This window comes from Pan paniscus, chromosome 10, assembly GCF_029289425.2.
Source record: "Pan paniscus chromosome 10, NHGRI_mPanPan1-v2.0_pri, whole genome shotgun sequence".
Classification (NCBI taxonomy): Eukaryota; Metazoa; Chordata; class Mammalia; order Primates; family Hominidae; genus Pan; species Pan paniscus.
In genome coordinates, this window is record NC_073259.2 from 79,622,068 (window position 1) to 79,766,246 (window position 144,179).

Consider the following 144,179-nt stretch of genomic DNA (forward strand, 5'->3'; position numbering starts at 1 on the left):
CCCTCATTTTCTATGGTCATTTACTCTGCTTATTACATTAGATATATTTATACAACATCCAAAACAAAGTAGGCATTTACATACAATACATACAGTACATACAGATGGAATTTTTTACCTTGTGAAAAGAAAAGTAAATAATAAATACATAAATAAATAAATAAATCTTGGAAATCTTGGTACCCCAAAATCACTAAGCTAAAGGGAACAGTCAAGCTGGGAACTGCTTAGAGCAAACCTCCCTCCCATTCTACTCAAAGTCATCCCTCTGCTCACTGAAATGCATATCTGATTGCCTCCTCTGGAAAGGATAATCAGAAACTTGAAAGAATGCAACCATTTGTCTCTCACTTACCTGTGACCTGGAAGTCCCCTCCCTGCTTGAGTTGTCCCACCTTTCTGGACGGAACCAATGTACATCTTACATATGTTGATTGATGTCTCATATATCCCTAAAATGCATAAAACCAAACTGTGCCCTGACTACCTTGGGCACGTGTCATCAGGACCTCCTGAGGCTATGCCATGGGCACGTGTCCTCAACCTTGGCAAAATAAACTTTCTAAATTAACTGAGACCTGTCTCAGATTTTTGGGGTTCACAACCTAAAACTCTATTTTTAAAAACTTCCTTTCTGTCTTCAAGTAAGAAATTTGGACAAAGAGAGCGGTAGAAATAACTGCAAGGGTTCTGGGATCAGACACCCCTAGGCTTGAGTGCCAGCACCACCATTTACCACCTGGGTAACCTTAGGCATATTACTTAATTCCTCTAAGTGGTCATTTCTTTGTTTATAAAATGAGAATAATAATAATAATAATGGCTTATTTCCTCACAGCTTATTTACTCCTTACTGAGGAATTATTAATATCAAAGTGTTTAGTATACCATACATGCTCAATAAAGGTGTAGCCATTATCTAGAGTTTGGATTGGCACAATAAATAGAACCTCTTTTCTATGCCTTTGCCCCAAACCTATTAAAAATGGGACAAACAGAAAAGCAACAGAGGTAAAACATCACCTTCATTACCAGTAAAGCTGATCGAAGATGGCAGGGTTTTTATCCACCGGCAAGTAAGCTTCCTAATAATTAATGTGAGAATTCCGCAGATTTGTCCACTGAGACACAGAGAACATCAGACACCACAGACCTCCCCACACGGAAGTGTGCTTCTATAAAATAACAGCACGGGAGAACAAAGCCAAATGTAACCATGTTGGGGACAGTAACGAAGGAAGAAAAAATAGAGTTCTAAATTCTAATAAGATATGTCACTTATCCTCCCTATGGAAAAATCAGTAAGAGGCTGGCATGCTGCCAGGGGTGTTACTCTAATAGAGCTCCCTCCTATGGAAGGAAACATCAGGGAGTGAGTGTGATTTCTCCCCTAGACTTCATTACGTTTTGTTCTTTCAGTGTAATCTATGAGGCTCACCCTGTGGGACTGTGATAAGCCAGAAGTGTGGCTGTCCTCTCAGAGGAGGATCTCAAGTGCAGACAGGACAGTTTTATTCCACCTTCACAAAGCTGTTTCCCAGCTTCTGGAGTTATCTTCCTGGGACCAGGAGGAGCGGGAGATTTGGTCTCTAGAAGGCTCTGTGATGTCATGTTACCAAAAGACCCTGTTTTTTTCTTAGCTTTCGAATATCTTAGACTTGCTTAAGATCAGGGTAGTCTATATGAAAACATACACTCATCTGTGGACACAGCCTCTATAAACCTCAATAATCTATCAAGACAAAAATACCACATAGCTGAAGATTCAAACCTCGTACTGGATTTGAAAGGTTCTGACAAATAGCATCCTTTCCCTTGGCCTGAGTTCTAAACAGTGAGAAACAAGAAAAAATAATAAGGCAGATATGTATCAATCTGCCACATTTCTTAATCATAAACTTAATATTTAGAATGTGCCTTAAATATCTCAGCAATGAGCTCTCCAGAGCTAGTCATATTCTTTTCCCAGTCACAGGCAGCATTGGATGGCCACAGCCTCCCCACAGGGAGGCAAGACGCCCTATAATCCTGGAGCTGCAGAACTCACGATCCAAGTGGACAGCCTCATTCCAAATTTTAAAAAAAGAGGAAGGGGCTTACCCAAGCAGGCCAGATTCCTTTCCCAAATGCTCCAATAAAATCTATTATTCCTGCTCCCCTAGGAGAAGACGGTGAATGAATATACCAAAAGGCAGGGATAGTGACATTAATGGAGCTCCCTCTACAGAGAAGGAAGTATCAAGAATGAGGCATATAAACTGGGCGTGGTGTCTCATGCTGTAATCCCAGCATTTTGGGAGGCTGAGGCAGGAGGATTGCTTAAGCCCAGGAGATCAAGACCAGCCTGGGCAACATGAGACCCACATCTCTACCAAAAATCAGTAAAAATTAGCTGGGCATGGTGGTACACGCCTATAGTTCTAGCTACTCAGGAGGCTGAGGTAGGAGGATAGCTTGAGCCCAGGAAGTTGAGGGTGCAGTAAGCCACGATCACGCCATTGCACTCCAGCCTGATGACAGAGCAAGACTGTCTCAAAAACAAACAAACAAACAAACAAATGAAGAATACCTTTTTACTGCTAATAACTATTATTTTATTATTAAGTATATTTTAAGTGGATGCTTGTCTGGAAAAGCCAGCCTGTCATAATAGTTATTATAAGGACTTGATCCATGTCAGGTGGTATGTTGGGTGCTTTATGCAAAATATGTCACTTAATTAGGATACAAGCCTATGAGATGTGTCTTGTTATCACTGCCATTTTGTAGATTAAGCAATAGCACAAAGATTTGTTAACTTGCCTAAGATCATTCACGTAGTAAATAGGGGAGACAGGTCTCAGAGACATTTCTTTTAACAGCTACACTAGTGATTTTCAAACTTGTTAGAAATGCACACTTGTTAGAAATGACAGGCATCACTCCAGTCTTACTGCATCAGAAATTCTGGGAGTGGAGTCCAGCAATCTGTGTTTTCATATGGCCTCCAGGTGATTCTGATGCAGGCTAAAGTTTAAGAACCATTTTACTGACTACAGGAGTAGACATTAAGAGAGAATTGAGCTATCATTCCTAGGGCAAGGGAGAATAGGAAATTAAAAGTGGTTATCCTGAGTCCAGGGTAAAGGGTTGTAGTGGTAAAGGGTTGTAGTGAAATTTTATTTCATATTTTTAAAAAATGAGTAAAAATGTTGGCTAAAGCATTGACTAGGAGAAATATTTATAGAATTGGGTAAATATCTTTTTGTATTTTTTTTTACATTTGTCTATACAAAATTTATGTAGCACACATTTAGAAAAATGTAACTATTCAGTAAACATTCATTGAGTGGGTACCTTCAGGGGTAATATAATACAGTGACTGAGCATTCAGATGCTGAATCCAATTAGCCTGGTGCCATGGTCTGAATATCCTCCAAAGTTTTTGTTTTGGAAATTTAATCCCCAGTGCAAATGTTGAGAGTTGAGTTTTTTTTTCTTTTATGAGATGATGGATTTATTTATTATCTGGATTGCAGTGATGGTAATGTATACCAACTCGCCTAATTGTATATGTTAATTATGTGCAGTTTTCTGTATACCAATTATAACTCAATAAATCTGGCAAAGAGATAATTATTTAAAGCAAAAATATTAAGAATGTATTTTGAGGTTTGGAACAGATGTAAAAGTAAAATATTTGAGAATAATAGTGCAAATGATAACAGAGAAAAAATGCAAATATGCTGCTATAGGGTTCTTTTTTTGTTTTTTTGTTTGTTTTTAATTTTATTATTATTATACTTTAGGTTTTAGGGTACATGTGCACAACATGCAGGTTTGTTACATATGTATACTTGTGCCATGCTTGTGTGCTGCACCCATTAACTCATCGTTTAGCATTAGGTATATCTCCTAATGCTATCCCTCCTCCCTCCCCCCATGGGGTTCTTATAATATAGGTGTTGTAGTGTATTATTTAAAGATAGACTGTGATAAGGCTTTTTTGTTAATTAGCCTGATTTGGTCATTCTACATTGTCAACATATAGCAAAACATTACATTGTGCTTTATAAATATATACATTTAAAAAAATGTCAACTTTCTTTTTGGATTTAGGGGGGACATGTGCAGGTTTGTTACCTGTGTTATACTGTGTGATGCTGAGGTTTGGGGAACAATTGATCCCATCACCCAGGTACTGAGGAGAATACCCAATAGTTAGTTTTTTAACCCTTGTCCCCCTCCTGAGAGGTGGGATTTTTAAGCGGTGATTAAATCATGAGGGCTCTTCCCTCATGAAGAGATAAATGCTGTTTATTTGGCCCCCTTCTGGGCTCTCTCTCACACTCTTGTGCTTTCTTGCCCTTCTGCCTTCTGCCATGGGATGACAGAGAAAGAAAGTCCTTACTAGATGTGGCCCCTCAATCTTGAACTTCCCAGCCTCCAGAACCATAAGCCCAATAAACTTGCATTGTTTATAAATTACCCAGCCTGTGGTGTTCTGTTATAGCAACATAAAATGAACCAATACACCTGGGTTCCAATCCCAACTCCAACTTTCAAAAGTTGTGTGATCCTGGCAAGTTTCTTTAGTTCCCTTTCTTCAGAGTGCTCATCAGTAAAATGGAGTTGATAAAATCATATTATACTGTATCTGTCAGCAAAGTTCACTTTCCAATTGCTATTGGCTGCATGTTTGTGTCCCTCCAAAATTCATGTGTTATATCCTTATCCCTGAGGTCATGGAATTAGGAGGTGGGGCCTTTAGGGACATGATTAGGTCATGAGGGCATAACCCTCATCAATGGGATTAGTGCTCTTTTAAAAGAGACCCCAGATAGACAGCCCTTCCATCATATAAGAACACAGATAGAAGGTACCATCTATGAAGAGTGGGCCCTTAGCAGACACCAAATCTGCCAGCTTGGACTTCCCAACCTCCAGAACTGTGAGAAATAAATGTTGTTCATAAGCCACCTAGTTTATGGTATTTTTGGTATAGCATCTTGAATGAACTAAGACACAAATTAACTATAAAAATAAAAAAAAGTAATATAGGTCATGGAGCTATATTAATTATAGGAAAGGTTTTATTTTCATTGGAGGAATATGCTGTTCCTGTATACCTGATACTTATCTAACTTCTCAAATTTTACATCTCCATTTCATAGTAAGAAAATGATCTTGCTTGATGTTCTGGTTAAAACTTGCTAACAACTGAGAGGTTTATTGGAAGCAACAACGAGGAGGTGACCCACAAAAAAGAAAAAGAAAAACTTGTACTTTTTACCCAAGACTTTTGTCCTAAGAAGAGCAGAATTGGCCCTCTGGGGTACAGAGGGCCTTTGATCTAAAGTGGACCAAATGTCATTTCTTCAGATTAACATAATTTTATTTGCCAACATAACTTTATTTCCCAATGGCAAAATAAGAATTCCTGATATGTTGTTTTGTTACAATTAGATAAAGATTGTTTAGCTGATTTTACACTCTGCAATCTCTGGAATATTCAGAGATTTTTCTCTGAATACCTTTGTAATAGAAGGAAAATTTAAATATGTATGACTGGAGCTATCTATCCCAGCCAAATTTCAGTGGAGATTGACGACTCTTCTATACAATTTATTTTTCTAATTTTAAGAGTTTATGGACCATACGATGTACAGTGTGTTGGGCTGGTTATGTGCTTGGTTAAGTATGGAGAATTGCAGAGAGTAAAGCTGCACACAGCTGATTAAGAAGCATCAGGATAAAGAGAAATGGATGCAAGCCTATTGATAAAAGGAGTTATCCCAGCATTTGGTTATACACATCATTCATTGCTTCTTTGGCTCTAGACCAAAAAAAAATGAGTTTTGACATGGGAAAGTCAGTATGCCTAGTAGATATGGCCTGTTTCAAAGAGTTAGTTTGACCACTCTCCAGCAAAACATCTTTCCCCAATTTTGATACAATTATGAATTAAAGAACTGATAAGACTACTCTTCATTAATTTTTTTGAAATGTAAAGGCAGTCGCAACTGAATAGGTATTCTTTGCTTTCATACTCCCCTATTTCCCCCATCCAAGCAAGATTAAAATCCATTTCTGATTGGATCAGTAGCCCTAGAAGTAATGTGAATATGGGTGTGAGATCTGCAAGTCACTCATTGTTTCACTCCCTCCTCTCCATAGAGACTGAAGAGGCTCCCAGCTGTATAAGCTGCACCTGGAGCTATTGAAGAGTCTGGTTGCACAAAGCAAAGTGCTTTTCCCATCACTGTAGTAGCCAGGCTCCAAGACAACCTCCCAGTGATCTTCACTCTCTGGTATTCACACCATTGTATAATCCCCTCCCATATTGTATTAGGTAGGTTTGGTCTGTGTGACTAATAGCATATGGCAGAAGTGACAGTATGTTGATATGGTTAGGTTTTGTGTCCCCACCCAAATCTCATATTGAATCATAATCCCCATAATTCCATGTCAAGGAGAAGATCAGGTAGAGGTAATTGAATCATGGGGGCCATTTCCTCCATGCTGTTCTCGTGAGAGTGAGTTTTCACAAGATCTGATGTTTTTATAAGGGGCTCTTCCTCCTTTGCTCAGCACTTCTCCTTCCTGTCGCCTTGTGAAGAAGGTGCCTTGCTTCCCCTTCTCCATCTGCCATGATTGTAAGTTTCCTGAGGCTTCCCCAACCATGCTGAACTGTGAGTCAATTAAACCTCTTTCCTTTATACATCACCCTGTCTCAGACAGGTCTTTATAGCAGTGTGAAAATGGATTAATACATATGTCATTTCCAGGATTAGGTTATCAGACCAAAACTTCTGTTTTTTTCTCTCTCTCTCTTAGCCCACTAAGTCTGAGGGAAGCTAGTTGTCCTGCCATGAAACCACTCAAGCAGCCTAGGGAGACATTTATACGGTGACATCTATATGGTGACAAACTGAGGCCTGAAAACAACTGTATGAGCAAGCTTGGAAATAGATCCTTCAGCCCCAGTGGAGCCTCAGATGACTGACTGAAGCCCCAGCCTATAGCTTGATTCAACTTCATAAGTGACCCTTAGCCAAATCACGCAGCTAAGCACAGACACTGTGATATGTGTTTGTTACTTTAGGTTGGTAAGTTTTGGGATAGTTATGCAGCAATAGATAACTAATACAATCTTCCTGTGAGTAAGCAAGGAGTTATAGTTCACTTAAATTTCAAGAGCACTTCAATATTTAAAACTTGGGAAGCCAGAAGTATTCCTTAGCATCAGTTTTGGAGTAAAGAGCATTGGTAAGGATGAAATTTAGTGGTTAGTTTTGTGTTTCTGAAACCTGGCAGGCACACACCGCATAATGCAACAGTAAGCCTAAAGAAAACTATGTAACTTGTTGCTACTGTATCACAGACATTAAGACAGATGTCCCAGTGATTTGGGACCACATTTCTTTATTCTTTTGTATTTTAAACAATGGAAATCCATGCATTTCTCTCTGGCCTGGAGCAGTGCTTCTCAAATTTTAATGTGCATGAGATCACCTTGGGATCTTATTAAAATGCAGATTCTGATTCAGTGGGTCTGGGTAGGGCCTGAGACTCTGCATTTCTAACAAGCTTCCAGATGACCCTGATGCTGTAGATCCAGAACCACACTGAGCGGCAAAGGCTTAGATCACTATAATCTTTTTAGCACATTCCCTACACCAGGGAAGCTCCAACTGAAAAAGCCGTATTTTCTTTTCATCTCTCTGCAAGTGCCATCCCATCCATCAATACTAGTTTCCAAACCTTTATTGTAACTTTCTTTTGCCAAATAAAGGTTCAAACTCAATTATTCCACTTTTTGTCTCTACTTGTTCTTCTTCCTCTAGTGAAGTTTTATCAAGCAATGAGACCCCACCACTAATAAGTCGTTTTTTTCCTTTTTTTTATTTTTTGACAGAGTCTTGCTCTGTCACTCAGGCTGGACTGCAGTGTCACAATCTCGGCTCACTTCAATTTCCGCCTCCTGGGTTCAAGCAATTCTCCCACTTCACCCTCCTGAGTAGGTGGGACTACAGGCGCAAGCTGCCATGCCCGGCTAATTTTTGTATTTTTAGTAGAGACAAGTTATGCAGCAATAGATAACTAATACGATCTTCCTGTGAGTAAGCAAGGAGTTACAGTTCACCATGTTGGTCAGGCTGGTCTCGAACTCTTGATCTCAAGTGATCTGCCCACTTCAGCCTCCCAAAGTGCTGAGATTTACAGGCATGAGTCACTGCACCTGTCCATCCTTTTCTTATTATTATGAAACACTACCCTAACCCACATTTCCAAGCTTTCTATCCTCAAATAGCTTCTACTATCTCACATCTCTTATGGCTAAGCCCTTTACTAGTATGCTCTTATTTTATCCTGACAACTTCAAGTGAAATAAGCACTAGTAGTAATCCCATCTTAAAAATGAAGAAATGTTGACTTAAGAGTTAAGTGAACTTTCTGCTGATTATACAGCCAAGTTTTCTATCCAAGGAAAATCCAAAAAGAATTTAAGCACTATGGCTATATTCATTTACCTCCTGCAACTTCTCAGTCCTACCCCCTACCTATCTAAATATGCAATTCTCTCGCTTTCATACCTCTCAACTTAGATCACAATTCATACAATTGTAAGAACTCATACCATCTTTTGTCCTCATTGTCCAATGACTTAATCAGTGATGTTACATTCTGCAGGCATACACCCACAAATGTGTAAATTTAGTGTTTTCAGAGGACAAGAACCTATACTGAGTCTCAGAAGCTCAATTTTTAGTTTTTAAATTTTTCTTAGAGACAAAGTCTCATGTTACCCAGGCTAGAGTTCAGTGGCTATTTACAGATGTGATCATGGCACACTGCCTCCTTGAACTGGGCTCAAGTGATCCTCCCACCTTAGCCTCCCGAGTAGCTGGGACTACAGGTGTGAGATGCTGTGCAGAGCCAGGTCAGTTTTTCAAATGGGCAGAAGAGGTAGTCAGTGAGAATGAAAAAGTTTGAATGCCTGAAGAATTCATGTTATCTGATTTCAGACACAACGAATCCTGCTATTACCAAGAATATGTCTTTCCTCACCTCTTGGCTCTGCTTTCCTCTTGGGCCTCACTTCCAGTGGGCTCTTAACAGTGCTGTGTCAAGGCAACTACCCCACTGTTCCAGGCTTACATTCCCCTAACTTAGTGTAGCTTAGTAACAAAAAGAAAGCGCCTCTTTCTCAATAATTCCCTCAGAGTTCTCAGGATTGCTTCTCAGTGGACCAATTTTACTCTAGGGGATTTTTAGGTTGCAAATTAAGGGCATGCACTCGGAAGTCAACTTCCTGGGTTTGTCATTTACTATCTTTGTGACCTGGCTAAGTTAATTTCTCATGACTCAGTTTACATTTGTAAAATGGAGATTACAGCAATATCTCATAGGGTTGTTGTGAAAATGTAAATAAATATTCCTTGAGCACTTACAATGGTGTGACAGACTAACATCTCAACAAAGTGTTAGTTGTTATTAAATGACCATTTATTAAGTTTCCAGACCAGCTAGGTCTGGGAAATGTGCTTTCAGCTTCCCTATTCCAAACTCAAGATTATAGAGTAGAATTAGAGAACTAGAAGAGATTTTAGAGGTTCACTATTTAAAACTTTTTTAGACCTCCAAACAAGCTAGGTTGAAGCCACTAACTTCACTTTATAGTCTGTTTACTCCACTTGATGGTAGTGTGGCAGATATTTAGTTGTTCCTCAGATACGTATTCCCTTTCATACTTGAATTTATGCAGTCCACATAGCTACTCGAAATAAAGACTACATTTCCCAGCCTCCCTGCAGTGGCCATGTGTCTATGTTCTGAACAATCGGACAAAAGCAAATGTGGCATGTTCAGCTTCTGAGTCCTCCTAAGAAGAGAGGCGGGTCATGCTTCCCTTCATTTTTCCTTCCTGCTAAACAGAATGTGAACAAAAAAGCTTGGGTGTGGAGCAGCCATCTAGAATCATCAGGACCACCAGCCCACGTGGTGCTGTTGTGCAATTTAGAAAAACACCAACCCTCCCCATAGAACTTGGGTTCTTAATGGTCCCTTTGTGTGAATTTTAAAAAGGCCACCCTTCCTCCATGCCGACTCAACGAGTGCCTTCAGGTGCTTGATGAGTTGATCATGGGATTAATTTCATCCCCTGCTATTTCAGTCTTTTGGCCATGTATCCTTGTACAGGACATGACTTAACACAACCATAGGTAGCACCCCTTTTGGGAAAGGAGGTCACACAGGACAAACAGATAGGTGTCTAGGTCTCTGTTACAGCGGAGTATCATACAGTCAGCCCTGGTCCACCCTACTTAAACTTTTAAGCCACTGCTATTTTCATCTGTCAATCCTAATATAGAAAGGGTCATTCACACTGAATTGTAAGCCTTGGATTTTACAACTGGCTATTTTGACTCACATCCTTTCCTCCCCACCCCCAAATTAGATATTACTTTTATTTAGAACAGCATTAATCACCAAGTGAACACTACCAATGACCCCTTGTTCTGCATTCTGTGGTTTTTCACCACTGGGCCACAGCTTCAGCCAAATTTGGTCTAATTATGGTAAAATTGTGGTTTAAAAAATCCAGCAATTCTTTTCTCTTAAAAGTATGTTCCTGGAGGATTATCTTATATGCAAACTCTATGCAAGTCCTCTTGCCTGGTTAGGTCATTTTATGACTGCTGCCTACAAAATAAGTAAACTTAATTGGTCAATATTCTCATGTCCTTTTATAGGCAACTCCAAAAAAGTGTGGAAAGTGGCTTGGATTATCAAGATACTCTCTACACTTAAATTCTGAGTACTGAACTAAGGGGTAGTTTTTAATCCTCTATTTCACCACAAAGGGAATCCAGCCAACATGCTGAGAATCCTCAGAACTGAAAACAGAAGCAGACTAAATTTTGATTCCTTTTGACTTTAAAACCTAAAGACCATGTTTTTAAAGAGATGAGGTCTCTCCATATTGCCCAGGATGGTCTCAAACTCTTAAACTTGAGATCCTCCTAACTTGGCCTCCCAAAGTCCTAGGATTATAGGCATGAGCCACCAAGCCTGTCTCAAGACCATCTCTTAACTGATATTTTTATGTGTTATTTTGGTAATGCCAGGAATGAGCCACTGAATTTAGACAGCAACTTTTTTTTTTTTTAATAGAAACATGGTCTCGCTATGTTGCCCAGGCTGCTCTCAAGCAATCCTCCTGTCTTGGCCTCCCAAAGTGCAGGTATTACAGGCCTGAGCCACGGTACCTGGCCTAGACTACAATTTTCTGTTGTCTCTCTTACAAACAGCAACTAATTCATGCTTGAGCATTCGTAGAGTTATATGCTCTTCATCAAGTGACAGCAATGAAATTCTGTCCAGGGCTGGGCATGGTGCCTCACATCTGTAATCCCAATACTTTGGGAGGCCTATGCAGGTAGACTGCTTGAGGTCAGGAGTTCAAGACCAGCCTAGCCAATATAGTGAAACCCTGTCTCTACAAAAAAAAAAAAAAAAAAAAGCCAAGCACGATACCGTGTGCCTGTGATCCCAGCTACTCATGAGGCTGAGGGGGGAGGATCACTTGAGCCCAGGAGGTCGGGGCTGCAGTGAGCAATGACTGCACCATTGCACTCCAACCTGGGTAAGAGACCCTGTCTCAAAACAAAAAACAAAAACAAACAAAAAAAAGAAATTAGGTCCAGAGGAAGCAAACTATTATTTTGTAGCATCTCTGCTTTCAAAATTTTGGAACACGATTCCAAACTCAAAATACTTTTTTTTTTTTTTAAGGGCAATTCCTATTATTTGATCTCAACACCCCTGAGGTAAGTACACATATTTCCCCATTTTGATGCAGAAAAAGAGACGGGGGCAGTGAAATGGCCTGTCACAATTACATAGCTAGTTTATGGTAGAGCTGAATCTAATACCCAGATCTTTTAAATACACGCTTTTTCATCACTCACATTGGTTCACACTTCTCAATTTCCTGAAACTATTTCTTTGTAGCTCCATTTCAACCAGTATGAAATGCCAAATCTATCTCCTGGCAATCTCATAAATTTCACTGTATGATGTGCCAAGTTAAGTGTTTGTTTTGGCCTTGGCAGCAGATGCCCTGATTATGTCCACTAATGCAAACAGCTCACCAGTCTATCACTCTTCCTAATTGATTCAGCTCCTTTACACCGTTGGCTATCATTCTCTTTCATATGGCTTACTTTCGCTAAGTAAGAACTTTTGCAAGATTTAAGCTGCTTGATCAACCAAACATTATAAACCTACCTTTGATTTCAGCAGACTTGATAATCAGTCTTGAGGCTTTCAGATTCCCAAAAGGCAAATGTATATACTTTTTAAGAAAGGCTATGCAAATAGTTTTCATGTTTTATTTAAAATTTTACTTAATTCATAGAAGATGGCCCTTGAAAAGTCATATTTGTTTATAAATTGGATAGTCTTCAAAATTTATTAGTCTTGCATAAAATAGTCATGTTATTCTATGGTAATTGAAATACAATTAACTCACATATTCTTAACATTCTATTCACTGTTTCGTATTGTTTTGTTCTTAAACTGGAGGGAAAATTCAGATCCATCACAGCACCCACCACTTAAGAGTCATATTGGCTTCAGATATTCTGGCACCTCTGTGTTCTTGATCAAACTAGGAAGCACACATTCCTCTAAGCTTAAAACTTTTTTTTTATTGTTGTTACTCAACAGAGTCATTTTATTCCTGGTTTTAATTAGCTTTACATTGGTTGCAAACATCTCTGGTATTGGGTCAAATAGAAAAATCACTTTAAAGCAGTGAAGACACTTTGGGCCATCTTTTTTTGAGACAGAGTCTCGCTCTGTCGCCCAGGCTGGAGTGCAGTGGCACTATCTCAGCTCACTGCAAGGTCCCCCTCCCGGGTTCACGCCATTCTCCTGCCTCAGCCTCCTGAGCAGCTGGGACTAGAGGCGCCCACCACCACGCCCAGCTAATTTTTTGTATTTTTAGTAGAGATGGGGTTTCACCGTGTTAGCCAGGATGGTCTCCATCTCCTGACCTCATGATCCACCCGCCTCGGCCTCCCAAAGTGCTGGGATTACAGGTGTGAGCCACAGCCCCTGGCCCACTGTGGGCCATCTTTGGGTAGTTCTGTGTAAACAGAAAAATAACCATGACTCTTAAAATATAATGGATCAACACCATAGGAAAGGTTAAAAAAAATTAATGGAAAACCATGTAGACTGGAATTGAAATAGTGCTCTGCAAGTTGTAGATAATAAATGTTGAAAGTAACATTTTATTCATGCATTACCCAAGAAGTTAGAGAGAGAGAGGGAAAAAAGGAAAAGCTAGTAGCAGCAGCTGCAATTACAATCAGACTTTGGATATCAAGGCGTTTAAACTGGGTCTTCTAATAGGATTACTCCTAGTCAGTCATGCTCATGTGGATTTTGAAGCACAGGGTGCCCCCAAAGGCACTCTCCTCTGAACAGTTAGGCTGCTATGGAGTTTTACACATCTGTTACCATGTTTAATGAATTTTCAGTTGTGAATGAATTTGGAAAGTTAAAGCTTTTCAGAACGTTTTTTAAAAATGCACAGGTTTCCAAATGTACAGATAGAAGTGACACAATTTTTGAAAATATTATTGAGCTCAACTTTTCCTCCATTTTATCCCTTAGCCCAATGATTCACTTCCATTCAGGGAGCCTTTCCCAACTTCTAACTCAAGTTAGGATAGATACCCTTTGAAGATGCTTCCTTGGCATACGTTCCTCTTCTGTTAGAATGTAAAAGGGGATCCCTTTACTCTTCTCTGTATTGAGATTGCCTAGCACAGAGCTCAAATGGATTCTGAAATGAAAAAATGCCTGATTCTCTTCATGAGGCCTCTGAAAAACATGTTGTGGGGTCCCTCTTGTGAAGGTCACCAAATGAGAAGTGGAGACAAACTCCATATCCATTTTACCATTTGTGGAAGACAGAGGCAAGTTTCCATTATCTACCTCAAAGATATCAGAAAAAATTGAAAAATCTTTTCACATTTATCATAATCTAAATCAAGTAGTACTGAAAAAGTAGTGAGGAAGGTTATGTGAATGATGGTGGAAGATGGGAATGAGGACAGGATGGAACAGCACGTAGAAAGATGGAACACCTGTAGAAAGAGAGCATTCTGGTGGCATATGGAATAAACCCCTCTATCCCCCAAAAAGATGAAAGAAAGAAAAAGCTCTTTTTCAGCTTGACTCTAACACCTGCATTAAGAAGCATCACAGCTTGGAAAGATACAGTCCTAATTTTGAACAAAAAAGAAACAATATCAGAAATGTTAATCAGAACTTGCCTTTTCTTGACCAGCTCTTGTTCAAAATGTTCTGTATAATAATTACTGTTAATATGCACTGAAGGGCAATGATACACCTGCAGGCATAATCCTCAAACCTGAAAGGTCATTAAAATTGTATTTCCCCATTCTTCCCTCACATTAATGTTAACATAGACATGAAAGCAGACTTGAGGAAATTACGACTTATCTGTGAACACATGACAGCTTTAACCAAGAATATTGGCCCTGCTTTGTATTCTAGCCACATGTTCCTACTTTTTCAACAACCTTGAAAAATAAATATTTGAACTACAATCTTCAATAAAGTCCCTCTACATTTGTTGTCAGTCTTAATCACTTTTTTCTTGTCTGCTTAGTGCCTTTAGCTCTTAGATGTTGCACCTGGAGATTCTTGCTTACTTTATGATGTAGGTTTATACACCCTTTAATTGAAAGCAAACCGCCTTAGATAATAGAGTGAAAAACAATGTTACAAGGTCCACTTTCCGTTAAAAGGTAAATAGAAATATTAGGCTGTTCTCTAAAATGAACAAAAACACATAAAAATACATCATAATCTACTACTCCATTTCCTTTATCAGAGATAAAATCCCACAGCCTAAAAAGGCCTCTTTTGTGTGCATGTTTTGTCCCCCAGCAGGGGTGGCGGATACAAGGGACTGCAGTTCTCAATGACTAGTCTTTTCTCTGTCCAAAAGAAAGACTTTAGTCACACAGTATGTGAAATCTTTTTATATTCATGTTTCTACAATAACCATAAAAACTTTAACCCAAATTTGTTTAATACTTTAATTATCATGTACTGAAAGTACTTCATTAAAAAAAAAAAGTAAAACTGATAATGGAAGGATGACAGGAACATACACCTCACCCTTAAGCAGTGTGTGTGATTTTTTTTTACGTGAAGGTTAAAGTTGAGTTTATAAACTGACAGGAAAAGATATCAGAATTTATCTTTAAGGCAATATCATTTGTATAAGGTACCTTTAAATAGCAATATGACAATGGATCAAAGAGGAAACAGGGCCTATTCCTACATGACTGTGCGGAACATGTGAATGGCCATCCCTAGAGTTGTTAGTGTACAGCCTCCATGGACGGACCCTGTGACTGCATGCACTGAGTGGAGTTCTACATACACCAATGCAAAGAACTCATTAAAAAAAAGACAGAGACAAAATAGTTACTGCTGATGGAAATATTAATGCAACAAAAGTTCAGGCTTAGCACTGTCTCCTAAAAACTTCTGAGACATTTCAGTTAACATAAAAACTGTTACACTATGTATGGAGGCACACACTGGAAATATTTTACTAAGTACCCAACAACTGTTTTCAAAAAATCAGAGGAGGAAAAGCTTTCAAAGTTATATAAAGTTAAATGCATACAGTGAGTAGATATCTATTCCTCTGGGATTACTATCTTCCACCCACATTTTTTTTGGTTTTAGGGAAAAACCAGTAAGCCTCCAGCTTTCTTTTTGATTAAATGAAAGACACTAGACAAATGGATTCCATTCTTGGCCCCATCAAACAGCACTTACTAGCCAAATCGCCCTGTCTGGTAGGCACAGAATAGGGACTCAAAATATGGTTCTATTTCTAGTGAGCATTATACAAATGTAAACATGTACAAGTTTCCTAGTATTTCATGGGGTTGCTGCTCTGCCTCTAACAGTTCAAGCACATGTAGTTCTAAGATCAGATTTGTGCCAGTGTGCGTTGTGTCATTAACATTTTTCCTGCCAAGGTTAAAACAACCAAATATAAACTGAAAACAAAATAAAAAGCAAGGTCTCCTTTGCATTCAATCACACTGATATTCAACATAAGATGGCATGTCACTAGGCAAATCATTCAAACTACAGTTGGGAGGCACTTTCTAAACACTGAGAATTTGAGAACAAGGAATTTAATGGTAGTGCAAACCTCTCTGTTCACTGTCCTCACAACAGTATCCATCTTCTCATGAATTAAAAAGTCATTAAATTTTTTTTTTAATGGGAAAGCAGTTTCAAGATAAAAAAGTATTGCTAAAAGTTATGGTGAATATCCGTATCTCCGACTTCAACCCTTTCCCACCAGTGTGAAAAGTGAATAAAGACAGCAAGAGTTTTTAGAAAGTTAACTTATATTAAAAAAGTATATAAACAATTTTAATACTACAAAGTAGTATTTCAATACAAAGCAGTTCAAATATTAACTGTTCTTTAAACTGTTAAACTTTATTATAAATTAAAATTTCTTTACAAAAAAATTGCACATAATATTTGACCACTCTTAGGTTCTGATGCACTGGCATTTGCAATAGTTTCTTTAATCTTCAAGTTAAACAGTCTCGGCAAGGAGTCCAGAACGTAGAAAGGGTAATAAACAACCCTGATAGAGCATTCAAGTGCAACTAGCAGACTTGTGGCCATGGCAGTTACACTTTCCTTAAGATGGACTGCTATAGTTTTAAATCCTGAAATGAAGAATCTCAAAAAAATTTAAAAAGGAAAAACTAAAAGGGACTGCCTGCTTTTTTACTGTAAACACAGCCCTGGATATTAAATCCCAAACAGGAATCTCTCAGGCATCAGAGAGTGTCAAGTGAATCAGGAATAACACAAAATAAAGGAATGGGGGAGAAAATAAAAAAAAACAAAGCAAAATTAAAATAAATGTCAGTCACTTTGAGGAACTATACTTACGTATATGATGTTATGAGAATCTGGCAGGGCCTAGAAGCAGGCCAAACAGGAAGTTCATTTATCCAACCGAAGAGGATCATGTTCATTGCTTCCGGTTTTGAGGACAGGATATTGTAGGGAACTTGATATGATCAATAACGCTTGTCTGCCTTACACAGACCTTAGCCAGGGATCAGCCTAATCTTGAAGAATCATTCAAATAATTTTGGCAATTATTATAAGGACTTAGAACTGACTGCACCCAGTGTTCAGTGATTCTTGCTTTCTGTTTTGTTACTGTTTAAATTTAAGAGCTCATTTAGGCTGACTCCAATCTCTTGGCACTTGGAAACTAGTTTTCTCAGGTTATCAGTTTTACCTCCTTCTGATGCTTCAAACAAGAGTTGCTGTAAAAGACAGGGAAGCATAGAAGTAAGACTTAGCTAGAGTTTGAGCATTACCACATCAATGGATATGGCACATGCAGAAAATTTACAGGAAAACATCGAGATAAAATAAAAGATAAAAAGCATTACATCTTTCCACAGTGATGCACAAAGAGGTAACTTCTGTAAGGCTCTCTGATATAAACGGTGGACCTGTAAGATAGATATACACACAATTCCATTAGAAAATATAATGAAAAACACCTTCATAATTCCATCTGTTTAAAGAATGGTAATTCACAATAACATCTGAGACAAAATGGTTATGCTGAGTTTTGGAGTTTCCGAATATTTGGTGCTCTTAAAATGTTAACTACTTTTGTTTCCCCACTTGGTTCTTAGTGTGCATGAAATGTTAACTTCTGTGCTTTAATTCTTTTAAATTGAGAAGTCAACAAAAGAGACAGAAAAACTTTTTAAAAGTGACCCATCTGAGATTCAACCATGGCTTACCTCTCTTTGTCCCTTTAGAACAATCTCAGCAGCAATGGCTCTAAGAGAAAAAAAAAAAAAAAAGAAATATAGAAAAAGGAAAAGAAAAATTTATATATCTTTGAACAAAATGAAACACCACCACTGGCAGAATACTGACTGTGGGAATCTCAGTACAAAACTTCCTGAAAGTTAACAGGCTAAACTTCCAAGGAGGAAAACCTATAGTGAAAAGAAAAATTCAACAATTTTTATCAACTTTACAAGAAAAAAGCAGACCAGTGTTTTGAACATAAATAACGTTCACAGGAGAAAAAAACAACAACAACAAAAAAAAAAAAACAGCTCATAATTACTAGTCAAAAATACCTAGCACTAACATCTTTAAAAGAAAGAAGAAATCAGACTACAACAGGGTAGACACACCACCATTTCAAGAGGTGGTCTTAAAATGTCTGTAGCAGATTTGTTTGATAACAGTACTGTTACCTAAATGTTGTCCTTCAAAGAAAATTAAAAGTCTACGCTTTTTGCTTTTAGAGGCTATTCTTAATGAGTACTCACTCTCATTAAACCTCAGTAAATGCTAAAAACAAATCTAAATTAAGAATAGCAATCTGTCCAGGAAAAAAAAAAAAATATATATATATATATATATAGATGTCATTTCAGATTTACCTGTCTGGAGCAAACCTTATCAATAAAAGCAATAGCTATAAAAACATGTACATGATTGTTGCATTACATTTTCCAGGTGGCCAGGCATGTTGGGATATTATATGTAAACATCTTGGCTTGAAGTTTCAGAATCTGAACATTGCTTTCTTCCCATTCGTGTTGAAGTAACCTGTAAAGTACATTCAGGAAAATGAACAAAGCATTGCAAGTGTAACGAACCCCAAATGTGCTCTATAAGCACAATGACGAAGTATAAATTTTGATTAGTTAAATTCCATCAAGACTACCCAGCAAATATTTTAGAATGCCTCTTACAAAAATTACCCTGGGACAGGAATGTGCAAACTACGAAGAGGTCAAGTCAAGATCTATGCTCATCTTACCAAACTACACTAAGGTCCATGTATTTCTATAGGACATGGAAGCATTCCCGCCAAATAACAGTCCCTGTTTCCCACCCCAATTTTTTTTTAAAGTAATGGCTTGATAGTAATGCAATTTCCTGGTATTTTTCTTTCTTAGAGTATGATCAATCTTGAATGTTTCTTGAACTAAAATGCATGTATAGTAACTATAAAAGTTCTTTATTCTCCTGGAAAAAAAGAACAGGGATGACCAGAGGAAATAAGTATCAAAACACAGATGTAGGGATTTACCAACAAAATAAACAAGTAAACTACCTATATTCTAAAATGCCTATCACAATAGAAAATCATGTCAAAATATGACATTTTCTATTTCACGTTTTATCAAAGGTGTTTCATAATTAACATTTCTGTAATGAGCTTCTACAGATTGGCAGGCTTGCTAAGAAAACTGTAAAATACTACCATTATGTTTGTCTCAACCTTAGTTTTTAAACTTTTATACGATTTTCCCCACATACATGCTAAATGAAATGTAAATCCTTTAAAACATAAGGGAACATTTCATAAATATTTTAGGCATCTTATGATCCATAAAACATTAAGATACAACTGATGCAGTGGGAATGACTGCAAACGTGGAAGCCAGTGCATTAGCATGCAGGGTACCTTTTTGAATTAAAAAGCATAATTCTTGCGGATGAAAGTGGATTTGCTGTATCAGAGCAGAGAAACTACAAAGAAAGGCTGAGAAATCTCGTTCTGATTGAATATATGAAATCCCTAATCAGTGCTTCAAAAATGTGGTGTGAGGGCTCAAGGTCAGGAATCTACATTTTAAATGAGCATCCCAGGAGATTCTAATGTTTGCCAATATTTGAGAGCAACTGACCTAGGTGAAAATATGAAAACATCTTAAATAATATTCCCTTGCCATGGAAAACAAGCTTACTGCTTATAATGCACATGCTAAGGACAGATGGTGTGTGTTTAGGGAACACAGATGAACTTTACTTGAATGGAATTATTTGCCCCTTTGTAACCTGAAGTTTTCTGAAGCGACCAGAATTTTTACACTGACTTTTGAATGAATAGCTAAATATTGGCTTAACAACTCTGAAATTAAGCAGTATATATTCATGAGGACATAGTGGAACAACAGACTATTTTTATCAAGTTTTCAAGAATAATCTTATATAAAGAGCCTATTCCATTAGGCAGAGGACCAAAAGAATGTTAAGTTTTTCTTACCTCAATGCAAGTCCAGAATTAGCTGGCATAATTGAACAAAACCGTTCCAAGGTTTTGGAATGCTGGGTCTTTGGAACACAGCTCAAATAAAAGAAAATAACCTGTAAAGGTTGAGGGGGGCGAAAAATGAATGCAACCAAAATGTGAAATCCAATTACCTATGTGTTTTAACACGAAAACCAAAATGGTCTTTAAGATATGAATGTATAAATTATAATAATGTATGATGTGAGTTACAGTTCCTACCATTAATTTTATTAGTGACTTTCCAAATATGAATTAGGAAATATGGTCTAGTGATGAGAGCCATGGGCAGAACACTGACAAGAAGCCAGGAGTCTGGGTTTTCATTCCTGAGTCTACCTTTACTTGCTGTATAGCTCGGCAAGTCATAGGGCTAATAATACCTGCCACATCTTGCTCATGGAATGCCCGTGTGTAAATGACTTAATGTCCATAAAGTGGTTTGAGATCCTGGGATAAAGAATGGCATAGAAGTACAAAGCATAATAATTGGTTATCCTGATTAGCAACAAAACCACCCCACCAAAAATAAATAAATAAAACATATATATGTTTTAGTCTACAATGAGCTTTAGCAAGGAGCTTTTTAGCCTATAACGCACTGAATAAAAGTGGTGTCTGAAAAAAAATTTTTTAAAAAGATAATCACAAAACTATATCATTAATTAGATTCTACTTTTAGAATTATAAGCAGCACCTAATTTTAAACTTTCTTATGCCTTGTGTATAGCTATATTTGCTCGACAAAATATTAACAAAGAGAGCAGCTACAATGTATAAGTCCATTCTTATTTATTTTGAAGTTACTAAATTTTTCATTCAGTAGAATTTTCAACTACTCAAGCAAAACATTACAGGTATTACAATAGAATCTTTCATTTGACGTGTTTTTTCATTAATATGTATTACACCTTAATATCCCTTCAATTTTGCTTCAAATGTTAAATTTTCATAACCATAACATAATAATTAATGCACATTTTAATTGTGCCTTAAAGGGCTCTATTGCTAGACTCTGAATAGATAAATAAGAAACATAGTCAAGAATAATAGTGAATGTTAAGAAAGTAGTCCTAGGAAAAGCTCTCTTGATATAAAACAGGAGTTTTGCTATCATTTTTAAAGTCTCTTTGTTTTACACAAATATCTAAAGAAAAAAGTTTTGAGTTCTTACCCGATTATGAAATTCATAGTTGGACCAGTAATCAGCACTGCTAAAAGGAATGGGGTATCGGGCAGGGACTGTAACCAAACATCTATTCACTAAATCAGTAAAAAATTTGAATTCTTGAACTTTGTTTCTGGATCCAGCAGCTCTATTATTCGCAAAGACAAGATAACTGCCAAAAGAAAAATATTATAATTTAGAATAACTAAGACAATAGTTCTCTCACCAAGAAAGCTGGTCACCCCTTTCCCGATCATACCCCTTTATCCCCAAATCCCATTCTTATCAAGAAAACCTAAACTTACTCCATCCATATCTTCTGTACTATATCACATCTCATAGCCACCCCTAATGCTGCCTCATATGCCTCCACTGTTTCTTTAATACTTGATTGAAGAGGATGACAAAGGCTGTTTAAAAAATGAAGGAAAACATATGTCTATCATTCATTTCCATCAGGTGAAGGAATGACAAAGTATTTTAAACATTACAGATGTTATTACAATAGAATCCTTCTTTTGACCTTTCTTCTCTAGTATATACTAAACCTTAGCATCTCTTCAATTGTGCTTCAATGACTTTAACATCAAGTTAATTATAACAAACAGTGTAATTCAGTAATAAATAGCAAATGCAGGCCTAGTATGCAATATCTCTCCACAGTGGATGTCTCACCAGTAAATCAGCCACAAATAAGGAACTTGGTGGTTAAACATATCATCATCAAAATTCCCTTTACATAAACGAGATGGAATGTCAATTGGTCCTGGAATATTTAAGAGATACCTGAAAAAAAAAAAATCCAAATATTGTTTTAAATTACACCTACCCACACATGAATTACACACATATTTTTTAAAATCGTTAGTTTCACTTAAATTTCATTGAAATATTTTTTTAGAAAGCAATGAGACTTTCTTTTCATAGGTATACCATACCTCTTTGGTCACATCTCTAGGATTACACATTACTCAAAATGCTTTTTTTTGTTTGTTTGTTTGTTTTTGAGACAGAGTCTCGCTCTGTCACCCAGGCTGGAGTGCAGTGGCATGATCTCAGCTCATTGCAACCTCCACCTCCCAGGTTCAAGTGATTCTCATGTCTCAGCTTTCTGAGTAGCTGGGACTTACAGGCATGCATCACCACACCCAGCTAATTTTTGTATTTGTAATAGAGATGGTGTTTCACCATGTTGGCCAGGTTGGTCTTGAACTCCTGGACTCAAGTAATTCTCCTGCCTCAACCTCCCAAAGTGCTGGGATTACAGGCAAGAGCTGCTGCGCCTGGCCACAGTTTTATTATTTTATACCTATATGAAAAACTCTCCTCCTAAAATGAATTTTTTATTCTATCCCCAAGATTAAACAAAACACCATAATCCTCTAATTAAACCTAGTTTAAAAAGAACAAATGAGTCTACCAAGTATCTGAAATTTTCCAATGAAATCTGTACTTTCTTGTTAAAAAAAAGATTTACAAGGCCTGGGGCTGTGGCTCACACCTGTAATCCCAGCACTTTGGGAGGCTGAGGCTGGTGGTTCACTTAAGGTCAGGAGTTCAAGATCAGCCTGGCTAACAACTTGGGTGAAACCCCAAGATCTCTACAAAAAAATACAAAAATTAGGTGTGGTGATGCACACCTGCAGTCCCAGCTACTCCCGGGCTGAGGTGGAAGAATAGCTTGAACTCAGGAGGCAGAGGTTACAGTGAGCTGAGATCACACCATTGTGCTCCAGCCCATGTTATAAAGTGAGACCCTTTCTTAAAAAAAAAGATTTACTAAACCTTATATCTGAAAGTAATCTCTCTCACATACAGCCATACACACATACAACCCATTTAAGTTTAATTTTAGACATGATATCAAAGTGTATTCTATAACACATTAGCCTGTAAGGTACCTGTCAAAAGATCTATGATCAAATAAGGTTGGGAAATACTACAAATTATAGCCCCTTCTTGAAAAGCCACAATACTTACTAGGATTATAAGTCAATCCCAGTGTCTCTAAGAAGTCAATCAGTATAGAATTCTACTTGACTAAGTCCATCTTCCTTCCAATGTACTTTAATTTGTGAGTATGATACTTACCACCATCTTTAAGAACAATGTTTTTAAAGGAAATACATTGATCGCAAAAATGACAATCTAGTATAACTATTTATCTTAAATTTTTAAATAATTGCAAGGGAACAAGTCTTAATGAATTAGACGGGCTGTATGGGGGGCAAACACAAGAAAGAGAAGAAACAGAACATCTAGAAGTTAGGTTATCATCCTGACTTTGCCAAGACAAGCTACATCACCATCAGTTAATCCCTTAACTTCCTCACTGAAAACTGAGATGGTCAGAAGAGATGACTTCAAATCTAATCTACTTAAGACTATAATCCCTAGTTTAACTTTACTAAAGTAAATGAAATCCCCAAATTAATTTTTCTGGCTATCTACTTAATCTTCAAATTGACTTGAAACACATGAAAATTACCCTATCTAGTTCTTTCTGCCTGCCATCTTTATACTAAATGTCACATAGAGAGTTGACAGAATTCAACTCCAGGTAAAAATTGTAGTGCTAAGCATTTTGCTTAACAATTTCTACTCATGAAATTTTAAAAGTATTTTGAACCAATTAAGAGCAGATTTCTCCTATTAATAAACGTTGACAACTTATGAATTTAAAAAACGTATATCAATATACAATAAGTATGGCAATGCCAAAAATTGTCTCATCTATCGTCATTCTCCTAATATCTGATGAAAAAGACTCTCTAACAGAAATGCACAATCTTTGTGTAACCAAGAGTTTCACTATTGTCTAAATAAGCTATAAACAGGATACCTTTTTCTCTTAATTCTCAGTGAATTATGACTATTTGCACAAAGGAATTTAATAAAGATGACTTAGTAATGAGAATATATTTGGAGACAACTCATTTTCAAATTTTTACTGATGCTTATTTATTCTGCCTAATTAAGCTGGCATCAAGAAGATCTGAAGATCTTTCATTAGTTACCAAGGCAGAAATTGGTAGCATTTTCTTTTAAACTAAACCAATTATCTCTGTGCCCAAGACCAGAACCAGCAAGTCTCTAAAGAGTTTGGTTCAGCCTTGAATTAGTCCTTTGCCTGAGCTTGAGATGTTAAAGCAAACTAATTTAAACGAGGAAGAAACTGAGTATGGAGAAGCTGAAAAATCTCTAAATCCCTTATGGAAGTTTAATTATTTTCTATTAATTTGCATTTAAAATTATTTCATTTGTAATTATTTGTAAATATTAATCTGGATGTAACAGAGCAGAAAGAAGGGCCCTTTGGGAAGGGCACTAAAATCGCTATGGCAATAAACTGGCTACCATAAGAGGACATATATAAAGACTCAAGTCTGGGAGGGAATAGTGTCCCCAAATCTTAAATAAAACTGCCATGTTCACAAGTTCTAGGGTGGACCGGGCGCAGTGGCTCACACCTGTAATCCTAGCACTTTGGGAGGCCAAGGCAGGCGGATTGCCTGAGCTCAGGAGTTCGAGACCATCCTGGGTAACACGGTGAAACCTGTCACTACTAAAATATAAAAAAATTAGCCGGGCGTGGGGGTGTGCGCCTGTAATCCCAGCTACTCAGGAGGCTGAGGCAGAAGAATTGCTTGAACCTGGGAGACGGAGGTTGCAATGAGGTGAGATCGCACCACTGCACCCCAGCCTGGGAGACAGAGCAAGATTCCGTTCTCTTAAAATAAAATTAAAAAAACAAAACAAAACAAAAAACAAGTTCTAGGTTGGATAGATCACTTACTTAACAAAATTTGGGCTTTAAGATTCTATTTTTGCTCATCTGTATTTTCTACAAGAAATTTTTTGGGGAGATATTCAGCTTAGGTCTTTCTTCTCTTGTTCTTCCTAATACAAAATAATAGAGTATGTTGTGATAAAATATTTTCCTTTTGATGCTGTTTTACTTATGATCGGCAAACCATGCCTATTTTTGTAAACAGTTATACTGGAACACAGTCATAACCATTCACTTGCATTTCATCTATGGCTGGTTTCTCAATAAAGCAACATAGTAGAGTAGTGGTAATAGACTACATGGCCTGCTAACCTAAAATATTTACTTTCTGGCTCTTAAGAAAAAAGTTTGCTAACCCCATAAAGAGATGAGGAGGACAAAGGAAAGATAATTTTAAGAGCCTCCTCCCAAAAAATCATTATTCAAAATCTGCCATGACCTCTTATTGTTGGAATAGGAACTCTCAGGAAAGACAGCAAGCACAGCTCTATATGAGCTATTAAGAAATTAATGGTTGAGAAAAGAATCCTCTGAAACGTCTTACTCCATAACATTTCAGAGGCTAGAGCAGTTCTCTTCAGAATTAAAAAAAGAAAAAGGCGTATTATTTATATTCACTTTGATGACCTATCAAATAAATGAAAATACATTTTGTAAAAAATCACTGAGATTGCCTTGGGATAATTAAGTGCTATAATATTAAGTACTAAAATTAACAACAATAACGATAAAGTAAAAGAATGAGTTACTATGGTGTTAATATATGCCTTACTTTGTACAGTGTGTTTAATCCACAGAATGTTAAAGAATTTTCCATCTTGCCTCCATTTTTATTGTTCTATTTATTCTGTTTCGAGTATTCTGTTAAGTGGGTATTCAAGTACTAAAAAGTCAGTCTAAAATGTCATCATATAAGAAAAAAACTGTAATCTTTCTACTGAACTGTGCTCTCTCTCATTCCTCTACAAACTAAGAATTCTACAACTTACCGAAACAGATCCAAGTTATTATACTTCTCAAACCCCGGTTTAAAGAAGGATGCAATAAATTTCCGCAAAAATGGAAGAAGATTATCGCCTCGATTCTATTTTAAAAAGAGGGAGGGGGATATATATCAGGCTTACAATGTTTAATTAAAATGTCACAAGGGAGAAAAAAAGCCTTAAAAAAGTACTCATTAGATTAAGTTTCTTGGGTGGGTAAGGGGCGGAGGGGATAAGTTTGAGACACACTCAGAAAACTTTTATTATATTTTACTCTCTGAATTACGTTCAACTAATAATTAAACAGCTTAACTTCTAGTATTACCACAGGCTCATATTTCATCCACCAATTATGTATTAGCCATCTAGCACCGTGGTAGGCGTTGGGCTGCAAATATGAGTAAACATGTTCCTTGCCTTCAAGAAGTTTAGTATAGTATATATTAAAGCAGCTAGGAATAAAATTACAAAGCACTGTAGTAAGTGCTATGGCAAAGAGAGAAGGAACACCTAACACTGCTTGCAAAGGGTAAAAGGACCAGGAAACACTTCCTGGTGAGGCCAATAGCAAAATTTGAAACATAAAAGCATCATATTTAAGAATTATGCATCATTTTTACCTGTAAGATGAAGAATTTGCACATATGATAAAAAACCTCTGCATTCTGAGGATTTTTTTCAAATGCAGTAAGCCACACTGCTCTGGCTTTGTCATGCTGATTTGTTTGCAAATATAATGTAACAAGGGCTTCCAGCAACTGGCAGTTAATAGGACATGATTCCAATAAAGATTTACAAAGCTCCATTGCAGCCTCATACCTTAACAAAAAAGAAAAAAAAAGGCTAAAGACATGAAAAGATCACTTTTTAATATAAGGTTAGCTGCTTGGCAATTAAGTTGTACCTCTCCAGGAGTTGGTGCAGAGCAATCATGTTTGTGTAAAGTGGAAGGCAGGCCTCTATTCTTTCCTCAACAGCAAGGCTCTCATCTGTGCAAGCTTTCACTGCATCTACCCAAAAACATCATAACAACATGAATCACGTCAATCATAAAAATGAAATATTTGACTGTGTTACTTCAACTCTGAGAGACCAATGGGAAAAGATGACCCCTCCCTTTGATTACCCATCCATCATCTTATTCACCTTTACTGAGCTGGCTTTTACTCAAAAGGAAGTAATTCAAGTAATCTCCAAAATCCTAAAATTCAATTCCTTACCCTCAACTTTCCTGGTAAGAATAAAGCCATCCCATATGAGCTTTTGCATCTATCAGTGTTTTCATTTAAACAAGTATCTCTGCAATTATCCTAAATTCTTTAAAATCCATCTCAACAAAAAAAAAATTACAGAATAAATTATCTTTTCATCTTTCCCTGACCACTGCAAAGGAGGTCTTGCTCTGCTGCCCCACAGCCATTTGAATGTCTCTCCAAACTAGATCCTTTCCTTACTCCATCAAAACACACTTTTCCCCTTGTAAAGAGTTCTTTCTTGATCTTTTTTGCCACTTATTAAACGGTACAATGTTTTACTTTGCCCAGCTGTGACCATTTCCTCCTTACCCAATGGTACCACAGCTTCCCAGATCTGTGGAGTTTAAAAGTGAATGCAATCACTTTGAAACTGTCCTCTTGAAGTTCATTCATAAGGACTCATATCTAACCAAACATAAAAGCTCACCTCTACCTTCATTTTATTTAACATTTGACAGTGTTCTTTCCCTTCTTTTTAATTTCTTCTTGCCTCTGCTTCCAATAGATTGTTTAAATTTCCTTAGTCCCATTTTAATGACTCTACTCTCCCTTTCACTCCTTACTGTTATGCTCTTAAATCTCATTTCCTCAGAAAAAATATCTCATAGCCTCAACTACTGCATAATTTACTTGAAAAGCACATTATAAAAACTGTAAAGCACCCTGTAACACAGTAACTTCTATGTGAATAACACTCAAATCCACTTATGTATTGATAATTGTCCAATTAAGGTCCACTTCCTTTTTTTTTTTTTTTTGAAATGGAGTCTTGCTCTGTTGCCCAGGCTGGAGTGCAGTGGCACGACCTCGGCTCACTGCAACCTCTGCCTCCTGGGTTCAGGCAATTATCCTGCCTCAGCCTCCCGAGTAGTTGGGATTACAGGCACACACCACCATGCCCGACTAGTTTTTGTATTTTTAGTAGAGACGGGGTTTCACCACGTTGGCCAGGCTGGTCTCAAACTCCTGACCTCAAGTGATCCACATGCCTCAGCAGATTATCAAGTGCTGGGATTACAGATGTGAGGCACCGCGCACGGCCAAGGTCCACTTCCTTATTTCCTACCGCCAACAATCATTTCCACTTGAATGACCAATTACAATCACAAATACTACTCCTACCATCAAAATCAGTCTTCCCAACTTACCAGTTTTCTATTAATGACACTTTCCTTTTCCCAGTCTCAAAACCCTGAAATCTTTGTTTACTCCTCCTCCTCTTCCCTGACATTTAATCTTCAACCCCCCTGCCTCACCCCCACGTATTTCCATGTGATAACTTAAAATATCTCTAATATCCTCCTTACCAGAATACTTTTCTTGTACTTCAGTTACTGCCATCAGCTTCTGGTTGGTTTTCCTACCATTGGTATAATTTCTCTTCAAGCACATTCTCTTTCTTAAAGAACCTCTACTGCCATCAAGTCTACCACATTTTCAAGATTCTTGACAATCAAGTATCATTCTACTTATCAAGCTTAATCACTACTATTGTCCAGCACAGAATTCTCAGTCTGATAAGACCTATCCCTTTTCCCAATCTCACTTCAAATCCATTGCATAAATTCCCTTCTACCTGTTGCTTTTTGTTTATTTAACTCCCCTAACAGTAATGTCCTTTCTTTTCTCTCCTTCCTTCACAGGGTATTTAATAAGCACTTAATAATTTGCCAGACATCCTTACAGGCCCTTAGGAGTAAAATGATAAATAAGACAAGGGTCCACCCCATCTCTGACGAGACCCACTTTGTCATACTGATAGCCATGCTTCGACATCTAGCTCCAGGTCCCCATTCTTCTATGAAGACTTCCTTGATCATGCCAATCTATAATAATCTCTTCCCTTTGGGTTCATGGCCTGTATCAAATAATTCTATAAATCACAGATCCTAGTCTCTTTTATTTTTCTTTTTTTTAGAGACTGAGTCTCACTCTGTTATCCAGGCTGAAGTACAATGGCATGATCTCAGCTCACTGCAACCTTCGCCTCCTGGGCTCAAGCGATTCTCATGCCTCAGCCTCCCGAGTAGCTGGGAATACAGGCGTGAATCACCACGCCCGGCTAAATTTTGTATTTTTAGTAGAGATGGGGATTCATCATGTTGGCCAGACTGGTCTCGAACTCCTGACCTCAGGCGATCCGCGCACCTTGGCCTCCTTGGCTGGGATTACAGGCGTGAGCCACTGTGCCCGGCCCTAGTCTCTTTTACGTAGCATACAATTTAGACTATATACTAACACACAGTTATATGGCCTTGTATGTTTAATAATTATGACAAATGTATAGATTTTATCTTCTGACTAGGCTATATACTTCCTTCAGGAAGAGGCTTTATAACTTGTAATGTGTTCCACAATAGTCTTATCATTTAATATAGAGAAGCAACCAAACTCACTAACTGATGGAGAACATATTAATTGGTTGAAAAGATAGAAATCTTTAAACTTCCACCTTAATGGACTGCTAAAAAAAAAAAAAAGTACCTAGTTCTCTGATTTAATCAATTCATCAAACTTACATAATTTATTTTCTCTACACATTTAACAGATATCCTTTGCCACAATCAGAAAGACAAACAATGTAATATCATGCAGTTATTGGTTTTCAAAGATGCCAGTGTCCATCTTCTCTGATTCAATACTTAATTTGCCTAATAAATTGTGAAACTAAAACTTGCAATAGAGATACAAATTTATTCCACTTAATTACAGAGAATCACAATAATGGGTAGTTAATGTTCTAAACACTGATGTTATAACAGTTGATATTACAATTTATAAACTTTATACTTACCTTCAAAAACTGCTAACAACATGTCAGGATTAGTCTTTACATCTTGAACAGCTTGCCATGGCATTACAAATGATTCAGTGTTAACAATTCTTGAAGGATTATCATTAGATGGATCATAAAATTTTGAAGGGAGAATGTTGAATTCAATAAGATGTATGTAGGCCAACCATGCCAAACATCGATCACTGGTTTTAAGGTATTCAGCTACTATTCCATCATTAGCAGATTTCAATGCATTCTAGGCAAAATTTAAAATTTTTTGATAAAAAAATTAGAGATGTCAGTACCAGATTAACATAATTTTTACTATGCTAAAGTTTATGAAATAATAAAAAGGTCACATTTATTTGTACATTTTAAGTGTCCTGATACTTAAAATCTAATAAGACAAAGACAAAACAGTAAAAAGAAAAAAAATCTTTTAAACCACACCCATATAGATTATTTTCATCAGACTGATTTTTTTCCTTTATGGCTTGAATCTTGAAGTTTATCTGCGGATACTTAACATAAAATATTTTCATTGAAAACTTATAAAAACTCTAAAGATATTACACCCATCAGGCAAATGAGGAAATAAAGTCATAAACTTACCCAATGTCACATGACTTACTAGTAAGTGGAAAAACAAGGATTCAAATCCAAATCTTGTGCTTTCAACCATTAAATAATGCTATGGATAACGGTGTAGACCTTTTAAACTTTTTCTGCAAAATGCAATTAAATGCTGTACCAAGTGCTTACCTGTAAAATTGCCAGTGCACTTTGGCATCTTCCAGTAAATATGTGCAGCTGAACTCTAAACAAAAGAGCCTCTAAAAGCTGAAAGGACAAAATATTGGATGTTTCCTGCGTGGCTGCTCCCATCAGAAACTCCAACATTCTCTCACATACGTAATCCTTTTCTTCAAAGGTACTTTCTAGGTGTAGAAACTGCCCAAAGGGCCTTTATATTATTAATGTTGCCTTTCAGGAATAAACCAAAACTATAGACTTTTCACATTTCATTAAGAAACCATCTCATAGTAAATCTTCAACTTCTGCAAAAAGGATTATTGTAAAAATGTATAACTCCATCTTCTAGTACTACAACCTAGACTCCCTCTTCTATCACATATCGAAAAGTGGAATCAGATGAAAACTAAAACAATACAGATATACTCTTAGAGATATCACTGAAGCAATTTCATTTCTCTTTTCCCTGACTTAAAAGGTAAATCGCAGCAAGATCATGATGAATATCCAAAAGTACACATTTATTATCACATACAATTTGTGTTGCTTAGGTGTGTGACTGTATAAAAGTTTTGAGAATAGATTTGTATTAGAAATGTGCTGGACGCGGTGGCTCATGCCTGTAATCCCAGCACTTAGGGAGGCCAAGGTGGGTGAATCACGTGAGTTTGAGACCAGCCTGGCCAATATGGTGAAACCCCATCTGTACTAAAAATACAAAATTTAGCCAGGCACGGTGGTGCATGCCTGTAGTCCCAGCTACTTGGGAGGCTGAGGCAGGAGGACCACTTCAACCCAGGAGACGGAGGTTGCAGTGAGCCAACATCACACCATTGCACTCCAGCCTGGGTGACAGAGCGAGACTCCGTCTCAAAAAAGATTTAAAAAGAAAGAAAGGAAATGCATGACAAAACACATTAAAGACCAAGCAATTTCAAAGAAAAATATTACATCTTTTGAATATTCCACACCCTATAAAATCTTGTAGTGATAACAGCATTCACTTAGGTACAATGCTCTAGGTTAAAAAAAAAAAAAAAAAATCAAGCATGCTTTACTATCCAAATCTGTTCACTACCTGAGTTCAAAGAGTAAGAAATAGAGTAGCAAGTTTATTAAGCGGTATCATGTTATCCAAATCTATTTGGTTCACAACTTCAGTTGGTAAGTAAATGACAGATTTGACAGCAATAGATTTATTTAAAAATTTATCTGAAACTAATGGCTCCCAAGTTCAGGTGATAAAAGTTCAGGTGAATATTTATTTTATTTCTCAAGTGGATCAATTATAATTTTAAGTCTGGGTAAAAAACATCCCATTCTTGGCTGGGCATGGTGGCTCACATCTATAGTCCCAGCACTTCAGGAGGCCCAGGCAGGAGGATTGCATGAGCCCAAGAGTTCAAGACCAGCCTGGGCAACAGAGCAAAAACCCATCTCTACAAAAAATCTAAAAACTATCCAGGCATGGTAGCACGCATGTGTGGCCCCAGCTATTCAGGAGGCTGAGTCCACGAGGACTTGGGTCCAGGAGGTAGAGGCTGCAGTGAGTCACGACTGCACTACTGCACTCCAGCCTGGGTGACATAGAGAGACCCTGCCTCAAAAACTGACAGCCAAAAAAACCATCTCATTCTCTTGGAGAAAGAGGAAGAGGCCATTTTTTCTCAATCAAATGTTTTTAGCTTGGCAATTTTAGATATTAGTGTGAATTACAGACTGGGATTATTTCTATAAGCAATGGAAACAAATAATAAAAAGACAAAAATGTTTCCTGGCAGTCATTATAATTTTATAGAGGCAATTTAAGATAAATTTAAAAGAAACAATTTTTTCAGGTGTTTTGCAAAAGCTACACTTAACTTTGCCCAAACTAAAACTGTGTAAAAATAGGTAAGTGTGAAATTTTTAATAATTTTACATTTTTTCTTTACCAATAAAGTTAACAACAACAACAACAAAAATCACCTCTTCACTAAATATTTTCTTCTTGCTTAGTCTAAATTCTGATCCAGAAGTGGCTTTGTGGTTACTAGAAACTGAAAGTAAGGTTATTATGTCTACATTCAGATAAAGCATATGCTCTATTAAGCTACTTATCAATTTTTAAGATGATCCAAATAATTATACACACACACACACACACACACACACGTACGTTATCTTTTCTACTCACAGTCCAAAAGCTTTGATAATCTGGAGCATATTCAACAGCTGTTTCACACATTTCCTGCACCTCGTCCTTGGTTCCTCTTTTTGAGAACAATCTGAGGTAATGGCACCAAATTTCTGGATTGTCTTTGTTATTTTCCAATGCTCGCGCCAGAACATTTAAAGCAGAATCCAAGGATTCTGAGCACTCCCTGTATATATAAAAGAAAAGGTGGAAGTGCTTTTTAGAACCTGCTTGAAAATTTAAATAGGGCTAATCCAATGAGTCAATTTTAAAATTCCATTTTCTACTAGAATTTACCAAGAAGTCAGGATCACTTATGAAAAGGGGTACTAGATTTAAGATTTTAAATCACATGCCTAAAAGTTTCTGATTTTCCACAGACCCAACAATTTTTTTAAGTGAATGTTCAGTAAGCATTTACCACAGATAAAAGTACAGTGTTATAAAACCACTAAGATTATCAACTTCAAATGTGCTTTATGTCCATATTCAGCAATACCTTTTATGATTTACACCATTTGGGAATGCGAAAAGTTAAACAACTCTCTCTCAAGGTCAGCTACTGCAAGTACAAAATATCAAAGCTTTCAGTATAATAGTTCTTTTCAACGGTCAAGGGCTTGCTATCTCTTGGAGAAGATAATTCTTTCTCATGATCCTATTCATAAAATAATGTATGGTTCTTTTGGCCTTCACTCAGTAAATGAGTCAGAAAAGAAAACACTGTAACTTACCCCATTAACATGGAAATGACACACAGGAAAGTTAAATAAGCAACACATCCAGGCATGTGTGGGTTTATTAGCACTCTGCAGCACTGCCTTATTTAAAAGCTTTAAGATAGTCAAATATTTCAAAGAAATGTGTAAAAAAAAAAAAACCCTTGAATTATTGTAACTATAAAGTTATAATTATGAAAAGATTATTCTTGGCTTATTTCTACTACCAAGAAGTTAGAAGATGCCATTTGCAATACAAACTATTGGTTGTATAAGTTATTACCATTTACCTTATTTAAATACATATAATTTAATATGACACAGAGACAGAAAATTCACCATAATTTGGAGGTTCTCAGATAAGCTTTAAATATCCATTACAAATTAACAAAATTTAACCTGTTCCACCATTATTTTATCATAATTTTATTAACAAACTATGACTACTATGATTTTTTAAAAAAACAATCAACCATTCCACTAGTCAGAATTTACTGTTTTAACTAATCCTACTTTGAAATAAGAGCCTACTGGAGTAAAAAACTTTAGTATAATTTATTACCCATACACTGAGCCATGCACACAAACTCAAGATCTAATCTTAAACTTGTCTAATAGCTTTTAAACAATAAAATCCTTTTGTCTTTGTCAAAAAACAAAGACTCCATTGATACTAGGAAAGAAACCTGACTGATTACCATAGGTAAAAAAACCTCAAACATAAAAATATAAATGTGCAACTGTTTACACAAAGATTTGAAGTTGACCTACCCCTCATTTTGATTCAAGTACTTGTACGCAAGCTTGAGCCAAAGTTGTACATGAGAAGGATTTTCAAGCACGCTTGCTTCTAAATTAGCGATGTCATCAGTCTCATTTGTAAAGTATCTGACATCATCTGGAGTGACAACTGTATCCAGAGCTGGAACATTTATTTGGTTCTCTGGCTGGAAAGCTATTTAAAAAAAAAGTATTATTAGCTTCACATTTTCTTTAGTCCACAGATGCAAGAAAAAGAGAACAATTTGTCTCGTCTTTAAAGTAACTTAAAAACCTAAAGATTCTAATGACATGTACTAGCTCACAGCTTTAAGGTAGAGCTATGACATAATTTATCACCCAAACCAGGACCCTTCTGAGTGGAAAGAGGTGCTACTAAAAATTACACCAGAACAAAAGGAGTAATTAGGACTCTGCTATTTTAAGGCTAAGTGACATTACCTTTTCAGTCCACTTAACAGTAACTATGATTCAACTGCTTTTTCATTATTATCAAATGAATTCACATTTGTTAAACTGCAAATTATAATTAAGAAATTAAAAGTCATAATTTATAAAGATTATTCTACTATATCTAAACTAGAAAAACAGTGTTACGTTAGTGTAAATAAGTACATAATAGCATACATCTCTTGGATACTTGCTAATTCACAAATAATGCAAACTTGAAATTAGAAAGTAAAATGTGCCTAACATACAGGCACTCATTCATACATTATTTTGTTCATTTGTTCATTCTCATCTTTTGAGCCTTCTGCATGTCAGAAAACATATTCAAAGATGAAGTAAAATAGAACGCCTGCCCTTAAGGAGGACACAGGCTAGGCAGTGGTTCTCAAACGGGAGCTACCTTCCCCACCAACTAATGTATGTTTGGAAATATCTGAAGCAGTCATAATTATTAACTAAGCAGTGCTCCTTGCATTTACTGGAGAGGAGCCATGAACACAAATATCCCGCAATTTCAGAGGCAATCCTGCACAGTGAATTAACTGTATTGTCTAAAAACCCAATGGCATCGTTTTTAAAAAAAATTTTTTTTTAACCAGGCAGGCTGATACACCAAAGGATTAGCAAAGTGTTAAATAAAGATGGAACACCACAATTTAATAATTCTGGATCTCAAATTACATAACTTCTTACCATACTTAATTGGTCCTGTAGACTGTTCCTCATCACTACTGAAGCTATTATCTGAAATAGGTTTTCTCCAAAACTTTGGCTTCCACTTTCTTTTATCTTTGTAGGTTGTAAATGGAGGAGCTAAAGTAGATAGAAGAAGATTGTTAATTGATATAACTAGTTTTGTTTTTGTTTTAACATTTTGAAGGATACTCAAATAATATTTGAAAAGAACTACATTCACTCCATCTTAGAAATGATATGTATTTTTTTTTTTTTTTTTTGAGATGGAAGTCTCACTCTGTCACCCAGGCTGGAGTGCAGTGAGTGCAGTGGCGCGATCTCAGCTCACTGCAATCTCTGCCTCTCGGGTTCAAGTGATTCTCCTGCCTCAGCCTCCCGAGTAGCTGAGGCTGCAGGCACACGCCACCACCACCCGGCTAATTTTTCTATTTTTAGTAGAGACGGGGTTTCACCATGTTGGCCAGGCTGGTCTCGAACTCCTAACCTCAAGTGATCAGCCCACCTCAGCCTCCCAAAGTGCTGGGATTACAGGCGTGAGCCACCGCACCCAGCCTGAAATGATATGTATTATATTAAGAACATAATACCAACAAAATTTCTGTCATACAGAAACTAAAAAGTCCTTTTCAGAAAGAGATACAGTACACACACACACACACACACACACACACACTTATATATGTACTTACTATGACCTTTACTTTCATTGATATTGCTAACAAGGAGAACAGCCATCTGGTCCATTGACATTCGATCTTTGTTTACTCCAAAAAGTTTCTCAACATATTTTTCTGAAATAAGAGCAATGCAATCTTCATGATAAATATCAATTACAGAGACTAGGATAATTAAAATGTATGACGTGAACTAGTTTAAGAATTAAAGGCGATTATATGGTACTAGTCAATAACACCTATGGCATTTGAAAGGGCAAAGCCTGTATTATCTTAACTACTATGGCAAATCCTACCACATCATATACCCCATTTGGGATTAAAAAAAAAAAAGTAGTTCCTAAAATGAACTAAGTAATTAAGTTAAAGTCCCAAATTGGGAGCAATAAAATAGATTCAGTGACATTACAATCACTCTGGGCTGTGATAACACCAAATTTAGTAATTATTATTTTCTTTACTTCCAAAAGATTTGTAGCTTGAGGTTTATTACTTGGCACCAAATCTGAGAAAAAGCTTAATAATATTTGCTCACAAGTGTATGAAGTCTTATTTCATTATAGAATTGGAAACAACAGCCATTATAATTTCCAGCCTTCCTCTATTTTTTGAAAACAGTAAGTAAAAACAGGGTCCTATGTTAAAATCAATAGCAAAGTTTCTATACAAATAGCTTAATATTTTCTTTTAAATAAATGGAACTAAATATTTAAATGAGCTCTGTCCAAAGAACTTTCTGAAATGTTGGAAATGTCTTAAATCTGTGCTGTCCTACTGGCATGCACTTGCCACATGTGGCCATTGGGTACTTGAAATGTGGCTAGTATAACAGAGGAAGTAAATTTTTACCGTAATTATACTGGATACAGCAAATCTAGATAAAGTATTATGGGTAAATATACTGAATTATAGTAAGTATTTTACAATGTCAACAACTAATATAGAATTTTTAAGTTGCCTAAATTCAATTTTCATTTGGGAGAGAATAGGAAGTCTTTAAAAACCTGCTGAAGCAGTAATTTCTTCATTAGTACTTGTCTCTGCACAACCAATCAAAGACAGATTATATGACAGAATGTCCTGGAATAACTGTTTTCGGCTAAGTGTATAGTCTTGTATATGCTGCCTAAGATAAAAAAAAACACAGAAAAGATAATCATGTACATATCAAAGTTAAGCAAACAAGACCATTTTCCAAATTACAAAATGTTCACAAAAACTACTCACCATTGACAATCATCATCATTACATGTTCCTGTTAAATCAAAACGGCAGAAACACTGATCCGGTTCAATCATATTACTGTATGATACTGAGCTCAGGGGAAGTTTTTCCTTGGTTCGATAATATGGACTAAATCTAAGATGAAGAGAGTGAACAGGTATATTATGCCCAACAAACATTCCTCAGAAAACTAAGAAAACTTTAGTTTTTCTTTCTCAAGTTAAAATTTCCATGCTTACTATTTATGAGCTATTTATCTAATTAAATTAATGCCAAAATTAATTCGAGAAAAGACCCAGAATATCAAGTGATAGAAACAAGCTGCTTTTATACCAAGAACATAAAATAGTTTAAACAGAAAAAAAACCTTGTATTCTAAAAGTAGTTTCTCACCACATAATAAAATACTATATAATACCGGTATTTCTTACACACATTACCAGCCAAGACAAGAAAATCTGGAAAAAGTCTATATTACCTGGAAGGTGCTTTACAATTTTAAGATAAAAACATGCAACCCTTTAACATTCTCACAACTTTTAAAAGTCTAAAAACTTTGGGGGACCCACAAAGTTAATCATATGAAAATGTCTAAATAAATTTTATGAAGGCTGGCCAATGCACTTCTTAGACTGAATAACAGTAAAATTAAAAATCAAAAATTAAAAAAAACCTCTAAGATTCCAATTATTTTTCCTAAAATTCCTAACAAACAGAAATCCAAAATTCTCCACACTTCTACCAATAGCCAGAAACTGGAATTTGATACGAACTGATAAATCCAAGAGTGTGGTTTGAGCCCAATGGCAGGACACTTAATTTTTATGTTCCTTAAAAGGGTAAGTCTGGTTATCAATAGCAATGATTCAATTGCTTTTTCATTATCATCAAATATTCAAGATAAAATATTAAAAACCAAACAGAAATCCTGAAATTCAAGCTTATTGAATCTTTCTTTTATACCTGTAGGACTTAAAAACTAGAAGAGGACTATGGTAGGGTCTAAAAGGACATGGCTTCACTTCCATTGTTTTACTTTGTGCTGTGACAAAATCCACATCTACAGAAATCTCCTGCAAAAGAAAATAATAATTCTGTAAGGCAAATAAGGCTGGGGTGAATTCCAGATTTTAAAGAAAATATGAAATGTTCAGTTACCTGACCATGCAAAACCTTCTCTGTAATGCCTGTGGTGGTTTTTAAAATCAGCTGTTTTAGGCTGTCAGCTTTTGAATACAATTTTTGCAATTCACCAATTTTTAACCCTAGAAAAAGTTCTGGTTTTTCTACAGTATTTTTATTAAGTTTGTTTATGCATTCTTTGTTAGCAGTATCAGTGTGCTTAAGGTTAGGTTTAGTAAAATAATTGGATTCTAAAAAAGATCTTCTTCGCTCTCTGCTTGAACCAGACAAAATTTCATCATCAACATCATTTTCTTCAGTGTCCAGGGTTAATTTATCTTGTGTCAGATCATGAAGTGAGGGTTGAGGTAAAGAAAATTCAGGTTCCTCTTCCACAACTGGAGAGATATTTTGTTGTTCCTTTGCTTTAAGGGCACGGGCTTCTTTTAATTTTTGAATTTTCAGGGCATATTCATATTCCAGCTTTTGTAACCGTCTTTTCTCCATAGCAATTAGTTCTGCTGAATGCTTTCTTGGACTTGATACTGGAGAACTGTCCAGTCTCATCATTTTGTTTGGCTAAGGGAGAAAAATGATACACATATTTTACATCACTGTGATTTTATAAACAATTTTTGGTAAGATAATTGTGCTATCCCCACCATACAATGCCAACATTATAAAACTAAATCAATATGGAGAATAAAACAGAGTTTAACATAAGTAGCCAAAAGTTTTGCTAGTTAATCTATGACTTATGAAAAAAACAAAGTCAAGACAAAATAATAAAGTAGACATCCAAAAATGTGGATGTCATTTAAAAACAAAGCTTTAATCTTAATCTCTTGGAATTTACAGCAAAGAGTTACTTTATGTATACATCTTACCCTTAAAACTATCATAAAAACTTTCTGCTTTCCAAAAGTAAAATATTTCTATAAAACCCTCACCCCAAAGCGATCTTGTTCCAGTTTACGTTTTCCTATTTCTTTACTGGCCACTGCCTTTGCCCGAGCAAGCTCTTCTCCATATTTTAGAGTCAAAGCTTTCTTAATTGTAACACGCTGTTGAACTCTGTGAATCTGAAAAATATAGAATAATCCTGAAAATGTAAATGAAAACCTTAAAACAGGAAATTTCTTCTTCTCAAACACCGCGGCTTTTGAGCATTCAACTAAAAATAAAAATATTCCAATATTATTTCTCAACAAGAAACTATAGGTTATGCATATTTTGCTGGCTTTAGTATACAGTGGTTTGTCTTACAGAAAATTTGGCCTATAAAAATGTGTAGTAAACAGGAGACTATAGTATTTTAAAATAATTACTTGTTCCTGAAGCTTCTTCAAAAACATTCTGTTAACATTAAGAATTTTTTCAGTTGCTTGAAGCTGTTCTGTAAGTTTTGTAATCTTTGCTTCAGCATTTCTAACAGATTCTTTCTTCTTAGCTTCTTGTTGCACTAAATTCTTTAAAACAGATTCATCTTTCATCAAGAGAATCCTAAACGAGAAATAACAAAATTCTTGTTAATGTTTCCCTACAAGAGCAGACTGTCAGAATAAAAAAATTTTCAAAGTAATAACACAATTTTTAAAAATGCATCTACGAGACACAGATAAAAATGTAAAGGGATGAATATTTTTATATTCATCACACTGGTATTTAAATTAACATTGCTACACTGATAATAGTAACTATGAGACTGATCTTTTAAAAAAAAATTTAAGCCTGAGGTAACGCGAATTACTGTTGAAAACTTGTAGTAAATATTCAACATTGGGCCAGGCACAGTGGGAATGCATTTCCCTAGTTCAAGCGATTCTCCCGCCTCAGCCTCCCAAGTAGCTGGGATTACAGGCATGCACCACCATACCCAGCTAATTTTTTTGTATTTTTAGTAGAGACAGGGTTTCACCATGTTGGCCAGGCTGGTCTCAAACTCCTGATCTCAAGTGATCCACCCACCTCGGCCTCTCAAATTGCTATGATTATAGGCGTGAGCCACCGCGCCTGGCCGGTATTTTTATTTAAACATTAATTTCATTACTTTATGTAAATGTAGTATCATTCAACAAAATGATAGACTTCTACATTCTACAAAGTTTAAGTGAGAAAATGTATAAACTTATAGTACGCTTATTAATAACATACACCACAAAAATGTATTTCTCTACCACAGGAACAATTAGATATGTGAAGATAACAAGGCTCACCTATGTTTTTTCAGTTTTGATTCTGCATCTGTAACCTGCTTAGTAACCATTGCTATCCTGCCAATACCATCAATTTCCACATCAGAGTTTGCTGGGGATGATGAACTTGTCTTCAGCTGATCTGATTTAATCAAACGCTGTTTCTCACGGCTAAAATTATCAAAAAGGATATATGCATTACACCCAAGAATAAACTTAAACTATTTTTAAAATGTATTCTATTTCATGCAGTAACAATATTAATCACACCGACTAATAATAAAGATGATGACCAATATGCAAGACCCAAGTCAGCATTCAAAGTTGATAGTGGAGTCCTTCTCTTTGAGTGTTTTCATCTTTTTTCTAAGCTGGTTATGTCCTAGCACATCACTCTATTCAAGTGTATGTATGACCATCCAGCACCATCTTCTGTGTGAGTTATAAAACATTAACTCTGTATCTTGGATAAAACTATCATCACTCATTTCCCAGTGCCAAGAAACTCCATAAGAGAAGTTTTGAAAACATCACATACTGTTAATGTTAATTACATAAAATTACACTTACTTGGCAATCTCTTCCTTTAACAATCTATATTCAATCTTCTTTTCTTCAGGCAAAGCCTCCGGTGTTCGCAAAGGATCATTTTCTTTTTCAGATTTTGGAGGTACTTTCGGTTTTGAAGCTTGCTAAAAAAAAAAAACATTTGAAGTCAACTAGATCATCAGCTTTCCAAAATTCCATACTAAGATTTATATTTTACATTGCAACCCAGTGTATACTGAATTTATTTAGAAATACCTGAATGTCATCATTTTCTATTCTTTTTTCTAAAACAATGTTGGTTGATAACTACTAAATTGTATACACCACCAAGTAGTGAAGATCTACAGTCTGAAAATCATTGAATTAAATCACAGCTAAACAACTACTGAAATAGGGAAAAAAACAATAAAAGTTGTACTTAGAGAATACATTTTAATAAAAACTGTTTTCTGGTAACACAACACAACTCTAAAACAACAGTCTCCTTACTACACAGAACAATTATCTAACCAATTTTACTATTTTGAAAAAGGAAATACTTAATAGGAAACACAAATAATGGAAACTTTTAATAGTAAAATCAATCTACATTGATACATGCTTCATTATATAAAGTCCTAATAGCACAAATACTTAAAATATTTCCACAAATCAATGTTATTAAAAATCTATAACTTTATGGTTTAATTTTCAGGAAAAAATAAACTTTACTGATCATCAAAAGGTCATCTTTCTTTCCACCTTTAATTATTGCACTTACCTCAGCAGTTCGTCTTGCTTCTTTAATCATGGACTCTAATCCACCAAAAACACTATTTGTTGACTTGGAAGCCTCTCCATCAGATTCACTATCATCTGAATCATTTAGTGTTACAACCACTGATTTATGCTTTGGAAGCTGCAAAGACAATATATTTATTACTCATGATAACAAAAGGATGTCATTTAACCTTGTTCAATTTCAATCCACAAAAATAATGGGCTCCAAGTAGACAGTCTATGGCTCCTTCTAGGGTTGTATTACATAATCCACTGAGTCGACCAATACTGGTTATATGACTGAGACATAAAATGTTGTATATTCTTTAAGACTTTCTATTCTATAATTAGTCTCATTAAAATTTTATTTTCACTAACTTTCTATTATAAAGAACCACAATGCAATTTAAATTAACTCTTTTAAAACCAAAGAAAAATTTTGTTAATTTTACATAATAATTATCAAAATTCTGTACTTTGTGGTTACATATAGAGGGTAAATTGCCAAAACTGGCTTACCTAACAGGAAAGATTTCAACTTGTCTTTGTTCTATTTATTTTACTTTGAAGCCATTAGAAAACAAGGTAGAAACAAACTATCATTTCAACCTCCTTAATAAACATCATAAATAATTTCTTCCATCATAGTGTAGTCATTGGTTGGAAAACATACACAAAGTATACAAAGAGATGGGAGAAATAAAAAACATACAATTTGTTAAAATTTTGACTCCAAAAAGATAGAAAATCTGAATGAGCCCATTGCTATAGAAAAAAAGCTGAAGAAATGTCAGAGGAAAGTACACCACTCTGATGAAAACAATACCTCCCCCAACACACTATCACCAAACTCTACCAGTTTTCAAGTGAAGGTGTTGCTCTCATTTTATCATTAATAAATTAAAAAATAAATTTTAAAAATTTGTATTCATATGTGAATATATGTGTGTATATAAATAAACCAAGGGGTAGAAAACAGGACAGCTAAACTTCTTAGAAATTTATCATAACTGTTTGAATAAAAGTAGCATTAAATTTTTGTTTTTACCGAGATCACAGTTCGTGGAAGACGGGGTCCTCTGTGAAACTTTGGATTCTGTATCCTAGGCTGAGACACTGTGTTAATACTGACTATTGATAGATTGCTTCTTGGCACAGGATGTGAATTGTTCAGAACTGGAGGTGAAGGTGGGTCACTATTACTGGATGTTTCCTACATAAGGAAGAGAAAGACATTAAACATTCCTAAATAAAAATAAATTTCTGCCACCTTTAAAAATCTTGAGCATGTTAGAATTATCCCCACTTTGCTGAAAAGCCCAATGATGCCCAAGTAACCAGAAAAAAGTAGGACTACCATAAAGCTAAGCTCAAGAGCACCACCTAGAGGTTTAGGTACCTAAATTACCTCTGGCTTAAAAGCTCTTTTATTTGCTAGAGATTTAAGTAGTTCTTCTCGAAGCAGCATTTCTTCCTCCTCTTCCTCATCTGCAAAAGGTGGTTTTGGAGGCTGTTCTGGATCTTCAGGTGGGAGAGGTGGTAATGGTGGTAGAGGAGGTAGAGGTTCAAGAGAAACACACAAGCCTTCCACATAAGGCTGGCTCAAAGGTGGCAGAGACTATTTTTTTAAAAAAGAAAGAATTACAATGCAAATTTTATCAACTCAAATGCTTCTCTCTGCAGCAATATTAAACTAGAAAAAAATAAACTTTATATTATTATTTTAGCTGTAAATATAGTAAGCTAAGTATATGTTAACCTCAAAACAAACCAGAAATCAATAGCCAACCACGAAAGTGTTATTTTTACAATTTTAAAAAAAATCAACAATATTTGAAACATTTATTAACTTCAAGGAAAATTACAGAAACTTCTCTGTTCCCATTCTCATATCCATTTAGCGTTCTAGAAGATATAGATATCAAACTATACAGGGTCCTTCCTTCTAGATGACTACCTGAAAGCAAGTAGAGGTACTGAAACCCAAGACATAATATTTCAGTAAAAAATAAAAATTAGAAACCAAGGGATTCTGTGAATAATAGTCCAGAGTACTTTAATCATTAATTAAGTATCAAGAAGAATCACCACTACTCTCTTAAAATGGCTTCTTAAAGAATATCTATAAAGGAAACTAATTTTACACAAATCCCTAAATTTGGGTATGTATTTGCATCAAAGATCTTCCACTATTTCCCTTGGCATTTAGTTCATTTATTCATTCCCAAAAAGAAAACATTACAACGAAGAAAGTGCTGTTTTCTCTCTCACTATCGGCTCTAATATTCCCCTCACCATATATGTACTAGAAAGACACTAGACGTCTTTCCTGAAACGGAAAGGTTCCCTCTTACACCGACTGAGAGATACTCAATTTGATCTCTAGGTACTCTCAATCTAAAAATAATGTCAAAACTTTTAATGTGTGATTCCTCTACTTTCTTTTTTTCCTTTTCCTTTTATTGTTTTTATTTTTTTGTTTTATTTTTAGTGGGAGGACTGGAGATGGGGGGAAAAGAAATTAACTTCATAGAAAATGCTTTTCTTTTGCTGGATTTTCAAGTTAAAAATAACCATTTTTATGAAAAGAGGAGAAAGGAGAGTATTAATTTTTAGAAGCATCCTAATGCATGTAAATTCCAATTCCCTAAAAAAGAGACAGTCCAAAACAGTAGATAACTTCTGTTTTTGAATAAATTTTCTGAGTAGCTACTATCTGAGAGTAAAGTGAAGAAGGAAACATGATAGGTACCGAAAAGTCAACATGAAATTAAAAATTAGATATGAAAAAAATCTACCAAATGGATAGCTTGCTGGTATAATCAACTGTTTATTCTACGTATTTCATTGCTATTAATTCTGGTAAGCAATTCTGATTTTTTAAGCCCTCTTCAAACCTAACCATTCGTTTTTAAAAACAAATTAGAAAAGACAAGACAAAATAATTTTCTTAGAAATCAATTCTGACTTACAGAAACCTGAGGTGGTGGAGGCAAAGAAAGAGATGGTGCTGGAGAAAAATACCCCAATGAACATTCAGAGAAAAATGGCGGTTGCACTGGTGAAGGAGCTGTAAAAAAATTTTTTGTTAAGAGTTTAATAACAGAAATACTTCATCAGGAATATATTAAGTTTATGTTATGTTTGAAGAAATACATCTAGGTGGAGTGCAAATTAGATTTTATCAACCTCTGATAAAATCTTTAAACCCCTCATGAGTCCACCTCCAGCCATTTAAAATTGTCATATCATCATAAAGTCAGCCATTCACTTTAAACTAATAATTAGTCCCTCAAAACTCTCACTTTGTTCCACTTTTAACCTAATGATGAGAGCAGGGAATAGAGCAGGAAAAGACAGAAACATACTTTAAAAAAACAAACAAAAAAAAACCACAAGCATATTTTTTAAGAAATAATGAAACAAAAAATTCCCTTAAATTCTGCCAAAGTGCCCTAGCCAAAGGAAAACAATGATGTGGTGACTTCATTATTCCCTTCTTGTGGAGCAAAAGAAAGTTGAGGACATGGACCATATAAGCTGTGTTGAAAGTAAATAAAACTAGGAATGAGAAGAATTACTTAGTGTATTTAGTCAATAAGGTGCACATTTTTTCACATTTTAATTTTGAAATAATTACAATTGATGCATCTCAGCATTTTTCTTCCTTGGTAGCAGATAAAAATAATTGTGTATTTTATCTTCAATGACTTGTTAGGCTCACTGAAATACAGCAGTTTCAAAGACTACTCTTACTACCCTACCCACTAACTATATAATCAGAGAAAATCTAACATTTCTTCTTTATCCCAGTTGTCTCACAAGTCAATACATTATTATCCACATGCCTTATATGGGGTTGACTTGAGTCCCAAATGAGATAATCTGAATATACACTAATCTTTGGAACATTTTACATAGCGCTGCAGATGTGGCTGCTGTGTCACATTTGTGTTATTAGGTGGCAGAGAGAAGAGAGGCTATGTCTATGCTCAGTGTTCTGCCCCATGAACATTTGAATGTTTAATAGTCAGACACTTGATGGTGCTATTGTTTTATGGACTTGGCATGTTTTCCCTTCCTAGTATCTGGGAGAGAGGGTGGACCTAGTGAGTGCAGTGATCTCCGAGGAAAGCCCTCCAGGCTGCACTATCCTCATCCAGATTTAACCAGCCCTGACTCACTGCCAGGTGCCAGGAGAGGCTTCTGAGGACTTTCTGACCTTTGTGTTGGGTCAGCCACTAGGGGGTCTGAAAGGACAGTGGGAAGGTAGAGGGTGCCCTCAGCAAGAGTAGCCTTCATTCATGAATTTTAGAAACTAGTGGTAGGAAAGATGAAGTCCATTATGTGCTGGTTCATGCTACCCACCATGTCAGGATCATCCAGGAGGACAAAGAACTAGGAAAGTGTTTGCTGGTGTTTGATTCAGTTAAGAGTATTAACAGTAGCCACTTTTACTATGCTCTTGATTCTGTGTCAAGCTTTCTTGTTATTTATTTTTGAGACAGAGTCTCACTCAGTGCCCAGGCTAGAGTGCAGTTTTATTGTGCTCTTGATTCTGTGTCAAGCTTTCTTGTTATTTATGTATTTATTTTTGAGACAGAGTGTCGCTCAGTGCCCAGGCTAGAGTGCAGTGGCACCATCTCAGCTCACTACAACCTCCACCTCCCAGGTTCAAGCGATTCTCCTGCCTCAGGCTCCTGAGTAGATGGGACTACAGGGGTGAGCCACCACTACTGGCTAATTTTTGTATTTTTAGTAGAGGCGAGGTTTCACCATGTTGGCCAGGCTGGTTTCGAACTGCTGACCTCAGGTGATCCTCCTGCCTCGGCCTCCCAAAAGTTCTGGGATTACAGGTGTGAGTCACCGTGCCCAGCCATTCTTGTTTTTTAACACAGGAAAGAAGTTGACAGAACTTGTGACTGGCTTACAGTGTGAGCACTGGCTAGAAAGACCAGGTGGACTGGCCCCAGCCCAGATCAAGATGCAGAGGCCAAGATGTGGGCCTTGCCCTGTGCCAGAAGGCTGGTTGGAACAGAGGTGCAGATATAGGCTCCACCTGCTCTGGGACCACCAGTGGTGCTCAAGGTATTTGCAGCCTCAGAGCTTGGCTTTCCACAAGTCCACCCACCCCCAAGGCCATGCAGCTGCAGTTTCTGCTCTGCTTTCATTACAGGGAACGGGCAGGCTGGCACTGGGATGCTCACTGCCTCTGGCCTCTCTACCTTGGTGGCACTGTGTGCTCCAGCTGGCCAGGGGCAGCTGCCGGGACCACCCAATCATTTTAGTATTCTGATTTTTAAGTTGTTCTGCCATTGTGGTATCCTAGTGAAAAAAAATAAATAACCTTCTGGCAATTTCTGAACTGCCTGAAACCTCAGATCCTAAACTAGTTTTTTACTGTATTTGAATTCTCTTGGTTTTTTTTTTCCCCCGCCCGGCGAAAAACTCTATATGGAAAACATTCTTTTTTAATACAAGATAAAGTGAATTAAAAGATGTTTTTAATGCACATTTCTTCAAATATAATATGTCTGTGTTGGCAAAATTTGAGAAAAAAATTGATCTTGAATGGAAAAAAATACATATATATAAATATCCGCAGTTAACGTGGCCAAAAATTAAAATTTGACAAAGCCGCGTAGAGAGTATGTTCTCTATATGTTTCACAAAATCATTTAAAAAGCATAGATCATAAAGTTATTTTATAGAAATAAAGTATTAATAATATTGTCAATACTTGGGAATTATAATGAATCACCTCCAAGAATCTGAAAATAAGAAAATTAAAGATTGACCAAAGCAAGTTAAATTGTGTTATCAAAACATAATATAATGTAAGACTATCAAACACCAGCTTAAAGTAACAACCTGAAAAATGAGCATTTTGGTAAACACTAGCCAAATACATATTTTGTTTTGTCTCTAGTCTAGATACACCAAAGTAGGATTCCAGTTTTGATTTGGTCTCACTATGTGACTATAGAGAGAAATACACTGATCATGTGTTCTTCCAAATTCTCCAGTTCCTGGAATGCCAACTGCGTTCTGTTATCTGCCTCAGTCTTAAGTGTTTTAAATTATTTGTGAAGGAATAGGTCTCTCACAGCCAATCACCCCTGAACATCAACAAAATCAAGTCTCTGGCCCTCAAAGATAAGTCAGATTCTAGACTATGCAACCTAAAGGAGAGTTACAGCCCTGACCAGTTCTAACCAGCCTTTCCTGAGATGCCACTAGTACTATCACTTTCTGTCTCAAAATTTCTACAAATTATCGTACTAGAAAGAGACAGGAAGCCAAATAGCAAAAAAGGAATTTTGTTCTTTGACTAAAGCAGAAAGTATCTTGGATATAAAGATCAAGAGTTTGTTTTTTCAAAGAGTAGTGTTCTCATCTTTCCCATTCTTCACTTTTTATTTTTTGAGACAGAATCTTGCTCTGTCACTCAGGCGGGAGTGCAGTGGTACGACGTCAGCTCACTGCAACCTCCACCTTCCAGGTTCAAGAAATTCTCATGCCTTAGCCTCCCAAGAAGCTGGGATTAAAGGCACATGCCACCACACCCAGCGAATTTTTGTATTTTTAGTAGAGACAGGGTTTCGCCACGTCAGCCAGGCTGGTCTCCAACTCCTGGCCTCAAGCAATCTGCCCACCTCAGCATCCCAAAGTACTGGGATTACAGGCATGAGCCACTGCACCCGGCCCAATCTTCACTTTCTAGAGCAAACAGTTAACAGAGTTTAAACAATGTCTTATTTATTTATTTTTTAATTTAAAGGCTATCTAGAAACACTCGGAAATAAAGGTTAATATTACTTATTTGAGGTTTGCTCTCTAAGTATTTACAACAACAAATAATGTCTATCGCCATACAGTTCATCAGCAAATCTCACTTTCATTACACACTTCTTTCAAGGTTTTGAGTACCATAATGACTATTCTCTATTTAATACATGTAAATACACAAAGGTTTCAAGTTTTGGCTCATACCTGGAGAATTGGTTTCACTATCTGTATCCATAGCAACTTCTTCATAGTTATCATACTGATAAATGCCTCCTCCACTATCAGTAGGTTGCTTATCTAAGGATCGCCTCAGGTCAGGATCTGAAGACTAAGTATACAACACTTTTTTAGTTTCAAAGCATTTTCTGTCTTGGGTTACAAATCACAAAAGAACTGATAGTTATCTTCTATGGAAGAGTATCAAAAATCATGGTGATTCAGTTAGATGTGCCTATCACATCTTTGGGAAATTCAATTTAAATGATAGCTACACTGGTTGACATTTTATAACTGTATAATCAGATAGAAAATGGAATTTCCAAAGTACGAGCTATACAGACGAAATCCCCCATTGTTAGCTGAGCCACTAAATAATTAGCTCTTCCTGTATAAAATGACACCAAACTCTTGTACACTTATGACTTCTGTATGATTAAGAAACTAGAGGAATACAAAAACAAGTTTTATGTCATCACGACTACATACAGAATATTTCCCCAAAAATTCAAAAACATTTTAATTATAAATAAATTAATGATACCTGAAAGCTATAAATTCTGGGTAAATGTGTTTATCTATTGTATGTTGTTTTCTTGTCTACTTCTTACTATGTTTCACTCAGAGACAGTTTATAATAAACTAAAAACTCACAAAACCTCTCGAGAAGGAGGTAAAGAATAATGTGCAAATAATACCATATTTATCTCTAGAAAAAGATTCTATTGGCCTGGCGCGGTGGCTCATGCGGTCGGGAGTTCAAGACCAGCCTGGCCAACATGGTGAAACCCCGTCTCTACTAAAAATACAAAAAAATTAGCCAGGCATGGTGGTGGGTGCCTGTAATCCCAGCTACTCGGGAGACTGGGGCAGGAGAATTGCTTGAACCTGGGAGGTGGAGGTTGCAGTGAGCCGAAACATGCCATTGCACTCCAGCCTGGGCAACAAGAGTAAGACTCCGTCTCAAAAAAAAAAAAAAAAAAAAAAATTTTCAAAGTATATTTACAATATTCCTTGCTTAAGCAAACCTAACTCCAATTAACGAATTTACTCTTTAATATCCCTCTACTCTTCATTAATACATTCTCAAGTATACTCTTTTTGGGCTTTTTTCTTCTTTTTGGGTGGAGAGGGTAAAAGAAGGGAGGGAGAGAGAAAAAGACAAGATGACAAGTATATTTATATACATAGTAAATGTTCAACAAATGTTTGACCACTAAATACAAAATAGCCACATGCACTAAGGTTATTACTATATCATGATTTAACATTTATTAAAATAGTCCATACTAGTCATGACACACTTCTCAATCTACATTACTAAACAATGAAAAACTAATGAAATTCTACCCCTGTACTTAAGAAACAGCCATTTTCAGAATAAGTTTTCACCACAATTTAGTAATCCTACTTTCATCTAAACAGAAAATCGTAAAAAACCTAAAAGCAGTCTCTGCTAATAATAATTTTAGCCTTCATTTCTTCTTCCAATACCTACAACTATAAAAGATGCTTTCCCAATTATAACCTACCTTCCTTTTTTCCAAGAGTTATTTATAAAATAAACTTCCTTATTTGACAGAATCTATGAAATATGACTTTAAGGAAACTTAGAGTAACGTTTTGATTTTATATTTCTGCATTTCTTACTTTACTTCTTGATCTCCTCTTGCCACCAACCAATTTCATGAATCGATTGTACTGTTCTTCCTGATTTGAGAGATCTCGAATTTTTCTGATTTCTTCCTCTCTTTTCCTTCTCTCTTCTTCTTCAGCTTGTTTCCGCTGATCCTCTTCTTTCTGTCTTTCCTGTTCTTTTTGTTGTTGTAGTTTCTTCCATGCCTTTGTTTGCTGCTTCCTCAATGCTTGTTTAGCTTTAAATAAAAAACACATAAACATTAGCATCTGTTAGGAGATAAAAGAAAAATAAGAGTCTTAAAAAATATTTTCATTATTGATTAATCAGTGATGATGCTCCTAAGTTGTTTATATAAGATTGTCTTCCATTTTAGGGCCCTGTAATTCCCCAAACTCAAAACTCTGAATTAAAATCTCAAAACTATACTTACACATAAATTCAACTAAAAGAATTTAACAGGCAGTGGCTCACGCCTGTAATCCCAGCACTTTGGGAGGCTGAGGCGAGTGGATCACCTGACGTCAGGAGTTTGAGACCAGTTAGCCCAACACGGCGAAACCCCGTCTCTACTGAAAATACAAAAACTTAGCCAGGCATGGTGGTGGGCGCCTGTAATCCCAGCTACTTGGGAGGCTGAGGCAGGAGAATTGCCTGAACCTGGGAGGTGGAGGTTGCAGTAAGCAAAGATCACGCCACTGTACTCCAGCCTGGGCGACAAGAGCAAAACTCTGTCTCAAAAAACAAAAGAAAACAAAACAAAACAAAAACACAAGAATTTAATAAAAATGATCACCTGTAGTGCTAACTTTTTTGGCCGAATGTGTTTTTGTACTTGTTTTAACTTTTTGCTGTACAGTTTTCGTCTTAGTCAACTTTTCTTTGCTTTCTTTCATCACCTGCTGTTCTTTTTGTTGCCATTTTTTACTGGCTGACTGAAGAGCCAAAAGGCGAAGCTGTAATTCAGATAGTTCCTCTTCATCTTCACCAAGTTTCTTTAAAGCAAAAAGAGAGAGCTAAAATTTTTTAATTCTATTATTTAGCTTACACATTTCATCAAGTCAAATCCTTTATAAGATAAAAATTTGAAGTGTGAAGGCAAATATGACAAGGCAAATACAGATAAAATAAGTAAACTAATTTACTTCCCACAGCCTGAGACTCTAATGTAATTCCTAAAATACGAATAGAAGATGAGTCTGCAGAAGGTATGTGTATATATGTAATGTAGGGTTGGTAAGGCGGTACAACTGATAGAACACGATAATGCAAAAAAGAAAAGAGTTAGTAGCTAACATTTAAAAGGGCTTCCCAAACCGGAAAGAGTAAAAGTCTGATGGCAGCAAATGCAATGAAGAAATCAAGACCCAGGAGAGGTAAGGAAAGAAGAAGGAAGTGGTTCCCTGATCATGTGATTTGCTGGTCTCACCAGTAATAGAGAACAACAGACACACTGAATGTCAAGATTCAAACTTACAAATTTTCTTTTATGTGTATATTTTTTAATTCTTTAAATTACTATTGAAGGGAAAAATCTATAGAGATTTGCTTACAGCTGACTGTTATGTGTTCTAAGGCTACAGATATTTATCTGAATATTTTATATATTTTGAACAGACAAGACTTTTCTTCAGGAAAGCTAAAACAGGACAATAATGTTAAAAGCAGATGTCTGAGAACTTTTTTCCAATTGAAATAACTTTTGCATTTCACTTTCGAAATAGTTTAAAAAATTAATCTATTCTCCCCATTATAGCAAAAATAGAACTGAAAAATGTCAGGCTCCCTAGAGGTTTTTAATTAGAGTCCATGGACTTTAATAAGGGGTGGGAGGATAGCTTTGGCTTCCCCACCCCTGAAGTTAAACACAAACTCTGTTTTTTCTTTATGTATGTGCATGGAAGGGAAAGGAAGAGTCAAAAAAGATTCCAAAAGATTAAGGCCCACTTATCTAATAACTTTTTCTTATAGGTAAATTGTAATTATATTTTCTCTTAAAATCCAATTAAATTCTTTCTATTGTTAAACATAAAGAAAATAGTGGATACTAACTAATGATTTCACCTGAATATGAACTACTATAAGCCCTAAACTACTGTCATACACTTCAGTACTTCAGTTTAACCAAACCAAGACAGTTACCTTTTCCACTGTTGGTTAGTACATGTAAGCAATAATTTTAAAATTATTATGGTTCTTTTTTAAATTCTACGTCACTTAAACATATCAAATTCTATTACCTAGTACTGAAATTCTAGAGCTGTGCTGTTCAATATGGTAGCAATGAGCCACATGTGGCTATCTGAATTTAAATCAACCAAAACTGAATTTAAAAATTTGTACCTAAGCCACACTAATCACTTTTCAAGTTCTTCATAGCCACATGTAGCTAACAGCTACCATATTGGAGAATTCAGCTATAAAACATTTCCATTATTGTAGAAAATTCTATTAAACAGTACTCATGTAGAGAGTTTAACTAAAATAAAGGTATTCTCACTGTTCCATTGAGACAAAGTCTTTTTGTTTTCTTCTGTTTTAAATTATTTAATTTTTTTCAACTTGGGATCTCACTATGTTGCCCAGGCTGGTCTCAAACTCCTGAGCTAAAGTGATCAAACTACCTCAGCCTTCCAGAGTGCTGGGATTACAGGCATAAGCCACCACGCCCAGTGACACTTTTGATTACTTTTTGCAACTACTCTCTTTGGAATGAAAGAAACCACTGATTCTGTCACCCACCTATATGCTACGTGAGGTAGCTACTTGAACAGCAAGAGCACAGAGCTAAGCTCGTTAGTTCCCACTAGTCAGACAAGCTCATTATACTACTTGCTCTGACACTTAATTCCTATGTAACTTTAGGCAAGTCACTTAATCTACTCAAATGACTCTTACTTCATCTACAAAATGTATATAATGTCAACTTGATTCATAGGGTTATTGTGAGGGTATTAAAAAATGTGTATGTGTACGTTATATTATCATTTCTAAATTCAGGGCCATCTTTTTCCTAAAGCTCCTAGACTATTTAAATCATTTCAATTTATGCAAAAAAACAAACTGAGATCTCAAAAGAAAAAGACTACAGATATTTCAGATCTCTAATTCAACAAATTGAAAAGGCTTGGGTTATTGAGTGCCTGTTATACGTCAAACACAGTGCTTGAGGCTTCTGTGTTTCATTCTACTGAAACCTCACAACAACCCAGATAACAGAAGACATTAAGTTCAGTTTGTAGAAAAGAATATAGAAGCAAGCAAAGGCTAAATAGTTTATACAACGTCACTCAGTTAACAAGAAATGGAGGTAGAATTTGACACCAGGTGAAGGTCTACCTTACTCCAAAAGCTTACCCACACAGGATAACACACAAAAAATGGAGAAAATATCTGGATCAAAATTAAAGGTTTCAAAAAACAAATGATTAAAAAAAAGATCCCGTATGAATATATATAACACTTTAATTAAACATAATTTGCAGAACCCAGGGAAAAGAGACTGCAAGATGTCGATTCAGAATTTCTTTAAGGCTTATGTCCAAATGGAGTTATAGGAATGATGAAAGAAAATAAGTGAAAGTAAGATAGACTTCCCTTACAAAAGAACAAAATAAAGCAATGCAAAAATGGGTCTTACAGAGATGATAGTCTCACAAAGCAGTATCTTACCTTTTCAGACAGAATATCTGAGGTACTAATTCTTCTTGTTAAATTTTGTTCTTTATCTTGTAATCCTTTAAAATAAAATAATATCTTTTGAATAATCCAAAAGATAGACACAATCTAAAATAAAATAATCCTATATAATATCTGGTAATTATTTTAAAAGATATCATTAAAGGGTCTCATTTTCTCAATCTCTCAACCAAAAGGAAATACCATTAAAGAGAATGAAAATCTGAACAACTCTTATCAGCCTCATTCCTGAAAGTTATAAGGCAAAATGATTCAAAATATTAAAATAAAGCTACACTTTTAATAAAATAACTTCTGAACTAGAAATAGTCACTTCAAATGAGAAGAGAATTTATAAAGCATAGAAACAAGCAGCAACACTTAATTACCAAGTGGATTATCCACACTGATAGAATATAATGATGACTAAATTAATCCAGTCCTCTAAATTGGAATGAATGCAATGTTTACAGACTGTATTGGATTTGTGCATTAGAGAATTGGTCATTTACCTAGAAAAGCATCAGTAGAGGCAGCTTAAGTATCAATAAAATTAAGTCCATCCATACATTTTTTCCAGATATCTAGCCTTGGGCCCAGATGACTGATGAAATAATGTACAAAATCTTACATTTATATATTACCTAATCTACAACAGCTTTAAACATCACATAATAAAGTTACAGAATATCTACAATCCTGTTGAGATACTTTTGTAGCTAAAACAGATTATGTTAAAAACTCAGAAATCTTTCCTTAAGATGACAAAACTGAAATTGCAAAGCTAGGATTTAAACTAGATCTTAATTTTAAGTCTAGTGTTTTTACCATAACACCACACCTGTCAATGTTCCAAACATCCTAATTTGACTGCTCAAGTGAACCAAAGAATACGTGACTTATTCAATAAATAAATGACTAATCTAGCATCTAAATCAATGTAAATAGAAGGCAATGACCAAATTTCAAGACAAATGAGTTCTGTTGAAAGGCTTAGTCTATAAATGTGAATTTGTTGCAACATGACTGATACATTAGAAAATAATTCGAGCAGCCAGGCACAGTGGCTTATGCCTGCAATCCCAGTGCTTTGGGAGGCCGAGGCGGGTGGATCACCTGAGGTCAGGAGTTCAAGACCAGCCTGGGCAACATGGCAAAACTCTGTCTCTACTGAAAATACAAAAAATTAGCCAGGCATGGTGGTGCACGCCTGTAGTCCCAGCTACTCGGAAGGCTGAGGCAGGAGAATCGCTTGGACCCGGGAGGTGGAGGTTGCAGTGAGCTGAGATTGTACCACTGTACTCCATCCTGGGTAACAGAGCAAGACTCTTGTCTCAAAAAAAAAAAAAAGAAAAGAAAAGAAAAGAATTTGAGCATAACACAAATTTATATTTACTTATGTGTGATTTGTCTCAGAGAAACACTAAGAATGCAGAAAACTGCACCCAAGTGATCTGAGCCATGTAGGAATACACAAACAACATATACTTCAAACATCTATCAAATACCCAAGTTCATTGCGTGTGTTATAAGCCACAGCCATCCACATCTGGTATTACAATTTACTGTCTGATTTCAGGTAACACTCCTTGTTTTACTTCATAATAACTCATAAGTAGCAAATATTCCACTTCCACAGGTGTACTTCAGGTCTATTTTATGGAATGCTGACATGTTTACTTTAATATTTCACACTTTTTTTCTCCATTTCACATGCAAAGCTGTGCTATCGTTTTTCATTTATTCCTATCTTTTTTTTATATGCCACGGACAAAGTTTTTGAGTGTTGTTCCTCTAACCCCATTTTCTCCACACAACCTATTGTTTTTATTGCATAATTTTGCAGTGTGGTAATTTTGGGAAATGCATATGTCCCACTGTAGCAAAAATGATCACGCTTTTAAAAACAACAGAATAGTAATAACTATTACACAAAAATAAACAGGGAAACATTAAACACTAAATTATTCTCCTACATGAGAAACTTATGAGTTTCATTAAGTCATGAGAAATCTACTGGTTGATTAGGATCTCACTTGTCTATAAAAAATGGCAGCACCTCCCTTTAACGTAGCATAGAGGCAAGTATCTATTAACATAGCAGGTATCTTATGACTACATTGCTACCTTAAAAATAAATACAATAGGCTGGGTGTGGTGGCTCATGCCTGTAATCCCAGCACTTTGGGAGGCCAAGGCGGGTGGATCACGAGGTCAGGAGATCGAGACCATCCTGGCTAACATGGTGAAACCCTGTCTCTACCAAATATACAAAAAATTAGCCAGGCGTGGTGGCAGGCACCTGTAGTCCCAGCTACTCGGGAGGCCAAGGCAGCATAGTGGTGTGAACCTGGGAGGTGGAGACTGCCGTGAGCCAAGATCACGCCACTGCACTCCAGCCTGGGCAACACAGTGAGAGTCAGGAGAATGGTGTGAACCTGGGAGGTGGAGCTTGCAGTGAGCTGAGATCACACCACTGCACTCCAGCCTGGGCAACAGAGTGAGTCCGTCTCAAAAAAAAAATTAATAAATACAATAAATTCAATAAATACAAATTTCAGACAATAAATATAACTTTACACAAAGATTATAAATGCAGGTTTAAACTGATCAAATGGGTAGCTAGACATTGTTCTACCACTGTCATAGGTCTGTACAATAAAATTATCTCAAGTTTTACTCAAAACCTCCAAAATGAACACTGTTCTTGTCACACAGTATTTAAAATATTACCAACTGAAAGTCTAATGTGAGCTAAAGTCACCAGCACACAGGTAGTAGTTAAAACCATAATAATGAGAATATCCCTAGAAAATGGGACACTGAGGACATGACGAATTAAGAAATTACACAGGAAAAGTAATTATTTAAAACAAACAAAAGACAGAAAACAAAAATCAGAAACTTATTTTTAAAATCCATTGCAGAAATCCCAAAATTTCAAGGGAAGAAACATATCACTGAATATAGTAGAGATGTCTACCCCCAATAGAATATTCTCAGCAATGCAGCCAGAGTGATGCCTTAAAAATATAAAAAAGATTATGTCAGTCCTTTGCTCAAAACCCTGTAAGAGCTCCCCATTTCATTAGGAATAAAAAAACAAAGTTCTTACAAGGCTCTGTCTATAAGATCTGCCCCCTCCTGCCATCTCTAATCCCTTCTCTCCCATTATTCATTCCCCTCACTCTCCTGTATTAGCACAGGACTCCTTGTTATTCCCCAAACATGTCAGGCATCTTTCTGTATTATGGTCATTTCTCTAGTTCAGCGATGCCCAAACTTCAGCATGTAGCAGAATCAACAGAAGGGCTGGTTAAATACAGATTGCTAGGCCCCATTTGCAGAGCTCCCAGTTCAATAGATCTAAGGTAGAGACTGAGAATTTGTGTTCTATCAAGTTCCCAGATAACGCAGTCCCCAGGAACCACACTTTGAAAATCACTGCTCTAGTTAATCCTTTTGCATAGAAGCCTCTTCCACCAGATATCCATTTGGCTATGCCTTTACTGTCTTCAAAGTCTTTCTTTAAATCTTACCTTCAAATAGACAACATGCTGACCACCCTATTAGTGCTGCAACCTGTATCCTCAATATCCCTTTCCTACCTACCCTGCTATACTTTTTCTCTTTCCTAACAGTTAATTTACACATCATGTTTACTGTTTTGCCTTCTAAAATGTAAGCCCATGAAAACATAAGTGACTATTTTGTTCACCAATTTATTTCCAAGAGCCTGGAATAAAGTGCTCAACTAATTTTTGAATAAATGGAAGAATGAAATAAAAAACATCCACTAAAATTTGCAATTAGGTCACAGAAAACTACCATGAGTAGTTTCAGTATTGTGATGGGGGTAGAAAAGCAAACTGTATTGGGCTAATAAGGCAATGAGAAGTAAAGTCAAAAGCTGGTACAGACTAGACCTCTCAGAAGTCTTATTGAAAAGAGGAAGAATACTTGACATAATTTAAGAGAGAATGTAGGATGAGGTGGAAGAGGATTTCCATTTTTGGATGGAAAAGTCAAATATATTAAGAACACCCTAAGGAGACAATGGTTCAAGATAAAGCAGAATAAATAAAGCAAGGTCCCAGAGAAGGCAGAAGTTAGAGCCAGGAGAACAAGTTAAAACAAAATGGCCATGAACAAGACAGTCATTACCCTCAGGGTAAAAGAACTGAAGTGAAAACTGATATGGATTACAAACAAGTTTATGGTCAGAAAGTGAAAAGCTGGAATTGAGTGTGATCACCTCCAATAAGAAGCAAGCTTGTATACGGACAATAATAAAGGTTGAGTAAAAGGCCTGCAAAAATTATGAAGGTATAGAAGAGTTGTCAAGAGATATGGAAAAAAGGCTCACCAATAACATAAGTTTGACAGTAGAGTCTTGCTGAGGATTGGTGGGGAAATACACATGTAGAAACACTTATATATATAATTTACTGATTCAGATGACATTTTAGCTTCTTTGATTTTCCTCCAATCACTCTTCCATACTGATGCCAGTTATTTTTCCAAAACACACATCTGATCACATCATTTTCTTGCTTAAAAATATTTAATAGCCCACCCAACGTTTAAAAGACAAAATTCAAATTCTTTAGCAAAATATTAAAGGCCTTCCCAATCCAACACTAACCTGTCCTTTTATAATTTTATGTCCAACCACTCACCAAAAAAATACTGTTATCTCTCACACTGCATACATATTTGATTAATCTCAATGCCCTTAAAAAGCCCTCTGTGCCTGTCTACTCATTTGATTCCTTCTGACTTCCCCAGTGGAAAAGATTCATCTTTCCAGATGTATATCAAACATTTACATCTCTATGAAACCTTTCTAAATCCAGGTGAGGATATTTAATCCTTCCCGTGTTACTCCAGGCTTTCACACATAACTCATATTATACTCCATGATAGAGATTTGTGTCTTTTCTATCCCTCTGTGTTATACTTCTCAAAACTGCTTGTGTAGAATCATAGTACTAAATTGAAGAGGGGAAAGAAAGGCATCTCCCTGAGAATGTGCAACCCAAAATAATCATCACTTAGGTCTGCAACCAAATTCACACCATATGGACAGCCAGTGAGGGTTGAACTGATTCCAAGGCTGAAGTCTTTAGCAAATTCTCTCTGGGGAATGCATCTTTGTCCCAGGTCTCAAAAACTTCCCACCACTAAAATTCAAAAAAAAAAAACGACCACCTCATATTACAACAAAACAAAATCACTAAATGTTCAAGAAAAGAAAGTACCAAAAATGAGTAATAACAAAACAAACATCAGAAATCAAACCCCCAAAGACCTGAGATACTGAAAATTAGCAGGGATAGGAGATAAAACAAAACAGACCTATGGTTAATTTGTTTAAAGAAACAAAGATAAAGCTGAAAATATAAGCAGGGAGAAGAAAAGTGGAAAGAATGATCAAAGTGATTTGAAAACAAAACAAAAATGAAATAGTAAAACAAAAACTGTAATTGAAATTTAAAACTCAGTAAGTGGGCTTAAGGCAAATCGAATACAGCAGAAGAGAGAATCAGTAAAACGAAAGATGTATCAGAGGAAATTTTCCAGAATTTGTCAATTACAAAGTGACAGAAACTTAGAGAAATGAAGAGACATGAAAGATAAAGTATGATGACTTAACATAACATACATCTATACAGAGTTCCAAAAAAGAGAGAGAATGGGATAATATTCTAAGAGATAATGATCATTTTTTCAGAACCACTGCAAGATCCAATCCAGATTCAAGAAACAACAAATTCCAAGCTGGATACATAAAAAGAAATCTACAATCAGCACATCACACAGTTCAACTACAGAATATCAAAGACAAAAAGGATCTTTAAAACAACCAAAGAAAAAAGATTATCTTCAAATTGGAAACCACTAAGACTGATAGATGAGTTTTGAAAATCAACAATGGAAGCCAGAAAATATTGTCAGTAAGAATATAATTAGGGGCTGGGTGTGGTGGCTCATGCCTGTAATCCCAGCACTTTGGGAGGCCAAGGCAGGCGGATCACTTCAGGCCAGGAGTTTGAGACCAGACTGGCCAACATGGCGAAACCCCAGCTCTACTAAATACAAAAATTAGCCAGGCGCAATGGCATGTACCATAGTCCCAGCTACTCAGGAAGCTGAGGCATGAGAATCACTTGAACCCAGGAGGCGGAGGTTGCAATGAGCCAAGATAGTGCCACTGCACTCCAGCCTGGATGACAGGGAAAGACTTTGTCTCAAAAACAAACAAACAAAAAGCATATAATTAAACAACCTAGAATTCTAAACCCAGGGAAAATATCTTTTAAAAAGAGTAAACGGAAATCGTTTTCCACCCAGCAAAAACACATTAAAAAAAAAAAGTCTAAAGAATGTATTTAAGCACAGAGCATGGTGGCTCACACCTGTAATCCCAGCATTTTAGGAGGCTAAGGCAAGAGGATCACTTGAGCCCAGGAGTTTGAGACCAGCCTAGACAACATACTGAGACCCCGTCTCTACAGAAATTTTTAAAACATAGCCGGGCATGGTAGTACATGCCTGTGGTCCCAGCAACTCAGAAGGCTGAGGTGGGAGGATCACCTGAGCCCAGGAGGTCAAGGCTGCACTGAGTCATGATCATACTCCTGCACTCCAGCCTGGGCAACACAGTGAGATCTTATCTAAAACACACACACACAGAGAATATATTTATACATATATAATTCCAGACATGATACAAAGAGTGAACCAAGAAAGTGCTAAATATATAGGCAAAGCTAAGCAAATATCATTCTTTGTATTTCGGGGAAAGAGTAAGGTTCTTGATTAACTTTAAACACTGGTAGGAATATAAGACCAGAAATTTAGTATCCAACTTCCAAACTAGCAAATGAAAAAAAATTGTGTGAAGAAAAATAAGAGCCTAAAAAGAAAAAAAAGAAGAAGAAATAAAACCAAATGTCAATAATCATAAAAAATGTGAGTAGACTATATGTTCAAGCTAAAGGACAAAGATTGTCATACTGAATTATAAATTAAAACCAGCTCTATACTATGTACAAGTAATATCCGAGACATGAGGATACAGAAAGACTGAAAGAGTGGGAAATTATATAAAGAGAAAGATGATGTGGCTATTAATATAAGACAAAATAGTCTTTTAGGCAAAAACATCAGAGATAAAGTCACTACATAATGACTCAATTACCCACCTTCAAAGTATTTAAAGCAAAAAGTAAAAATCACAAATCCATCATCATACTGGCAAATTTTAACAAACTCCTCTTAGTAACTGATCAAGCATATCAAAAAATAAAAAAAGTGAACAACACAAAAAGCTCAAGTAATCTATAAATTCATTTCAAACATACACAGAACTCTTACAAAAAACTGATTACATACTAGACAATAAAGGAAGTCTCCAAGTATTTCAAAAGATTGGTTATCATAGCAATCTTATTTTCTGACAGTATGATTGACTTAGATATCAATAAAAAATACTGCTAGACAACCTACATGTTTAGAAGAAACATACTTCCAAGCAGCCTACAAGTCAATGAAAAATAAAAATTAGAAAATATTCAGAATGAATGAAAAAAGTTAAATAACCCAACTTGAGACAGAACTAAAGTCAAACTTTATGGCCTAAAATGATCTTAATAGGAGAGAGGCTGAAAACTGAGTTTAAAAACTTATGTACTTATTTCAGGGGAAATTAAAGAAGAGAGCAGGGAAAAAAAAGGTACAACTTATAAATACTACAGATAAAAAAGTAAAGGATTCTTAAGAACAATTTTTATAACTTCTGTAACTTACAGGAAATAGACACATTACAAAAAATATAGAGTTTACATAAACTGCCTTAACAGAAATAGAAAACACAAAGTTAGATTAAAACTTTCTCAGAAAAAAACTCCACCCAGGCCCAGACACTTTTATCAGCAAGATCTACCAAGTATCTCAGAATGTTTCCAATCTTAAACTATTACAGAGAATAAAGATGAAAACAGCCCCAACTAATTTGAGTATTATAACCTTACACTAAAAACTGTCAAGGAAAAAGAGGGGGGGAAAATTACAGGCTCTGAACACATAAAAAATTCTAAACAAAACACTAGCAAACCTTCATTTGTAATAGCCGAAAGTTGGAAAAACCCAAACATAATTGGGAAATGGATGAACTACAGTATGATGGGATACACAGAACTACTGACATATACAATTACATGAATGAATTTCAAACACATTATGCTCAATGAAAGAAGCTATAATGAAAGGCAATATACTGTATGATTCCATTAGTGTGACAGTCTGGAAAAGGCAAAACTATAGGGACAGATCAGTGGTTACCAGGTGAACTAAGGGCTGAGGGACGGGATAACTACAAAGACACTTGGAGAAACTGTTTGAGGTTGATGAAAGAATTCTGTATCTTAATGGTAGCTGGTGATGGTTACCCACTGTCTACATTTGTCAAAACCTGAAGAACTACACACTTATACATTTATAATGTTAAAAGATAAATTTTACTGTATATAAATTATATCTTAATAAAGAGGAAAAGAAAAAACAAGCCAAATCCATGATTTTAAAATGGTATATCATAAACTGTATTAAACGCAAGCATACAAGGGTGGTTTAATACTAGAAATAAATTATATAATTCATTACACTAACAAATTAAAATAAATTAGATGCTCATCCCAATAATGAAGAAAACAGATTTTGTAAACTTCAACATCCATTCATGCTGAAAATTTCAAACCAGGAATAGGAGTAAAACCCTCCTTTACCCAATAAGGGATACCTACAAAAAAATTAACATCATATTTAATGGTAAATGTCAAAACCATTTTCTTTAAATTAGGAAACAAAGGTGTCCACTATTATCACTTATGTATAACACTCTATTATAGAGGCCAGAATGTCAGGCAAAAAATAAATAAATAAATAAAGACTAAAAGTAAACAAAATCAGTAATTATTCAATGATATGAATGTCTACATAGAAAGTACAAAATAATTTACAGATAATTACAATCATTTCAATGAAGTACACTGCCAAAACAAGTAGTTACTACTTTAGAGGAAGAAGAGTCATTACTAACTGAAATATTTAATTCCATTACCTTGACTAGAATCAGTAGTGTCGGATTTCAGGGAAAGTGGTTTTGCTCCATCTTTAACTTTTTTCAAACGGTTCTTATCTCCTGGTAAAGTCAATTTTTGCCTGAGTGGTTTTAATTCAAATGCCTGAAAAGTTTTGACTTGTGTTTTCTCCTCAGGAGCTACTTCTTTACTTGAATCCTTTGTAATACTGACATTATCAGTGCTAGTTTGGTCCTCGAAGTTCAATGTTTTAGGATCTTCCTGCACATTCTCTTCTTTGCTACTCAATGCTAGTTTTTCATCCTTATTGATGCATTCTAGTTCCAACTGTATTTGTTTATACTTTAAAAGCAAATCTTCAAAAGTTTCTTCCACACAGTTTTCATTTTTTGATGAATAATTTTGTTTTCTTGATGGAGACCTTCCAAAACTTTTGGCTGAACAGCATATTAAGGAAACCAGTTTCCAAAAATTTTCCACAGTTAAATTTAACAAAAAAACTTAGATTATAGATGAATTTTCTCTTTTTAATTTTTCAAGAAAAATGAATCGATATTTTTAAATTACTAAATTCCATTTAATGTATGTGCAGCTAATGCCCACTTTCATTATGTGCCCATATTTGAATTTAATAAGTACCATATAAACAGTCCACTTACAAAATCACTAGTGTCATAATTACCAGTAGGTTATCCACAGACAGTCCACCTAGTTAGGTTATAGCATCATTCCTTCTGTGCCAGGAAAGTCCATAATTAGCTGTATGTTAGAGATTATTTTCTGAAGGAAGAGGGGAGAAACTGAATGCTTTGTCACAGATGCGGATAGTTTACACTTCAGGGGGCCAGGCGCGGTGGCTCACGCCTGTAATCCCAGCACTTTGGGAGGCCGAGGCAGGAGGATCACTTGAGGTCAGGAGTTCGAGACCAGCCTGGCCAACACGGTGAAACCCCATCTCTACTAAAAATAAAAAAATTAGCCAGGCGTGGTGGTGCAGGCCTGTAGTCCCAGGTACTTGAGACGCTGAGGCAAGAGAATTGCTTGAACTCAGGAGGCGGAGGTTGCAGGGAGCCAAGATCACACCACTGCACTCCAGCCTGGGCAACAGAGGGAGACCTCATCTCAAAAAAAAGAAAAAAAAAAAAAACACTTTAAAATAGTACTCAAAATATATCTATTTTTCTCCTACAGACAAGGGAAAATGTTATGAAAATAATCTGAAGCAACCGTTCTTACTTTCTTCTCTAACACAGTGATACACGAAAGGTAACTTCTTCCTTAGAAACAGCTACAAAATTTCAAACTACAATTTTTATTCTAAACAATTCATACACGAGAATTGTTATACCTCATTTTTCCAGGCCAGATATTGGCAAGAGAAAAGACAGTATCTCCTGTGGTTTTAATACATCATTTATAGATTTGTTTTTTTTTTTTTTTTTTTTGAGACAGAGTCTCGCTCTGTCAGCCAGGCTGGAGTGCAGTGGTGTGATCTCGGCTCACTGCAACCTCCGTCTCCCAGGCTCAAGCAATTCTCCTGTCTCAGCCTCCTGAGTAGCTTGGATTACAGGTGCGTGCCACCATGCCCAGCTAATTTTTGTATTTTTAGTAGAGATGGAGTTTCACCATGTTGGCAAGGCTGGTCTTGAAATCCTGACCTCAGGTAATCCGCCCACCTTGACCTCCCAAAGTGCCGGGATTACAGGTGTGAGCCACTGCACCCAGCCTATAGATTATTTTCAGTTGGCTAGGATGTAAAATACAGTACCCCAAATACGGTTCTTCTGTTTAAACTCCTCACAGGACAAGCAGCAGAAAAGGTTTTTAAACTCTCCTGATGACCAGTTCTAAAAATGAGAATTACCATCATCTAAGAAACAAAAATAAGCAATAAGTAAATCTGAAAATCTTAACAGTTCTACAGCAAAACTGTTCTAGTAAATCTCTGGTTCTCTGATCTCTTCAAAGCCAAGTATCCTGAAAGAAAACTAGTTTCTCTGTACCCTTCTTACCAAATGGAATCTGGTTTCTGTCCCATTAATCTAGAGAGACTGCTGTGGCTAAGTTTCCCTATCAATGTTTTCAAACTTTATTTTTTTTTACCTGACCCCTCTGAGAATCTGACACCATAAACCACTTCTCTCTTGGCTTCCATAACTCCGCATCTCCCTTTGTTTCCCTATTTGTGTTTTGTCTTTTAAGTCTCCATTGAGTCTTTTCTCTCTAACTTGTGAAATAATGGTGCTCTTCAGGGAGCACTACTTAGCCTCTTTCTCATTTTGAGCATTCTAATGCACCTCCACAGTTTTACCTACCACAGGAGAGTTTACCCTGGTGATAAGATATTTCTCTTATCTCCTACAAGCCATCCTTCATACTGCTGCTGCCAGAGTAATCTTTCTACAATACAAATATAAGATCATTCCCCTTGTTTAAATTTCCCTAATAAAAAAGTCCAAAATCCTGAGAATAAATATAATCTGACCTGTGCTTTCCTTTCCAAACTTACTTTTTCCTTGTTCATCACAATTTTTGCATAGCTTTGTGTCTAAGTTTGTCTGTTCTTCAACTTAACCCCAATTCAAGTGTCACCTCTGTGAAGCCTGAGTTTCTCACTCTCCCTTCCCCTCTTACGCACTCTTTGTATGTAAGTTCTGTAATTATCTGCATTTACATCTTACTTATCACTGGAGCCATTTAAAGGCACAACTGCAATTAAAAAAAAAAAAAGAAAAGAAAGGGAAATGATTAAATATACTAACAAAAATGCTAAATAGAAAAATAAGGAAAAGCAATTGAGTTACAACTATAACTGACTAATCTCCTTCAAGGCTAAAGAAAATCTATCCCTATCTATACAGAATCCTAAGATCAAACCAACACTTACCAGATTTAATTTTAAGCTTGTCAAGATACAATTTCTAACTGAACCTTGGTTTAAACAAAAAGAAGTGCTATTCAACCTTTTCAGCTGCAGCTGAAAATGGAATGACTTTTTACTGATGAGAGACACTAGCCTAATTATGTTAGCTCTCCTCAGATGTGAAAGTTTAAAAGAGTAGTCATTCAAGGGAGACATGCTAAGATGTACTGACAAAGTGTCTATCATTAAGAAAAATTAAGGGTGAAAATAAGAACTGCAACTGAATCTAGTTTATTCTATTTCTTTAAAGTTGCAACTAGCATATCTTAGTCATTACAGTGAAAGGAGTTATGGCAAAAATAGAAATAAACCCTATACTCAGGCTACTTTACTTCTAAATTACAGAAATATGCCACAGAGTAACCTGCATTCTTTCTTTATACAGTATTTGTAAAATAAAAAAGGTATTATTATAATCACATAGTGGAAATATGAATTAAACTGAGTACAACCTTGATATTAAATAAATTTGAATGAAGTGTTGTAACAAATATTTTGTTTGCTCACATTATACAAAAGTAGCTGGGAACTACGTTTTCCTTCTCAAATTCTTAAAAAGAACACCACCTCTAGGATGGATTACTGATACTTCATAGGGAAAACAATGAGCAGGACATCAAAACAAGCATCCTTTTAAGTGCAGCATCTGTGAAAAGAAAAACAACAAGATATCTTATTTATGACAAGTTACTACGGAAATCAAAGTCACACAAGCAGACTGGATATTTTCTGGTACTTTTTTTTTTTTTTTTTGCAACATCATATGCCAGTTTACTAATAAAAACATGCAAGCTTACCAATTAATAAAGGTCTATGGTAGAGGCCCAAAATAGTATTGAATAAACACGCAGAAAGAGGACAAAAGGAGAAAGCCCACTCACCTCCCCCTTTTCTAATACAGAATAAAAATTTTAAGAAAAACCTTTGAGCTCCCATAGTACTTTTTTATATACATACTTCAGTTTCAACTTTTTATACTAAACTGCAACTACTTATTTTCATTTGTTTCCCTAATACAAACTACAGGTTTCATCTTTGTACCTTTAAAAAACACATATAAACTGGTGGCTCTCGCCTATAAATCCCAGCACTTTGGGAGTCTAAGGAAGGAGGATCTCTTGAAGCTACAAGTTCAAGATCAGCCTGGGCAACATAGCAAGACCTCGTCTCTCCAAAAAAAAATTTTTTTAAATAAATTTAATAAAAATTTTTTTTAATTAAAAAAATTTAAAAACCATCCACATTGGCTGGGCACGGTGGCTCATGCCTGTAATCCCAGCACTTTGGGAGGCCGAGGCGGGCGGATCACGGAGTCAGGAGATCGAGACCATCCTGGCTAACATGATGAAACCCCGTCTCTACTAAAAATATAAAAAATTAGCCGGGCGTGGTGGCGGGCGCCTGTAGTCCCAGCTACTCGGGAGACTGAGGCAGAATGGCGTGAACCCGGGAGGCGGAGCTTGCAGTGAGCCGAGATCACACCACTGCACTCCAGCCTGGGCGACAGAGCGAGACTATGTCTCAAAAATAAATAAATAAATAAATAAAAACCATACACATATATATGCTTAAATAGCCTTTCTGGCTTTTGGATTCAAAATAGACCACAAATCCATGGATTAAGAAACACCGTGGGCAGAGGTTTTCTAACCTTGGAAGAACCATTTGCTGGCTTTTAAAAAGTTAAATATCTATATAATTTTCTTTTTTTTTTTTTTTGAAACGGAGTCTCGCTTTACCGCCCAGGATGGAGTGCAGTGGTGCAATCTCTGCTCACTACAACTCTGCCTCCCGAGTTCAAGCGGTTCTCCTGCCTCAGCCTCCCGGGTAGCTGGAAATACAAGCACCCAACACCACGCCTGGCTAACTTTTTTATTTTTAGTAGAGACAAGGTTTCACCATGTTGGCCAAGCTGGTCTGGAACTCCTGATTTCAAGTGATCCACCACCTCGGCCTCTCAAAGCGTTGGGATTACAGGCGTGAGCCACCACGCCTGGCGCCTACGTGATTTTCTCCGAAACAATCCTGAAATGCTCCTAACCCAACTTTTGGTTGCAGAAGTAAGGTTTTTCAGGGAACTAGAATCAGAAGCTGCTGTTTCTCACCTAAATGTACATTCCTTGCCCCTTTTACATCATGACATTTCAGAAAGACCTATTCTGGACCTAAGTGTTCTATAAAAGTAATTCTGATTGTCTTCCAAATAACTGTCATTACTTTTAAGTTTCATATATAACGAAATTAAAAATCATCACACTATGGGAATTACAACCAGTAATGAAAGTCTTTAAACAATTTTTGCAATGATCACAGATTAAGTCAAGATAGTGTTTTACGAACCCATTATAAAACAGGAAACCTTCGGATGATTGATTCCTCTGTATAAATGCTGAGTAAACTCAGTAATGTTTAAAACTGAGAATAAGGTTAGAAGTAGCAAAAATCTGGAATGTTACTATTTCCTTTCTCAACTTACCCGTAATCTCCACTCTCGCATACACATTCCTCCACTCTAACGTATTAAAATAAAAATGCTGATAAGTTTATCTTTCTCTCTCTGGCCCTCATTTAGCCAGCACAAAGTTACACAATGTGCAAAAGTGAACACAGATAGAAACGTAAAGGAGGTAAAGTGTTCCAAAAGGATCAAATGAATCAAAAACTTCTGAAACAGACTTGGTAAAGACACCAGAGTTTTTTTTTTTTTTTACCCCTCCCCCCCCCACACACTTTAAAAGGCAGCAACCGGAATAAATCAAGATAAAAACAGAATCACAAAAATAGTGCAGGACTGTGCAGATTGAAACTTTACAATTTTCAACGTCAAACTGCAATATGATAAAGCAACAATATTACTTAAACTGTTTATGAATATTTTTTCTCTAACAATCTAAGTCAACTTCATATAAAATACAAAGTTTCTGTACCAGCAAAAATACAAATGCTAATGAAACTTGGGCTTCTAAGGTATTATTACAAATCAGACTTAACTGTCTTAGATTTCATAAGCTTAACCCAATCCACAGCACGTTAATATACCCAATGAAGCAGTCTTAAGAATAACGCTATAGTGTGACACACGGGGAATTACCAAAGAACAACTTAAAGTATACTGACACAGGGAGAAATAAGCGGTTCTGATGATTCAAAGTTACACTCGTCTCACAGACCTAGTAATGACGCTAAAGGGAACTTTAGTGACACACCCAGCGCCGACCGCCACGTTAAGGATACAGCTCTTCCGAGGTGGAGAGGGCTCTCGCCAGCTCTGACTGCTGCTGAACCCGGATCCTGCTCCTCCTCCCAGAGGAGGTCTGCACCCCGGCTTGCCTCCTCGCTCACCCACTCCTCGCCCCCGACTCCAGCGACTCCCACCCCGGTAAGGCCTGCCTCGAAAGCGGAAACGGTCCAAGGCGAGGTGGCTCCGCTCCCAGAAAGACGGCCGGGGACTGCTTTCGGACAGTGAGCTCGAAGGCATCCGTACAGAAGGCGGATGAGACCGGAACGGTTCTTTGGGTCGGTAGCTGCTGGGTCCCCTGAGGTGGCCCCGCTCAGACGCGTGCCGCGAGCGTGAGAAATTCCTCAGCTGCTGCTGAGAAGAGGACGATGACGAGGAAGAGCCACCGCCTCCGCCAGATCCACCGCCCCGGGCCGAATGAGGAGGCCTTCGCCGCGGATAGGGTAACAGCCCGCCGCCGCTGCTGCTGCTGCTGCTCCGACTCCGTATCTGGCTGTTATTATCGTCGTCACTGATTTCCCCATCTTCAAGCTCCCCTTCTTCCTTCGGCGAGAGGCCACTGGAGGCCGGGGCCGGAGTATCTGCGGTCGCCATCCGGGGAGCAGCGCCTTCCACACAACCTTAGCCCTCCGTCCGGGGATCCGCCCGACAATTGCCTCGTTTCCCTTCTTTCCTAACGGACCGGGTCGGTGCGGTCTTACCCTACTCGGACACCTAGCGGCCTCTGCTCCCCAACTTCCCCGCACCCCAGCACCCCAGCTCTCTCTCGCCGGACCGTCGCAACCCAGTTCCCTTTCCTAGCGCCCCCTTGCTCCTCAGCGATCGCGGTTCTTCCGCCTCGCGAGAAAGGGACTCTGGTAGCGGCTGTACCCGAAACGTCACTTCCTGCGACACGCAGGAAACAAAGGCTCCCAGTTCACGCGATAATAAGACCAACTCGATACTCACTAGGATTTGTAGTCTTTCGTCTTTCTTCGGGTTTACTCTTCCGGTCTAGGGTCACACCCACCGCAGGGTCTGGCTTGGTACAGCTGGGTGCATGCAGAAGTAGGTGGAGCTGCTGTTGCAGGCTTGAGAGAGTTTTATTGTAAAACTCTTGTAATTTATAGTAATCGGAGGGGAAAACACCTCTTCCTTTTAATTGCTCTGAGGACCGCTGCCAAAGAAACGCAGTAGATCCGCTCCCTCTTGGGGGCGGGGAGAAAGAACGGGTTGTGTCCGCCATGTTGGTGAAGTCAAGCGAAGGCGACTAGAGCTCCAGGAGGGCCAGTTCTGTGGGCTCTAGTCGGCCATATTAATAAAGAGAAAGGGAAGGCTGACCGTCCTTCGCCTCCGCCCCCACATACACACCCCTTCTTCCCACTCCGCTCTCACGACTAAGCTCTCACGATTAAGGCACGCCTGCCTTGATTGTCCAGCCTCTGCCAGAAGAAAGCTTAGCAGCCAGCGCCTCAGTAGAGACCTAAGGGCGCTGAATGAGTGGGAAAGGGAAATGCCGACCAATTGCGCCGCGGCGGGCTGTGCCACTACCTACAACAAGCACATTAACATCAGCTTCCACAGGTAACCTGGGCAGGGAGTGGGGGTGACGGAAACTGGAGTTCCTATTGTGGCTATCGCTTGTGTGGAAGGAACAGGAGGATTCTGCTAATACTAATAACTTTCCCAGCTGGTAGCGGGGAAGCATCGTATGTCCTTTGTGTTTCTCAAATCTGCCCAATTGTTCTCTGCTTTCGGGGAAGCTTTACTCATTTTCTAAAAGAAATCCAAGTACTGTTTGGTCATTACCCCTTAGTAAAAAAAGGAACAGGAGGATATCGTAATTTTCTACTGTTTTATTCCTCTGTTAGACCGGGTCTTGACATGAATGACGCCGTAAGGGAGAAAGAGATCTTCCCATTCAAGCAGCAATCACCGTAAAAGCCTGCTGTGTTCCCGTTAAAATTAGGAAATTCTCACTAGATGAATTGACATGGGAGGCATTTAGATTTCTAATAGTCACATAGTAATTCTGCGGAGGAATTGAGTCATCTTTGAAAGCCATGGAATTAAGCGATGTTAATTAAAGTGCAAAAGATAACCTTTCTGTTCTTACTAGAATAGAGTAATAAAAAGAACCTAGGTTTTCTTTTGTTTGCTGGAAGAAAAATCAAAATTCTTTAGTTCTGTCAAACCAGAACTCTTGAAAGCACTTTGAACAATGCCTGGAAAATAACAGGTACTCTGTAAATGTTTACCTTCTCTGCAAGTGCCTGCCACGTGCCCGAAGAAAAGACACATTAAAAAGTTAAGTGACACCAGTCCTGATTTTATATATTTTATATACCTAACAACGTATATGTTAGTATGTAGAAATTATATCCTTGACCTTTTTCCCTACCTCACTATTACGAACTGTACTTTTATTAAAAGCTGCCACTTAAAAAAAATCTTGTGATGTTTCTGTTTTTAAACTAGTTCATGCATATGTAGTGCTTTGTTCATTCATCCATCAAATATGTACGGAGTTCCTAATTACCTGACATTGTGCTAAGGATCCAGAAAGTTCTAACCCTCCTGGAGTTTAGAATTTAATGGTGGAGAAAGACATAAATAATTAAGTGCCACAGAAGAAACATTCAGAGACCTAACTTAGTCTTGGAAAGTCAAAGAACACTTTTTCAAAGGATGTGACATTTCAAATGAGACCAAAGGATGACAGATTGGGTCCTGTGTGCTACTTAAGTATTTTCTGTTTTATCCTAAGAGTACTTGAGAAGCCATGGAGGGTTTAAAAAAGAATGGCACGATTAGATTTGCATATTGAAAAGTCCTCTGGCTGCAGTGTAGAGAATCGTAGTGTTACTGAAAGTGCTGGTCAAGCATCATCGGGAATGAACTTGATGAGAAAGGAACTTATTACGGAATATTAATTTACCTATTTTTTTCCTTCACAGGGAAATCTTGCTACAATGTCAACTAAACTAAACCCTTTACTCAGTTGCTGGCACAATCAGCATTGAATTAGGGAATGTGTGAGCTGACAGAGAAAAACTAGTTAGGAAGCTGTAGTAAATAAAACAAGGAAAGTCCACCCAATTTTCTAGACTAGGGTGATATTAGAGTAGAAATGGAGAGGAGGGGACAGATTGGAGAAATGTTCAAGGAGAAACTACTGAATTTAGTAATTTGATTGGATAGATGAGAGAGGGGAGTCCAGACACCAATAACAATGTTTAACCCAGTGTGGTGGCTCACACCTGTAATTCCAGCACTTCGAGAGGCCAGGGCGGGCTGATCACTTGAGCCCAGGAGTTTGAGACCAGCCTAGGCAACATGGTGAAACCTCGTCTCTACAAAAAAATACAAAAAATCAGCTGGCCCTGGTGACGCATGCCTGTAGTCCCAGCTACTCCGGAGGCTGAGGTGGGAGGACTACCTGAGCTGGGGAAGTTAAGGCTGCACTGAGCCATAATCATGCCACTGTACTCCAGCCTGGGCAATACAGTGAGACCCTGTCTCAAGAAAAAACAAAAAACAAAACAAAAGAGATGGATGGTGGTACAATAACATGCATAAAATTTGCCTACTATGAATTTAACATTTTCATGTGTAACCTCAGAAATTTAGGTCTTAAAATAGTATTCATTATAATAAAAATACATTCCTATTTTGTAAATACAAACAAGGTTTAATTGATTCACTCCTTTTCTACTGGGACATTAGTAGACTTTTTTTTCTTTTTCTTTTTCTTTTTGAGACAGAGTCTCATTCTGTCACCCAGGCTGGAATGCAATGGTGCAATCTTCGCTCACTGCAACCTCCACCTCCTGGGTTCCAGCAATTCTCCTGCCTCAGCCTCCCGAATAGCTGGGACTACAGGCATGCCCACATGCCTGGCTAATTTTTATATTTTTTAGAAGAGATGGGGTTTCACCATATTGGCCAGGCTGGTCTCGAACTCCTGACCTTGTGATCCACCTGCCTCGGCCTCCCAAAGTGTTGGGATTACAGGCGTAAGCCACCACGCCTGGCCATTAGTAGACTTCTGTATCTCTGTGCAAGTTATTTTGCCTAAACTTACTGTCTCTATCTTTCTTACCTCTTAGCCAACTCGAGTCTTAAGTCTCCCCAGTAATCTTCTGAAATTGCTCTTGCTAACATGACCTTTATGTCTCTCTACATTCATTTGTCATGGTATGTGATAATTTCCTCCATGAAATACTCTCTATGACACTAATTTTATGATTATCTTCTGACTTTTTTGGCCTGTCTTCAATCTCTTTTGCTACTCTTCTCTCTACTCCTTAAGCCAGGTCTTCACATTCATATCAGAATAATTTCAGCTGTTCTGTGGTCTCAGCATCTACTTGTTGATGCCTCCCAAATCAGTATCTCCAGTCCATCTCTGTCTAATGAGTTCCAGACCTATAGGCCAAGTGTCTACTCAGTATTTCTCTGGTCTCCTTTTAGTTACCCAGATTCATTATCTATATTAACAAACTGCCCTTCCCCAAACTTACCCCCACTTCCTGTACTCTGCTTCTCAGTAAATGAAGATCTACCCATCTGGAAACTTGGAAGTCTTCCTCCCTTGACTTCTCACCATTACCCCTTGATTAGATTATTACAGTAGGCTCTTAACTGGCTCACTGCTTCCATCCATGCACTCCTAGGCACTCTTCTATAATCAATAGTATGTTGCTAAATATTTAATAAATGTTCTCTAGGGAGGGGGAAAAGCCCTGATTTGTAGTGTTTCCCCACCTTCTATGATGTAAATACTACTACCAAGTCTAGTTTCAAGCTATCAATATGACATCACTGATTATGGAGTTGGAAAGAGATGTGCAGTTTCACACTATTTTAGTATTTCCACCATACAGATAACAACAGACAACCTTAAGGGTAAAGGTAACAGTAAAATCACTAGGAAATTTGGGGGTTTTGGTATTTATTACCTTTCATTTTAATTTATTTAATTGCAACTTTATATTAGTTTAATTTTAATAATGGCTTTGTTTAACAACTGGCTTACAGATTTTCTGTTAACAATCAGCTCTCACAATTCAGCCTTTTAATGGCTTACCATTGCCATTTTGGATAAGGTGGATAAGGTTCAAAATTACTCTTTGACTTAGAAGGCCCTCCAGCATTGTTTCATAACACTATTCTCTGTCCCCAAGATATTCTTAACACTCTACTGTCCCACCCTAACTTCTCTAGCTGATTCCTATAATTTTTAAGGCCTCCTGACTAGACTAGCTCTTCCTGTTTTACGGTTCCACACAACCCTGTACTTATGCTTTTATAAGACTCATCGACACTTGTAGTTACTTTTATTATAATAATAAATAGCATTTAATATTTAGCATGTACTGTGCACTGGCCTAAGCATTTACTGACATTTTTTCATTTAATCCTTATGACCACACTAGGTGCCATTCTTATCCCCACTTTATATATGATAAAAAGGAGACCTAAAAAGGTTAACTTGCCTAAAGTCACCCAGATATTATGCAAAGGAGCCAGGATTGGTGCCCTGGTTTGAGTCCAGAGACAGTGGCCACTCTATTCTATTGCATCCAGTTATTTGATTCCCTACCTTCCCCATTACAGTATACGCTCATGGAAGAGAAGTCCTATGTCTATTTTGTTTCCTACTGTGTCTTCAGTGCCTAGGACAGTGCTTGGAATGTATGAGGCATTCAACTAATTATTGAAGATGCACACAGAATAGCACTGTTTAAACTACTGAGTGATTTTCCAAAACATCAAATATTTATAAGAGCCTGGTTCTATTACTGTCTAGATAAGAATATATCCTGTTACCATCATCTTAATTTTATTGTATTTATGTGAGGATTTATTATTAAATTAAGGTGAACTTAAATTTAGCTTATGGGCTATATCTCCCACCCTTTGAATGTGCTGAGAAAAATCCAAACAACACATCCAAAACATGATCAAGGTTAGTGCTGTACAAAAACATTACACCAAAATTAAATATAAAATCATTGATTATTCATATTCTGTTTCAGCACAGAAAATCTAAATACTAGTAGTGCCGAGTTAACCCTATTAGTTCATTCATTCATTGATTCAGAAAAGTTCATTGAGTGCTTAACAGATACTATGCTAGATACTATGCTAGACCCAGGGACAAAGCAGTGAAAAACACAGCTCCTACCCTAGAGAAACTTACAGTCCAGTGGGAAAGATAGAAAAGTAAACAAAAAACTGTGCTATCAGTGCTATAGCGACATCTAACCCAGTCCTCTGATCATGGAAAACTTCCTTAATAAGATAGGATTCCTAAACAGTCTTAAGTAGAATTTGGTCAACTTAAGATTTGATTCAAGGCATTGATTTCCTAATTAAGGAGCTAGTTTTAAGAAGAGCTTTAAAAGAGAGAATTAAGGACCTGAAAAATAATATCTGAAAGACAGTCTTATAGTGGAAGAGTCTTATACAAATAATAATACAATGATAGTACTTATTTATTCTGAGTCTCTATTGAGGCCCTGACAAGAAGAAACGTGTTTAAAGCCTGATTTTTAGCTTAGCCTTTAGGAAATATTTCCAAACCATCAAATACTGGGACAGAGATCTTTGAAATGAGACTAGATTGTCATTAAGAGGTGAGACTAGATTGTCATTAAGAGGTGAGACTAGGCAGAGGAAATAAGTTATCAGAAAATTATTCAGCCAGCTGCGGTGGCTCATGCCTGTAATCCTAGCACTTTGGGAGGCCGAGGCAGGTGGATCACCTGAGGTCAAGAGTTCAAGACCAGCCTGGCCAACATGGGAAACACCGTCTCTACTAAAAATATAGAAAAAAAATTAGCCAGGTGTGGCGGGCTCCTGTAATCCTAGCTACTCAGGAGGCTGAGGCAGGAGAATCTCTTGAACCTGGGAGGCAGAGGTTGCAGTGAGCTGAGATCCTGCCACTGCACTCCAGCCTCGGCAACAAGAGCGAAACTCCGTCCCAAAAAAAAAAAAAAAAAACTCTATTTTCTTGTAAAATAGAAAAAATGCATATGTGAATTGTGGAGTGATATACAGATGTTAGTATCTTCAGATCAGGGTACGTATAGGGTTGAGGGGGATGGGGACAGAAGATGGGAGAGTGTTGACTGTAAATCCAGACATTCACTTCTTTGTGCCCCTCATTGCTGGTAGTGTTAGCCAACCTAGTATATGCGATATACCCAAAGCTGTTACCTAATGAGGCTGCATTTGGGTCTTCTGAACCACATGATCTTCTAACTTGGATTCTGTGGTTCTTTATAAACACTAGTCATTTCATAATTAATATTTAAAGGATAATGTAGTCAAACTAAAGAGTTTTACACAAACTTACTACATGTCAATGTTGATTCTTATATTTCCAAGTTACCAGTAGAATTCTTAGAGACAGCCCCTTATATTTGTCTCTTCCTTAATAGGTACACACTGGATGCATATCAGTGTACAGTTGACCCTTGAACAATGCAGGGTTTAGGGGTGCAGAAGCTCCCTCACCACACAGTTGAAAATCGGAGTATGACTTTTGATTCCCCAAAAATTCAACTAATAGCCTTAACCAATAACGTAAACAATCAACACATTTTTTATGTTATATGTGTTCTATACAGTATTCTTAGAATAAAGTAAGCCAGAGAAAAGAAAATGTTATTAAGAAAATCCTGCCGGACATGGTGGCTCACCCCTGTAATCCCAACATTTTGGGAGGCCGAAGCAGGTGGGTCACCTGAGGTCAGGAGTTCAAGACCAGACTGGCCAACATGGTGAAACCCCGTCTCTATTAAAAATACAAAAATTAAGCGTGCGTGGTGGCAGGCGCCTGTAATCCCAGCTACTCAGGAGGCCGAGGCAGGAGAATCACTTAAACCTGGGAGGTGGAGGTTGCAGGGAGCCAAGATGGCACCATTCACTGCAGCCTGGGCAACAAGAGCAAAACTGTCTCAAAAAAAAAAAAAATTAAGAGAAAATATATTTACTATTGATTACGTGGAAGTGTATCACTATAAAGGTCTTCATCCTTGTCATCTTCACATTGAGTAGGCTGAGGAGGAGGAGGAAGAAGGGGGTTGGTTTTGCTGCCTCAGGCATGGCAAAGGTGAAAGAGGTGGAAGGGGAGGCAGGAAAGGCAGGCACGCTCAGTCTAACTTTATGGAAATACATCATAATTTCTGTCTTACTCTTTTTCATTTCTCTAAAAATGGTTCTATATTGCACCAATCCTTCTTCCCTGTTTGCTTTAGTTTCAGTGACCCTATTATAGAAGGGTCCATGTCATAAAAGAAGTCAAAAGCAGTCTTGAATAATCAGAACCCTTCTGCCAGATTTTCTAATGTCAATTTTTCTGGCATTGCTGCTTCTACAACTTCTTCCTCATCATCTGGCAGTGTTCAGAAGCACTCAACCCCATCAAGCTGTCTTCTGTTAATTCCTCTGGTGTGGTGTCTTAAATCAGCTCTTGAATTTCTTTAAGATCCATATCTTGAAACCTGTCACTGCCCATCTTTTTTGCCATATCAACAATCTCATTCATGATTTCCCTTATCAGCTCTGTCACAAAGACTGTGAGGTCATGCACAACATACACACACACTTTTCTTTAGCAGGAATTTATTGTTTTGGGCTTGGTTTCTTTCACCACTTTTTCTGTAACAATTTTCAATGGTGCAGTCCTTGTATACTTTCATGATGTTTTCTATCTTTGTTGGGGTTTTCTTCCATAGCGTTGGCAGTCCTTTCCATAGAGTACCATGTGTAATGATCCTTAAAACTTCTGACCCTCTGATCTAGAAGTTGAATTAAAGACATTGAGTTTGAGGACAAATAGACCACTTTGACAACTTCTGTGTTGGACTGGATCTTGGTGGCCAGGGGCATTGTCCAAAATGGAAAGAACTTTGAAAGGCAGTACCTTACTGGCAGCGTACTTCCTAAATTCAATGGAACCAATCCAGAAAAAGGGTTGTCATTGTCCCAGCCTTCTCATTTTACAACAAAAAGACTGGCAGCTGGTGTTTATCTTTCCTTTTCAAGGCTCAGGGTTTAGCAGGTTTGTAGATAAGGGCAGAACTGATATAAACCCAACTGCATTTATACAAAACAGTGTTAGCCTATCCCTTCTTGCCTTAAGTCTTGATGTTTGCTTCTCTTCCTTACTAATACATATCCTTTGTAAAGGGCACTTTTGCCTGCATCAAAAACCTGTTCAGACAGCCTTTCTCTTGAATGATCTTAATGGCATCTGGGAACATCTGCAGCCTCTTGGTCAGCAGAAGCTGTTTCTCTGTTATCTTGACATTTTTTAAGCCAAACCTCTTTCTAAAATTATCAAACATCCTCTGATGGCATTAAATTTGCAGCTTCAGATCATTCACCTTCCTTTTGTTTTATCATATAACAACCTCACTTTTTCTCCAGAGTTCTGTATAAACTCTAATATGATTTTTCCAAAAAAAATTTCTTTCTAAAAAAAAACTACCTCTAGTCCTGGAATACAGATATGGCTTTCTTACAGCAATTGTATACTCACATAAAAGCTGCATTTCCAATACAGAATAGAAAGATATTTCACAAAAAGTGCAAGGTTTTTGTACCTGCTGGCACAGCTGTAGCAACAGCTTGATGATTTTTTTTTTTTTTACAATGGTCCTGGATTTATTTATTTTGAAATGGCAGGCAACAACAGCTGTAGACCTAAATCTATGTGGCATATATATATATCTCAAGCGATTCAACTTTTTCTTGTATTGTCATGACTCTGCTTCTTAGAGCACATCCATCATCACTAATGGCACTTCATATGGGTATCATGGTATTATTTAAGGTTTATGGTATTGCACTAAATACAATGAAAAATATGCAAGAACTGCGAGAGATCACTTTCTGCCATGATACACAACTTACTGGAGAGACGAATTGCTTAGACAGAGATAATTAGCATCACATGGCACTTTAAGTGGGTACTCACAGCACTTATTGAGCTCACTACAATAGAAGATAGCTATGAAATTATTACACTAGTACAGTATGTACTACAGTTGGTTTTATGCAGTTATTATTATACTGCATCTTTGCATTTGTTTACATTCTTCTGGACTGAATGATGCCATGTATGGTCCCTGTAAATTTTGATAATTTTAACTTTTAAAAATCTGTTTATATTTCATGGTAGTAAATGACAAAATAGACTAGTATGTGTATATTTCATGGTAGTAAATGATAAAATAGACTGGTATCTACATATATTTTATGTATTAATGACATACCTGTTTCTTAATTTTTTTGATGTTTCCAGGCTACATGGTTTGTCTGCAAGTTTTTTCCAATTGTTTCAAATTCAAATATATTTATTGAAAAAAATACACATATAATTGGACCTGTGTAGTTCAAACCTATGTTGTTAAAGGGTCAACTGTACTTTATATTTGAAATATGAAAGGAAAAACATTGCTACAAAGCATTTTACCTTTTTGTAAGTTTACTTTCTGCTGCACTACATAATTAAAGAGTTGACTTTTTAAAAATATTTGCTGTTTACATACAGTATATTATTACTCTGTATTTGTATTAATTTAGCAAATTTTGTTGAATCCCTACTGTTTGCAAAGCATTGTGCTAAGTGTCAAAGATAAATACATAACAAGATATAATGATCCCTGTCCTCAAGAAATTTATAATCTTTATGTCACTGGAAATTAAAATGGAAAAATTACAAAACAATGTGGTAAGTGTCTTAATGATGGGACATAGAGGAAAGAGTACCAGAATCTGCCTAGGCTTTCCTTGACAAAATTTAATCTTTAGATATCTGATTTTTCTTGACTACATATATCAGCAGCAGATTAAAGCGTGGTGAAATTACTCCCGCTTATAATTGTTCTACTTAAACTTGATCTAAATCAGTTTAGTCATGTTTTATTTACTGCCCAGATTAAGGGCTAATTGGGAAGAAATGTCTCTTTTTAAAAGCCCTGAAAAATAAACGACTCAAGTCAGTTTTTGACTAAGTTTTTCAAACTTATAAAACATTACCATGAATTGGTTTCTGTTCCAGTGTCTGGATATTGTGAGTTTAAAATTTTTTAGGTAAATGGGACACACTTTTAATCATCTTCGAAATTTCTTTTAATCATTTAGGTGCAGCCAGAATTATGATAGTTGGAATTTGAGTTGCATTTTTTTTTTTTAAGGTTTCCTTTGGATCCTAAAAGAAGAAAAGAATGGGTTCGCCTGGTTAGGCGCAAAAATTTTGTGCCAGGAAAACACACTTTTCTTTGTTCAAAGCACTTTGAAGCCTCCTGTTTTGACCTAACAGGACAAACTCGACGACTTAAAATGGATGCTGTTCCAACCATTTTTGATTTTTGTACCCATATAAAGTCTATGGTAGGTAATGTTACTCTCCTTTTGTTAAAACCATTTTTAGAACTCATTCCTTTTTGTTTATGCAGTTATTAACTGAAATTCATTTATAGTGATATGCCTCAAAAAAGTTGCAGACCTTCCTCTTGTACAGTAAAGGTACAGGCTAGAATCAGAGTTTGGGTCTCCTGACTCCAATATTCTTTCCCCAATCCAAATTGTTTTACTATATTGGAATTTTACATTATTACCCATTATTATTAATAATTGCACCATTGGTAAAACTGAAAAATCATATGAGTAATGAAACCTCCAGCATCACTGTGCTCTGATTTTAAAATGACATACAAATAACATGTGCAAAGTACTTTAAGAGCACACAGCCAGAATTAAACCAAAGAATGTAAGTTCAGAGGGAGGCAGGCATGACAGAAATCTTCAGAGAGCTTGGGCATTCAGGGTGGGCTTTTGAAGCCTTGGGAGTTTAAAATAGAGGAAAGGGACCTTGGCTTTGCACAGAATAATTACAGTTGCATAATGAGAACAAAAACGAGTGGGTTGAGGGGCGAGTAGGAAATGTTAGCAAGTGATCTTTAAAGGAAAGAATGAAGAAAAAATGAAGCAAAAAAAGTAAATTAAAAAAAATGAAAGAAGAAAGGTATAAGATGAATGAATTAAAACAATGTTTTATCTAGTTAGGGAAGATCTGACCAGAGAGGAAAACCTAGCTGGGAAAGACAGGGTCACCAAGAGTAAGAAAGGGTAAAATGAACACAAATAGTTTAGCTTTGAAAGGGAGGACAAACATGTTTTCCTCTGAGGAAAAACTACTGTTTCTCTTGTTTGTAACAGTTAAACTTTTAAATGTATATGAGTTATTATCTGAATGGGAGACGAGGTTGTGGTAAGCTAATTACCACTGATGTTAGAAAAGCTCCAGGAGGACAAGAACTTAGTCTTTTTCACACGTGAATCCTCAGCACCTCAAACAGTGCCTGGGACATAGTATATACTCAAATACTTACTGAATTTGAAATACACCTTATTTTTGACATTTTGATCATTTATTTATTTAATAAATACAACTAAACTTTCCATTATGCCAGAATCTAAGCTCAGTGCTAGAGATACAAAGATCAAAAAAGAGTTCCTGTCAATTCCCTAGGCAGAGGGACTAACTGTAGGTTTCATGAGGATAGGAACCACGTCATCTTATTTGTTCAGTGTTGTGTCCCCAGGAATGCATAATATGTGTTTCAATAAATGTTTAATGAATTAAAGACACAGACTTATGAGGATATGATATAGTCTGGAAACTCTCAGTGGCTTAGTATTGCTGGAGTATAAATCAAGATGGTAAATTGCAGAATGGGGTGAGATCCTAAATTGTATAGTATGCCATCTAAAGATTTATTTTTCCTTTAGATAATAGATAGGCAAAGAATAATTTGGCCAGAATGGAAAAGTCAAATATTCTAGAAAAATTATTCTATGGCAGAATGTGGATTAATGAGGATCAAAATGAAGTGGAGAGATCAATAAAGAATAATATAGTCAGAACAGATATGATACGGGCCCAGTGTAAGTAGTGACATTAAGAATGACAGTGTTCAGCCTTATTGTGGAACAGAGAAAGGAAAAAAAAGAATGACGGAGAGGAGAGGATTCATGGTAGGAATATTTAGTGGGTAGAATTAATAGGACTTGATGACCATTTGAATGAAAGAGATAAAAGCAAAAAAAGTCTCCTGATTTTGGCAAATGTTCCTAGCCAGATTTTAAATCCTTGAAGATATAACCATCAAAAATTAATAGGTAAATCTGTTTAGAAGCTTGGTACTTAAGAATACATTTCTAAAGATCCTTCAGTTTTCATTAAATAGGACCCTGGGTCTAAAATATTCATCAAATTGAGAAAAGGGTATTTAATTAAAAGGGGATCAAATTAATATCATAAATAATATCTACATATATTCTAAATTGACCTTAGTAAATTGCAAAGGATCTTTAAAGTCTCTATAGAATCATAGTCAATAATTTGGAAGAAACCTTGGACGTCCATTGTCTATTTCCAAATCAGTGTTTGAATCTCTCTGGATATGGGACAAAAAGAAATAGGTGACTAGAGTTAATTCAACCAGTTAAAAAACTTAATCTTGGATTACATGAGATGGCTGCTGCTATTTCCTATTAAAGTTTTAAAATTGACTTTTAAAAGAGCAGTTTAAATACTGTTATCCAAAACTGGACACTATGTGCTTATTTGTGATATTTCATAATTTATGTTCAACCCTCTAATTTTGTTTGGCTCAGAAACTCAAGTCAAGGAATCTTTTGAAGAAAAACAACAGTTGTTCCCCAGCTGGACCATCTAATTTAAAATCAAACATTAGTAGTCAGCAAGTACTACTTGAACACAGCTATGCCTTTAGGAATCCTATGGAGGCAAAAAAGAGGATCATTAAACTGGAAAAAGAAATAGCAAGCTTAAGAAGAAAAATGAAAACTTGCCTACAAAAGGAACGCAGAGCAACTCGAAGATGGATCAAAGCCACGTGTTTGGTAAAGAATTTAGAAGCAAATAGTGTATTACCTAAAGGTACATCAGAACACATGTTACCAACTGCCTTAAGCAGTCTTCCTTTGGAAGATTTTAAGATCCTTGAACAAGATCAACAAGATAAAACACTGCTAAGTCTAAATCTAAAACAGACCAAGAGTACCTTCATTTAAATTTAGCTTGCACAGAGCTTGATGCCTATCCTTCATTCTTTTCAGAAGTAAAGATAATTATGGCACTTATGCCAAAATTCATTATTTAATAAAGTTTTACTTGAAGTAACATTACTGCATAATTTGTGAAGACTTGATTACAAAAGAATAAAAAACTTCATATGGAAATTTTATTTGAAAATGAGTGGAAGTGCCTTACATTAGAATTACGGACTTAAAAATTTTGCTAATAAATTGTATGTTTGAAAGGTGTTTTTTGTTTTTGTCTTTTTAAACTACTGTTAAAAGAACAGCTTATGATAAGTAATATGTTTAACTTACATTAGAGAAGAATTTTTTCCTGTACCAAAGTTGGCATATTGCATTCTAAATAAGATGCTAAATAAGAGTTAACCAACATTCAACATGACCTTAAAACTGCTGGCTTTTGTATTAATTAAATTATAATTGGCACTGTGATTTGAAAAATGTATAGAAAAAAAGGTACAGGGCAAGTTTTTAAATTAAAACTTTCTATATTTTGTTTTACCAGTAAAAGTGAGCTTATCATGGCCTCTCTCATAAGAATATTAGATTTTAAAATAGGTTGTAAAATATTTTGAAAATATTTGAATGTGAAGTACGATTGAGTCATCCAAACTAGGTAAGGCCTCAAGTACTTTAAACTAGTAAAATCTAGTAGCTGATAATATTCACCTAAGTAAGTGTTGTGAAATAATTCAGAGTTCAGGACCTAGCTTAGATAAATGTATACTACTCTTTTTCTCATAATAAAAATCTTACATTTCCAACTTCAAAATTGGTGCTTCCATATTTGTTGATAAGCAGAACTCCTAAGGTTTTTTGTTTTCTTTTTAACTACTTTCCAAATGCATACTATACCTCAGAAATAGTATATCAATATAGTGGGCTTTTTTTTTCCTCTTCATAAACCCACAGTAAAATTTAATCACAGGAAACTACTTATATCTTAACACTTTGTATTGATAACTTAAAATGGCATCAGTTTATCTTAGACATCAGCTTGCTTTTTATCTCCTTTTTTAGTGAGTGAAATAGAGCAACTAGCATGCCTGTGTTCCCAGCTACTTGGGAGGCTAAGGTGGGAAGATCAATTGAACCTAGGAGGTTGAGGCTATAGTGAGCTGTGATTGCACGACTGCACTCTAGCCTGGGCAATGGAGTGAGACTCCTGTCTCTAAAACAGCAACAACAAAAATAAAGCAACCATAGTGCATAAGGGAAATTAAATGTTCCCTATAGAAATATGTGTATGTCTGTGATAGTGGTATGCAAATGCTAATTATTTTACAAAATAAAAGTTCAGAACTATTCTTATCATTGCCACTTGAACAATTAAAGGGTTTGCTTTATTTCACTAATGTTTAATAGGAACCCTTTGCTTCAGTTTTGTTGAAATCATGTAAAAATTTGTTAATAGAGAATCAAGTTATTTAACTCAACTTATTTAATTCAAGCTTGTGATACTAACATACAAAGGTAGCATAAACCAAGTCATAAATTGCTGTAATCTTTCCTGTAAAGTAATAGCTACTTCATGATTTTTTTAAAAATTCCATTTTTTTGCTATTTAGGATTGCATTTGCTTGGCTCCTAGTAACAATTCTTTTACAGTATTAGCACTCTCTTTACTAAGGAATGCCTCCCAAGGAAATGCAAAGGTAGGAAAAGTCTCTTAGAATGCCCATGAGGTATTTAAAACAGATATTTATGAAAATCTTTTTGTGAATGTTATAAGTCTTGCTAGTTATTTTATCTTTATCTTAAGTATTAGATGTAGTTCCTTGGAATTGTCATTACATATTTATTTTTTTCTAGTATGGTTTCAAATAACTTTTTGCCAACATATAATCATCATCAAACATTCACTGACCATATCTATTTTATAACTCAAAATAAGTTGGACAAATAATCATTTTAATAAAAACTATTTTTTCCAAGTATAACCACTGTCATGTGGTTCACCCTTCACCCCAGATACAAAACACTTATTTATGTAGCCCAGTTCCCATCTACAGTAATACCTTGAAACCTTAATAAATTTTAAAAATCATAAAAATAAAATATTGTAAAATACAACAACTTTTGGACAAGGTTACTTCATCTTCATTCATTATTACCTGACAGTATTAAACTACTACTCAATAATTTTAGAGTAAACTTTTCTGTGTTTTCTCCGTCATTTTCATTGTACTGTCCTGACAACATGATCCAAACTCTTTGCATCAAATTGTTTTATTAACATACATTTGTCTACCTTAAAACTAGCTTTATTCACAGAGAAAAACCTAAAAGGAGTCTATTAAAATGCTGCTTTCAGTTTGATAGTTTTTTTTTAATCACTCTGACCATAAACTAACTGAAATTATAATGGTTTTTTTTTCCTCTCCCGGTCACAACACAGATCTTCTGTTCATTTGTTCTCTGTCTACTGGGCACCAACCTCTACAAAGAACCAGCCAAAGGCTAGGTACTTGATATAAAAAGGAATATGACATTATTTTCTGCCCTCAAGTTGCTCTATCTCCTGAAAGAAACAAGTAATATTTATAATACAATGTGATAAATGCTACAAAAGAAATAGCTGTAAAGTCCTTTGGTAAATGCTGTTGAATTGGAATTCAGTAAGAACTATAAACTGTAGACCTTTTTATAATCAAATGCTTTTGTCTTGAAACAAAACAGATTCCTCCTTATATTGACTTAGCAAAGGAGGTACAAGGACATTGGCATTTGACCTGAATTACGGTATTTTATTGAATGAGCTATAAGACAACATTTTTACCCTTTAAAATGAACACTGAACAAATGTGTTGTTAATGGTATCTTTGTTAAAAGGAAAACATAGCTATAAATAAAATACTACATCGAAATCCAGCACTGGAGTTCATTTGAAATTTGATATTTTGTGTAAAATAACAAACCTATTAACACAGATTTTTAAAATAACTCAGAATCATATAAAGCACTTTGGTACTTATTTGTTCTCTTTTCCCTTACATTCTGTGTGGTAGGTGGTATTATCTCTGATTTACACATGAAGACATCCTTGTTAATGCAATTTATTTATTCATTCGGGCATTTACTGTGTGCCAACTTGCACAAGGAATAGAAATGTCTGTGATCTAGATAGTTCTAGATTGAACATAGATTTTCTGCCAACAAATCCTCTCTGCTGTTCACATTATCCTTTGTTTAACATATGAACCAGGTTACTAAAATAGGATAAATCATGTGTCTTAAAATATGAAAATAGTAAAGTCTTTGAGGTCACTTGATCTTTTCTAAGTAGACTTTATAATATTGTGTTTTATCTCATTTCTCAATATTAGAATACGGGTAGATTTTAATTTTGCTATAATATAGGAAATGGTTCATCTTTGTACCAAAATATTGGATTCTTCTGATATTTAGACAGTTGGAAACTTTCTAAAATTGAGGATTTTGTAGTGTATACTAAATTAATTGCATATTCAAAAAAATGTATTCTGAGTATGGTGATATTAAACATTTTTCCCCAAGGAAATTACTGTCATGCCTGTTATTTCTAAAAAATGTACATAAATATTTCTGTGAAAGTTCTTTTACATTGACCCCCTGAAAGACTTCTGTGAAGTCCTTCTCCCTAAACTGAAGCAAATGGTAGAACAAAGATAATGTAAAGCCTTGAAGAGAAATTATTTTCATTTTTGTTGCTCACATTATATCTAAATGTACATTATAGTTTATTTGCACTGTTTCAGATAATAGGCAATCTAGACAAGATATATGAAGGGCTATGAAAATGGTAACAGTCTATCTCTATCCTGACCATAATTTGAGGCTCACACAAAAATTTATTTGCAGGCTAGGTACAGGAGTTCATGCCTGTAATCCCAGCATGTTGTGGGGCTAAGGCGGGTGGATCACTTAAGGCCAGGAGTTTAAGACCAGCCTGGGCAACTTAGCGAGACACCCATCTCTACAAAAATAATGAAATAAAAATTAGCCAGGCACAGAGGCATGTGGCTGTAGTCCCCTAGCTACTCAGGAGGCTGAGGCAGAAGGACTGCTTGAGCCCAGGAGTTCAAGGCTGCAGTGAACTCTGATCACACCACTGCACTTCATCCTGGGCAACAGAGTGCAACCCTGTCTCTTTAAAAAAAAAAAAAAAAAAAAGCATACATTATCAAAGCACTATCTTACTAACAAAAGGGAAAGATTGTGATATTTTATTAATTTCTTCTGATTAAAATATTGTTTTGGGCCGGGCGCGGTGGCTCACGCCTGTAATCCCAGCACTTTGGGAGGCCAAGGTGGGCGGATCACAAGGTCAGGAGTTCCAGACCAGCCTGGCCAACATAGTGAAACTCCGTCTCTGCTAAAAAAAAAATACAAAAAATAAGCCAGGCGTGGTGGTGGGTGCCTGTAATCCCAGCTACTCGGGAGGTGGAGGCAGGAGAATCGCTTGAACCAGGGAGGCAGAGGTTGCAGTGAGCCGAAATTGTGCCATTGCACTCCAGCCCGGGCAATAGTGTGAGACTGTCTAAAAAAAAAAAAAAAAAAAAAAATTGTTTCGAATACTGTAATTCAAAAAATGCTATCTTTTTTATTTTTATTTTTATTTTTTTGAGATGGATTTTCGCTCTGGTTGCCCAGGCTGGAGTGCAATGGCGCAATCTCGGCTCACCACAACCTCCACCTCCCGGGTTCAAGTGATTTTCCTGCCTCAGCCTCCTGAGTAGCAGGGATCACAGGCATGTGCCACCATGCCCAGCTAATTTTGTATTTTTAGTAGAGACATGGTTTCTCCATGTTGATCAGGCTGGTCTGGAACTCCCAACCTCAGGTGATCCGCCTGTCTTGGCCTCCCAAAGTGCTGGGATTATAGGTGTGAGCCACCGTACCCAGCCCAAAAAATACTATCTTAACACTCACTAAGAGACACTGATCAAACTAGGATGTGCCAGACAGACATGGTGTCCGTCCTCAAGGTTACTGGAAAACAGTATTCCATTTCTTTATTCCTGCCCTCATTGCTCCCCACCCTAAGGCCCTTTTAGAATGAGCTCAATCTAATACAACAAATCCATCTTCAAATTGCTCCCTAGTCTTTTAAAATCTATACTATAAACATTTAAAAAACAAAATATTCGGGTTTAATGTCAAGAAGGCACATACTGGTTGGATGCAGTGGCTCACACCTGTAATCCCAACACTTTGGAAGGCCAAGGCAAGAGGATCACTTACAGCCAGGAGTTTGGGACCAGTCTGGACAACACAGTGAGACCTCACCTCTATTTTTATATTAAAAATTTTTTAAAAGAGGTGTCTATTTCTCAGATGAATTTTCAGTTTAATAAATTATTTAGCAAACACTCCAAAATGTGTTATTTCTAACTCTTCTCCATTCTCTTGAACTTCCTATTTTCATGTTCTTTTTAACCACCAAACAAACCTTTACAAATTGCCCTTGTTTAGCTTAGTCACTGAGCAAACTCTTTGTCATCTTTCAATTCTTACCTTGGATGCTCCCCTCTCTTGTGTGACACCATCCCTAAACATACCAGAGTGACATAAGTGCTTTTCTCCTTGAGTCCTGTTTATATATGACTTGGATAAAGTCATCATCTTTTTATAATGTAATTGTCTACATGTCCATTTTCATCTGCTATGCTCCTTCACCACACATACACATGTGGTGTATGTGTGTTGGCACTCAAATCACTCAAATATTCGCACATTTCAGAAAATCTAAACCAATCCCTTTGAATTAGATTCAAAGGGATTGTAAATAAAATCTGATAATTTCCTATCACACAGTAAGTGCTTTTTGACATTAGGATAATTTTTGTGATTGGTATTGAATATAAATGTCTATCGTAGAAAAATCCAAACTTTATATCAAAGAGCACTTAACCATAAATGGGTATTTATATTGTGAAATTTAAAGATCAGCGCAACAATGAACTTTCAGTTTATTCTATGATTGCTATAGTAAGTCTCAAACTGCATGTTTTCTACAGGAAATAAATCTGATGAAGACAATTAACTGTTGGAACCATTTAAACAAATGTGTTTGTTTCTTAACTTCTTAGAGTCATTAATAATACACTCTAACTATCCCATGTAGAGACAACATTTCTCAACCTTAAATTTGATCACAGGTATCTTTTGAGTGGTAGGGATGCCTACTAATAACAAAGAATAACTACTATTAAGTTAAAAAATATAGTTTAGGAAATGCCTAACCAGAAATTTTCCATTGCCAGAAAATGGCTTCCAAAGTAAATAGAAAAACAAAGACTTTGTTGAAATTTTTAAGATTGATAGTCTATAAAAATTGTAACAGTAAAATCGTGATTTTTTAAAAGTATACAAGAGCCCCTCCCACTCCCTTTATCCTTGGAGATACATTCCAACACCCTCAGTGGATGCTTGAAACCCTGGAAAATACCAAACCCTATATATACTATTTTTTTCCAATTCCTATATACCTATGATAAAGCTTAATGTATAAATTAGGCACCGTAAGAGATTAGGAGGACTACCTAATAATAAAATAGAACAATTATAACAATATATTGTAATAGAACTAAAATAAGGGCACTGTGATACTGCAACAGTCCATCTGATAACTGCAATGGCTCCTAAGTGACTAACAAGAGAGTAATGTCTATTGCATGGATATGCTAGATAAACGGAGGATTCACATCCCAGGTGGGATGGAGCTGGATGGCATGAGATTTCATCATGCTACGTTGGCATGCAATTTAAAACTTATGAATATTTCTGGAATTTTCTTTTTAATATTTTCGGATTGTTACCGGTGGAAGGTGTCCAGGTTCTTGGTGTTTTGAACAAAGAACTGGACAAAACACACAAGCAAAGCAAGGAAAGAATGAAGCAACAAAAGCAGAGATTTACTGAAAACAAAAGTACGCGCCACAGGGTGGGAACCATCTGAGCATAGGGGCTCAAGGGCCTCCTTACAGAATTTTCTAGGGTTTAAATACCCTCTAGAGGTTTCCCATTGGTTACTTGGTGTACACCTTATGTAAATGTAAATGAAGTACTAGCGCACAATCGGTCTGATTGGTTGTGAAAAACAACCAATTAGAGGCTGAAGCAAAGTTAACAAAGTTACAATCCTATGCAAACGTCTGATTGGTTGCAGAAAGCTACCAAGCAGAGATACTTTCAATTTTCTATCTGCCACGCAAAAAAAAATAGGGGTTTGCAAAGGGCGTAGCTTCGGGTCCTTTTGTTACTTAGGTGTGGGAAGTTGGGGTTTTCCTTTTGATTTAGCTCTAGGAAGTCAGCATTAATCGGCCTTAGGTTCCCTGCCTCAATAGGAGACCCTATTCTCCTGCCTCAAGATCATGTTTAACCCTTGGTAACTGAAACTGCCTATTGCATATAAGAACTACTGTATTTTAATTATATTAATTCCTCTAAATTATTTTGGTCTTAAGCTATAATAACTTTTATGGAGAAAAACATCTATAATTGGTCACTGAAAAAAATAGAAGGGAAAATATTCATCTAAAGGGTCAGTTCACTGACACTACTATTTAATATGCATTTTTTAGCCAGATCTAATAGTCATGAGAAAATCATCCCTGACATCCAGGGACTGACCTGACACAGCTACACCACAGTGTTGGGAGATAGCTTGACATTCACAACTAGGCTATGATTTTCCTATCGAACACCAACTAATCAGAGAGGGTCACTCTGTGACTGTGGTGAAGCAAGGCAAAAAAAAGAAAAAAAAAAGACTAGTTTATAATTTTGTCTAAGCAGAGACAAAAACAATGCGACTGTGCAAACCACAAAACATTAGCTTTCATTATTAATAATTTTACCCAGTAGTCTGGTAACATTGATACTGGCCAGTCAGCTTGGTGAAATAATCCAAACATTTACCTATGCAGAACAGACTAAAACAAAAATAAAGTAGGCACATAATAAATTTCAGCATAAAGACCATATATGTATATTATCTAGTACAGGAAGCCCACTACTATTTAGTCCTACTTCACAGATTTGATTCTTAGTTAACTACTTAATTAGATGTCTTACCAAAGAAAATGACAAGCTGTCTTGGCATGTATTTTGAAATTTAAAATAATGTGAGCTTTTTTAAAGTAACTACTCTTGGGGATTAAAACACAATTGCATACTGTGTCTGAAATGGATTTGGCTCCTCTTCTTACACTGTCAGCAATTAACTGAAAAAATTGATAAATATTATGTAATTATCAGTTAGTTACTGTTAACCCAGGCAAACAAGTTAATTTCACATAAAACATGAAATCAGGCCGGGCGCTGTGGCTCACGCCATTAAACCCAGCACTTTGGGAGGCCGAGGTGGGTGGATCCCCTGAGGTCAGGAGTTCGAGACCAGCCGGGCCAACATGGCAAAACCCCGTCTCTACTAAAAATATAAAAATTAGCCGGGCGTGGTTGTGGCGCCTGTAATCCCAGCTACTCCGGAGGCTGGAGCAGGAGAATCGCTTAGAACCTGGGAGGCGGTGGTTGCAGTAAGCAGAGATCGTGCCACTGCACTCCAGCCTGGGCGGCAGAGAGAGACACTGTCTCGAAAAAAAAAAAAAAAGAAAAGAAAAGAAATCAGCCACGATTCAGATTTTTAATGCTAACAAGACGTTTTGCTTTCTAAATGCACACACCTTAAATATAAGGGGTGTGAGGACAGATATTTCCACAATCTAAGTGGTGTTATGACAATAATTACGAGAGCTCAGTAATAGAAACTATGTTTAACTTTACCTCGCTAGCAGCCAGGAGTCTAGCACATTATAGGTACTAAACAATGTTGTTTAGTACCTATAATGTGGTTTCGGAGAAGCAGTGCAAACGCAGCGGGCCAGGATGCCAGCAGTGCCTGCCCACGTGAGCTAGGCGACATCCCCCTAAGCGGCTGCGGCGCATGCCCACAGCGGGCGAGGCGCTAGAGGCGGAGGCGCCGGGAGGCGCGGGCTTTGCTACTGGGGTCTCGGCCTTGGCCGGCTGGACCTGACCCTAGGGCGGCTTGCGCAGCTGTCGGGACGTGACTGCGTTCAGCCGCGTCGGGCGTGCTTTCCAGACTTGCCCAAGTTCGGGTGCCCTAGCTGCCCCTTTGCAGCCGCTGGCCTACCCCGCCCGCGGGTGAGAAGGTTGCGACGGGAGGTGGGTGGAACTCGCCAGCGCCGGGACCGCGGATTGGGTGCCTCGGCTTTCTCTTTTCCCCGTGGGCTCCGGCGTGATGCGCTGAAGCGGCCGGCAGCCGGCGGCCGGCCCTCACCGTCGGTCGGGTTGCGCTCTGCTTTTGCGGTGAGGCGTTGACCACGCCCATATGAATTGGAGCTCTCCGCCAGTAGGAGTTTCCGGAAGGAGTTTGAATTTTTGTGATTTTTATGCTTGTTTGGTCGGTGGAATATGTTGGGATTTATGTTTGCCTCTGAACAAGTGTCTTGCTCACATCGTAAATGACTTTCTCTCCGAAACGCTAAATATTCTCTCCCGCAGGAGCTCATATCCTTATTTTCCATGACAGATCTTAACGACAATATATGCAAAAGATATATAAAGATGATAACTAATATAGTTATACTGAGCCTGATCATTTGCATTTCGTTAGCTTTCTGGATTATATCAATGACTGCAAGCACCTATTATGGTAAGTCTGAGTGTTCTAAGTTGTTTTCTCTGTAATCTAGTCAGAGGAAATTAAAACCATACCATTGTGAAATCCAAAACTCATATCCTCTGAATGGTTATGAATGGTTGTGTTTACTTAACTTCCATAGCCTGATTTAACTTACTAACATGATAGTATAAACAATGCCTTTAATAAATGCTTGTTGTGATAATTCGAGTTATACCTATTTCTTTTTTTTTTTAATTTTTATTTTGTATAAGATAGGGGTCCCTCTGTGTTGCTAGGCTGGTCTCAAACCCCTAGGCTCAAGTGATCCTCCCACCTGTGTCTCCCAAAGTGCTGGCAATACAGGCCACCACTTCTGGACTAGTTACACCTATTTCAAAATGTCTTTATATTTTATGTAACTATTCCATCTGTCTTGGTAAAAGATAAGTGAGGTGAATATAGCTTTGTAAAGCAATTACAGTGATGCTTTTAATTTTGAATAAGAATATTAGTAATGGGCCAGGCGCGGTGGCTCACGCCTGTTATCCCAGCACTTTGGGAGGCCGAGGCGGGCAAATAACCTGAGGTCGGGAGTTCAAGACCAGCCTGGCCAACATGGTGAAACCCCAGCTCTACTAAAACTAGAAAAAAGCTGTAATCCCAGCTACTCGGGAGATTGAGGCAGGAGAATCACTTGAACCCTGGAGGCGGAGGTTGCAGTGAACCAAGATTGAGCCACTGCACTCCAGCCTGGGCCACAGAGCGAGAATCCGTCTCAAAAAAAAAAAAAGTAGTAATGTAGTTTATCAGTTTCACATGTTCTGTAAAAATAATAAGAATTAAAAACGGTATACTATTTACATTTGGAGAGCTGAAGGACTTATCTGCCATTTGGTTGCTTCAAAAGAATAGACTCCTTTTAAAGCCTAAAGCTACATTGCTTAAATATAAGGTACTCTGGACTCAGATCTTTAAAGTTTTAAAGGTGCTTTAGAGCGTAAGCCTCCGTTTACACAAACTTCCTTCTCCTATGAAAACAAAATACTGGTCAGTTTACAACAAGGGAAAAATGAAAAGGAGAATGAGAATGCTTGTATCGTAAGGGATTGCCATTTCAGATTGTAGGCTTTTTGCAAAGAGACATGTGAATAGTTGGAAAGGGTTCTCCAGGCTACAGAAGCTCTCAGTGCAGTTCGTTCATAATGATTCACAGTGGGGCATCAGAGTTTTAGGGGAGGGGTGTAAGAAAAGATTCTTGTTAGTGACAGTATTTACTATGACTTGAACTAAATAGAATAAATCAGGATTTGTAAACTGAAATATCCCTCTGGGGCCAGTCACCTAATGCAAATGAATCTGTGTACGTTTTTGTGTATTAGACCTGTGGTAATAGTTTTCATTTCCAGAAATAGGATATTTCTCATCTTTTGTTGAATGCTTGGGCCCTCTTTGTCTTTCATTTCCCCTTTATTTTTCTGAGACGGAGTTTCGCTCTTTTTGCCCAGGCTGGAGTACAGTGGCACGATCTCAGCTCACTGCAACCTCTGCCTTCTGGTTTCTCCTGCCTCAGCCTCCCAAGTAGCTGGGATTACAGGTGCCTGCCACCATGCCTGGCTAATTTTTGTATTTGTAGTAGAGACAGGGTTTCATCATGTTGGCCAGGCTGGGTCTCGAACTCCTGACCTCAGGATCCTCCTGCCTTGGCCTCCCAAAGTGCTGGGATTACAGGCATGAGCCACTGCGCCCGGCCCATTTTCTCATTTTTGATAGAAACATAGATACAAGCAGTGGTTCACAGTTTTCTTTACCATAAGGAAATCACTTTGCCTTGGCGTTTAGGAGCCTATCAGGAGTGGTGGGAACTTTAAATGGGAAAGCCATGGCCTGTTTAAAGGAGGGCACCTCTCTTTACCTTCAGTCAATTCTGCCATGTTGGCCAGAACTTCCCAATTTTAAAACAGAAGCCAAGAATCTGGATTTTTATATGATATCTCCTAATCTTTAAATATTGACTAAAATTATTTGAAAACACTCTGCTAGCCAAACATCTGTGAGCTGGATGCAGCCTCTGGAATAATCAATTTCTAACCATTGAATGAGGTGTCTGTCCTCTGACAGGCAGAGAGGAGTAAGATCCTGTTACAAAAAGAGTTCGTTCTAGGTAGTCCTTGAAATTTAATACGTGCCCCCTTTAAAAAAAATGAACCAGAGGTTCATTTTAAATATCTAGATATCCATTATTATCATAAATAGCAGTAAAAGGTTTTCAAAACTTGGACATAACCTATTTGGCCATTCTCCAGTAAGACTGTTTCTCTGAAAATATGCATGCATGTCTCAACATAAATACAGTCATGCTCCGCCTAACAATGTTTTCGTCAATGACAGACCACACATACAACATGTTCCCATAAGATTATAATACCATATTTTTACTCTACTTTTTCTATGTTTAGATACACAAATACGTTATAATTGCCTGTAGTATTCAGTACAGTAACATGCTTTACAGGTTTCTAGCCTAGGACCAATAGGCTATAGCATATAGCTTAAGTGTGTAGTAGGCTCTACCATCTAGGTGTGTGTAAGTACAGTCTGATGTTTGCATAACCATGAAATCACCTAAGGATGCATTTCTCAGAACATATCCCTATCTTTAAGTGATGCATGACTATATATTTCTTTGGTGACTTCATCTTGGTGTTTGTACTTATGACAGTATTTTAGTCCAAAAGCAGTAACGGAAGTTTACTGCCAAAACTAACCTGTGCAGACTTCACACAATTTGTGCTCCACCTTTATAATTTTTCAGGTAACTTACGACCTATTTCTCCATGGCGTTGGCTGTTTTCTGTTGTTGTTCCTGTTCTGATCGTCTCTAATGGCCTTAAAAAGAAAAGTCTAGATCACAGTGGGGCTCTAGGAGGTATGTTTTTATTTTGAATGTTTACGGTAACTACTAAGTGCTTGCTTATATAATTTAAATTTATGTTTTCTAAATTCTGAATATATGAGACTGACTACAAATCACAGTTATATATTTTAGACAATGATAAAGTTACATCTTGCTCAGCATTCCTATTGTCAAAATTTCAGAAACTAAAGTACACTTTTAGTGTAACATACAAATTAAACTCTGTGATTGATACAAAGTAGATTAATAGGATAGATGAACCTTGACTATTCTGCTCCTTTAGTTTGATTAGTCTTCTACCAGCAGAAACACTGGCGCACTCCTCCTAGATGTAAAATAGAGCATTTGGAGAGAATAACTTTTGGAAATTGCTGTTAGTAATCTCAAAACAGAGCAGTCCAAACTTAGTGTTCTGGATTAATTTTCCAAAACTGAGTTGAGAACAGGATAGGTATTCATTCTTTTAGCAATTTTTTTTTTCCCGAGACAGTCTTGCTCTGTTGCCCAGGCTGGAGTGCAGTGGCATGATCGGCTCACTGCAACCTCCTCCTCCTGGATTCAAGTGATTCTTGTGCCTCAGCCTCTGAGTAGAGACTACAGGCGTGTGCCACCATGCCCGGCTAATTTTTTCTGGTATTTTTATTAGAGACAGGGTTTCGCCATGTTGACCAGGCCGGTCTCGAGCTCCTGGCCTCAAGTGATCACCTGCCTGGGCCTCCCAAAGTGCTGGGATTACAGGTATGAGCCACCATGCCTGACCCCTCTTTTAGCAAATTTTTATTGAACACTTACTAGTATGTACTACTGTTCTAAAAACTTGGGATAGATCTGTAAACAAAAAGAACATGGTGTCAGTTCTCATGGAACTTATATTCTTTAGGGCAGATAGATAATAAATAAAATATATAAAACTGTTCAGGTAATGATGAAGTTTATGAGAAAAATGAAAAGATAATTGTAAAGTGTGTACGTTGGAAGATGTAGTGCATTCTTCTGTAAATGGTGTCAGGTGCTTTTCTCTACGGAGGTCATTTTGCACTGGTATCTGAAGAAGCTAGCAATGAGATCTGACAGAATCATGTTCCAGGCTGACAGAATAACAAGTGCAAAAGTCCAGATATTTTAGAGGCTTATTTGAGAGTAAGAATAATAAGGCTCATTTGACTAGAAAATAGTAACGATAGGAAAAGAAGTGAGAGATAAAATTGAATAAACTCTAGCAATGTGCTCTCATGGTCCTATGGTTTTGTCAGTTTTGCAAAGGTCAAAACTTTTGTACTCTTTTTCTTAAAGAGGGAACCCCAAATTATATAAACTTTGGGCTCCACAAGGCCTGGATCTCCCCCTTATTTCATTTTTAGGGCATAGAGAGAATTAAATGCGATAATTTAAAGTCCTTACCTCATTGCCTGGACACATAGCCAACATTTATTCAGTGCTTGTAACTATTATTATTAGTCAGAGTTCTTCAAAATCATGCCAATTCTCTTCATAATTAAGAAATACTGTTTAAGTTATATTGTGAGATTTCTTTTCCTTTTGTGGGGTAATTGAGAATTAAAGTTAACTAGACATACTGATATTTTTATATGAATTTTATTTTACCATATAATCAATAAGTATTAGGAGTGGTTATATTTTATCTATTTAACAAATGCTTATGTCACACTTTCTATGTACCAGCCACTGCTGTTAGCACTTTGGTAGTATTAAATCATTTATAACATAATTTGAACAATCTCTGCTTAAATATAATAACATGGACTTATGCTTTGCCAAAAAAAGTTCTTTCTGGGCTGGTCGCGGTGGCTCACACCTGTAATCCCAGCACTTTGGGAAGCCAAGGCAGAAGGATCACTCGAGTCCAGGAGTTTGAGACCAGCCTGGACAGCACAATGAGACTTCACCTCTACAAAAAAAAAAAAAAAAAAATTAGCCTGGCGTGGTAGTGCACACCTGTAGTCCCAACTACACAGGAGGCTGATCGTGCCACTTCAGTCAGCTTGGGAAACAGAGTGAGACCCTGTGTCAAAAAGAAAAAAAAAAAAGCTCTCAGATATCATTGCCTTGGAATTTATTATTCTTATAGAAAAAAAGGTCAAGTCCTTCTTGAAATTCTGTCTTCCTTGGGCTTCTGTGCTGTATATTGTCCTGCTTCTCTGACTTTTACGATCTCTACTGTTGTTTCTTTCCTGCTGCTAGAAGAGCTGCCTTCTAGCCCTTGGACATCTACTCCTCTCCTATGTTGATTAGAATTAAAAGATATGAAACCTAACACTGCCACCTGTTATCAGTGCAAACTTGGGCATGCTGCCTAACTCCTAGGAGACTCACTTTCTTAATCTCTTATGAAATACCTCCAATAGTAATATCTTATGGACTTATTGGTAAAGCTCAAACAAGATATTATATGAGGCAACACATCTTTGTAAACTATACAAAAATGTTCATTGTTAGTGATTATGTAATTTCAACCATATTTTTATACGTGAATGACTATTAAATTGGCATTGCCACAAACATTTCTTTCTTTCTCCGTACCTCTGCTCACGTTACTTCTCCCCCTCAACCTCTCTCCTACCTCATTATATATGCTGATTGTTATTATTATTATCATCTGCATTAATAGAGAAGTATATAGAGAGGTTTGAAGGATGAAGAGACAGTTCCGGGCAGAAAACAATGAAAAGTGCAGAAAACTGAAACTAACACTTGCAGAATAAAATTAAATGAAGTATTCTCACTTAAAAAGTTTCTGGTTCTAGGCTTCTTAGTGCTTAATGAAGTATTCTTATTGAATAGGATTCAAATCTCATGAAGTCATTTATTTGCTGCCAGCCCTTAGAGTTGGAAATGATCAAATGTAGTAGTAGATGGAAGCGTGTCCTTAACTTGCTTTCAGTAGTAACTGATAGTTCTAAAGTCAGGTAGCAAAAATATAATATGCATGTTTCTAAAAATTATCCTGGTGCTATAACATGCCACTTGATCTGCTTGAGCATAAAGGAAATCTGCTAGATTATAAACTCCTTGAGGACAAAGAGTATCTTATGCTTCTGTGTCCCATGTTTCTTTGAATAGTGCTAGATACATAATAGATGATTAGGAATAGATGTAGTCTGATTTTTAAAAACCTTTGCTTTTTTCCTAATTATTTCATTCTATGAACTGTTTATCTTTTCTTCTTTTTTTGTAAAAAAAAAAAAAATTATGGCCAGGTATGGTGGCTCACACCTGTAATCCCAGCACTTAGGGAGGCCAAAGCAGGCAGATCACTTGAGCCCAGGAGTTTGAGACCAGCCTAGGCAACGTGGTGAAACCTCGTCTCTACTAAAAATACAAATATTAGCCAGGCATGGTGACAGGTGCCTGTAATCCCAGGTACTTGGGAGGCTGAGGCAGGAGAACTGCTTGAACCCAGGAGGCAGAGGCTGCAGTGAGCTGAGATCATGCTGCTGCACTCAAGCCTGGGTGACAGAGCGAGACCCTGTCCCAAAAAAAAAATTTTTTTTTAGAGGCAGGGTCTCGCTCTATCACCCAGGCTGTAGTGCAGTGATGCAACCATAGCTTAGTGCAGCCTTGAATTCCTGGGCTCGAGCAGTTCGCCTGCCTCAGCTTCCTGGGTAGTAGCGACTACAGGCACGCGCCGCCACACCCAGCTTTTCTTACTGTTTGGAACTTTTTGTTTCCTTAAGGATAAAAAAAAATCTAATGCTGATTTAAAGTATATCATAGTAGTTGGGAATATTATCCTAGAGTATGACTGCAAGTCACTTAAACTCTCAGTGTTGTACTTGTCCTGTCTATAAAATGTGAAGGAATAATGGTATCTATAGCAATGAATTATCATGAAGTGTTATCCATGTAAAATGCTTAGCACAGCACTTGGCATACAAATATTTTATAGATGTTAGTTATTATTACTGTTTTCCTTCCACTACTGCTATTCACAGTGATATAGTTTGACCATGTCTCCACCCAAATCTCATCTTGAATTGTAGCTCCCATAATTCCCACATGTCAAGGGAGGGACCTGGTAGGAGGTAATTGAATCATGGGACAGGTCTTTCCCGTGCTGTTCTCATGATAGTGAATAAGTCTCACGAGAGCTGATGGTTTTGTAAAGGGGAGTTCACCTACACAAGCCTCCTTGCCTGCCGCTATGTAAGATGTGACTTTGCTCCTCATTTGCCTTTGGCCATGATTGTGAGGCCTCCCCAGCCATGTGGAACTGTGAGCCAGTTGAACCTCTTTTCTTTATAAATTACCCAGTTTCAGGTTTGTTTTTATTAGCAGCGTGACAGCAGACTAATTCACACAGTTATAAGAAATTTTACTTTGCTACATCATGACTTTAGTGTGTCTAGGATTTAGAAGTAAGAGTTACAGAACTTCCTCAGGATCTGGGTATTTAGAACCATTCATGACAGAAACATATACCTCAGTGTTAAGAGGATTAGGCAGGGGTTCAGTCACAGTCAGTCTCTAAGCTGCACACTGAAGTGGAGGGCTCTGGTCTCTTGGAGAGAGAGCGAGCATTGCCAGAATAAGGAGAGGGTCACATGAGGGGGATTTGTGGCAAAGTGTTTATGGAAGAGCACAGCAAGAGGGGGTGTTGTCAGGAAAGGCCACTGGTGGTGCTCTGTGTGGTTTCACAAGGGTGGCCTGACCTCTTTTTGGTCACTATACTTTGGGTCTGGTTTCAGTCTTTCTGAAGTAGAAGCGTCACTCTGTCATGTACCCAGAGTTGATTAGAGCCTAGAAAACTGGTTGAGTGTTGCTCATTGTCATAAAGGATTGCTATATGAGCCAGAATGCCACTTTATTAATCAGATAGAAGAACTACCAGGCAGAAGAACACAAACATCACTGTTCAGGCATGCCCTATTCTTGTAGTCAGGCCACTTGAGAAGTCAGATTATAATTAGAAGGCTGCTTTGGTGAGTACAAAGTCCGAGAAACAGTTATGCAAATCCACAAATCAAAGGTTCCCCTCCCTTGGACATGGTTCAAGAAGTCTGCCAACCTCTGGTTCTTTTGGCCTTCACTTTCTACATTTTGGGCTAGCCAAGTAAATTATTATAGAATATGTATGAAGCAATAGGTGAGCTTTGAGTTTATTAAATTACTATGAAATTCCAGTCCTGCCTTTCTCTTTTATGCCTCCTGGAGATTACCCAGGTCACCCTGGTTGGAATTTGGGGTATAACTCTACTCCCATTGTCAGAAATTTGTAGACAGTGTCATTTTACTCCCCCGATGCTATCTGTTAGGTACAGAATTTACCTGTTTTAGGCTCAGAAGGCAACCATAGTCCTCAAGTCTTCAAATTATTTGGGAGTACCCTATTGTCATATATATGAACCCCTTATCAATGATATTTAGAGATCTGCAGGATGGAGAGGTGGAAAAGATATGAACAGGAGATAGCAGTTACTAATCTAAAATGTAGACATAGGTAGGAGTTGCCAAAAGTTCCAAGCTATCTTTACACTGCATGAAAGAAACCATTCCCTCAAAGCTTGTCTTGTTCATTTCCTCAATCTGAAGCTGTCACCAACATGAACATTGATTGCTTCATGTGGTATTTTAAGGTGGCTGAAGTAAAAAGGATATAGATGCCATTTGTAACATCTCAGTGTAGGTTGTGTAGGGCTCTTCTACCTTGGGTTTGTTTAGAGACGGTGGAACAAATTGTTAACAGTGAATATTCATGAAGAGGAGGAGGGGAGACACTTTGACTTTCAGTTTGTATATTTCCATGTGTTTTGACTTTCCCCTTCAGTAGTTGCATACAACTTTTGTAATGTTTTAAAAATCAGTTGAAAAAACTTAAAGGTTGGATAACAATATTGTAATATTTATCATTATTATTGTTGAGCTTTTGCCACTGGAACTGTTGCTGTTATTAGTATCCATGATATTAGGTAACACTTATTAAGGACCTCTTACATCCTGGATAATATAATAAGCATATTACAAAAATTATCCCTGACTTTTTACAGCAAGCCGGTAAAGTCAGAATTCTGATTATTCTCATTTCACCAATGCAAAATTGAGACTTAAGGAGGTTAGGTAACTTATCCTAATCTTGAAGAGGTAAGTGAAGGAGCCAAAGTTTGAACTCTAGACTGTTCAACTCCAGAGCCGAAGCACTTTGTTATTATTAATACTTTATATCAAGTTACCCTGTTTCTGTACTCTCGATTAAAAGGTACCAAAGTTAAATACCAGTAATTGAGTATCTCTGGAAGGGTCAATGAGTAACTATCTCATTGGTTATGATATCTGAACTTTGAGCTAAGCAATGGAAAGGGTTATTATAGAAAAAGAAGGCCAGGTGCTGTGGCTCACTCCTGCAATCCCAGCACTTTAGGAGGCCAATGCTGGGCAGATTGCTTGAGCCCAGGAGTTTGAGACCAGCCTGGGCAATATAGTGAGACCCCATCTCTATTTCTAATTTTTTTAAATTAAGATAATTTTAAAAATATTATCTAAAATATTATCTTACATTCATATGGCATTGCTTGAAAGGAGATTAAAATATGGTAAAAAAAATGTGTACTCAAAATGGCATTCAGTTTACTGCTTGCTAAGAACTTAATTGGTAAAATGCAAATTGCTAGAAATGTACATTTCAGGTTATAATATAAAAATAATGGAAAAAATCCATTCTTTTTTCACAGCATTGATGTATGAATTGAATATAATTCTGTGTTTATATATGTTTCTTTCAGGGCTAGTCGTTGGATTTATCCTAACCATTGCAAATTTCAGCTTTTTTACCTCTTTGCTGATGTTTTTCTTGTCTTCTTCGAAACTCACTAAATGGAAGGGAGAAGTGAAGAAGCGTCTAGATTCAGAATATAAGGAAGGTAAAATTATGTTTGATATCATTCAAAATAGTAAACTTCATTTAATCCTAACATAAGGTTTTTTTTTGTTTTTGTTTTTGTTTTTGTTTTTGTTTTTGTTTTGAGACGGAGTCTCGCTCTGTTGCCCAGGCTGGAGTGCAGTGGCGCAATCTCGGCTCACTGTAAGCTCCGCCTCCCGGGTTCACACCATTCTCCTGGCTCAGCCTCCTGAGTAGCTGGGACTACAGGCGCCTGCAACCATGCCTGGCTAATTTTTTTGTATTTCTAGTAGAGACGGGGTTTCACCGTATTAGCCAGGATGGTCGCGATCTCCTGACCTCGTGATCCGCCTGCCTCGGCCTCCCAAAGTGCTGGGATTACAAGCGTGAGCCACTGTGCCCAGCCAACATAAGCTTTTAATCAGAATGTTGTTTAAACTGTCAAAACACATCAATTTTATATGAGAATTCCTTTAGTAGCCAAATTGAGTTTATAATTTATTTCACAACAATGGGAAATAACAGCAGAATTTTAGAAGCACTAGAGTCTATCATAATTTTTCCAGATTTGTTAATAACAGTATAAAATCTGGGCAAATGTACCATAACACTTTTACTGTTTTTAATTTTTTTTTGTTGTTTTTCTTTTCTTGAACTTTAAAACATAAACACCTATAACTGCATGGTTTTTCTTCTAAGGAGGAAGCATTTGTTTGTCCTTTTCATCTGTTTGTTTCCAGGTGGGCAAAGGAATTGGGTTCAGGTGTTCTGTAATGGAGCTGTACCCACAGAACTGGCCCTGCTGTACATGATAGAAAATGGCCCCGGGGAAATCCCAGTCGATTTTTCCAAGCAGTACTCCGCTTCCTGGATGTGTTTGTCTCTCTTGGCTGCACTGGCCTGCTCTGCTGGAGACACATGGGCTTCAGAAGTTGGCCCAGTTCTGAGTAAAAGTCCTCCAAGACTGATAACAACCTGGGAGAAAGTTCCAGTTGGTGAGTTTTTTCTTCTTTTTGACCCATTGGTAGACACAGTTGGTGAGTCTTGATTTGAGATTCTTTAAAAAAACCGAAAAACCTCTTGATGTAATGTATTTTAGAGCCTTTTAAGAACTTTATTTAGTCTCTTTAAATAATAATTGGAAAATTTCTGTCGACTATTAAATTGGTAATAATAAATAATATTTGCAGGAAATGTTAGCAAGACCTAGATAAGCAATACAGGAACATAGAGATTGATTTGCAAACATATCAGTAGGGAAGGAAAAGAGAGGGAACAATAGAATATTTATTGAGGGCCTGTTAGGATATCAGTGCTTTAAGATATATCTCAATTCTCCATTATCAACATTATCAACAACTACATAGGTTGAGCATCTCAAATCTGAAAATCCAAAATCCAAAATGCTCCAAAATCTCAAACTTTTTGAACACTGACATGATGCTCACAGGAAATGTTCATTGGAACATTTCAGATTTATGATTTTCAGATTCGGGATGTTCAACTGTTAAGTCTATATAATGCAAATATTCCAAACTCTGAAAAAATTTGAAATCCAAAACACTTCTGGTCTCAAGCAATTCGAGTAAAGAGAATACTCAACCTATACTGCTTCTTTTTGTCCTCTGATGCTTCTCTTCCTCTTCGTCCCCTTCTTTTCTTTCTACCCATCCTATCCCCCATCATCACCTTCTCCTCCTTTTTTTTCTCCTCTTCTTCATCATCATTGTAACAGCTAGCATATTTTAGATACCTACTACAGAGCACTATTCTAACTGCTTTACACAGATTGCCACTTAGTACTCCTAATAATCATATAAATTGGTTCTTTTATTATTTATATCTTATAAAGAAACTAAAGCACAAAGAAGTTAGATAAATTAACTACAGTCACATGGCTTAAGAGTAGCAGAATTGGGCCTGGCAAGGTGGCTCACGCCTGTCATCCCAACTACTAGAGAGGCTGAGGTGGGAGGATCACTTGAGCCTGGAGTTGGAGGCTGCAGTAGGCTATGATCACACCATTGTACTCTAGCCTGGTTGATAGAGCAAAACCTTGTCTCTGAAAAGAGAGAGAGAGAGAGAGAGAGAGAGAAGCAGAACCAAGATTGAAACCAGGCAGTCTGGCTTCATTGAACCATTCTGCTTCATTGCTTAAAATGTCAAGAGTTACCGAGGAGAAAATACTGTTTTCTAAATAGCTACAGTCTTTAGATTGCATTAAAGAGAATGCTTTCTTTAAATCAGTCTTGATTAGATAGGTACCTTGCTGTCCTTGCCTTTATGTGTTTGCTGATTATTAACCGGATGATTTTCTGCATGTTTCTTCTTCAGGTACCAATGGAGGAGTTACAGTGGTGGGCCTTGTCTCCAGTCTCCTTGGTGGTACCTTTGTGGGCATTGCATACTTCCTCACACAGCTGATTTTTGTGAATGATTTAGACATTTCTGCCCCGCAGTGGCCAATTATTGCATTTGGTGGTTTAGCTGGATTACTAGGATCAATTGTGGACTCATACTTAGGGGCTACAATGCAGTATACTGGTAAGAACATCCCTTCATTCTTGCAACTTATTGGTGTGTTAAAGAAATAGGGAAAAGAAAGAAAAAAATGTTAACAATGAAAATAAATCCAAAGACACAGGGTGTTGAGGGACTAGAAATGATAGGGCAAAGTCTCTTTCACAATTTTGGTTTTCTTATTCTTTTGTATTAAATTAATTGAAAGAGAATTAGTCCCACGCAGCAATGATTAGAAGCCGTGTGGGGAAGATACAATAGTGCAGAGAACAGACGTTTTTGTGTGAGCCATTACCTAATCCCAGAAAAGCAAGACGTTTGGGATCAGATCATTTTAATACAATTCCTTCCATTCATTTTCCTATTCCATTTGAGGAGTAATTGTACAAATCTGACTGTACACGCCACCTACTTTCTTACTGAGGTATCATGCTTGCTATTCTTGCCCCTGAGTTTTTTGCTTCATTAAGATATATGGTCGATGTCTGGGCACGGTGGCTCACATCTATAATCCCAGCACTTTGGGAGGCCAAGGGGGGCAGATCACTGGAGGTCAGGAGTTCGAAACTAGCCTGGCCAACATGGTGAAACCCCATCTCTACTGAAAATACAAAAATTGTCTGGCATAGTGGCGCCTGCCTATAATCCCAGCTACTTGGGAGGCTGAGGCAGGAGAATTGCATGAACCTGGGAGGCGGAGATTGCAGTGAGCCGAGATCATGCCACTGCACTATAGCCTGGGCAACAGAGCAAGACTCTATCTCAAAAAAAAAGAAAAAAGATATATGGTAGAGTGGTAGATATTTTTCTCAAAATTTTCTGTGCTTTGTTTCTAAGGCTCTCCCATCCTATCAGTGTACTCACATATTCTGTTAGGTGTGTATTTGCTCCACACTCTTATCAACCATGTTTCTCCTTTGATTGACATCAGGAAGAGGTTGGAAGGCTAGAGAAGGGTTCTCTCAGTATAGTCCTCCCAGCACTCTTCATGCCTCAGAAAATCTATGTGCCCTTCCTCCCCCTCCCCATCAGTCAGAATATTTGTTCTCCATTTTGTTAGTCTCATTTAGATTTTAAGGACGAAGTAATCTGATCTTAATTCTCACTAAAGGGTCAATAACTCTACACGCACACACAGACAGTAAACATGTTTTTTAAAGAGTGTAGGTTTTATTCTAAATTGGGTTCTAACTGGGGAAGTTCCTGATTGCATTGAGTGGGTTGAAAAGAAATGCATGCAGTAGGGGAGATTTTGTAAATCTTCGTGTGCCTCCTTTGTGCCAGCCCCATGCTCAACCCTGCGTTTACAGTACTGTGGCCACAGACATGATCCCTACTCCCAAGGACATCATAGATCAGTCTTGGAGGGGAACCACTGGGAAGGCAGGCCCAACCTGCCAGTTTCATGCCCTCTCTGCTTTTCATGTTCTCTCTTCCACTTCTGAAGCAATTCCAGAGGTATTGACAGAAAATTACTGAGAACCCATTTATTCAAAGAGGCCATTTGTAATCAAGGGTCCTATGTCTCTCATCATATAAATGATCCATTAAAGTCATTTAGCAAGTCACTTAGAACCTTTCAAAGATTGTCTCCTTTGGAGGAAAAAGCCTATTTTGTTCTTTTTTTAAAATCAGGTACATGTACCCTAGAACTTAAAGTATAATAAAAAAAAGAAAAAAAAAGAAAGAAAAGAAAAAAAATCAAGTCATTTGGGTTTTCTATCTCACTTGCTTCTTTTTCCATTCCAGGGTTGGATGAAAGCACTGGCATGGTGGTCAACAGCCCAACAAATAAGGCAAAGCACATAGCAGGGAAACCCATTCTTGATAACAACGCAGTGAATCTGTTTTCTTCTGTTTTTATTGCCCTCTTGCTCCCAACTGCTGCTTGGGGTTTTTGGCCCAGGGGGTGAACTTTATTTCATTTCCACAGGTTGAAACTGGTGAGTCCAGCTAAATTTGCAATTCCAACTTTCATCCTAAGAATAATAACTGTAATGGCAAAGCAGAAATGCCAGTTCCTCCTGTATTCCATTGAGATGGGATTTCACATTTTCCTCTCATCAACTCCCCTGTAACAGCTAGCGTCTTTCTAGTGAAAGAGAAGAATTCCTAGAACTTATGCATTTTTTTTCTGCTGAATGGAAGTCTTGAGCAATGAAGCTATATTGTCCCTACATATTACTATATATTGAACTGAAAGTTCTTACATAATCAATGTCAAGTTTTGTCTTATTTTGTTTTGTTTGTTTAAACCAGTGTAGGAAATAAAAGTGATGATATTTAAAATAGTTCTCAGTTGAAGCAGAGAAATGCCACTGTGCTAGTTGCCCAAATGTTGTGTCTATTTTAAATTGTTTAAGCTGATGTGTATGGGAGCCTAAACAAGTGTAGTATCCTGAACTTCTCCCATTAATTGCTATTCACAATTGGGAAAAGTGTGGAGATTGGTTCCTAGTGAGTTTTGTGGCCTACTCCACATTTGTTCTTCCTTCCTCAGGGTTAGTGATGAAAAAAAGTAAATATCTTTTTCATATGTCCATTAGAATGTATGAAAAAAATCATTTTAACTAAAAGCAAAAGAATTTTATCTTATATCTAAAAAATGTATAACTTACTATATGTTTCAGTTGCTCTCTGAACAAAAATTATCTTCAATTTAATATGTGGAATGTGTTTTCTAGCTTTCTTTGAATTATGTATGGCAACCTGGTTTAGCACTGGCATCCTGAACAGTTAAGAGTCACTGGGAAATTATTGTATTTCTTTATAAATTTACTATCATATCAATTGCTGGAAAATGCTATGATTTTTCTATTATTACCTTCTAAGTTGTATTCTCTCTTACACTGTAGCCTCAACTAAGGCAATTCTGCTGTTTGTTCTTCACTATGATTTACTGTGTGCCAAAGGAGTTTTGACAGGATACAGAGTATTTTACTAAAAGTATTTTTAAATGTTTCTCATGTGATTTCTGTACCTTCTTCCTCCTGCCCCTTTTGCTTTTTTAAAGAAACTGGGGAAGGATTTATGAATACACCACCACCAGAGTGGATAATGCTTAGAATTCTTTATTGGTGGCCATACTATGGTGATGATCTAGAACTGACTTACTTCAGGACAGAATTAAAAACAATCACACCCTTAACCTTTAAGCCAGTCAGATCAGAGGGTTGCAACAATTGGGTTAAACTTTGGGTATACATTGGAAGCACCAGGGCATGTTTGCTTTTTTTGTTTATGTGTTTGTTTTTTGAGACAGAGTCTCACACTGTGGCCCGGGCTGGACTCCAGCACAGTGGCATGATCTCAGCTCCGCCTCCTGGGTTCACGTGATTCTCATGCCTCAGCCTCCCAAGTAGCTGGGATCACAGGCGTGCACCATCACGCCCGGCTAATTTTTGTATTTTCAGTAGAGAGAGGGTTTCGCCACGTTGGCTAGGCTGGTCTCGAACTCCTGACCTCAAGTGATTTGCCCATCTCAGCCTCCCAAAGATCTATTACAAGATGTGAGCCACTGTGCCCAGCCACCAGGGCATGTTTTTTAAAAAGTACTGATGTCTGGGTTTCACACTGCAAAATTCTGATTTATCTGATCTAAGGTACAGCCTGGATATTGAGACTTTTTAAAGCTCTGACTGTACATTGAATCATCATGTAAGGAGTTTTTAAAACATTGTTGCCAGGGCCCCTTTCTAGACCAAGTCAGTCAGAATGTTGGACAATGAGGCCCACGTTTAAAGCTCTGACTGTACATTGAATCATCATGTAAGGAGTTTTTAAAACATTGTTTCCAGGGCCCCTTTCTAGACCAAGTCAGTCAGAATGTTGGACAATGAGGCCCATGCGTGGGTATTTTTACAAAGCTCTCTGGGAGATTCTAATGCTTAACCAAATTGAGAAGCACTGAATAAGAATATCCTGGGCCGGGCGCACTGGCTCATGCCTGTAATCCCAGCATTTTGGAAGGCCGAGGTGGGTGGATCACTTGAGGTCAGGAGTTCGAGGCCAGCCTGGCCAACATGGTGAAACACCGTCTCTACTAAAAATACAAAAAATTAGGTGTGGTGGCGCGTGCCTGTATTCCTAGCCACTCAGGAGGCTGAGGCGGGAGAATCGCTGGAACCTGGGAGGTGGAGGTTGCAGTGAGCCAAGATTGCACCACTGTACTCCAGCCTGGGCAACAGAGGGAGACTCCATCTCAAAAAAAAAAAAAAAAAAAAAGAGTATTCTAAGCACTAGAACTACATAAGAATGTCTTAAAGCACTGTATCTAAGCACTTGAAAAGAATGGGACTTTTCAGTTTTAGGGAGATAACTATTAGCAACCACACAATATGTTATCTTTATGGATGAATAACTTCTGGTAATGACACAGTGTCTTACAGCTACATCACTTATAAAATCATGTGTCAGTTTTCACACAGCCTGCACATCGTTCTGACATGCCCTTTTTTTTCCCTGGAGATTTATCCTCATGACATACAAGGGGACAAAAATATTTATTGGGACTGTCTTTGAATTTAGCAGAATCACTGTATCATTAACAGTTTGGGGAAGTACTGCTTTGCAATCCTTTATTTGAAAACTTAGGTCTAGTTGTGTTTTGCATCAAAATTTTTGAGTTATTCAAAAACTAATAGGATCTGTGTAAAATATTTCACTCAAAACTACTAAAAAAAGTCTGGGATGGCAGCTCATTATCAAATATACTCCTATTTTTGTGGTGATTTATGAACATCCCCACTAAGTATAACTAAAGATCATAAAGAGCCTCAGATCAAGTTTGGTCAGGTTTTGTCACCAAGCTTTGTAAATAAACTGGTTTTCATAGCTTTTTGGAGATGAGAATTGAGGATAAGAAATTGTGTCTCTGTCCTTTGTTTGTTTGTTTGTTAAGTCTTACATGTATTTTACTGTAACATCTTTTGAATTGGATATTTAACTAATTCAACATATTTTTCCTCTTTGCAGAATGGGCAGTTCATGTTAAAATCAGTCTTCATGGAAAGAGCTCTATGTAACAGTATAATAAAACTGCCTACCTAGCAGCATAAAGGTGTACTGTTTCTTATCATACTGTTCCATGATAGAAGAGAGCAGATATATGTGGCTTGGGGCAGCTCCTGAAGAAGACTTCCAGGAGTAGCATGTTGAAAACTCATTAAATGGAGCCACCAAGAGACCAAAGAATTGATACAGCGGGTCATTCTATTATTAGCTTTTCTCATTACTTGAGTTATCTGTTTCTCATATATATCTTTCCTGTTTCTAGCTGCTGTACACATAGGATGCTGCCTGCAGAAATAGCAGCCCCGCCCCAATTAGATAAAGGACTAGTATAGAGAAAAAGCATGTGAAATGATGTTTTAAACTTTGCCGCATACCTGTGATATGAACAGCTGCTGCCTGTTAGGCACAGTGGGTATACTAGGGCCCAATCATCTGATCTTCCTGAAGTTTTATCTAATGTTCCCAGTGCTATCACAATGAGAATGATCTATACTAGCCACCAGATCTCAGGTGAATTGTGGTGTGCTTTAAAAATGAAAACACAGCCGGACGAGGTGGCTTATGCCTGTAATCCTAACACTTTGGGAGGCCGAGGCGGGCAGATCACGAGGTCAGGAGTTCAAGACCAGCCTGGCCAACACAGTGAAACCCCGTCTCTTAGCTGGGCATGGTGGCGCATGCCTGTAGTCCCAGCTATTCAGGAGGCTGAGGCGTGAGAATCACTTGAACCCAGGAGGCAGAGGTTTCAGTGAGCAGAGAGTGTGCCACCGCACTCCAGCCTGGGTGACAGAGCGAGACTCCATCTTGAAAAAAAAAGGAAAACACAATTATGTGGCTTAATTATTTAATCTCCTTTATGGAGTATCTGTTTTTATAAGTCCAAGTGGTTCTTGATATTTTTAAAATACTTAAGCATTCAATATGTATTCATTGAATTAAGTTGTTTGACTCTAATCATTGTTTCTTTTAAGAATGACTGGAAGGTGATAATCAGCACCATATTCCTGGAGGAAAATACAAAATGAAAAACCAGTTTGGCTACCTGAATTTCTGAGAACTGGAATGTTTCCAGCATTTTTCAATCATGCAAAACAATATTAATGGTTTTGAAACTAATGAGCCAGGAAATTATTGAAGAAGTGAAGGAGTGGCAGGGCGAGGCTTGAAATTATTTTCCCTGACAAGACTTAACTCTCCATTTATCATAACTGCCCTCTTCAAAAAAAAAATTTTTTTTTGTAGATCTAATCGTGAATCTAGACAAGATTTATTTTTATTTATTTTTTATTTTTTTGAGACAGGGTCTTACCCTATTGCCCAGGCTGGAGTGCAGTGGCACAATCATAGCTCACTGCAGCTTCAACTTCCTCAGCTCAAGTCATCCTCCCGCCTCAGCCCCCAAGTAGCTGGGACTACAGACTTGCACTACTACACCCGGCTACTTTTTTTTTTTATTTTAATTTTTTGCAGAGATGAATCCAGACTATGTCCTATGTTGTCCATAATGGGTTTGAACTCCTGAGTGCAAGTGATCTTCTCACCTCAGCCTCCCAAAGTGTGAGATTACAGGTGCAAGCCACCACACCCAGCCAAAAATTTATTTTATAAATATGGCAACTCTTTTTTAAGTTTGGATTTTTAAATTTTTATTAATATTAAATAATACACTGACTATTCCTTTTTAAAAATTACAACATTAGGCCAGATGTGGTAGCTCATGTTTATGATCCCAGCACTTTGGGAAGCCAAGGTGGGAGAATCACCTAAGGCCAGGAGTTTGAGACCAGCCTGGGCAGCACAGCAAGACCCCGTCTCTACAAAAAATAAAAAATTAGCCAAATGTGGTGTGTACACCTGTAGTCCCAGCCACTCAGGAAGCTGAGGTGGGAGGATTGTTTGAGCATGGGAGTTGGAGGCTACAGGGAGCCATAATTGTGCCACTGCACTCCAACCTGGGTGACAGAAACTCTGTCTCAATTTAAAAAGTAATAATAAAAATAAATAAAAATTACAACATTAGACATAAAGCTAAAATTTTTTTATTTTTTTTAGAAGGAATCTCGCTCTGTGGCCAGGCTGGAGTGCAGTGGTACAACCTCGGCTCACTGCAGCTTCCGCCTCCTGGGTTCAAGTGATTCCCCTGCCTCAGCTTCCTGAGTAGCTGGGACTACAGGCGTGCACCACCACGCCCAGTATTCTTTTGCCCCCCACTATCTCCTCAGCAACTCTGAGCTCCTCCTATCTTCCCCAAGCTAATTACTGATATAAATTTGGGATATGGGCCAGGCACAGTGGCTCATGCCTATAATCCCAGCACTTTAGATGGTTGAAGCAGGAGGATTGCATGAGGCCAGTAGTTTGAGACCAGCCTGGTCAACATAGTAAGAGCCCCATCGCTACAAAAAAATTTAAAAATTAGCCAGGTGTAGTGGTGTGTGCCTGTAGTCCCAGCTACCCAGGAGGCTAAGGCAAGAGGATTGCTTAAGCCCAGGAGTTCAAGGCAGCAGTGAGCTATGATTGTACCCCTGTACTCCAATCTGGGCAGCAGAGTGAGACCCTATCTTTAAAAAATAAAAATAAATAAATTTGCAATATTTTGTACATAATTTGTTTAAGTGTGTTTTAACACATTTTAAACTCAATGAAATTGTTATAATTAGTATTGTCTTTTTGCTGCTTCAAGTCAGGTGCTTACATCCTAGAAAAATCTAGGAAGAAGGCCGGGCACGGTGGCTCATGCCTGTAATCCTAGCACTTTGGAAGTCCGGGGCAGGCAGATCACTTGAGGTCAAGAGTTCGAGACCAGCCTGGCCAACATGGTGAAACCCCTTCTCTACTAAAAAATACAAAAAGTAGCCGGGTGTAGTGGTACATGCCTGTAGTCCCAGCTACTCAGTTGGCTGGCTGAGGCACGAGAATCACTTGAACCCAGGAGGCAAAGGTTGCAGTGAGTTGAGATTGCACCACTGTACTCCAGTCTGGGCAACAGAGTAAGACTCCATCTCAGAAATAAAATAAAATAAAAATCTAGGAAGAAAGATTAGAAGGATGTACACCAAAATATTCTTGTTATCTGAGATAATTACAGATGTATTTAATGCTATTAAAAATACACATACAAAACTAATTTTAGGTTTTTTCTAAAGTCTGTAATCAAATTTGTTTTTTCTATGAATCAAAAACATGCTCAAAGTAAACAAAATAATCTCTGGGAATCACCCTTCTTTCCCTTCCACCCCCTCCTCATTATTTCAAATCTTATTTCTTCTCTTTATAAACTACTTTATTAACAATGAACTGAAAGAGTAAAATGGAATTTTAGTATAACATAAAAGTAACAGTGGATACTCAAGGGAATTTTTTGATACCTTTAAGACGGGATATTTCCCTTGACCTCTTCACAGGACTTGTGAAGGGGTAGCTCATTTACTCAGCCCAAAGCCTGAACCCCTCAAGAAGCGGAAGCACACAGGTGAGCAGGTGCAGGAGCCGGGGCGAACAAATGCTGGAACCATCTGGTCACTCCTCTCTGGTAGGATCAAGCTTTGAGCAGGCCTCGCAGCAGAGTCCAAGCATGTTACAATGCTCTTTTAGCTCTGCCTTCCGGGAGGGGGTGTCTGTGACCCCCAGAGCCCCAGAAGGCATGTGTTACAATCAGTGCTCTTTTAGCGTTTGCTGTCCGCAGATGGCTAAGTGTTCACCACCTCAGTGGAGGGTGAGGGTCACAGCCTTTTATACTCTTCCCTCTTGGTACTCAAGTTCTTGTCTGTCATCCAGGAAGAATCAGGTCACAAGAACCAGTTGAAGGGTGGTGTATGTGGATAATTGTATTGAGCGATGGAAGTGGCTCTCAGTGGGAAGGGGAGCTGGAGAGGGATGGAGTGAGCAGATAATCTTCCCCTGGAGTTTGGCCATGCCTGGCCAAACTCTTCTCTGAAGTCCTGCCATCAAGCCATCCCTCTGAAGTCAAGCTGCTTTTCTCCAGCTGCTTCTCTTCTCTCCTCCTCTGCCGCTCTGCTCTGCTCTCCTGCCAGTGGAGCTTGGGGGTTTTATGGGTACAGGGTAGGGGGTGGGGCAGGCCAGGGTGGTTTTGGAAAAGGCAACATTTGGGTGGGAAAACAGGGATATGAAGTTCTCATTTAAGGCCTCCGGTCCAAGCTTGAGGGTGGAGCCCTCACCAGGGACCACACCCTTTTCTACCTAGTATTTCCCTGCTTCCTGTTTGTATCACCTTCACTTTCAGATTCTTGTTGGAATTAATGTAAGTATCACATATCTTCTTGCCCATGTAGCGAATCTGGTATGAGACTGGGGTTTTGGCAAATTTTTCAAATTCTTCTGATCTTGTTTAGCTATTTGCATTTGGAATAATACGTGGCAAACACCTTATTGCATGACAAGATTCTCAACACATTGTCATAGAATTCTAGAATAAAGAACCTTGAGGAACCTTTTTACCTCATTGCCCAGACTTGAAGCTAAAAAATACATATCCTATCTCATATGGGTGAGTATAATCTTATCCAACTCTTGAATGCTTCCTTTCCTTTATATACCCATCCATTATGGCTGGAATTCTTTTCTACTCCCTTACTGATCCTTCAAAAACCAGCTCAATAACACTTCCTCTGAGAAGCTTTTCCAGAGTGTAAGAATTTTCTCTTTCCATTAAAAATTATTTGAACATATTTCTAATGGCTGGGCAATCCAGCTTAGAGATCACCATACTTTCATTTGTTATTTGAGGGCATTTAGTTTTTTATTCTATATGTGTTATAATAAATAGCATAGTGATGACTGGTTTATGGAAAAGTCTTGGACTACCTTGTGTAATTGTTGCATCAAAGGCTATTGTTAAGCATTACTTAATTGCTCTTTGGAAAGATTTCAGCAGTTTCTAATAACTCAGTGTATGAGCGTACTGGTCTCACTGCAGCTTCAGCAGCACTGAATATTATTGCTTCCTTAATCTTTGCCATTTAGATTAAAAAATGGTGTCCTGTTTTTAATTTCTAAGAAATGAATCTTGAAGGAGGACACAGAAAACTGCACAGTCTATGTAGTCTTCCAAAGGAAAAGCATTTTGGAATAATAATAGTAGTAGTTTACGCTGTGCCGGGTACTGTTTTAAACACTTTTCATACATTAACTTACTTGATTCTCACAACAACCATATGAGGTAAGTACATTATTCATTTTTGTACCAATAACAAAACTGAGCTCAAAAAGGTTAAGTAAGAAAGCATAGGTGATAGACACTCAGATTAACTAAAGATAGAAGAAAATACTGAGCAATTGGGGAATTATTATTTGTGTTGTAATAGCAAAACTATAGCTTGTTCAACCAGCACTGAGATTTTCCAAAAGAAGAAAAAAAATCCAGTGGGTAATTGTGCTAATGGGACAGGAGAATTGAGAGAATTGAACTATTCCCATTCAGCAGCCCCTCTAATTGCCCTCTGACTGAAGTTTTTGTTTTTTCTAAAGCAAGGTGAAAAAGTTACTTCCAGAGTAGTAGAAGATATCTGCAGCATGTAGGTCCAACAAGGGATTCATATGCAGAGTATAAAACAAACACCTGCAAATTAATAAGAAAAGACCCATCAACTCAATAGAAAAATGAGCAAAACACTTAAACAGTCACTTCATAAAAGAGGATATCCAAATGGCCAATAAACATCTGAAAAGGTGCTTAACATCTTTAGTCATCAGGGAAATGCAAATTAAAACCACACTGGATACCCCACCTACCAGAATAACTAAAGTGAAAAACAATAGAAAATACTAAATTGTTGAGGAGATGCAGTTCAAATAGAACTCTTGTACTGCTACAGGGAATATGTTTAGTACAACCACTTTGTAAAAGTGTTTAGCAGTATCTGCTAAAGTTGAACACATACACTTTGACCCATTGATCTCATGCCGAGGGCATATTCTCAAACGAAATACCCATACCAGTTCTCTTCCTCAGTTTTCACAGTGTCATTTTTGCTGCAGTTATTGATCATAAAAGTCACAAGGCCAGGAAGACTCAAGATATAAGAAAATATATTCCACCTCTTGATGGAAGCAGTAGCAAAGTTAGGTGCACAGGGGAAAGGTGGCAGAGAGGTATGATGGATTGAGGGTTCTTATTCTAACACTATACCACGTTCTTGCTTTCTCAGCCCCTGGGTATCTATCCTCTTCTGGTAGGCAGTCTCACCTCTCCGGCAGTGATCTTGGCCAAGATTTAAGACAACCTCATGATAGGGTTTCACCGGGTCATCCACATGCTCCATGGGAAAAATCCCTTGCTTTGACAGTCCCTGAGAGTGCTAGTCGATCTCAGTGTAGCAGCACCTTTCTGGTTCACCATCAGAGAGGCAAGCATTTTTGTGTTTTCTGGAATCCCTGGCCATGAGTCAGCCCCCAGGGTAACAGTCCGTTTAATTTTCTCAGGCATGAGTCAGGCACCAGTCATCTCTGTCTCCAACTAAAGGAAACACTCTTCAAAGATACACTTAATGCCCCGTCACTAGGCCTGATGTTGGAAGGCGGCAATCTCCCACTCCTCCCCAGGTTGGAGATTTACAGCCTGACTACCACTCCCTCTAAAGAAACTCTTCCCTACTCTTACAAAAGCTTTTTCCTCTCAGATTCCATTTTATGATCCTTACCTGGCTAAGGAGTCTATAAGTTGTGCAACACTGTGTAGACTTGTGTCTAAACCATTCTTTTTATAAGTTCTACATAGAGAGATGTATGTCTCACCCTCAGTTCAGTTTCCCATTGTCTGTTATACCACTTCTCAAGCAAAACTAGGCAATTAGAGTCATTGCTATCCTAAAACCCCATTTGTTAGCAGTGTACACATATGATGTGTGGCTAATGTGTAGCAAAACACTATACACTAGTGTATATGTATGATAATAGAGGATATGACAAAGTTCAGTGAGACCTCTCTACCTGACTGCTTGGTGACTGAATTGTAAAGGGGCATGACGTGTGAGGGGTGACTGCAACTAGAAATTAGGTGGAGGGAGTTGTGTGAAATGAAGCTAGAGAGGTATGATGAGATCCATTTGTAAAGGCCCTAATAGTAGTATAATCCTGGGGCAAAAAACAAATCTATTAGTCTTCCTGTAAGGAAAAGTACTGTAATTTCTATTCCACCACATTGTTGATATTAAATGAGTTAATATATGTGAAAATCCTTTGGAGAAACCATGTATAGTAGACAGTAAGGGTCCCCTCGAAATGTCCATGTTCCAATCCTCAAAAATGGTAAATATTTGCCTTCCATGGCAAAGAGGACTTGCAGACATGATTAAGGTTAAGAACTTTTAAATGGGCAGATTAACCTGGATTATCCAAGTGGACCCAACCTAATCATGAGTCCTTCAAAGCGGAGGACCAGTCAGCAAGATAGTGGACTAAGAAGCTACAGGCCCTCCTTCTCCCACAGAGTCACCAAGTTAATAGCAGTATACCGACCAGAATACCTCTGTGGGGATGCTAAAGTTCAGTTGAGAAGCTACAGCACCAAAGTTATTGTAAAACTAAGAAGGGGCCTGGGTGCGCCAAAGTTATTGTAAAACTAAGAAGGGGGCTGGGTGCGGTGGCTTACGCCTATAACCCCAGCCATTGGGAGGACAAGGCAGGCCGATCACCTGAAGTCAGGAGTTCGAGACCGGCCTGGCCAACATGGCAAAACCCCATCTTTACTAAAAATATTAAAAAATTAGCCAGGCATGGTGGCAGACACCTGTAGTCCCAGCTACTTTGGAGGCTGAGGCATGAGAATTGCTTGAACCCAGGAGGCAGAGGTTGCAGTGAGCCAAGATCGTGCCACTGCACCCCAGCCTAGTCAACAGAGTGAGACTCCATCTCAAAACAAAACAAAACCAAAACCAAAAAGGGAGTACCAGCAAAAGGGATAGGAAAAGAAGGACATTATATAGTGATGGAGAAGTCAATGCTCTAAGAAAATATAACAATTATTAATATTTATGCACCAAACCTCAGAGCACTTAAATACATGAAGTAAACTTTGACAGAATTGGAGATAGAATTAGATAGTCACATAATAGTAGGAGACTTCAATACCCCACTTAAAAAAAAAATGGAGAGAACAACCAGCAGAAGATCAATAAGGAAATAAAGAAATTAAACAACACGGTAGATCAATTGGACCTAAAAGATATATACAAAGCACCCCACCCTAACAACAGTAGAATATACATTTTTTTCTAGGGCGCATAAAACGGTCTCCAGATAAACCATGTGTTAGACCACAAAACAAGTCTTAACAAATTCAAGAAAATGGACATCACAATGGATTAAACTGGAAAGCAATAGCACAAAGAATACGGAAAAATCTACAAATATGTAGAAATTAAACAACATACTACTTTTGACCAATAGGTCAAAGAAGAAGTCACAAAGAAAATTGGGAAATACCTTGAGACAAATTAGAATGGAAACAATATTTCAAAACTTATGAGATGCAACAAAAGCAGCACTAAGAGAAGTTTATAGCTATAAATGTGTACATTAAAAAAGAGGATCTCAAATCAACAACCTAACTTTACATCTTAGGAAACTAGAAAAAGATGAACAAACTAAATCCAAAGCTAGCAGAAGATAATAAAGATTAGAGTAGAGAGAAATTAGAGAACAGAAAAACAGTTGGAGAAAATCAACAAAACTAAGAGTAGCTTTTTGAAAGGATCAATAAAATTGACAACCCTTAGCTAGATTAACTTAAAAAAAGAGAGAAGACTGAAATAACTAAATATAAATGAAAGAAGAGATGGTACAATTAATGCCAAAGAGATAAAAAGAGAATAGTATAAGTGAATACTATGAACAATTGTACAGCAACAAATTGGATAATCTAGAAGGAATGGATGAATTCCTAGAAATATACAACCCACCAAAATTGAATCATGAAGAAATAGAAAATCTGAGCAGACCAATAACAAATAAGAAGATTGAGTCAATAATCAAAAACCTCCCAACAAAGAAAAGTCCAGGACCAGATGACTTCACTGGAGAATTCTACCAAACATGTAAAGACTAATTAACATATATTTTCCTCAAAGTCTTCCAAAAAATTGAAGAGGAGGAAACACTTCTAAGCTTAATCTATGAGGCTATCATGACCCTGATACCACAGTGAAAGACACTACAAGAAAAGAAAACTACACACCAATATCCCTGATAAATAGTGGTGCAAAAATCTTCCACAAAATACTAGCAAACAGAATTCAATAGCACATGAAACAGATTATACAGCACGACCAAATAAGATTTATTCTGGACTGCAAGGATGGTTCAGCTGGTGAAACTCAGTCAGTGTAATACACCACATTTACAAAATGAAGAGCAAAAGCCGCACAATCATTTCAATGGATGTAGAAAACACATTTGACAAGATTCAACACCCTTTCATAATAAAACACTCAACAAACCAGGGATAGAAGTAAACTACTTCAACTATTAAAGGCGATTTATGCAAAGTCTACAGCTAACATACTCAATGGTGAAAGACTGAAAGCTTTTCCTCTAAAATCAGGAAGAAGGCCAAGATGCCCACTCTGGCCACTTCTATTCAACATAGTATCAGAATTTCTAGCCAGAGCCATTAGACAAGAAAAAGAAATAAAAGTATCCAGATTGGAAAGAAAGAAGTGAAACTACCTCCGTTGGCAGTTAACATGATCTTATATGTAGAAAACCATAAAGATTTCACACAAGAAAAACTATTAGAATTAATAAATGAAGTCACCAAGTTGCAAGATACAAAATCAACACAAAAATTAGTTGCATTTCTGTACATTATCAATAAACAATCTGAAAAGGAAATTAAGAAAAATGCAATTTACAATAGCATCAAAAAGAATAAAATACTTAGGAATAAACCTAACCAAGGAGGTAAAACACTTGTATGTGAAAATTATAAAACATTGCTGAAAGAAATGAGAGAAGACACAAATAAATTAAAAGACATCTTGTGTTCATGGATTGGAAGACAATATTGTTAAGATGTTCATACTACCCAAAGCAATCTGCAGATTCAGTACAATCCGTATCAGAATTCCAGTGGGGGCCAGACACAGTGCCTCATGCCTGTAACCCCAGCTGTTTGGGAGGCCAAAGCGGGTGGATCTCTTGAGCCCAGGAGTTTGAGACCAACATAGGCGACATGGTGAAACTCATTTCTACAAAAATTAGCTGGGTATGGTGGCATACTCCTGTAGCCCCAGCTACTCAGGAGACTAAGCTGGGAGGATCTATTGAGCCTGGGAGGTTGAGGCTGCAGTGAACCATGATTCCACCACTACACTCAAGCCGGGGCAACACATCAAGACCCTGTCTCAAAAAAAGGAAAAAAATTCCAATGACATTTGTTGCAAAATAGAAAAATTCACCCTAAAATTCATATGGAATCTCAAGGGACCCTAAATGGCTAAAACAATTTTGAAAAAGAGTAACAAAATTGGATGACTCACATTTTCTTATTTCAAAAATTATTACAATGAGACAGTAATCAAACTGATGTGTTCTGTCATAAAGACAGATAAATAGACCAAGGGAATAGAATAGAGAGCCCAGAAATAAATTATCTTACATATGGGCAAATGACGTTCAACAAAGGTACCAATAATAGACAATGCCAAAGGATAGTTTCTTCAACAAATGATATTGGAATACTGGTTATCTGCATGTAAAAGAATGAAATTGGATCCTTACCTTACGCTGTATACAAAAATTAACTCAAAGTGGGTTAAAGACATTAACATAAGATCTTGGCTGAGTGCAGTGGCTCACTCCTGTAATCCCAGCACTTTGGGAGGCCAAGAAGGGTGGATCGCTTGAGTCCAAGAGGTTGAGACCAGCCTGGGAAACATTACAAAACCCTGTCTCTACAAAAAGTACAAAAAATTAGCTGGACATGATGGCGTGCACCTGTGGTCCCAGCTCCTCAGAAGACTGAGATGGAAGGATCTCTCGAGTCCAGGAACAGAGGTTGCAGTGAGCCAAGATCATGCCACTGGCTGCACTCCAGCCTGGGTGACAGAGCAAGACCCCATCTGAAAAAAAAAGAAAAAAGCCCATTAACATAAGATCTAAAACTTTAAAACTCCTAGAAGAAAACACAGGAGAAAGCTTCATGACATTCGACTTTGCAATGATGTTTTGGATATGACAACAAAAGCACAGGCAAGAAAAGCAAAAATAGACAAATGAGACTACCTTAAATTTAAAAATTGTCGTGCATCAAAGAATACAATCAGAGTGAAAGATACCGTATAGAATGGGGAAAATAATTGCAAATCATATCTCTGATAAGGAGCTAATATTTAGAATATAAAGAACTACAACTCAACAACTGAAAAATTTAAAAATCCAATTAAAATATAGGCACAGAACTTGAATAGATGTTTCTCCAAAGATGATATACAAATATATAAGCATATGAAAATGCACTCAACATCACTAATTTTTAGAGAAATGCAAATCAAAACCACACAAAGACGTCACCCACACCCATTAGGATGACAACTCAAAAAAAAAAAAAAAAGAAAATAACAAGTGTGGTCAAGTATGTGGAGAAATGAAACCTGTGCACTGTATTGGGATGTGAAACAGTGTGACCACTATAGAAAACAGTTTAGAGGTTCCCCAAAAAATTAAAAATAGAACTGCCATATGATCTAGTGATTCCACTTCTGGATGTATATCCAAAAGAATTGAAAGCAGGGTCCCAAAGAGATAGCAGGGTCTCAATCCCATGCTCATGGCATTGCTATTCACTACCCTCAAGAGATGGAAGCAACCCAAATGTCCCTCATGGATGAATGAATAAATAAAATGTGTTATATACATACAGTGAAATATTATTCAGCCTTAAAAAGGAAGGAAATTGTGTCACATTCTACAACATGGATGAAGCTTCATTGAGTACATTATGCTTAATGAAATAAGCCAGTCACAAAAAGATAAATGCTATATGATTCTGCTTATATGAGGTATCTAAAATTCATAGAAACGGAAAGTAGAATGGTGGTTACCAGGAGATAAGGGGAAGGGGGAAAACAGATGTTTAGTGGGTACAAAGTTTCAGACTGAGGGGTGAAAAATTTCTAGAGATCCGTTTCACAGGAATGTGAATATACTTAACACTATTGAACTGTGCAATTAAAAATGGTTCAGATTGTAAATTTTATGTTTTTTACCACAATTCAAATAAAATAGGTAAATACAAAAGAGAACTCTTCCTAACTATGGTCAAAGAAAGTGATGCAACTACAGAGGAGTCAGAGAGATGCTGGTTTTGAAGACGGAGGCAGGAGATTATGAACCAAGGAACATGGGTGGGCTCTAGAAGCTGGAAAAGGCCAAAAAATGTGTTCTTCCTTATAGCTTCCAGAAAGGATCACAGTGCTGCTAACAGCTTGATTTTAGGAATTCCGACTTACAACACTAAGATAATAAATTTTTGTTGTTTTCAGCCACTAAATTTGTGGTAATTTGTTACAGCAGCCACAGAAAACTAATACACCATGTCAGCTTTGAGTGGCAGAGTAATGAAGCACAGACTCTGGAGCTCAACTGCTTAGGTTCAAATGCTAGCTCTGCCACTCTCTAGCTTTGTGAACCTGTTTGCTTAACCTCTCTGTGTCTCAGGTTCCTCATCCATAAATTGTTTTTTTTTTTTTCGTGGGATGGGGGGCAGGTCGGTGATGGAGTCTCACTCTGTCGCCAGGCTGGAGTGCAGTGGCACCATCTCGGCTCACTGCAATCTCCACCTCATGGATTCAAGCCATTCTCCTGCCTCAGCCTCCTGAGTAGCTGGGATTACAGGTGCACGCCACCACACCCAGCTAATTTTTGTATTTTTAGAAGAGATGGGGTTTCACCGTGTTGGCCAGGATGCTCTCGATCTCCTGACCTCATGATCCACCCACCTTGGCCTCCCAAAGTGCTGGGATTACAGGCATGAGCCACCGCGTCTGGCCTGTTTTTGTTGTTGTTGTTGTTTTATGAGACGGAGTCTCACTCTGTCGTCCAGGCTGGAGTACAATGGCGCAATCTTGGCTCACTGCAACCTCTGCCTCCCGAGTTCAAGCAATTCTCCTGCTCAGCCTCCCGAGTAGCTGGGATTATAGGTGCCCACCACCATGCCCAGCTAATTTTTGTATTTTTAGCAGGGACAGGGTTTCACCATGTTGGTCAGGCTGGTCTTGAACTCCTGACCTCAGGTGATCCACCCACCTCGGCCTCTGAAAGTGCTGGGATTACAGGCGTAAGACCACGTCTGGCACATAAATTGGGGTTATTAATAGTACTTCATGAAGTAGTTGGGAGGATCAAGGCAGTTAAGTCACCTGAGGTACCTAGTACAGTTTCTAGTAGACAGTAAGTAGCCAATACGTTTTACCATTACTATACTATTCAACATGACTAAAGTGTCATACAACTGCAAGGTACTTCTGTTCCTTTTACATTTATTGTTGTTACTATTCTGTGAAAAAAGATGAGTCCCAATCTGATATGCATAAAGTGTTTGTGTAATTCATTTCGCAAAAAGTAAGAAGGATAATTTTTTTACACCAAGCTATATTAATCAAACCTCATTCTTAAACTTTTGGGGTCATTTTTCTCCTAATGAGATAAGGCATACTGATAGGCACAAGGCTCACTATGCTTCTTTAGCCTTTTCAATATTTATTCTCCTAACGTGCCTCATGTATTCAGGCCATCTAGACTATTACCGGTTCCAGGATATACTCTGTGCTTTCTAATATCACCACATTGTTCTGCACATTCTTTTTAGAGGGCTCTTGGTTCTGTACTGGCAGAAAGTTCACTGGCGTCTGTGAGAATGTATATGTACTTCTGCATTTAGAATTAGATCCTGGAGTGATTCAGGAATGGTAAACTAACCTGTGTGCCAGTTTACAAATTCCTTTCCTCTCATTTAATTTTCACCTCCACCCCGACCTCCAAATGCCCGTAGAGCCCTTAAGGGAAGAAACAGGAGGTATTACAAAAAAGTAGGAGATCCTCTCTGAATGTCTAGATCACTGTGTTGCCTGCTCAGCTTCCCTCTGGTAGAAAGGGGGAAAAGTCAACTGACTTGAGAGGACACATGGTCTCTGAGCCATCTTTGTGCCATGATTGCTGTCCCATTTTTCCCTAAGAGCTGAATGGATTTCACCAGTTTTTACGTAAGTAATATGACATTTTGGAGAGTTGGGCTGTCGGAGGATTTTTTCACTACCCACCTATCAAAAGTGGGTTAAGAAGCCACTTTTGGCTTCTCAATTATAATTAAGATTGTTAAGGTGACTTGACCCTGTTGGTGTGTAATTAATAATGCAGCCTTCACAAGATATAAATGCTCTTTTAATTAGCATGGTAAAACAAAAGGGAAGATACACTCTTACACAAAGGAATAAGAAGCTTATTACACAAAACAGTTTGGGTTTTGTTTTGGGTTTTTTTTTACTTTTCATTTGGAATGTTTAAACATATACAGATTAATATAATATACCAACTTCAACCATTATGGGCATGCTGCCATTCTTGTTTATCTAGACCACCACTCATTCCCAGTCCCAGCTAGATTTTTTTTATGGTCCTATTTTTCTGAGGTGAATGTTTCCACATTGAAATACCCACATATTTTTAACTGTGCAACTTTGACAAATGATATGCCTATGTGAAGCACTCCCCTGTCAAGATATAGAACATTTCCATCATCCCAGAAATTCCCTTGTGTCATTTCCTATCAATCCCTCCTCTTTTCAGAGGCAAGACCATAGTTTTGCCTGTTCTAGAACAACATACAAATGGAATTATGTAGGATGTACTCTGTTGTGTCTGGCTTTTATCACTATAATATCAGAGATTTCTGTGCATGGTGGCATGTATAAGTAATTCATGGCTTCCCGTTGCTGAAATGTATTCTATTGTATGATGTCATCCACAACCTCCAGGATGGCTCCTTTTTAGTCCCCTCCCATATTGAATGGGGGACTAAATATTGGTCTGTGTTACCAATAGGACATAGATGAAATGACGGTGTGTGACCTCTGAGGCTAGGCCATAAAAGACATTGCCGCTTCCACCTGCTTTCCCTGGGATCACTCATATTGGGGAAGGCCAGTCACCGTGTCATGGGGGCACTAAAGCAATCAGCAGAGAGGCCCATATGGGGAGAAACTGAGGTCTCTTGCCAACAACCAGCACTGTGTATAATAGATCTCCAGTCATTGTCAAGCTTCCAGCCTGGCCAAAATGTTAACTGCATCCTCATGAGGGACTTCAAGCCAGAAACACCCAACAAAGCTGCTCCTGAATTCATGACCTACAGAAACTATGTTCATGAGAAATATGGGTCTGCAGTTCTTCTTTCTTATAATTAGGCATTAGGGAAATGCTGACCTTATAAAGTAGTGATAGAAAGTGTTCCCTCTGCTTCTGTTTTCTGTAACAGTTTGTAAAGAACTGGTATCTTTTGTTCCTTAAATCTTTGGTAGACTTCACCAATGAAACCATCTAAGCCTGGTAATTTCTATTTGGAAGGTTATTAATTATTGATTCAATTTTTAAAATAGAAAGCCCTGTTCCGATTATCTCTTTTTCCTTGTGTGAGTTTTAGTAGATTGTGTCTATGCAATAACGGGCAATGGCCAGGTCAAGGGTGGAACAGGACACAACCAGCAGAAAAGCCCTGAGGCAGGAAAGAGCTTGGCATGTTAAAGTAAGGGAAAAGTGGCTCTTTTATCTGGACCCTAGTGAGCCATAGTGAGAGTGAGACAAGGAGGTGGGAGCATCAGGCAGAAAGAGACTAGACCGATGAGCTTTGCCTTGTCAGAATTTAGGACTCTATCTTACGGCAATGGGAAACCACTGACACCTTTTACAAATCTCCTTGAATCTGAGATGTAGCCACATTCTGAAGTCCTCATTCTCTTTAAGATCTTCATTCTGCAAAGCCAAAAAATCTGTCTGGGGAAATTCAGCAATGACTAATACGCGAGTAGATCAACAGGCAAACATTGATTTTTTTTTTTTTTTTGGCACAGGTATTAAAGCAGTTGTTCTCAATGTTGGCCTCAAAGTGGAATCACCTGGGGAGTTTTGAAAGCTCCTACTTCCTTGAAACCCTAATTTTAGAGACTTGATCTAACTTGTCTGAGATAAGGTAGGAGGATTTCTAAATGCTTCTCAGTGATTCATATGTGGAGCCAAGGTTGAGAACCATTAGCAGGGAAGCTAGAATGCTCACAGTTTTAATAATTTGTATTCTACCATGTATGCATTCATTTTCAGAAACAAGTTTTAACAATAGTCAATATGTTTGCCAGGAACTATACTTAGTGCTTCAAAAAGGTAGACTTTTTAAATTGTCGTGACAACCCCTCAAGAATTTTCTTACATACAATTAAATTTTTTTAATCTTATTTTCCCCCATTGGATAGATAAGGAAACTGAGATATAGAATTTGAATAATTTGCCCAAGGCTTCATCAGTAATAAACAGAAGAGCTGGCATTTGAACTCAGGAAGTATGGCTCCTAAGTCCTCTTTTGCATCTACTGTTCCCAAACCTCTATTTATGGAGTCAAAATGAAGATGACAACCTGCCTGCTTTCTACATTGCCAGCACAAAGAAAGAGAACTGCTTCTTGTAATTCAGGTCCTCCAAAAACCAGACCCAAGCCCAACGGGAAAAAGTCATAAAATAATAATCTCCACCAAAAGGGAAGAAATTTTATATTTATATATTTTTAAACCACATAATGAAATTCAAGTGCTATAAAGAAAAATTACTAGAAATATAAAAAATATTAATCCCCAATTAAATATATTGGTAGGTAAGTTGAAAAAGAAGTAGGTCACTGTAGTGGCCTAGAAGGTAAAGTAGAAGAACTCTCCCAAGACATACAGCAAAAAAAAGTGATAGGGAAATTAGGAGGGAAAAGATAAGCAACTGGAGGAAAAGTCAAGAGGTCTAATATATAAAATATAGGCATTCTAGATACACAAAAGAAACATTGCAGGAGGGCTAAATACCTAATTTTATAAATTAAAAGAGCTCCCAGAAATCCAAGATAGACTAAATTGATGAAAAATGATATATATAAAATCAGGTAAAATTCCTGAACTTTGAAAAGCAAATATTATTTGCTACCATTTAGAAAGAAAAAGTTGTCAAAAAAGAAAAAGAATCAGACTTGCATTGTACTTTGTTGGAAACTTGAAAGCAGTGGAATATCATCTTTAGAGAAAAGGCAAGATTCTCTACCTAGCTATGCTATGTGAAGTATATCCTAAGCCCCCTGACTGACTGAATGGACCCCTCTTGGCCAAGGAGAACCCAGAAAAACTAAAAGTTAAATTTCTAGGCCATGACAAGACAGGAAGTCAGTCACACCTCAGTATACCCCTTTGTTCATTAACTGTTACCAGATCTTTTCTTTCTTTCTTTTTCTTTCTTTTTTTTTTTTTTGAGACGGAGTCTCGCTTTGTTGCTATGCTGGAGTACAGTGGCATGATCTCAGCTCACTGCAACCTCCGCCTCCCGGGTTCAAGTGATTCTCCTGCCTCAGCCTCCCAAGTAGCTGGGTAGCTGGGACCACAGGCGTGCGCCACCATGCCCAGCTAATTTTTTTTTTTTTTTAATTTAGTAAAGATGGGGTTTCACCATGTTGGCCAGGATGGTCTTGATCTCTTGACCTCATGATCCACCCATCTTGGCCTCCCAAAGTGCTGGGATTACAGGCGTAAGCCACCACGCCCAGCCCTGGATCTTTTCTTAAGAGTTAAACAGAAAGCAGCCTTGGCAAACAAAGAATGGAAAACCCTTCCACTGACTTCAGCTTCAACCACCACCTGACACTATGGCCAGACTCCCCTCCCTTTTGCAGTTGAGACATGGCAGCTTACCAGTTTCACAAAGTGTTCCTTCCTGATAAATAACCACTGACCATGGGCTGTTTCTGGCCGGTTTACAGCGGCTATCCACACAGCACCTCTGTGTCCTAAGTTTCACATTTCGATGTATAGAGCCTAATTTTAGTGCATTTTAACATTAAGTCTCCACCCCAAAGTGAACATGAAACATATGTAACATGTATGTTTGCTTACCATGCATGACCGCAACCCCCCTTCATGAATATTTATAGTTTCTCCTTTAGCCTGTTAAATATGTGTTTAGCCAACCCATTTAGCATAAAACTCCTGTCCCACCCTACCTCCCTCAAAGTGTCTGCTTTTGGTCTTAGCTGGAGGCTCTGCTTCCCAGCCTACAGGTTGCAGCCTTACTCAAGAAATAAAGTTCTCCTTTCCAGATTTATAGATCTCACGTTTTTTAGGTTGACAGATATAATTAATCTGTCAAAGGAAAAAAAGGTCTTTGAGAATGTGCAATAATTCAGAGGGTCACTCACATGACTCATCTGAGAAAGATATTAAAGAAAAGACAACAATTTATTTTGAGGTGTACAAGCACCTCAAAATAGTGAGAAGAGAGAAAAAACAGAATGAGCAAAAATACACCCTGCCATCTATGTGCATAGTTATATGTAAATGAATAAGAATATACTGGGTGTATTAGTCTGTTCTCACACTGCTATAAAGAACTACCTGAGGCCGGATGCAGTGGCTCACACCTGTAATCCCAGCACTTTGGGAGGCCAAGGCAGGCAGATCACCTGAGGTCAGGAGTTCAAGACCAGCCTGGCCAACATGCTGAAACCCTGTCTCTACTAAAAAATACAAAAAAAATTAGCCAGGCGTGGTGACGGGCACCTATAATCCCAGCTACTTGGGAGGCAGGAGAATCGCTTGAATACAGGAGGCGGAGGTTACAGTGAGCCGAGATGGTGCCATTGCACTCCGGTCTGGGCGACAAGGCGCGATTCTGTCTCAAAAAAAAAAAGTAAATATAAAAGCTGTTCAAAAGATTAAAATGATAAAGTTAACAAGATAATAGGCAAAATATCTCAAGCAAATGCAAACAAGAAAGCAGAAATGACACCAATAATATAAGAGTAAGTGGAATTTAAGATCAAAAGCACTAAACAGGATAAAGATTGACATTATGTACTTTTTAAAAGGCACAATATGGCCAGGCGCGGTGGCTCATGCCTGTAATCCCAACACTTTGGGAGGCCAACGCAGGCAGATCACTTGAGGTTGGGAGTTTTGAGACCAGCCTGGCCAACATGGTGAAATCCTGTCTCTACTAAAAATCCAAAAATTAGCCAGGCACTGTGGCATGTGCTTTTAATCCCAGCTACTCAGGATCTTGAGGCAGCAGAATTGCTTGAACCCAGGAGGTAGAGGTTACAGTGAGCCGAGATTGCACCACTGCACTCCAGCCTGGGTGACAGAGGGAGACTCTGTCTCAAAAATAAATAAAAAAAATAAAAAATAAAAGGTACAATTTATGAAAAAGGTATAATTTTATTGTACTTATTTTATTTATTTTTTTAGAGACTGGGTTTCACTCTGTCACCCATGCTGGTGTGCACTGGCATCATCATAGCTCATTGCAACCTTGAACTCTTAAACTCGTGATCCTCCTGCCCCAGCCTCCCAAGTAGCTAAGACTACAGGCATGTGACACCATGCCCAACTAATTTTTAATTTTTTTTTTTTTTTTTTTTTGTAGAGACAGGAGCTTGCTATGTTGACCAGGTTGGTCTTGAACTCCTGGCCTCAATCAATCCTCCTGCCTTGGCCTCCTGAAGTGTTAGCATTATAGACATAAGCCACCATACCTGGCCTGAAAAAGGTAGAATTTTTAAATTCTATACACCAAACATCATGCTGGTAAATTATGTAAAGCAAAAACATTAGAAATGCATAATATAGAGAAGTATTTAGTGGAAGACATAAATATATTTCTGTTAGAATTGATCAATTCTAGGGGAACTACACAATAAATTACCTTGCTTTAATAGCTACATTTAGAATCTGTTATTACTCTAACAGACAATATTCTCTCTTTTTTTTGTATGTCCTTAGAACATTTACATACACCATGTATTTTCTCATGAAGAACATTTTTAAAAAAAATAACAAATTTTAAAAAGTAGAGATACTAGTAACTACCTTCTCAGATAATAACACAATAAAAATTAGAGGAAAACCAAAGGAAGTTATAAGCTATTTTGGATGCAGTGAAAAGAAGACTGCATACCAAAACTTATAGGACATTTGAAAGCTGAATCCAGAGTGAAATGTTTGCCATTAAATAAATTTATTATTAAATAAGAAAAACAAAAAGGAACTAATTTTTTATCTTAAAAATTAAAAATTAACAAAGTATACTGAGACACGAGGATTTTAAAAAATAATCTAGTAGCCAAAATCAGTGAAACAGAGAACAAACAAAAAGAATAGAAAGTGTGCGTAATTAAATAAGCTGGTTCTTTGAAAACAAAATAAATAAACTCTTGTGTCTAATAAAGTAAAATGGATACAGCAAAAATAGACACAATTAGGCATGAAAAAGAAGACATACTACATATTCAGCAAAGAGGAAAATAATTATGAGGCTACAAGGAGACTTCAAAAAGTTTATGGAAAAAATGGATTAAAAGATAAAAATAAGCAGGAGGCTCACTTGAGGCCAGGAGTTTAAGATCAGCTTGGGCAACAAAGAGAAACCTTGTCTCTACAAAAAGAAAAAAGATAAAAATAAAAATTACAAACTTTATTTCTCAACATGAGTTCCATCAAGTCCAAGACAGTTTTGTAAGCAATAATACCAGCCATTTAGTCCATCCCTAAAGAACTGAGGGTCCTGGGAATTTAACCATGTTGATGCAGGCTTTTTTACATTATTTACTTAAGGAAAATGGGTGCCCTTTACAGACTTTTTAAGATAAGGATACAAAAATAAGTAAGAAGGAGCCACATCAGGACTGTAAGGTGGATGCCTAATGATTTCCCATCAAAACTTTCACAAAATTGCCCTTATTTGATGAAAGGAATGAGCAGGAGCATTATTGTGGTGGAGAAAGACTTTGGTAAACCTTTTCCAGATGTTTTTTCTGCCAAAACTTTAACTAACTTTCTCAAAACACTATCATTATAAGCAGATGTTATTGTTCTTTGGCACTCCAGAAAGCCAACAAGCAAAATTCCTTGAGTGTTTCAAAAAACTGATGCCATGACCTCTGCTCTTGATTACTCCACTTTTGCTTTGACTGGACCACTTCCACCGCTTGGTAGCCATTGCTTTGATTGTGTTTTGTCTTCAGGAGTGTACTGGCAGAGCCATGTTTCATCTCTAGTTACAATTCCTTGAAGAAGTACGTCAGAATCTTGATCCCACTTGTTTAAAATTTTCATTGAAAGCTCTGCTCTTGTTTGCACCTCTGCTCTTGTTTGCAACTGATCTGGTGCGACAGTTTTGGCACCCATGAAATGGAAAGTTCGCTCAACTTTTCAGTCAGAATTGCGTAAACTGAACCAATTGAGATGTCTATGGTATTGGCTATTGTTTGTGCTGTTATTCATCAGTCCTGTTCAGTTAAGGCACAAACATGATTAGTCTTTTCCTCAAAAATTGGATGATCTTCCACCGTAGACTTCATCTTCAATATCATTTCTTCCCATCTTAAAAAAGCTATCCATTTGTAAACTGCTGATTTCTTTGGGGCATTGTCCTCATATACTTTTTGGAAAGCATCAGTGATTTCACCATTCTTCCACTCAAGCTTCCCCATAAATTTGATGTTTGTTCTTGCTTAAATTTTAGGAGAATTCGTGTTGCTTTGATTGGGGCTCTTTTCAACCTGATGTTGTATCTTTCTTAGTGCCTCAAATTAGATCCTGTTCAGACATGTTATAACAAGTTAGTACAAGTTTGCTTCGGTGGAAACAAATTTTGGAATTTGTGCATAGTTTTTTTTTTGTAATATGCATTTTTTAATGAATCTTTTGAAGTCTTACTACCGCCAATTTTACAGCAACAAATTTGAAAGCCTTAAGCAAATGAATAATTTTTTAGTAAAATATGTTACCAAAAATTGGTACTCTGTAAAAAATTGCAATCTTTACAAAAGAGATAGTGCTATGGACTAAATTGTGTCCCCTAAAAATTCATGTATTGAAGCCCTAATCCCCAATATTTGGAAATAGGGCCTATAAGGAGGGAATTGAGAGTGGGACCCTAATATGATAGGGTTGATGCCTTATAAGAAAAGGGGGCTTGGCTCGGTGGCTCACGCCTGTAATCCCAGCACTTTGGGAGGCCGAGGCAGGCAGATCACAAGGTCAAGAGATCGAGACCATCCTGCCTAATATGGTGAAACCCTATCTCTACTAAAACTACAAAAATTAGCTGGGTGTTGTGGTGCACCCCTGTAATCCCAGCTAATTGGGAGGCTGAGGCAGAAGAATCACTTGAACCCGAGAGGCAGAGGTTGCAGTGAGCCGAGATCACACCACTGCACTCCAGCCTGGCAACAGAGTGAGACTCCATCTCAAAAAAAAAAAAAAAAAGAACAAAGGAAAAAAGAAAAGGAAGAGTCATCAGAGCTCTCTCTTGCTTTCTGCCATGTAAGGACACAGTGAGAAGACAGTCATCTACACGAGAGTCCTCGCCAGGAATTGAACCAACTGGCACTTTGATCTAGGACATTCCAGTCTCCAGAACTCTGAGAAATACCTTTCTGTTGTTCAAGCCACCCAGTCTGCAGTATTTTGTTATGATAGCGCAATCAGATTTAGATGATGTTTAGATGAGACTGAACTTTAGACTTTAGAAATCATGCTGGAGTGAGTTAATACCTTTGCAGCTGTTGGAATGGACTGAACATATTCTGCATGTAATAAGGGAATGAATGTTGGGGGTTAGGGGTGGAGTGCTATGAGCTGGTTTGTTTCCCCAAAATCCATATGTTGAAGCCCTAACCCCTAATGTGACTATATTTGGAGACAGGGCCTAAAAGGAGGTAATTAAGGTTAAATAAGGTAATAAGGGCAGAGACCTAATCCAATAGGACTGGTGACTTATTAAAAGAAGAGACACCAGAGCTGTCTCTCTCTACTATGTGAGGACACAGTGAAAAGGTGGCCATCTATAAGCCAGGGCTCAGGTGATCCTGCCACCTCAGCCTGCTGGGTAGCTGGGACTACAGATACCTGCCACCATGCCTGGCTAAATTATTATTATTTTAGAGACAGAGTCTCACTGTCACCCAGGCTGGAGTGCAGTGACATGGTCACAGCTTACTGCAACCTTGACCTCCCAGGCTCAAGCCATCCTCCCACCTCAGCCTCCTGAGTAGCTGGGACTACAGGTGCACACCACCACCCCTAGCTAACTTTTAATTTTTTTGCAGAGACATGGTCTCCCTATATTGCACATAATGGTCTTGAACTCCTGGGCTCAAGCAATCCTCCCACCTCAGCCTCCTGAGTAGCTGGGACTACAGGTGCACACCACCATCCCTAGCTAACTTTTAATTTTTTTGTAGAGACATGGTCTCCCTATATTGCACATAATGGTCTTGAACTCCTGGGCTCAAGCAATCCTCCCACCTTGGCCTCCCAAAGTACTGGGATTATAGGCATGAGCCACCATGCCCAGTATGAAGATGATAAAATAAAATCTACCACTTGAAAAAGGCTCTGGTACCAGAGCCTTTGACAACTTTTAAAGAACAGATAATTGCTTTTTTTTAAGGTATTACTTAGATTGTAACACTTCCCAATTTATTTTAGGATGTCAGAATAAATTGAAAATCCATTTTCTAAATAAAAGTAAAAACTGTAGTCTGGTATTAAAAAAAAATTCAAGCAAGATTTGTTTCAGGAATGCAATAATGTTTGAACATCAGGAAATCTACCAACATAATCCATTACTATAACAATTAAAAGAGAGAAAAATATACAGTGAGATCAACAAATGCCAAAATATTTATTTGACTAAATTACTAGCCATCCGTATTAAGCCATTCTTGCATTGCTATAAAGAAATATCTGAGACTGGGAAATTTATAAGAAAACAGGTTTAATTGGCTCACAGTGCTACAGACTGTACAGGACACATAGTGCAGGCATCTGCTTCTGGGGAGGCTTCAGGAAGCTTTGACTCATGGCGGAAGGCAAAGCAGGAGCTTGCATGTCACATAGTGAAAACAGGAGCAAGAGAGGGAGTGGGTGGGGAGGTGTTACACACTCAAACAACCAGATCTCCCAAGAACTCACGATCCCCGAGGATAGCACCAAGCCATGAGGGATCTGCCCCCATGACCCAAACATTTCCCCCCAGGCCCCACCTCCAACATGGGGGATTATAATTCAGCGTGAGATTTGGTGGGGACATATATTCAAACTAGATCACCATTCTAACAAAAATTCTAAGTGAATAAAAATAGAAGGAAACTATCTAAATATAACAAGGACCATTTAGCAAACTACAGTGGCAAATAGTTTTTTAAATGGCAGGCCAAGTAAACAATTTACGTTCAAATCAGAAACTAGGCATAGAATCATGTTTTCACCATCTTTATTTAACACCATCTTAGAAGTTTTCATGAATACAATAAGATGAGAAAATGGAAGAACTGGCATAAAAATTTTAAAAGAACAGTTTAAATGATCTCTTTTTGCTGATGACGTTATATACCTAGAAAACCTAAGAAAGCCAGTAAAATACTTGTAGGGTTAACAAGATAAATTGGTAAGGTGGCTATATATCAAAGCAATATACTAAATTCAATAGGTTTTTCAATTTTCTGGCAATAAGCACCTAGAAATAAAAAATGAGAAAAAATATTCCATTCATAATAATGGAAAAACCATATAAAGTGCTTCAGAATAAATTGAAAAAAAAAAACTATGAAAAGAAAAAGAAAATTTTATTGACAGCCATAATTTAAGAACATTAGACCTGAGAAAGGGGAAGATAAATTATATGTTTGGATGAGAAAACATAACAGAATAAAAACGGCAGTCTTTTCAAAAGTTATTTATTAATAGTTGTCATCCAGTTATGTTTGTTCTAGAAAAGGATAACAATAGCTGTAACATTTATATGAAAGGTGAAATGCTACAGAATAGCCAAAAAATATAAGAAATAAGAACAATGAGGGCCGGGCACAGTGGCTCATGCCTGTAATCCCAGCACTTTGGGAGGCCGAGGTGGGTGGATCATGAGGTCAGGAGACTGGGATCATCCTGGCTAACACGGTGAAACCCCGTCTCTACTAAAAATACAAAAAAATTAGCCAGGCATGGTGGCGGGTGCCTGCAGTCCCAGCTACTCAGGAGGCTGAGGCAGGAAAATTGCTTGAACCTGGGAGGTGGAAGTTGCAGTGAGCCAAGATCGTGCCACTGCACTCCAGCCTGGGCGACAGAGCGAGACTCCATCTCAAAAAAAAAAAAAAAAAAAAAACAATTAAGTGGTATTTGCCTTATTATATTTTAAACATTTGATACAAATACTATATCAAATCAATATGATATTACAGTAGGAAAACACAAAGTCAATAACCTATACAGAGAATGTCCCCCTCTCTCTATATGAATTTAATACATAAAAAAGGCTGGGCACAGTGGCTCACGCCTGTAATCCCAGCACTTTGGGAGCCTGAGATGGGCAGATCACTTGAGGTCAGGAGTTCAAGACGAGCCTGGCCAACATGGCAAAACGCTGTCTCTACTAAAAATACAAAAATTAGCCAGGTGCGGTTTTATGTGCCTGTAATCCCAGCTACTCAGGAGGCTGAGGCAGAAGAATCACTTGAACCTGGGAGGCGGAGGTTGCAGTGAGCTGAGATGGCACCACTGAACTCCAGTGTCGGTGACAGAGCAAAACTCTGTCTCAAAAAAATAATAAATAATAAAAATATATAAAAAAGATGATAGTTTACCTGGAGAGAGGGTGGATTATTTTTTAAATGGCATGGCACAACTGGTTGCCCATCTGGAATAAAATACATTTAAACCAGTTATTTACCATATTGAAATATAATTTGTAGATAGAATATGATAGAACATTTTTTTCTAGATATTTCAAGAAAATAAAATACCGTATTTACGATTTAGGAGGGGAGAGACTTTCTTAACTACAAATGAAAACTCTGAAACCATACAAGAAATGGTAAACATATTTGAATTTAAAGAAACAAAAATAGGCCAGGGGTGGTGGCTCACACATGTAATTCTAGCACCTTGGGAGGCCAGCCTGGGCAACAGACACAGTCTCTAAAAAAATATATAAGAAATTAGCCAGGCATGCTGGCACAGCCTGTAGTCCCACCTACTAGGGAGGCTGACATGGGAAGATTGCTTTTGCTCAGGAGGTTGAGACTGGTGAGCTGCGATCACATCAATGCACTCCAGCCTGGATGACAGAGTGACACTCTGTCTCAAATAAACAGATAGCTAGCTAGCTAGATAGATAGATAGATTATAGATTGATAGATGATAGATGACAAAAATAAAAATAAAAAACAAAAAATCCCCTCAATGGTCAAAATTCCAAATCAGCCAGTCAATTTCTACAATATGCTACATACAGTTGGCAAAATCTACTGGAATTTTGACTGAGATTGTGTTTTATCTATGTAGCAATTTTCAAATAATTGACATCTTAACAATATTTCGTCTTTTAATCCATAAACATTGTATGTCTCACTGTTTAAGTTTTTGTTGTCTCTCAGAAATACCTAGTAGTTTTCAGTGAAAAGGTTGTTCCAAGGTGAACAGGTCTATGCAAACCTATCCCCAAAGTCAGAATGTTATAAAGTTTCAGTGCCGCAAAAGAAATCGCACTCAAATGTAAAATTTTCTTTTTACTTCACAGCAAGGCAAGGTACTTCTATAGCAGGGTGCGCCCTTACAGATGGAGGAATGGTGAGCACACACTTGGATAAGGGAGGGGAAGGGTTTCCTATCCCTGACGCACGTGGCCCCTGCTGCTATATTGTTCCCCTATTGGCTAGGGTTAGACTGCACAGGCTAAACTAATTCCGATTGGCTAATTTAAAGAGAGTGAGGGGGTGAGTGGTTTGGTGGGAAAAATGGTTATGACAGGATGAGTCAGGGTGGAGCAGGTAATCGGAATGAGTCAGGGTGGAGCAGGTAATCGAAAAAGGTTGTTTTACCAGGAAGTTAAGTTTAAAAGCAGAAGGCAAAGAATTGAACATACTGACATATTGATTCTTCGAAAATAAATTTAGAACTTATATCTAACAAGAAGAAGCTAAGAGGCCAAAGAAAGAGGCTGATGTATCCAGTTTTTCAGAAAGGAACATTTCATAGAGACTTATGAACAGAAGCCATGTCCATGTCTTGGGCGGTAGGGAGAAAAGATAGTGTCTGGCATCATTACTCCCACCACCCAGGACTTACATACCATAGGAAAAGCGTGACTCAGAAGGATGTGTGGGACAACTGAAGTATGATAACATTGTTACGGAATTTCTGGGAAGGGAAGAGCGTGGTCCTTTAAATGATGAAGGGAGGAAGGGAGGAAGGAAAGTTCTGGGTAGTGTAGGGCAAGGTCCCTGACTAGGGCTCCACCCCCATGGACCTAGCTAAGGACAGGCACTCCTGCCTTGGAGCCCAAATGTTGCATTTCCCAAGTCTATCTTGGCCCACCATGCCCCCAGTCCTGTGGCTATAAAAACCCGAGATCCTAGCAGGCACACCCACAAGCTGCTGGATGTGGAGAGGAGCAGATCTGTGGAAGAAGACACAAGCGGCTGGATAAGGGCTGGCATGCCGGCAGGCCATCGACCAACCAGACGAAGTGGAGTTTGGCCCAGGAAGTCGGAAAAGAGCCAGACCGCTCAGCGGCCCAACTCCAGGGGAAAACCATCCCCCTTCTTGCTCCCCCATCGGTGGAGAGCTACTTCCACTCAATAAAACTTTGCACTCATTCTCCAAGCTCACGTGTGATCCTATTATTCCACTGCACCAAGGCAAGAACCCAGGATACAGAAAGCCATCTGTCTTTGCGACAAAGTAGAGGGTATAACTGAGCTGTTTAACACAAGCCGCCAGTAGATGGCAAACTAAAAGAGCACCCTGTAAAACACGCCCACAGGGGCTCCGGCTGCAAACATTCAACTTTAGACACTGCCGTGGGATTGGAACCCCATAGCCTGCCAGTCTGTATGCTCCCCTAGAGGTCTGAGCAGCGGGGCACTGAAGAAGTGAGCCAAACCCGCATCGCACACCCTGTGAGGGGGACAAAGGAACCTTTCCGTTCCAACATCAAGGTTGTTTTGACCCAAGGGCAAGATTTACAGTAAGTACATGCTGTTACACAAGGAACAATAGATAAACTCGAAATGGTAGAGGTCTTCCCAGAATAGGAGTTAATCAGAAGTCAACATGGTGGATTAGCATCCAAGATGGAGTTGCTTTGGCCTCCACAAAGATCTTGCTCATATTTTGTTAAATGTGTCTTACGTATGTTATTTTTTTGGATGCTATTATAAATGAGATTGTGGGCAGACACACTAGCTCACACCTGTAATCCCAGCACTTTGGGAGGATGAGGCAGGAGGATCTCTTGAGGCCAGGAATTTGAAACCAGCCTGGGCAACAAGACAGACCCCATCTCTCCAAAAAAAAAAGAGAGAGAGAGGCCTGTGCCAGCGGCTCACACCTGTAATTTCACAACTTTGGGAGGCCAAAGTGGGAGAATCAGTTGAGCCCAGAACAACATAGACCAGCCTGGACAACATAGGGAAACTCCATCGCTACAAAAAATAAAAATAAATTAGCCGGGCATGGTGGGATGCACTTGTGATCCCAACTACTTGGGAGGCTGAGGTGGGAAGGTCACTTGAGTTTGGGAGGTTGAGGCTGCAGTGAGTTATGATTGTGCCACTGCATTCCAGCCTGGGCAACATAGTGAGAGCCTATCTCAAAAAAAAAAAAAAAGAAATAAAATAAAAAACAAAAAAGAGCCTGGGTGCAGTGGTTCTTGTCTGTAATCTCAGCACTTTGGGAGGTCGAGGTGGGAGAATCACTTGAGCCCAGGAGTTCAAGAGCAGCCTGGACAACATGGCAAAACCCTGTCTCTACTAAAAGCACAAACATTAGTCTGCCATGTTGGCGAGCACCTGTAGCCCTAGCTACTCGGGGGCTGAGGCAGGAGGATCGCTTGAGCCTGGGAGGCAGAGATTACAGTGAGCTGAGATCGTGTCACTGCACTCCAGCCTGGGTGACAGAGCGAGACCCTGTTTCCAAAAAAAAAAAAAAAAAAAAAAGAGAGAGAGAGAGAGACAGAAACTGTTTTCTAATTTTGATTTCCAAATGTTGCTATTATAAAGAAATACAACTGATTTTGTTTTGTTTCGTTTTGTTTTTTGGAGACGGAATCTCGCTCTGTCGCCCAGGCTGGAGTGCAATGGCGCGATCTCGGCTCACCGCAACCTCCGCCTCCCAGGTTCAAGCGATTCTCCTGCCTCGGCCTCCCGAGTAACTGGGACTACCGGTGCAAGTTGCCACGCCCGGCTAACTTTTTTTAAAAAATATTTTTAGTAGAGTTGGGGTTTCACCGTGTTGTCCAGGCTAGTTTCAAACTCCTGAGCTCAGGCAATCCGCCCGCCTCGGCCTCCCAAAGTGCTAGGATTACAGGCGTGGGCAACCACGCCCGGCCTACAACTGATTTTTTAACGTTAAAAATCTTACATTTTGTCCCAGCTACTCGGGAGGCTGAGGCTGAGGCAGAAGAATGGCGTGAACCCGGGAGGTGGAGCTTGCAGTGAGCCGAGATCGCGCCACTGCACTCCAGCCTGGGCGACAGAACCAGACTCTGTCTCAAAAAACAAAACAAAAAACAAAACTTATATTTTGTGACTTGCTAACTTCAGTTTGTGCTTCTACTAGCTTTTTTATAGATTCCTTAGGATTTCCTACATCAACTATCGTATCTTCTATGAGTAAAGAGAATTTTACATCTTTTCAATCTTTTTGCCTTTTATTTCTTCTTATTGGTGTATTAAAATGTCTAGGACCTTCAGTATAATGTTGAATAGAAGCGGTGAGAGCAGACAGCCTTGCTTTGTTCCTGATCTTAAAGGGAAAATGTTCATTCTTTGACCATTATCATATTAGCTGTAGTTTTTCACAGATGTTCTTTAACAGATTGAAAAAGTCCCTTCTATTCATAGCTTGCTGAGAGTTTTAATCATGAGTGTGTGTTGAATTTTGTTTTTTTCTGAATCTATTGAAATAATCATATTGTTTTCCTCCTTTATTCTGTTAGTACAGTGAGTTGCATTCTTTGATTTTTGTTATTGTTGTTGTTAAATCTATTCTGGATTACTGGGATAAACTCCACTTAATCACAGCGTATCATCCTTTTATATATTACTGGATTTAATTTGCCAATTTAAAAAATCACTCTTGTGTCTAGAGTTATGAGGGATATTGACCAGCAGGGTTTTCTTTTTCTTGTAATTTCTGCCTAATTTTCGTTTTAGGGTAATGCTGGCATCATAAAATCAGTTGCAGCCAGGCATGGTGGCTCACACCTGTAACCCCAGCACTTTGGGAGGCCAGGGTTGGAGGAACCCTGGAGCCCAAGTGTTTGAGACCAGCCTGGGCAACATAGGGAGATCCCATCTCAACAAAAAAATAGAGAAAATTTGCTGGGTGTGGTGGCAAATGCCTGTAGTCCCAGCTACTTGGGAGGCTGAAGTGAGAGGAAAACGAGCCCAGGAGGTCAAGACTACAGTGAGATGCGATCATGCTACTGCACTGCAGCCTGCGTGACAGATTGAGACTCTGACTCAAAAACATAAAAAAAAAAATACAAAACATAATAAAATGAATTGAAAATGTTCCTTTGTCCTTAATCCTCTGAAAAACTTTGTGTAGGATTGGTATTATTTCTTCCATTAAATACAAAACATAATAAAATGAATTGAAAATGTTCCTTTGTCCTTAATCCTCTGAAAAACTTTGTGTAGGATTGGTATTATTTCTTCCATTAAATATTTGGTAAAATTCACCAGTGAAGTCATCTGGATCTGACACTTTCTTTGCTTAAAATTTATAAATCATAAATTCATTTTATTTAATAGCTATAGTGCTATTCACATTTTCTATTTTTTTGAGTCAGTTAAAGGAATTTTAAAATTCCTGTCTTTACAGGAATTTTTCCACTTCATGTAGGCATTAATTCACATGAGATTTTCTTTCATGGATTTTATATCCATAAGATCTGTCATGATATCCCCTCTTTTATTTCTCATATTAATAATTTGAGTTTTCTTTCTTTTTATTCTTGCCAGGTTTATCAGTTGTTTTAATATTTTCAAAGAGGCAACTTTTGGCATTGTGAGTTTTCTCTACTTGTCTGTTTTGCTACAAATAATTATCTTTTAAAGAGATTAAAATATGAGGAATAAATTTAATGTTTCTTTCTCAAAGATTTCCCATTCCAGGTACTCTTCATTCCTTTGCACAGATCCACATTTTCATAATTTTTCTTCTGCCTAGAGAGCTTTCTTATAGTGCACATTTACTTGCAATGAATTTTGTCAGCTTTCATTGATCTGAAAAGTTACTTTAACTTCATTTTTAAATTTTTAAATTTATTTTTTAATAAACCTACATCACTCAACAGTACTCTCATCCAAGTACTAACTAGGCCCAACCATGCTTAGCTTCCAGGATTGGACATGACTTCATTTTTGAAAGACATTTTCACTGGTAGATAATTACTGGTTGAATATTTTTTCTTTTAGCACTTTAAAGATACCATTTGATTGTTTTCTCGTCTGCATAACTTCTCATGAGAAAATTGTTACTTTTTAAAAAATCTTTGTTCCTTTGGCTACTTTTCTCTTCCACTGGTTTTCAACAATTTGAAACTGATTTCCTTTTATGGAGCTTTCTGTATACTGCTTCTACTTTGGGTCTGTTGACTTCTTTGGATCTCTGGATTGACAGTTTTTATCAAATTTAGAAAGTACTTGACCATCTTTCAAATATTTTTGCTCACCTATCTTTTGCTAGGATTTCATTTGCATATACGTTAGACCACTTGATATTGCCCCTTGGCTCAATTCACTTATGTTTGGTCTTTTTTCTGTATACTTCATTTTGCATAGTTTCTATTGTTCTTACCCAAGTTCACTGATTGTTTCCTCTGCAATGTTTAATGGGCTCTTAATCCCATCCGGTTATTTTTCATTTAATAAATTATATTTTTATCTCTAAAAATTTTATTAACATATTTTATGTCTTCCATTTCTCTCCTCCTTATGTTCACATTTTCCTTTAATTCACTCGTGTATTTTTTAAATTTATAGTAGCTGTTTTAATGTTTTTGCTCGCCAATTACATCACTTTTGTCGTTTCTTGTCCCATTTCTATTGACTAATTTTTATCCAGTTATGGATCATATTTTCTGCTTCTTTGCAGGCTGAGCCATTTTTTGTTAGATGCTGGACATTGTGAACTTTACATTGTGAAGTACTGAATTTTTGTATCCTTTTAAAGAGTTTTGATTTTTGTTCTGATGTTCACTTTAATACACCTGAGGATCAGTTTGAACCATTTGAGGCTTTGTATTAAGCTTGTTATGGTGGGTCCAGAGAAGACTGTACTTGGCTGTTTGTCCACACTCCTAAGGCCTGACTCTTCTGAGGGCTGTACCTAATGCCCTGTCTATGACAAGGCCTCTCCAATCCAACTGGTGGGAACACAAATTATTCTCTGTATGAATGCTGGTAATTATTTTGCTCATTCCTTTCCGGTGTCTACTTCCAAAATTCCTTTCAGTCGCGTGCAAATCAGTACTTAGTCAAATATTTTATGAAACCCCTCTACAGTTCTGCAGAAGTCTGTCTCTACTCAATGCCCTACCCTCTAGTTCTCTGTCTCACAATTCTAGCAGCCTAATCTCCCCGAACTGTGATTTCTGTCTTCATGAGTTTTTTGTAATATTCCTTTAAAGTTATTGTAGTATTCCTATGGAGTATGCAACTTTATTCTGGAAGGTAATTAAGTGACTTTTGGATCAACTTCATCTTTTCAAGGTTTGATTTTACGTGTTTTAAGGTAAGTAGAGGTAGCCTTTACTGTAGAACTAGTTTAGCTCTACTATTAAGCTGAAACCCTCTGGGATCTCTACTCAATGGCCCATTTATTCAATGAGGTCTCTCTACTTTCTCTGATGGGCACTAAAATGATCCCCAGGCTTTTGGGAGTTCTAAAAATTTTCTACATTACAGCACCTCTGTAAATGTTCATTCCACAGCATTTGTTCTTTGCCCAGCCT

General features: G+C 37.6%; 3 protein-coding genes, 1 long non-coding RNA gene and 1 other non-coding gene across 5 annotated transcripts; 3 read left to right on the top strand and 2 right to left on the bottom strand.

Moving 5' to 3' along the window:
* Positions 1–16,539: 16,539 nt before the first annotated feature.
* On the bottom strand, positions 16,540–70,739 carry ZFC3H1 (zinc finger C3H1-type containing). Its single transcript, XM_003832908.6, has 35 exons — positions 69,854–70,739; positions 63,717–64,133; positions 54,587–54,651; positions 51,711–51,909; positions 50,929–51,152; positions 49,267–49,390; positions 45,246–45,343; positions 43,682–43,891; positions 43,322–43,486; positions 42,275–42,412; positions 41,536–41,657; positions 40,987–41,136; positions 40,099–40,273; positions 39,721–39,852; positions 38,807–39,349; positions 38,612–38,721; positions 37,652–37,783; positions 37,429–37,550; positions 36,440–36,541; positions 35,748–35,867; positions 34,596–34,779; positions 33,106–33,292; positions 30,939–31,127; positions 30,195–30,432; positions 27,049–27,154; positions 26,765–26,963; positions 26,151–26,245; positions 22,047–22,157; positions 21,677–21,781; positions 21,378–21,543; positions 20,180–20,280; positions 18,631–18,732; positions 17,907–17,946; positions 17,544–17,606; positions 16,540–17,414 (listed from the first exon to the last, which is right to left on the bottom strand). Exons 1-35 carry the CDS (start codon positions 70,449–70,451, stop codon positions 17,277–17,279), a joined length of 5,970 nt encoding a protein of 1,989 aa, XP_003832956.1. The 5' UTR covers positions 70,452–70,739; the 3' UTR covers positions 16,540–17,276.
* On the top strand, positions 46,184–46,312 carry LOC112436809 (small nucleolar RNA SNORA17). The gene has a single exon (XR_003025499.1). It is a non-coding gene; the product is annotated as a small nucleolar RNA SNORA17 (small nucleolar RNA).
* A 48-nt stretch (positions 70,740–70,787) lies between the features above and the next one.
* On the top strand, positions 70,788–87,496 carry THAP2 (THAP domain containing 2). The gene is made up of 3 exons (XM_003832914.5): positions 70,788–71,420; positions 81,050–81,245; positions 83,535–87,496. The coding sequence occupies exons 1-3, from the start codon at positions 71,350–71,352 to the stop codon at positions 83,952–83,954; spliced, it is 687 nt and encodes a 228-aa protein (XP_003832962.1). The 5' UTR covers positions 70,788–71,349; the 3' UTR covers positions 83,955–87,496.
* Positions 77,200–92,885, bottom strand: LOC134728445 (uncharacterized). The gene is made up of 2 exons (XR_010108845.1): positions 92,748–92,885; positions 77,200–78,646 (listed from the first exon to the last, which is right to left on the bottom strand). It is a non-coding gene; the product is annotated as an uncharacterized LOC134728445 (long non-coding RNA).
* A 14-nt stretch (positions 92,886–92,899) lies between these two features.
* TMEM19 (transmembrane protein 19) lies at positions 92,900–110,951 on the top strand. The gene is made up of 8 exons (XM_055095910.2): positions 92,900–93,125; positions 93,486–93,636; positions 96,419–96,532; positions 103,258–103,395; positions 104,114–104,368; positions 105,708–105,917; positions 107,643–107,836; positions 110,868–110,951. Exons 2-7 carry the CDS (start codon positions 93,507–93,509, stop codon positions 107,804–107,806), a joined length of 1,011 nt encoding a protein of 336 aa, XP_054951885.1. The 5' UTR covers positions 92,900–93,125; positions 93,486–93,506; the 3' UTR covers positions 107,807–107,836; positions 110,868–110,951.
* Positions 110,952–144,179: the final 33,228 nt, after the last annotated feature.

Excerpts from the sequence above, each read along its gene's own strand:
- THAP2 (XM_003832914.5), top strand. The coding sequence starts at position 71,350 with ATGCCGACCAATTGCGCCGCGGCGGGCTGTGCCACTACCTACAACAAG. Across the intron at positions 71,421-81,049 it reads ATTAACATCAGCTTCCACAG|GTTTCCTTTGGATCCTAAAA; the intron begins GTAACCTGGGCA and ends TTTTTTTTTAAG. Across the intron at positions 81,246-83,534 it reads GTACCCATATAAAGTCTATG|AAACTCAAGTCAAGGAATCT; the intron begins GTAGGTAATGTT and ends TGTTTGGCTCAG.
- ZFC3H1 (XM_003832908.6), bottom strand. The coding sequence starts at position 70,451 with ATGGCGACCGCAGATACTCCGGCCCCGGCCTCCAGTGGCCTCTCGCCG. Across the intron at positions 34,780-35,747 it reads TACAGGACCAATTAAGTATG|CTTTCCAGCCAGAGAACCAA; the intron begins GTAAGAAGTTAT and ends TTTTTTAAATAG. Across the intron at positions 21,544-21,676 it reads GTACAGAAGATATGGATGGA|TTATCTTGTCTTTGCGAATA; the intron begins GTAAGTTTAGGT and ends TTCTTTTGGCAG.
- TMEM19 (XM_055095910.2), top strand. The coding sequence starts at position 93,507 with ATGACAGATCTTAACGACAATATATGCAAAAGATATATAAAGATGATA. Across the intron at positions 93,637-96,418 it reads GACTGCAAGCACCTATTATG|GTAACTTACGACCTATTTCT; the intron begins GTAAGTCTGAGT and ends ATAATTTTTCAG. Across the intron at positions 105,918-107,642 it reads GGCTACAATGCAGTATACTG|GGTTGGATGAAAGCACTGGC; the intron begins GTAAGAACATCC and ends TTTCCATTCCAG.